Source organism: Nelumbo nucifera, chromosome 1 (genome assembly GCF_055504915.1).
Source record: "Nelumbo nucifera cultivar China Antique chromosome 1, China Antique-T2T, whole genome shotgun sequence".
Lineage (NCBI taxonomy): Eukaryota > Viridiplantae > Streptophyta > Magnoliopsida > Proteales > Nelumbonaceae > Nelumbo > Nelumbo nucifera.
The window spans coordinates 201674588-201796483 of NC_142649.1; the positions used below are offsets into that span (position 1 = coordinate 201674588).

At 38.8% G+C, this 121896-nt stretch overlaps 3 protein-coding genes and 1 non-coding gene across 13 annotated transcripts; 1 reads left to right on the top strand and 3 right to left on the bottom strand.

The window, feature by feature from the left end:
• Positions 1–19067: 19067 nt before the first annotated feature.
• Positions 19068–21360, bottom strand: PEI1 (Zinc finger C-x8-C-x5-C-x3-H type family protein). Its single transcript, XM_010277195.3, has 2 exons — positions 20148–21360; positions 19068–19481 (listed from the first exon to the last, which is right to left on the bottom strand). Exon 1 carries the CDS (start codon positions 20877–20879, stop codon positions 20169–20171), a length of 711 nt encoding a protein of 236 aa, XP_010275497.1. The 5' UTR covers positions 20880–21360; the 3' UTR covers positions 19068–19481; positions 20148–20168.
• A 3816-nt stretch (positions 21361–25176) lies between these two features.
• On the bottom strand, positions 25177–118003 carry EMF2 (VEFS-Box of polycomb protein). Of its 10 annotated transcripts, none has more exons than XM_088895867.1 (23): positions 117863–118003; positions 94812–94994; positions 93853–94053; positions 93256–93424; positions 92887–92942; positions 86678–86792; positions 86405–86564; positions 86255–86323; positions 73667–73806; positions 72760–72822; positions 72492–72613; positions 47546–47610; positions 46884–46936; positions 46712–46765; positions 46569–46628; positions 45665–45711; positions 45346–45566; positions 44664–44955; positions 43366–43414; positions 40973–41056; positions 39902–39981; positions 27881–27970; positions 25177–25551 (listed from the first exon to the last, which is right to left on the bottom strand). In XM_088895867.1, exons 4-23 carry the CDS (start codon positions 93379–93381, stop codon positions 25428–25430), a joined length of 2070 nt encoding a protein of 689 aa, XP_088751993.1. In that variant the 5' UTR covers positions 93382–93424; positions 93853–94053; positions 94812–94994; positions 117863–118003; the 3' UTR covers positions 25177–25427. The 10 variants fall into 10 exon arrangements, with proteins under 10 accessions (XP_088751993.1, XP_010275449.1, XP_088751991.1 ...); XM_010277147.3 differs by having other exon boundaries at positions 86405–86570; XM_088895865.1 differs by lacking the exon at positions 93853–94053 and adding an exon at positions 117461–117523 and having other exon boundaries at positions 117863–117995.
• LOC148804357 (uncharacterized) lies at positions 112545–114827 on the top strand. The gene is made up of 5 exons (XM_088900961.1): positions 112545–112556; positions 112656–112718; positions 112831–113105; positions 113247–113302; positions 113908–114827. Exons 1-5 carry the CDS (start codon positions 112545–112547, stop codon positions 114825–114827), a joined length of 1326 nt encoding a protein of 441 aa, XP_088757087.1.
• Positions 118004–121128: 3125 nt separating the features above from the next.
• TRNAV-CAC (transfer RNA valine (anticodon CAC)) lies at positions 121129–121202 on the bottom strand. The gene has a single exon. It is a non-coding gene; the product is annotated as a tRNA-Val (tRNA).
• Between the last annotated feature and the right edge of the window lie 694 nt (positions 121203–121896).

A 121896-nucleotide genomic window follows, 5' to 3' on the forward strand; every position in this document is an offset into this window, starting at 1 on the left:
AATTATAATAATTAATAATTAAAATATTTTTATTATATATTATTTTCTATAATTTTATTAAATATATTAAATATCAAATATATATATATATATATATATATATATTCGAGCCAACTGGCGAGCCTCACGAGCCGAGGGAGATAAATAAATAAATAAATATATATATATATATATATATATATATATATATATATATATACATATATTTACAATCATCTTCGTGAATTTTTTTCCCACCACTCTTTTTGGTTATTTTCAAATTCAGAGGGAGATAAAATACTATTATTTACCACACACCAGATTTGTTTTGTGAAAGAGCAGCATCTAAATATATGATCTGAATCCTCTTCCTCCCCACAGAAACAACATTCCCCTTCAATCTTAAAACCCCTGAATTTTAGTAATCCCTTTGAAGGGAGTCTTTGGTTCAAAAGTAAATATAAAAAATACTTTTATTTTCGGTTGACATTTAATACTCCAAACCAAAGCATTCCAATTGTAATCCTCTCCTCTACTAATTTCAGATTTGCATTTGATTTTATAGGCTGAGTTAACTGAGAAAATCCCCCCCCCCCCCCCCCCCGAGTTCATCCTCCAACTCAACCAGTCCTTTTTATCCTCCACTGGGATGAAGATAGGTTTGATTTTGTTCAGGTGTCCTAAGAGGTGATCTCTTTTATCTTATTTTCTTTCCAAATCTTCCTTTCCTGATCAATAAGCTCCCAAACATTTATATTTTCATTCGCCAAAGGAGTAGTGTAAGATTTCTCTAGGGGATCATCTCCTATCCAACAGTCTTTCCAAAACTTGATAGATCTCCCATTACCTAGCACACATCCTAGACCCTTTCTTAACAATTCCCTGGCACCAAGAATTCCCCTCCATGCCCAAGAGACATTTTTCTTACATTTAGCATTTAAGAAATTCTCTCTACTAAGATATTTTCCTTTGATAACCTTAACCCACAAATTGTTTCTTTCTTTAATTATTTTCCATCCCAATTTAGCCAGATTGGCCTCATTTATCCATTTTAAATTTTGACAAATCAAGGCCACCCCAATTTTTGAGGCTACAGGCTTTTTTATCCAGATTAGAAGGTGCAAAGGCTTTTTACCACTAGAGTTGGTCCACAGAAAGTTTTTATGCGCTCTATCAATATCCTTAATGACATTCTGGGGAAGTTTAAAGGATCTCTTGATGAAATGTAGCATCAGGTTGGCAGAGATTTTATATAAGGAGTACAATCCTACCAACAAGAGAGAGAGAGAGAATATTCTTCTTCCAGGAAGACAATTTTTTATCAACCTTTTCCTTCACATACTGGAAGGATCTTTTTATAACTCTAGAGTTGATTAACGGGGCACCCAATAGAAATTTGAACTTGATTTAATTGGAATCTTCAAAACTCTAGTGCACATTTTTTGAGAGTTAGGTAAAAGTTTTCTTATAATTAGGAAGTTAACCCAAAATCTCATCAAAAGAGTCCAAAATTTCTTTAATTTTAAGACAAGCTAGGATAGTAGGCTTTACAAATATTAAACAATCATCTGCAAATTGAAGTACAGGAATCTTTGGGCTCTCTTTTGTTTCTTTACTTCCTACAAAGCTATCTGGATTTAAAGCTTCTTTTTCCAAATTTCTTGAGAGTGCATCAACACACAAAACAAATAAGTAGGGAGACAAAGGATCACCTTGTCTTAACCCTCTTATAGGTAGAAATTCTCTTGTGGGAGTTCCATTAATTAAGAGTTGGAAAGAAACAGTTTTAACACAAATCCATTGTCCACCAAATCCATGTGTCATGAAAACCAATATTTTTTACAACTTTCTCTAAGAAATCCCATTCTATTCTATCGTAGGTCTTCTTCATGTCAATTTTACAAGTCATTATACCTCTCTTTCCCTTCTTTTTCCTCATACTGTACATCAGTTCATGAGTAATCAAGATATTGTCATTAATTTGCCTATTTGGGACAAAGGCACTCTAGTAGGGGAAATCAAATCTTCCAAGAAAGGCTTGATTCTATTCACCAAAATCTTAGTAATGACCTTATAAATAACATTCCATAGGCTTATGGGTCTATAGTTATTTACAAACTCAGGATTATCTACTTTTTGGATTAGAGCAATAAATGTTTTATTTAGAATGGGGCATAATTTCCCTAAGTGAAAGAAGGCTTTTACAACCCCACAAAAAGACTCTAACAGCTTCTCATAATTTTTTGTAAAACATAGCATTGAGCCTGTAGACACCCCATTTTTGTGTTATTCAATCTTTTTGCAACACTTTGAGCTTCAAGCATGCTTCAGCTAACCTCTCAGCCAATTTGGAGGTATTTTTGGAATTTTACATAAAAAATAAACTCTAAAATCCAAAACCATAGGTACATATATTCCAAAAATCCAAATCCGATGACACCAAGATCACCCAAATCCGACACCATTTACCCCTTTATCCTAAGACTCGAAGCCATAACCGATTCCGATCGTCCGATTGGAGTCATTTTGATCCTCAAGCTCATTTCATGTCAAATCAAAAATTTGAAACCATAAGTACGTAGATCCCAAAAATTCAAACCCACGACACCAAGATCACCCGAATCCAACACCGTTTACCCCTTCATCCTAAGACTCAAGTTGGAATCGACTTCGATCACCTAATTAATCATTTTGATCCAGAACCTCATTTCACATCCAAGTAGAAATTCAAAACCATAGGTACATAGAGCCCAAAAATACAAATCTGATGACACCAAAATCACCCAAACCTGACACCGTTTACCCCTTTATCTTAACACCAGAAGTCGGAACTAATTCCAATCGTCTAATCGAGGTCATTTTGATCTTGAACCTCATTTCACGTCAAATCAGAAATCCAAAATCATAAGTGCGTAGATCCCAAAAATCCAAATCCGACGACACAAAGATCACCCAAATCCGACACCATTTACCTCTTCATCTCAAGACCCAAAACTGGAACCGATTCTGATCGTTTGATTGGGATCATTTTTATCTTGAACCCTATCCCACATGAAATCTGAAATCCAACCCTATAGATGGAATGGAGCTCAAAAGTCCAAGTCCAACAGTACCAAGATCGTTCAATTCTGGCACCGTTAACCCCTTCATCTTGAGATCCAAATCTAGACTTGATCTGGGCCTTCCGTTTGGAATCCTCTTCACCACAACTTCGAGCCTAGGGCATCCCACTGACCAAAACTTCCTCCCATCCTCTAGAACCATTTTAAAATCTAAGAATATTTGACCAATTAGGAGCCTGCAATAAATCAAGCCAATCATCTAAACTTGGAATGTCCAATTTAGGTAAATTGATGAAATCTTTCACTTATTGTCTTGATTGATTGAGAGGATTTCTCCCAAAAGCTGTCTTGACAGCCCATTCTCTCAACCAATCTCCTTCCAAAAACCCTTTAAACGTCAGTCGTTAATCTTTGTAGGCTCCTCTCAAAAATCTATAAATACTCCCCTTTCTCACATTCTAGACACACAATCTAGCTTAGGAAGAGAACTCTACCCCCATTAACCTATAGAATACCCCCTTCACTTCCCAAGCAGACCCAAGGTTCCTTAATTCACATCCAAACTCATGACTAAACCTCCATCACGTCCAAAGAACCCCTCTAGGTCAAGCCTACACACATCCTAACCTAGAAACATACAATCAAACTTAGGGAGACATTCTAACCTACAGGTAGGGCTGTTCACGGGTCGGGTTGGGTCGGTTTACTGTAGTTTTTCCAACCGACCCGACTTGGTCGGGTTACCTGGCATAGAAACCGAAACCGACCCAATGTTAAGCAAAACCGACCTGGTCAGTTTGAGTCAGGTTGGGTTGGTTTCGGTTCTAAGTTCATCCTTGTGATAAAATCTTGCTAATTTTAAAAACAGTCATAAATTGAACATCATTTCAGCCATCTCCTATGATAAAATTTAAATGAAAAGTTAATCACAAAAGTTGTTCATTAATCCCCATTCACTAATCCAAAGTTTCTTGCAACCATTCAACAACTAAGTGGCCTAATGGGCTTTGGAACTTCATGTTTGAACTAAGAACTAAGTCGGTTCAGTTCGGATCAGTTTCGGTTTTCTTGTGTAAAAACCGAAACTGACCCGAATCATCGGTTTAAGAATTTGCACAACCCGAAACCAACCCGTGCTGATGAAAACCCAATCGACTCGGGTTGGGTCGGTTCGGGTTGGTCGGTTTGGTTGGGTTGGGCCTTCTTATGAACAGCCCTACCTACAGGGAACCCATGCACCCATGCATACACCCTCATACAGCCCTCCATCACGTTCAAGAGCTTCCCACGAACCCAATACACTCTGCACTTCACTCCCAAGAGGTATGCATGACAGCATGAAACCCATCTTCTATGAGCTTTCCCTACTAAATTTCAGAGTTTCCTCCATCTTGATTTGATTAATAAATTATATACTTTTTTTATTACTTGCATAATTTTTTCTGCTATCTCTTCAAATTGCATACTCATCGTTTAAATCGTTTCCTTTTTTTGTTTCTTTTGTTTTCTTCGCTTCTCTTTTAGTCTTTTATTAGTTTTATTCACATAATTAGTAGCCAAATAAGACTAGCTAATTAGATGTCCGAAGGTGAATATTGCTTGTCCTAAGTAGTATACAGTTCAGCACATAAAAAAAGTAGTATAGTTAGGATTGTGTTGATCTGTGTTATTTTATTTTATTTTATTTTATTTTTTTACTTTTGGCTTGTTTTGCTCATTAGGATTAGCTCATTTGCTTACCTTTCATTTTTATTTATTTTCATCTATGAACACTTCATTCAAATCATTACATGTGTTATGTTTTAATCACTTTGATGGTGTATAGCTGCACTTGTCCTATTTCTTTTAAAAGTTGAGCTTTGTTAATCAAAATTTACTTTAGCATGGCATGCATTAAAATATAGGTTATCATCTTCCATTTCAAATTGTTTTTTAATCGTCCAAGACAATTTCACTAAATCGGTATTCATTAGGTCAGGAAATTGCCATTTAGAGCCATATAGGTTATCCTGTTTTTGCACTATAGAACATTTACTTCCTTTTTATTGTAGACTTCAAATTCCATCTTCTCTTTTAGCCTTTTTATTTCTGTAAGCATGTTATTATTATTATTTTTTGAAAATATCTTTCCTCCTTAGCACCGATCTAATCAGTAGATAAATCTCTCTTCATCCCATGCATTAGTATTAGGTCAAATTAGAATTCTTTGCCTATAGTCCTTTTTTAATTTGTTTTAATGTTTCCTTTGTAGCTTTCTACCTTAGAACTCAATACACCAAACTTGTTGCTTGAATTTTCTAGCTAATTACTAAATTATTCTTTCATTGTTCAGTGTTTGGTTGACTATTATTTCCCCATTAATTGTTAAGTCATAGTTAGTTTTTATTTTCTCTCTTGGTTAATTTAGTATGATGTAATTTCTTTGTCCTTTTCTTGGCTACTTTAGTGTGTTATGTATTTACCACTTTATTTTGAGCCCAAAAATTATTAAATAATCTTTGGAAATTGATGAAATAGAGGCGTGTGGGGTGCCTAACACCTTCCTATATACCATGGTCCCTAGACCTTAAGAATCTCATCCCTTTTGGGCATCGAGTCACCAAGCAAAGCAAATCGTTTTTCTTGAAAAAATTTCAGGTTTTCTTAAATTTCCAATTTCCAAAAATTTAGGTGGCGACTCCCACTCCATAATCCATTATGTCCTCTCTCCAGGTTGAGTAGCCACAAAGCCCATTTGGGGCAGGAGGAGCTTTAAAGTCCCCAATGCTCTGAAGAGCTTTGAAAATTTCAGATTCAATGACATCTCTAATAATACAGCTATTTTTCTCTTCAGTTACACACCTTCTAATATTATCAATGAATTCATCCACCCCTTTAGTTTCCTCAGATTGGAATCTTTTCTTAAACTCCTCATAGAAGTTATCGAATATACTTACGTCATCCTCAAGTTTTTCCCCTGGTTATCTTTTATAACGGTGATTCTATTTTTAGCTTTTCTAACCATAGAAGTTAACTAAAAGAATTTGCTATTCTTATCACCAAAATTAATTCAGTTAATTCTAGATTTTTGGGTTCAATAGACCTCTTCTTCGAGAAGCAACTTATTGAATTGTTTTTGCAAGGCAGCTTCAAGGTTAATTTGAGCTCTATCCGTACCATTTTTAGCCAGATTCATTGCCATGATTGATTCACAACCTCCTTAATGGAAGGATCAAAGCACCACATAGCCTCAAACCTAAATGGTTTTGGGGCCTTGTTCTGAAGCAAATGGGTGTGCAAGAGAAGGGGAGAGTGATGAGATGCTAAAAAAGGAAGGTTCTTAAGCATCGAACTAGGAAAGAGGAACCTACACTCCTCATTAACAAGGGCCCAATCAAGCCGTTCCCAAGTGTTCTTGTTCTTCCAAGTAAATTTGTTCCCTTTCATCCATTAAACTGCAATCAAAGATAAGATCATTAAAGTCTCTTATTTGACTTAGAGAACATTCTCTACCCCCCCTTTGGACATTAAAATTGCCTATTAGCAGCCAAGGTTCCTTAGTGTTATTTGCAATATCTCTTACCCAATCCCAAACAACTCTTTGTCCAATTTTATTTGGGGGGGGGCATAAATAAATGTGTAGAACCAATTAACATTTGAATTGTTTTCTTTAATGCAAACATGGACAAGTCTTTCATTTGAAATAATAAGATGGAGATTACAGACATTTTTTTTCCATAAGATCCATAGTCCTCCAGAAAAACTTATCGAATCAACTATTAAATAATTATCAAAATTGAGAGATTTAACAATTATTTTTGCTCTTTTAGGGTTGACTCTCGTTTCCATAAGAAAACAGACACCAACCTTGTGAATCTTGGTCAGCTCCACAACCTGACATTGGAGGCAAGGTCTACCCGCCCCTTGATGAGGGCGGATTTGGCCTCCAATGATATTGTGACACATGGCACCTCAGAACAACTAGGTGACACCCAAAACCACTTTGGCAACTGAATGAATGGTAGGATCCATCTAATGGACGCTATAAAGATTGCGGAATGGGTGGGCGAATTTCAAAAATTTTCCTACCTTCTCCCAACTGGGAATCGTATTCCCTAAATTTAGAATACAATATTCAAAGATCCTACTTGAACCATAATCGAACCAGATCTGAACCAAAAGGGAAGGGATGAATTATACCTGATCCAGAGAAACAGTATCTCCCAAATTGGTGTTCACGCCCAAAGAGAACACCAAGATCCGCTCCTACTGAAGATGATACAACTGTATGTGGAACGAAACCAGCAGAGTGCGTCCTACGCACTGGATCCTCCTCAAGAATCCTCAGGAAACTCTGAGCACCAAATCTTTTTTAGTCTTTTATGCAAGACTGATGTCAAAAACTGATTTCTTGACTTCTTTCTTCTTCAAAGATCGAATCTTGTCAGAAAGAGTGGCGGCGGCTGGAGGAGAACTCCTGGGACGAAAATGGCTGAATTGCTTCTCTTCTCTCTAGAGTGTGAATGAGATCTAATCTCAGTTCGCAGGATGCTTTCTTGCTTACAACCCTTGGTTCGAAATCTGATATATTTCTCTTAGGGTTTCTCCTCTTTTCTTCTTGATTAAGAAACCTCATAATTAAGAGTTATCTCAATCCAAATCAGTATTTGGATAGGGGATGATCTTAATCATTTCTGCAGATTAAGTTAGCTTACTCCTGATCTTATCAGGAGGTTATCAAATTCAAATCTGATTTGAATTTGGTCTCCCAGAGTGGATAAGGTTAAAGGCCCAATCCTTTTACTAACATTAATCTCAGATCTGCCCCATAGATGGGTGATCATATCAGCCCAGCTTGAAATGGGCTTTTGGCTCATTAAATGTTCAGTGCTTAACTAGTTTCCAATCTGCTGCCTAATTGGGCTTCTTTGTATGGCGTGGGACCCAAGCATTGATCTACACACCAGCCACATGGGTTCGGCCCAGCCTTTATTACAAGGCCCAGCCGAATTCACTGAAAAGCTCAATGAACCCTTGAGCCCATCACATGGACCCTATGGGCCCAAAACTTACATTAAGTAGTCCCTGGGCCAAGCCATCTTATAAAAACCCAGGGACTGTGGGCAGGTGCAAGATTAGCCCATCAGGTACTATCCTAAATGGTCTTACACTTAACCTCTCAGCCCTTAATGATCAAGCACTGCCCGACAAGAGAGGACCTCTCCCTCGGCTGCAAGGAACAGTGCCGCACTCTCTACTCACATGGATCCCGGGAATTAAAACCATTTGCAAACACTTTGAAACCGTACACACACACACACACACACACACACATATATATATATATATATATATATCATATATATATTTGATGTACTTTATGAGTTTATTGTAAATGAATAAAAGTGCATATTTGATTCATGTTCCCTTGGTATGTTTCTGTGTAATACCCTTAAACTGGACACTTAATGAGACTCGTGTTAGTTTAGAATGTTCGCAGCCAATGGGTTGGTCTGGGGAGACCTATCCTGATAAGGTTGACACTGTGGTGCCACCAAGTCGGTTGGGGTGGCCTGTCTCAGCTGCCAGGGTGAGACCCTAGGCACATATAGTGTAGGATTGATTGAATCTTTGAACTGGACCAGATTTCCAGTATTGCCCTGGACCTTAGAGATTGATGGGCAAAACTGGAAAGTTACACCCGACCCCTAGACTCGATTATGATACTACACTAGGTGTCGGATCGGGCTGTCTTTGATGTACCAATCAGTGAGATCCTTAGCGGGGGTCAAAACCTGGGTATGTTGGGACAGTCTGAGAATTCATCTGAGTGGGTGATCATAGTGATAGGATCAGCCCCTTTGTCGGACAAAGGTAATGATCAGGGATGCACTCTCACTGATGGAAACCAAGACTACTGGCAGCCGATTTCAATCGTTGAGATTTGTTTTGCAAAGTATTTTTTATATGAGATATAAAAGTATATATATTATGGTTTCTAAAATGTTTGCAAGAAGGTTTTAATTCTCGGGATCCATATAAGTAAAGAGTGCAACACTATTCCTTACAGTCGAGGTAGAAGTCCTCTCTTGTCGGGCAGTGTATGATCATTATGGGCTGCGAGGTTAAGTGTAAGACCATTGAGGATAATACCTGATGGGCTAATCTTGCATCTGCCCACAGTCCCTGGGTGTTACAAGGTGTCTTGGCCCAGGGACCACTTAGGGTAAGTGTTGGGCCCATAGAGCCCATTTGATGGGTTTCAGGGGGTGCACTGTCCATAACAGTGTATTCGGCCAGGCCTTGTAACAAAGGCTGGGCCGAACCCATGTGGTTGATGTGTAGATCAATGCTTGGGTCCCACGCCATACAAGAAAGCCCAACTGGGCAGCAGTTAGGAAGGTTAAGTGAGCACATAAGCTTAATGGGCCTAAAGCCCATTTCGAACTGGGCTATTTAATTAGTTAATTATGGGGCGAATTTTGAGATGGATTAGTAGATAGGAGATTAGGAGAAAGCTAATCTAATCTGCAGATAAGATAAGGGTTTGGTGATCTTTTGGGTTAACAAAAGAAGGAGGGGGCGACAGACACAAACACAGATTCACATCCTCTTTAGTGCTAAGAAACACAGAAGAAAGAATTAAGCAACCCTGCAGAATTCTTTCTTGCCGCCTTCCTGTTCTTGCCGCCCTGTTTGCCAGTTCGATCTCCAGTTGTGGGAAAAGTCAAGATTCGATCTTGACACCAGTTCTTGAAGGAAGAATTGATAGGAAGTTGTGCTCACGTGCCATCCTGCTGTTTCTTGCGAAGGATAGAGTTCTTGGAGAAGAACACTGTTGATTCTGCTCCATCCTGCACTGCACCATATTCAGTGGGAGCAGTCTTTGGATCCTTCCTTGGGCGTGAACACCTTCATTGGGGAATACTGTTTCTCCGTATCAGGTATAATCCTCTCCTACTCCTTTTGGTTCAGATCTGGTTCAGTTTATGATTCAAAAATGATCATTGAAAATATGATTTTCTAAATAGGGAATGCGATTCCCAGTTGAAGGGAGAGAAAAATTTTTAAAATTTGCCCCCTTATTCCGCAATCTTTGGGCGTCCATTCGATCGATCTCTCATCCCTTCAAATGATGTTGAAAGTAATCACTCGGGTATGTTAAATGATAACATTTCTAACGAATCTAACTTCTCCTATCTACAGGTTAGAGGAAAGAGTAAGGGAGTTAACCTTATGAATGACAAAGGAGATCTGATCAAGGTGTATGGAAATGAGAAGGAAGAAGACATTGAGTTCTTACTTGCTGAGCAGGATGAGAGAGAGCCTATGAATATTAATGATATTAACATTGAAATGGCTAAGATCGAAGAGGACAACATGGGTCCAAATTTTGCAATTGAAGAACATGTAAATATTTGCAGTTTTGTTGAAAACTATGTTGCTGAACCAATTTCATTCTAAGCTGCACCATTTTCAATTGAGGCTGGTTTTGGAATTCAGTTTAAGCATGAACTACATTTGTAGAATCCGTATCAGATATATTTCTCCCTCTAATTTGGTTTCAAATCTGATCCAATTTTGATGCAAGAACGATCATTGAAAAATACAAATTTTCTAAATCAGGAAATACGATTCCCGTATGATTGAAAGAAAATTTTTGAAATTTTGCCCAACCATCTAACATGGTTCAACCATCCATATGATGGATCTCACCATCCTTCACCTCAATTTCTCCCCATTTCTGAACATCAATCATTCTCAGATTGTTTTAACTTTTCTTGTCGTCCTCTTCATTTCTAATTGATCGAGCTCCTTAGCATTGTTCTAACCATCAACACTCGACTTATTATTTTCACCTGAGAAGGAGGTTTCATTGGAACGATAGCAGGCTTGGATTCCTTGTGCATTTATTAGTTTCAGATCAGAAATAGAAGGTACGCTCATATCTTCGCTCTCCTGATAGATTTATTTTTCCTAGCTTCTCTATTCTTGTTAGTGTCTGAATTGCTCTGTTATGTTTGATCGTCTAAAATGGCCTAGATCTAAAAGGAGAGAGAGGAGAAGCTACCGGAGCTGGCAATGAAGTCTCACCGAACTAGCTCCTGTAGAATCCCCAAGAATAGCCGAGTCTAACTAGTCTAGCTGATCTGTGTTTGATCTCTGTTTATCTCGGTAGGAAATGTTGTTCGATATTTACGTAACTGCTCTTCTCACCAATGCGTTTGGAGTTAGCCACCGTTCATTATTTAGTTATCCATATTTCTATCGATCATTAGTATTGCATCTCTACTTATTGATAACTTGAGTAGAATGAGAAACCGTTCCTCTCCTCTTCTTATTTTCTTCCTTTGCAGGGGTTTAGAAATATATATACAAGCATCTCCTAATTATACATAGATTCTGGTTCTACCTCTCCTAGTTACATACAACTTAGGCTAAGAGTTATCCCTGAATTCAAGGGATATCCCCTAGTTTTATAGCTCACGCCAATACTCCCCCTCACGTTGGTGCGTACAGATCTTGGACGCCCAACTTGCCAAGTGAGTTGTAGAAGTTTTTACTGGATACAGCCTTTATAAGTATATCTGCCAGCTGGTCTTCAGATTTGACAAAGGGAAATCAAATGGTTTTGTCTTCGATATTTTGTTTGATGAAATGTCGATCCACCTCCACATGCTTTGTTCGATCATGTTGGACGGGATTCTGAGAGATGTCAATGGCAGCCTTGTTGTCGCAGAATAGGTCTATTGCAGAGGTTGGGGGAAAACCAATTTCAGTCATCAGTCTTCTCAGCCAGAGTAGCTCACATAGCCCTTTAGCCATTCCTCGAAACTCAGCTTCAGCACTTGATAGGGCCACGACCTTCTGTTTCTTACTCCTCCATGTAACCAGATTTCCTCCGACGAATGTAAACTACCCCGAGGTGGATTTTCTATCTGAGACATTTCCGGCCCAGTCTGCATCTGTGTACCCTTCTATCTTCAGATGATCATTTTTTGAGAACATGAGTCCTTTTCCGGGTGAGGACTTCAAGTATCGAAGAATCCGCATTACAGCATTCATGTGATCTTCGCTTGGGCAGTGCATGAACTGACTCACTACGTTGACGGCGTAGGCGATATCTGGGCGAGTATGGGAAAGGTAAATGAGTTTACCCACCAGCCTTTGGTATCTCTTCTTATTGGTAGGTACTTGGTCTGTGTACTCTCCAAGTCTATGGTTCTGAACGATAGGCGTGTCTGCTGGTTTGCACTCCAACTGTCCTACTTCAGAGAGTAAGTCCAAGGTGTACTTCCGTTGGGATAGAAATATTCCTTCTTTTGATCTAGCAACTTCAATCCCTAGAAAGTACTTTAGCCCACCTAAGTTCTTCATCTCGAACTCAGATGCCAATTGCTTCTGCAGTATTGCTATTTCTCCCAAATCATTCCTTGTGATAATCATGTCATCCACGTATATTATTAGGGCTGTCACCTTTCCTCGTTGGTGCTTTAAGAATAGTGTATGATCTGAATCGCTTTGCTAGAAGCCATATTTTTTCATCGCAAGACTGAACCTCCCAAACCATGCCCGTGGAGGTTGCTTTAGTCAATTTAGTGCTCGTTGTAGCTTACACACAACTTGGTTCTTGGAGTTCGTTGTATAACCAGGTGGGATGTCCATGTATACCTCCTCTTCAAGATCACCATGGAGGAAGGCGTTCTTCACATCGAACTGGTGTAGTGGCCAATCAAGATTTGCGGCAAGAGATAATAAGACTCTGATCGTATTCAGCTTGGCTAGTGGGGAGAAAGTCTCTTGATAATCTATGCCCTGTGTCTGGGTATATCCTTTTGCGACCAGCCTTGCTTTGTATCTCTCGACTGCCCCGTCTGCATTGTATTTGACGGAAAATACCCATTTACACCCTACTGGTCTTTTCCCTTCAGGCTGGGTGACTAGAGTCCATGTCTTGTTCTTCAGTAGTGCCTCCATCTCTTCTCGTATGGCTTGAGTCCATTTTGGGTTTGTCAAAGCTTCTTGGACACTGGTGGAAATATGATTAGAGGACAATTCTTGCACAAATGATTTTGGAGGTTTGGTGAGTCTCTTCGTTGATACATAGTTGGCAATTGGATACTTTGTCCTCCTATCCTCAACATCTGGAGAATATCTGTTTGGCGGTTTGCCACGATTATGCCTAAAAGGTAAGGTGTAGCCAGCCAAAGTATCGTTAGAGCTTGAAGGAGTGGTAGGGGAGGTTACCTCAGGGATGCTTTCACGTGCTTCCGGGATATCCTCAGGAGGTGGGCTTTCCAGTACTGGCGAGGTTGGGGTCTCTACTTCTTCTGCTGGTAGAGGTGATGCCGACGTTGAGGTTTTTGTAGATACTTCTGGTGTAGTCTCTATAGGTGCCTTACTGGTTGCTTCATGGTCCACCATTTCTGTTGAAGCACTCGTATTCGGCCAGTCGGGTAAAAACCAGTTCTGTTCTTCACTCTGACTCTCCCCCAGAAGAGAAGAATTGGTTGTAGGTCAAGAGTAGAAGGTTTCAGATTCCAGAAAGGTGACATCCATGGTAACATAGGTACAGTGGGTGACTGGGTCATAACATCGGTACCCTTTCTGGTGTAGCGCATACCCCAAGAATATACATCGAGCTGCCCGTGGATCCAGTTTTGTACGTTGATTTGGATGTAGATGCACGAACACCACACAGCCAAAAACTCGAGGTGGAATCATCAAAACAGAGGGCAATGAGACATGAGATGAAAGAGCTTGTAATGGTGTTTTAAACTGCAGGACCCGTGAGGGCATTCGGTTAAGGAGGTGCATGGCGGTAGCAACAGCATCAGCCCAATGTCGGTTAGGTACATGTGCTCCAAGTAACAAGACGCGAGCAGTTTCGAGTATGTGCCGGTTCTTCCTTTCTACAATGCCATTCTGCTGTGGAGTTTGGGGGAATGAAGTCTCATCAAGTAATCCATGGACCCGAAAATAATCTTGGAACCGTTGATTCATGTATTCCCCGCCGTTATCAGACCGGATTACCTGAATCTGTGATTTGAACTGAGTCTTCACCATTATATGGAAGGATTGAAAGACAGTCAACACTTCATCTTTATGTTTCAGTAGATATAACCATGTCATGCGAGTGCAATCATCAACAAAGATTACAAACCATCGGAATCCAGAGACTGTAGTCACCGGGGATGGCCCCCACACGTCCGAGTGAATCAAAGCAAATGGAACTTGACTTTTATTTATACTTAAGGGATAGATTGTTCTATGACTCTTAGCTAGGATGCAACTGTTACATTGAAAAACGTGCAGCTGTATATCTGAAAATAACTCTGGAAATAAATGTCTCATATAACTGAATGATGGATGTCCTAACCGGCGATGCCAAATCCAAATCTGTTGTTCCTTGGCGTTCCCTTGATGATGTGTATGATGCGCTTGACCCGTGCTAAGATCATCCATGTAGTACAGCCCCCCTCGCCTAGTACCACGCCCAATTATCTCCTTGGTGTGAATATCCTGAAGAAGACAGAAAGTGGGATAAATGAGCACAACACAATTCAGATCAGAGGAGATTTGACTAACAGATAGTAATTTGTGGGAGAGCGAGGGAACAAGCAAGGTGTTTTTCAAGGATATAGCAGGTGACAAGGTCACAGTGCCTGCTCCTGGGACTTGAGAGATTGCCCCATTGGCATTAGCAATTGTAGTCCGTCTTGGTGGTGAAGCCTTTGAAAAATCAGTAGCATCATAGATCATGTGGTCAGTGGCTCCTGGGTCAAGTATCCATGCCTTGTTGTCAATGGTCTTGTTGGGAAGATTGTTACCTGAATCCGAGAGGTGAACTTCTCCCTGTGGTGCGAATGAGGGTTGAGATTCTGTTGTAACTGTTGCAGCCTTACCATTTGTTTCAGCCTTGTCTTGGCATTTCCGAGCTTGGAGTTCATGCCACCAGTCGGGATAGCCATGTAGCTTGAAGCAGTTCTCCCAGGTATGCTTTGAGTTGCTACAATGAGAGCATTTAGTACCACCCGAAGATGTTCGAGATATAGAGGTCTTACCAGATTTTTCGCTGCTTGCAAGCAGAGAGCTCGTTGAAGAGGGCGTAGGTTGCCCAGTCTTAACACCTTTAGAGGTCAATACTGCTCTTGGAGTTTCAATATGGTTGCCAGTTATCATGACCCTCTGTCGGATAGCTTCTCTTCTAACATGTGCGTAAGCCTGTTCAATAGTGGGAAACGGGTGCATTTGGAGTACATCTGCCCGAATCTTGTCTAATCTGTCATCAAGACCATCCAGGAAGATATACACTCTCTCCTCTTGAAGGAGAGTATTGTACCGTTGAATATCTACCACACACTCCATCGGATTCGGACGACGAAAATCAATTTCTCTCCACAATCCTTGGAGATCATTATAGTACTTTTCAAGAGACCCTCCAGACTGGTGCAAGCGGGTCACATAGCGCCGGAGATCGTATACTTGCGAGGTATCACTACCATTAGAGTACGTGGTAGCCACAGAATTCCACACCATCTTTGCTGTAGGGAATCGAATAAAGTTACCAATCAAGGATACGTCCATGGAGTTAATTAACCAACCTTTGATAATAGCGTTGTCGGTGCGCCACTTTCGAAAGGTTGGGTCAGTTTGTGGAGGCTGAGGAAGTTCTCCATTAATATATCCCAGTTTGTCTCTGCCAGATATATACATCTCAACAACTTGGGACCAAAGGGCATAGTTGGTGCCATCCAACTTGATACCGATCTGAGCAGCAGAGGTTTCTGTAGTTGAGATCGGTCTGTGCAGGAGTTCAGTCATTCTGGTGGTCAATTCAGTGAGAGTAGGATTAGACCGTTGTTCTCCAAACGGATCTGAGGTTTTCGAATCAGACATGATTATCAGCGGGTTGTAGCGGTAGTAGCACCGTCAACCATGATGGGGCGGCGAGATTGCAGCAGAGCACCTGTCGGTCTTGCGACGACAGTAATAGTAGCCAACCACCCGGGGTTCGTGGTGAGGTTGATAGTTCTGGATAGATCCACTGCCGGAGTTGCAACAGTAATGGCAGTGGATAGAGCCACCGCCGGACTTGCAGCGGTAATGGCAGCGGTCACCTCCTGGTGACTAAGATTTCGCGGCGACCAGGATTTGCAGCGGTGATAGCGGTGGTCCCCTCCTAGTATCCACAAAAAACAATAACAGGAGATCTCGGCTGACAGATTGAGAACTTTGATTGAACCTCAAGAAGAAGAAGCAGAGAGCAGAGGAATCCTCAATGTTTTTTGTCGACGAATGCAGCGAGCATTCGTACCGGTGAGAAAAACATTGAGGATTCCTCTGCTCTGGAACAATCTCCGAAACCAGGAAGCTTCTTCGCTTTCCTTCCGGTGAGAAAAATTTTTCCTTGATCGTCTCGATCGCTAGGTGGAGAAAACGATATGGAAGAACAACCTCCCGACGACCGAGTTTTCGCAGCGATCACGACCTACAACGGAGATAGTAGTGGTTGCCTCCTGGCGACCGAGTTTTCACAGTGATCACGACCTGCGGCGGTGGTAGCAGTGGTCACCTCCCGGCGACCAAGTTTTCGCAGTGATCAGAACCTACAGCGGTGATAGCAGTGGTCACCTCCCGGCGACCGAGTTTTCGCAGCAATCACGACCTGCAACGGAGATAGCAACGGTCGCCTCCTGGCGACCGAGTTTTCGCAGCGATCACAACCTGCGGCGGTGATAGCAGTGGTCACCTCCCGGCGACCAAGTTTTCGCAGCGATCAGAACCTGCGGCGATGATAGCAGTGGTCGCCTCCCGGCGACCGAGTTTTCGCAGCGTAGGGATTTGCAACGGTAATAGTAGCAGATGGAGCCTCTGTCGGCGACCAAGATTTCACGACGATCATATCGTCGAGTTTATCATGGATCGGTATGCTCTGATACCATGATAACTCGAGTAGAATGAGAAACTGTTCCTCTCTTCTTCTTATTTTCTTCCTTTGCAGGGGTTCAGAATTATATATACAAGCATCTCCTAATTATCCATAGATTCTGGTTCTACCTCTCCTAGTTACATACAACTTAGGCTGAGAGTTATCCCTGAATTCAAGGGATATCCCCTAGTTTTACAGCTCACGCCAATACTTATTACAACTGTTAGTGTCGTATTCTCTAGATATTATAACTACTAGCATCGTCTCTCCTCATCCTTTTTTTATTTATTTCTTTCTCTATTATCTTCTTTTTTTTTCTCTGGAAGTTAAGCTTATTGACAGTGAATTGTTGGATTTTGGATCGTATCATTGTAAATCTCTTCCCAGGTCTTCAGACTTGTCGGTCCTCTTGTGTTTGTATCTCTTAACAGTTCCTGTGTTTGGATGGATATTAATTAGCTCCTTTTTTTCTTTTTCTTTTTTATGTTGTTAAATGGATGGGTTGTTCACTTCAGATCATTAAGTTATGGATAGTAGGTGCTCTATCTCGTCTCTCTGTCAGTCTACGCTTCCTGGAAGTTAAGAAAGTGTTCCAGTGACATGCGATTTTAAGAAATGTGATGAAATACTTCTTAGGGGAAGGAGAGGTGGTTAATTCAAAGGAACAACCAAATATATATATATATATATATAAGAAAAAATAAAATGAAAGGAATTGGTGGTACAACAAAATTGGGTAAGATAGATCCAGATGGAGGTTTCCACACAATAAGCTCGACTGAGTTTAGGAGATAAGTAAGGAGGGCAAGTTACCAAAAATGATGATGAACTAAAAAAAGAGAATAAAGAAAGAAGATAAATAAATAAAGCAAAAAAAGGAAAGAAGAGATTCAAAAAAATATATAAGTAAAAAAATAAAAAATAAATAAAAGAAAACAAGAAAATATAACAAGATGGAAATAATTCCATAAGGCAAATGAGTAAATAGTGTTTCATAAGAAAATAACAAAAAATAATAATCAATAATCAATAAAAATAATAAAAAAGGAAAGATGACAAAAATATAATAATAGTTAAAGATATAAAAATAATGAACAATAAAAAATCAAAATTAAAATCTTAAATTTTAAAATAGGAATAAAATAAATAAGAAAAAGAGAGATAATAATAAAATAATAAAATAAAATGGTTTGATAATTATATGATTTTCTTTCTTCGTCATTATATGGTTTGATAATTATATACCCGTGATCATGCTTGCTTGAGACCTCATGTGGGCCCCACCTATTGGACTCGGGAGAGGGGTGCCTAACCCCTTCCCTCTCCCATCCGAGTCTTATCCGGACTGGTTTGGCTAGTGCCTTGAGCTGATGGAGTCACTTTGGAACCGGCATTTTTTAAAATCATTCTCAAAGGTCTCATCACCTCCATTTATTAACCATTTATTAATATGATGAGTGGCGACTCCATTTCCAGCCCAAGTGAGTCATTTCCCTTCTCGTGCTTAATCCTATTTTATGTAAAAATAAATAAATAAAAAAATTTACATATTATATACGTTTTTGTTCAATTAAGATTTTTTAAAACTAACCAGAGAGATGGAAGGCTGCTTACCTTGGTATGCTAAGTCCTAGTACCCAATATATACCAATTTAGGGTGTGTCTTGCAAGCCTATAAAATCTTTCAAAGGTCTAATAATAAGGAAAGCAAAAGCATCCCCACAGTAATAACTTATCCAATTTGTTAGGCTTAGTAAATGATGCAAACCTACATTTTTATTTAATTTGTTTATGTATTCACTTATTTGACCCATAACTTTTTACAATATACTTGTGCAAAGTGTATCTATTTTCTTCATTTATAAACCTTTATAATACTATTTACCATTTTTCTACTAATAAATACATTTTTGTCAAGTGAAATATTTGCAATATTGAAAAATAGGAGAATATATACAACAATATATGTACTTAAAACTTAAAAGAAGGATGTTGACATTCCTTTTCAGATGATATTTTCATTTAATTTTCAAATGAAAAATTAGACACGTACTGGAACCTAATTTAGTAGTTCTAATTGACTTTGTGTTCAAAAGACATGAGACCTGGATGTCTTTACTCCAATATGGGGTACTCTAAATAAAATTCCAAATACAGCTTAGCACCAAATATTAACAAAAAAAAAAGAAAAAGAAACCTCTAATGAATGTGAAACTAACCCATTCACTCCTGTCATTAATAAAAGTTCCCATTAATCTAAATCCTGTTCTAAAATTTTGAAATATATGAACAAACTTCTGCCATTATCTTCTTAAAAAATATTAATAACAAATGAAATGAAACCTGAGGTGAGATCTTCAATTATCTGCTTAAAAAATATTTATAACAAATGAGATGAAACCTGAGGCGAGATCTTCAAGCCAAATTGGGAGTAGAGACCACATCTTGGATTCCTCTGAGGCCTTCCATGGAAATAGTCTGTTGATGCTCTTCCACCATTCCAATCGTTTCATTTCATGGTTGAATGCCTACAAAAGCACACCCACTCAAATTACCAGGAATTGATGGATCAAAAAAAAGGTAAGAATTGTATTCTAAATGCTGACTCGGTGTTACCAAATTTGTTAAAAGAAAAGTGAAATAGAAGAATAATGATAGATTTTCCAAATTAGCTCCTTACCATGACTTTCAAATAGCGCATTCTCTCTCTTAACAATACGGAATTTTATAACCATTAAATGATAATGTAATAACAACATTTGTCTGTTTTTAATTCTGTCTTTGTAACAGGTGTCTCAAGATACAAAAACTCTCATGCATTAAAATATCCGAAAAGCCACTGCAGTTTACTTTATCGAGTCATTAAAAGGAAGGGTAGAATTGGAAACAAGAAATCAGGATCTGTCGACAAACTCAAAGAACCCATGCTCATTTTTATAGACACATACGTATAATGGGTATGTGAAGGGCCAAAAGGAATCTTTTCATTTGAAGACATTTCAGTATGTTAAGCACTTTCCTGCATGTGTATACACATCCAAGCAAGCCGTTTCACAAATACCCATGAAATTGATTATTTTCTCATTAATTACTTACAATTATTTCTATCTCCACATCAATTCTCAAGCAAAATAATCTTAATTAACATGAAAATTAACTCCAAAAATTTAAGCAAAATTTCTTCTAAAATAAACCTTATATTCTATCTCTCTCCTTCATTTCACCAACTCTGAAATCCAATCAATATCCGGCAAATCCGATACGTCCCAACCAAAATTTCTCTCCCTCCCTTCATCATCACCATGATCATATATCTTCAATTTCTGAAAACTCTGTGAAAAATGCCAATTATCTTCTGAAGGAATTTCATTCTTACTGGATACAGGCGGATTATACGATGTTATGTCTATCTCTCTATCGTCTGCTGATGCACCTGTAATTCCTTCTCCGAAGTTCGACCGATCCATCGGAGCCCCATAGGTATAATAGCATTTGTATTTGGTCTCCGACCGTAGCTGTTCTGGCGAATGCGCAAAGAAACAAACCTTTCGCCGGCAATACTTTCCGGCATTGCATGCACGAGTCCGATACTTTGCGGGATGCAGCCAGAACTCGAAAACCCCGTGTGCAAATTCGCATGAATCGCCCTTTGGGCACTCACCGGACCGGAACTCTGGACAAACGACGGCAGCATAGTTGATTTTACGTGGATCACGACGCCGCGCCTTCTCGCCGCGGTGCGCATAAGGACATTCCGTCCAGTCATGGCTTCGATTCCTGGTGCATCTCTTAATCTTGAATGCGTACATTCGGAATTCGTCGGAGTCGTACATCTCATCATCACAACCGGAGAAGTTTCCCGGCTTGATAGTCTTTGGTCCAGGCCTCGAATATTCAATAAAACTGGGATTTACTCCCTTCAACATCTCTACGAGCTCGCAAGAATTTTCTTTAATGGACAGAATATTGCATGCACATGCAAATTTTTTTCAAAAATCACAGAAAAAAAATCAATAAACAAACAAATAATCTCAGGAAATGGCTGGAACAATCCAATTAACAAGAATTGTTTGATTTCATTTCACAATTCAAAATCACCCGTGCATTTCTGCTACCTTTTTGAAAATCCAAGAAAATGGGTAGTAGTGAGAACTCTTTTGCAGAACTGATGAGACATGCAGAATGGAAATCGATGAGCTTTGAAATTCTCCATGTATTATTAATTAATAGCATTTGAAATTAATATAGAAAAAAATAAAGACATAGAGAGAGAAAAGATGAAAGCAAAACAGAAACAAGAAGAAGATGAAGAAGAAAAAGAGCCATTATTTAGCAAATAGAAGCATGAAACTGGCGCACCTCTTCAAACAGATGGAGTACAGAGAGCAGAGAGATCAGAAATGTCCTAACAACACTATTTATGGTCTACCAACTCTACTCATGTAGAGTTGGAAACTAACCTGGATGGTCAGTTTCTAACCAGTACAGACTACAGGCTACAGAACTCTCTCGACTAACGGTAACGGATGCTTCTCTACTACTCTGAAAAAAGTGAAAAGTATCTAACCTGAAATTCAAACCTGACGGTCGTTTGGAATTAACGTCAGAAGAGATGAAAGAAAACGACGCTGCAACTCCACTGTGAATGCATGAGAAGGAGGCAGGAGTTTGCGAAGAATGGAGAGCGCATGCAGTCACACGTGGTACGTGGCTACTGCGTGTAACTTATTTGGTGAAAAATTTAGCGGGATTATTTGTTAACGCGTGGAGAGTCTCATAGATTCTTAGCTGGAGAGACTCTCTCTCTCTCTCTCTGTGTCTGCCGCTAAATTTAGAGGTGGGCAACGTCATGGATGCTTGGTAGCCAAGTAGGCTAACGAACAAAGAAAAAGAGCTGTCAGTAGTTTCTGTGGCGATGCATGGCAGGACGAAACTTTCGTCCCTTCTCGGTCGAACCGTGACACATGCCGAAAGGATAAGGCTTAAGAGTAAGACGGGAGAACAAAGGCTATCTGTACACAATCCAACCATCGGAGTCAGCCTGCTATAATTGTCCCAGTAAAATCTATTAGAGCAATCGGAGTTTTTTGCCTTTTTCTTTTCACAAGTGGTGAATGGTGATCAACAGCCTAGACTGTTGAGAACGTTTCCATGCACGAGGTCACACCACTAGTGTAGGGGTAAAAGAGTAATTTCCCTCTTTTTTATTTATTATTTTGCAACGTATCAGCCGATACCTATTGTTTTTGAAGAGTTCCAATACACGGAATATGTAGAATTAGATGATTTCGTATTTTTTTAAGTATAAGCTGATACAACCCGAAACATATGCATTATGTATCACCTGAGTTTAATTTCTCTCTCATTTTTAAATTTAAAATTAATTTATCTTTTTTTCTCTCATTAATATTAATTTTAATTAAGTCATAAAGTTTGAGACGTCACTAAATGCTAATATTATTTAATTAAATGTTTATTTGATTTACCTTTAATTACCACATTTAATATGTCAATAATGGTATTTAAGTCAAATAACTTGTTAAAAATCACAAATAGTAAGTAACAAGTTTTAAACCCAAGTCATTTACTTACAACATTAATTAATTAACCATTATGTCAACATTAAATTCTTATTAAAACAATATGCTTTTTTACACTTAAAGTAATATTTCTTGCCTTGGTGAATGTTTCCCAACAAATGCTATAATTTGATTATTACTATTTATATAATAATAAGATGAATACAAATTATATTTATTTATTAAAAATTAACGTATAAATTAACTTGTATACATAATAAATATTATCTAAATCTATATATAATAAATACTAACTAATAAATGACTTCAAAAAAATATTAACTAATAAATATTAATATATATACACACACATGCATTTTAGTTCTTCTATTATTTTTCAATGGTTACTAATTATATCCTGATATTTTATATAAATCATTAAAGAATAGTTTTTATGTTTACATAAATTAGTTATAACTTATAATCACATAAAACTCATTTTTATTGTTGTTCATATTTTTCAAGGATTGTTTTTTGAATTTTCTAGTGTAACCATGCATATCTTGATTTTTCATCCATATCTATGCATTTCCAAAGCGTATCTCAAATCGTCTCTTAAAATTACCTTTTTAATACACCTTGCATTTCTAATATTTTGAACCTTGATCATAAAAAAATTAAGGGTATGAATGAATTAAACATTTCATGGTTGAGAACGTTGTCAACAGCGCTGGGTGTTAGGGGCAAAGTTTTTTCATGAGCAATCGGAATTCAATACGTATAGGCTGTGTTTAGTTTAAATGTAAAAGATAAGGAAAGGAAGGAAAAGATAGGTAGGTAAATTTCCCTTCCTTTCAGGTTTTCCCTACCCTTTTCTTTCAAGCCATTCAAAGCCTTATTTGATCCACTCCAACAACAATATGTATAAATATGATGAAAATCGATACATATTGATATTTTGAACCCCGTAACTTAAGTAATAATTATGAGCTAACACATCAATAATCCTTCTGGATGTCATTTGATTTGTTTAATTTTTGAAACCACCATCTTGCCTCTACCCCCATCGTCTTTCTTCTCTAGTCCAACAGCCAATTATCAAACTAACCCAGAAATATCAAAGCATCTATACTCCGCTCGTGATAATAATTTTAGTTACCGTTGACCGTTAAAATCAGGTCCTACTGCTCGCTCCAGATTTGATCCTCAGATAAAAATATAATTAATCATATTAAAGAAGAGAATGTCACAAACAGGCATTATTTTTATTAGGATAAATTACAGTTAAGCACCCTATACTTTAATGGGGTTGTGACACTTGAATGGCTAATACAAAAGAAGCCAATACTCAGATTCTCCTTTTAATCTTCTTTTACCTTCAGATGCAAATAATGGTGAAAAAAAAATTGTGAAGAATGCAGAAATCAACACGTAAACATTGCTAAGTATTTATCCATCCTCTTAGTTTGGAGTCTTCATTAAAAACTCAATTGTTATCAACTGTTTCCAAATGTTTTTATTTAGGTGCAAACTTTAGTTCCTTTGCTATTCTAGAATCAACATTTCTCTGTACTACCTCTGAATTGCGTATAAAATTAGCAAAAGAATAGTTAAAAAAGAAAATTCGAACAAGAGAATTTAAGTAACTTTCACCCTCAGTATCAGTAACACTAGATTCACAGAATTAAACATAAGTTTATATTTCTGAAATGTTTAATGTATTAAAATGTTGCATTTAAAAGTTCAGACCCTTAAGTGTCATTACGCCAAAAGTATAGGATATCTATCTGTAATTTATCCTTTTTGTTATTAATGAAAATGAAATATAAACTTTAAAATCGACCCAAAAACGAAATTGTTTTGGTGGCAAATAATTAATTCAAGCACATGTTTTTCTAAAACCAATCTAGAATCAAAATTATTTTTCGACCGATGTTAAGCAATTCAATTATCTAGGCTGGGTCAACCCACAATTGTCATAATAACAAGTTAAATAATAATTTTTAATATAAAAATAAATATAAAATAATATAAAAAACTGTAAAAAATTTTAGATATATCTCTAATATTTTATAATAACATTAAAGAAAAATAAGTGTGATAAACAATGATCACTTTAGGAAAAATCTATTTTTCTGTAAAGAGAACATACCAAAAAAGCTTTGACCAATCAAAACCAGCCATGAACATTGATAAATACAACATGATGTGGGGCTCAGGTTGGGATTTTCTAAAAATCTGAATAAGCAGTGTAAATGCCAACTTGGGCCGGCCTACCTGAGTTGCAAGTTGCACTCCTAATTACCACTTCAACGATACCAGACGATTGGTTAAAACTAACTTGGGCCTGCCTTCCCGGTGACATGTTCAACCTTTATGTTTAGTTTGAAGGAAAAGGTAGGGAAAACCTATACAAGATTTGTAAAAGTTTTCCTACATTTTCCTTCCTTTCCCTACTTTTTCCTTCAAACCAAACACAATATTAGGATCAAATGTATCAAACCTTGATGTCATGATTTAAAAAACAATGATAAAACACAAAAAAAAAAAAATTACCATGGAATGTTTCAAAAGTACATGCCAACAGATAGGTTAAAACTCGATTAAGGCTTAGGTCGGGTCAATATAGATTTACCACTTGACCTGGTGCACCGACAACCCTGATCCATGAAACCTGAACATGAAGCTCCTACCGACAACTCTGTTTAAGTCCGTCATGGAATTACGTTTACTTTATCTCATTGAATTTTACAAGAGAGGCCAATGTTACAACAAGACTACAACATTGAAAAGGCAACCTTCATTTTTTTCCTATTTATATCTATCTGAAAGAATGGAACCCTTTTTCTGGCCCAACAATCAAAAACAGAAGAACCATAAAAAATGAAATTAAAGAAATTACAAGGATGGTACCGTGAGATTAGTGAATTAGGGCCAAGTATACACGTCCTCTCTCTAGCTTTGTTTAGGATCCGGGCCCTCACTTTGGTATCTTTCAAGTACTATGTTACAGTTGTTCATTGTGCGCGCATCAAGGAGGCTGTGATTCCATAGCTTGATCATAAACAACCTCCAACACCTGCTCAGTCCACAAGCATGTTAGCATACCCAATCAAACAGAAACCATTTCAAGCATAGGGTGACATACTAAACAACTGAGTGATCAGATATAGGGCCAGAATACGACCATATTATTAGAAACACAGAATGTGTTCTACCATGTTTGGATCGGATCATCAGTCTCCTTGCGTTCTAGGATTTCATCCTAGTTTACCAGACTTGGCAATATTTATTCTTTATTTATTTGTTTTATCAGCAATACTACTGTTAAAAGAATCCACGAGTTCCATATAATCTGAACCAAGTTGCATAAAAGAAACTAAAAGGTAACGCAATCAGTAGGGATGATCATGGGGCAGGCCAGGCATCCTGCCTAGCAAATATAAATTAATAAATTATATTTTTACAAACAAAATGTTATTTAATTTCATAAACAAAATTATGGAAAAAATATATAAAAACTAATTGTTCATATACTAATATATTATATCATATATTTTTTATATATAAATATATATTTGGTATAATATTTTACAATATATGAACTTCCAGCCAGGTTATCAACATCCTTGTCCTAAGCCATGTCCCAACTTCATGGGGTTGGCTACATGAATCATGTTTTGCCATTCCATTTAGTTACTTATTACTTCCAAGTCCCTTTTCAGTCTGCCTTAGCTCTTCTAGCCCCTTCAACATGTAATAATCATTTCTTTTATGCATGTGACCGGACCATCCCAATCTACATCTACTCATCTCATTTTATCACCTATTGGAGCTACTTCATTTCTAATCCTATCCTTTTTAGTTTTATCAGTCATCCATGTAAGCATTTGGACATGTTTCTTAACTGCCCAATGCTCTGCTCCGTACAACATAGGTCTTACATTTGTTTTATAAGATTTTCCTTTCAGCCAAAATGGTATACACCTATCACATAACACTCCAGATGCACCTCTCCTAACTTTGCATTTAATCCTTTGAATGTAAAAATAAATTTTTATTAAAATAAAAGGGGAAAAGAGAGAGAATAATACATGAGACCCGGTAACAAAAAAATGCTAGTTTCATCAATTAATACTATGTCATCAGCAAAGATCAGGCACCATGGGACCTCCTCTTGAATATGTTTAATCACTAACCTATGAGTACTGCAAATAAATAAAGAAAAAGTACCATGATGATGGCTCCTTGTAACTGTAAAATCTTATGCTGCTTCTACAGGTGTTTTAACATTGGTTTTTTGCACCTTCATACATATATTAAATTATGTCCACATACCTATTATATGTCCACATACCTCTTTCACTTTGATAACAATAATTTTACTAAGATAGATGTCATTTCTAGTACTATTAGAGTCACAAATTCCTCCTCCACTAGAACTCTCTACATGTTTTTCATTTGATAATTTTTCAAAATAGTTTATCAAGACAATTTGATCTTTCTCTTTAATGTATCCAATTAAATCATTGCCTTTTTGTCTCTCATTTTTGACTGATTATAAATTCCATTCTATCCCTCATTAGTGCTCAACTTATGATATTGTTCATCATATGCCTAAAATTTAGTTTCACTCACTTTCTTTTAAATTCCTTTCTTATGCTTTTATATTTTCTAAGTTTTCTACATTTATGTATGTCCGACAAAGACACTTCATCTATTTATGAGAGTACATGTAACACCCCCTGTACCATTTGACCTGCCAATAGAAGTATATTGCTGAATTGGATCATCTCATGCTTATCGAGGGACTCGCACAACTTCCTGTCCCAAGAGGTGTAAAGTGGGCCGTGTCGGGCCAGCATGGCATGAATTTTCAGGCCACCCATGATTTAATGGGTCGTGCCGTGATGACATGCAGGCCTAGGTGGGTCGTGCCTGCCTAGCCCAGAACCCTTAAAAGGTCAGGCCTGGCACGACCCACGGCACGAGCCTAGGAGAGCCCATGTTGGGCCGTCAAAGGCATATTTAAAAAATTGAAAAATAATGAAAAAGTTACAATAAATTAGCAAAATAGACAAGAAATTGAGAAACAAAATCTTAAAATTTTATTCTATATGAATTTTGATGTATACAATTGTTTAAAAAAAATCTTAAAATTTCTATATGAATTTTATTCCATACGACCCACTTTACAGCTCTACCTGTCCCTAGTGACCATATCCATTCCCACAATAATGCAAGTGTGATTGGGGTCAAGCACAAGGTTTTTTTTTTCCGGTCAATTAGTCCAACAAGCATAAATTAGTTCTCATCAGTAACAATGAGAATCTGCAACCATGGCAAGAATAGGTGTAGAATGTATACGAATGCAAATTTTACAAGAAAATAGGCAAGAGATGTGCTACCAAATGAGATTAGGGGCTCGGACAAGGTCCCTTCCATGCAGTCTTGAGAATGCCTCACATGCCCATGGAATATGGCCATCTGCCAACACTCTGCTACCACAAAAATAACCAAGTCAATAATCGCCAACAATAATGTAGATGGTGGTATTTGGAACAAAACATATAACAAAAAAAGAGGGGTCTCAGTTCTCCAATAGGTCAACAAATATATAAAATTTTAGATGTGAAACATATATTTAGGCCAACAAACATAAGGGTTCAAGTCAAGGTACCCAATTGCACCTCATTAAGCTTTGGAAAAAAAAAAGTCAGGCACCCAATTTGAGGGATTTACACTGGATTGGGCCCAGGTTATCACTCCAAGCCACTTCGAATTTTAACACATGCTCAACTTGAGCCTGCTAAAGTTGGAACCCTAAACAAAAGGCTTGAAATTCATACAACTGAGTTTTTCATCCAATCGAGGGATTTTATTTCTTCATTTAGATGTCAGCCATGCCTTTTGACCAAGAAAGGTGGGGGTGCAAGTCAGATTTCTAATTTGAAGAATTTACACTGCATCAGACCTGTGTTCTCATGCCATGCCCCTTCAATCTTTAATAAATACTCAACATGATCCGGCCGAAGTTGCTACCCTAAACAAGGGGTTGAAATTCTTCAAATTGTGAGGCTTTTCAGCCAATAATTTCATACAATGGAAGACTTTTATTCCATTGTTGTTCCTTTCAAACATTTAGTAAGCCCCAAGGGTTATTTATCACAGAAAAAGTGAAACTCAAAATGCAGTGTAGAATGGAGCATACATGGACAACGGAAATATAGATGTAACATGTAAGTATGTAACTAGCCTAGGCCTTCCTTATATTGATTATATCAGCCCTTAACATGGCAAGAAACCATCCACTAGCAGTTTTGTTGCCCATAAAGGAAAAAAAATCTTCACAAGTAAACGTATGATTTGTAAAACCTTGTTCTGTATTCTATTCTGCTTATATGCAAAAATGCTTTTGTGATTCCTTGGATGGGTTCTAGACTTCTTGGTGCAAGTTTGGATTGGAATTGAAACAACCCAAAATAGTACAAACATTAAAATATAAAAAAGAAGTACAAATATGAATAGGTGCAAAATGCTCATGGCAAGAGACATTTGTACAAAAGGCATTCTCCCTATTACAGTTGTGCTTGTTTGTGACTGGAAGGTCCTCAAGTAATATTGTAGGGCATTTAAGTGGAAAGTGGGACTTATCATAAATGATCTAAATGACCTAATTCCATATAGACCTGAAATATCACAACCAAAGGTGAGCCTGGGAAATCCAGTTATAAGGTTGGCACAAGGATTGTTTCCATGAGATAGTACGGCTATGCACCAGGATGCATATTGATAAGATCTCATTGAGTTTGATTCATTTGGGTAACTAAGAATGATTCTGTCTTAGGAATGTCCAATAAGAAATCTACACCCATAGACGAGAAGAGTATCACCACCAAAAAGTTGGATTAGAACTCTTGTAGAGAAATCCCAATGAGACTACGACTCCTATACAAGTCCCAAATTAACACCCAGATGAGTATCGGAAGACTACTTATTAAATTGGGACTCTTGGTGAGGAATCACAGTTGCACTAGAACTATAGCATTTTGGCTCTAAAAAATATGGGAAAAGTGCTTCTAGCATTGGGACTATTGAGAAAGCTCCTTAGGTCTTGTCTTGAAGTGCTCTAATCACACAGGGACTCTCAATTTCACCTCGATGGTCATTTTTCATATTTTGCCATGGAGGAGTTTTGAAACAAGTTAAATATTATATGCAAATATATAATCCCATGCAAGGATTAAATATGGTGGTACGGGATACAGATGCATATTGGCTTGTATCGCATTGTATCGGCTGATACACACCAATACAGGCCGCTACGCATCGATACACAGTCTCTCTATAAAAAAGTGTAGGAGTGGTGATTCGAACTCAAATCACCAGAACACGCCCAAAGCCTTGCACCTTAAATGCAATTCTAAGCCACAAAACCACGTTTATCCTTGTGATAATAAATGAAACAAAATAAAATAAAATTGGGTTCGACTATGATATGAAAAAGATATGATATCGGAAAAACAACTAACCAATAAATTGAAATCACAAATGTGGTAGCAAATAAGGTGTTATTTATAAAATATTTAAGAATATAACATTCAACTGAATTTATCAAATCCATTAATCTAAATTTATTTCAAAAAAATATTTTTCATATCAGAAAAATTACATAAATAAAATATTAATAAAGGAATAATTATTGTAGTAATTAAAAATTATGAATTTTTATAAGATATGTATATTATGAATTTTTATATGATATGTATATTATAAATTTTAAAAAATTTGATATACTACAAGTTAATATTAGGCTTTTTATAAATTATTTATTAATATTTTCATTTTTATTAGAGAATTTAATAGTTTTATTAATGTTAAAAAAATTTAAAAAGTAAAATAAAAATAATTTATATAATAATTAAAATATAATAGGTGCATATGTTTAGTGCTTTGAACTCTTGTTTGATTTATTATAAATAAATTTATATGATATCTATGCATCCCAATATATTAATTATAATATATTTCTTCATATATATCATTAAAACATACATTTCCTATGTATTTATATACTATTTGTGATTTGATCTTAAATCTGATGATATTAATGTACTTAAGGAATTTGTATTTAATTTCCTAGCGTATCCATGCATTTTCATATTTTTCGTCAATATCGATGTGTTTCCAAAGTGTATCCAAGTTGTCCAATACAATACCCAATACTAATACTTTAATCATTGACCCCATGTAATGGTAATTGGATCAAACAATGATACTTTCGGGTCTCCCAATCTATATATGACATTGCCATGTAGAGGGATAGAATTATAATTTGCAATGTTGGGAAGTTTTTATAATCCTAGCCACAAATTAGATCTCACACTTTAGAGAACCCTAATTCTTAATGATGGAAACCCTAATTAGATCTCACATGCTCCCCTTGGAGGTATATTTCTCTAAATATATGACACTTAGAGAGCTCAAATAATGCAATTAGATTCATGGTTTTAAATTTCGCAACATATTGGCCGATACGTATTGCTTTGGAAGAGTTTTGATACACGGAACATATACAATTAGATAGCTTCGTAATTTTTTGTCCACATCAGACCGATATGGGTCAGTATCGGCCTCAAATTAGACTGTTTTGGCTATGTATCGGTCGATACAATCCCGAAACAGGCCGATACACATTATGTATTAGCCAAGTTTAATTTTTCTCTCTTTTTTTAATTCAAATTTAAATTTAATTCATCTCTTCTGTCTCATTAATATCAATTTTAATTAATCCTTTAAATTTGAGGCATCATTAAATGCTAATATTATTTAATTAAATGCTCATTTGAGTTACCTTTGATTAAGGCATTAATACTTCATTAAATGTAATTTAAGTCAAATAACTTGTTAAAAATCATAAACCAAAGGTAACAACTTTCGAACCCAAGTTATTTGCTTACAACAATAATCAATTAACCACTATGTCAACCTTAATTGATTATCATAAGAACATGTTTTTTATGCTTAAAGTAGTCTTTCTTGCCTTGGTGGATGTATCCCAACAAATGCTAAAATTTGATTATTAAAATTTATATAATAATAAGATGAATACAAATTATATTTATTTATTAGAAACTAAGGTATATATTAATTAGTATACATAATAAATATTATCTAAATCTATATATAATAAATATTAACTAATCATGGCTTCAAAAAAATATTAACTAATAAATATTAGTATATATACACACACATACATTTTAGTTCTATTATATTTTTCAACGGTTACTAATTATATCCCCGATACTTTATATAAATCATTAAGAATGGTTTTTATGTTTAAATAAATTAGTTGTAATCACATAAAACTCATTTTTATTGTTGTTCATATTTTTTTAAGGATCTTTTTTGGATTTTCTAGCATATCCATGTGTAAATTGATTTTTCCGTCCATATTGCGTTTCCAAAGTGTATCTCGATATGTCTCTTAAAATTACCTTTCCAATACACCTTGTGTTTCCAATACTTTGAACCTTGATTTGATTAGCCCTAAAAGAAATTTCCAATCTACACATATCGGTGCCTAATAGATCCCATGTTAGAAGTTGGTTTTTCAGATTTAATACTTTGCCTATAGAACAAATAGATCAGTCCTTGATAGGTATCATTTATAGAAAATTTTGAAATAGTCAGACACACTAGAGATCTCAGGTTAAGAAGTGAGACAATTTGGCTTCCAGTGTTTTAAAAGGCATGGGAGGCCTACGGTTCTGACATGCCTTTGGCAAGAGGCTTGCGCCTCCCACGTGTGGAATTTTAAACATGCACCAGGTTTAATTATTTACTTTTTATAAATTCTAATTGTTGGGGCCACGATTATATCATGGCCCCCAATGTATTGGATCATGTTTTAAGTGTAAAAGAGGGGGAAAATATCCCTCCTTCGATAATTTTCAAACCCAAACCATAGGGCTAGAAAGAGAGGGAACTCTGAAGTCTGAAACTTGCATAGTGCGAACAGGCCTCAACTCTCATGTTTCAACCTGCAATTTCCAGCAATCTGGTATGTGAATTTTTTTTTCTTTTCCTTTCTTCTTCTTCACGTCACATACTCAGTCTCAGATATGGTGCTTTTATTTTTCTTTAATTCTTTTTATTTGCCATTGCAATCGAAGAGAGGATGTGAGCCTGTGACATCCTTCTAAACTGAATTTCAACAGTTCAACTTCAACCATCAAAAGCTGCAACGTTTTTTTTTTTTTTTTTTTTTGTGGATCAATAAGCTTCAACAGTTCAACATCATTTCTTTTTTTTTTCTTTCTTTATTTGTTTCTTTTCTTCTTGATTTTAGTAGTTCTGTTTCAGCCTAGATCTTGAACAGAGCTGCATGAATAAAATGCCACAGCCCTGTTATGTAATCTGTTCTTCCTCATTTTTTTTTCTTTTTCTTGAACACATTTAATGGACCGAATAGGCCAAGACCCAACTGCTGGCTGTAGCTTCATCAGTTCATCCTTCAAATTCAACTCTTCAGAGTTCAGACTTCAAGATGATTTATTGATTTTTCTTGTGAATTGTAACTGTGAATTACTTAAAAGTGTTGAAACTGAATGCTAGAAAGTAGAAACTTGAAGTGAACGATAGAAATTATAATTTGTGAATTTTAACTAATGCTCTTTTTTTTTAAATTTAATTAGGTGCTGCAATTTGATATTTTGATCATTTTTTTATCCCTATTTCATCAAGAACCTAGAATGTCTAGAAAGGATTTTGCTTGGGAATATGTTAAAGAAGAGGAGGGGGAAAAAGGCTATATTTATTGCGCATTTTGTAGTAAACTGTGCACAGGAGGCATAGAACGATTAAAACATCATTTGGCTGATACCAAACATGGAATGAGTGAGTGCAAACAATGCCTTGAAGAGGTAAAATTAAGATGTTGAAATACACTTACCGAATTTGAAGTGGAGAAAAAGAAGAAATCTGATTTTGTGGCTAATGCTAGGAGGTTTGATCGAACACCTATGACTTCTAAATATGGAAGTTGTATGGCTCATAATCTTAGATTTGAGGAATCTATTGTGGGAAGTGGAAGTGGGACTCCACAATCATTTCCACCAAGATCAGCAGGCCCAATGGATCAATTTGTTTCAGCTGAGCCACACCAACAGACTTTAAATTCACAATGGAAAAAAGATTAAAAAAAAAAGATGTTGATAGGGCTATTGAAAGATGCTTTTATGCCAACACATTGTCTTTTAATTTAGCAAATAGTCCTTATTTCAAGAGTATGTGTGAGGCAATTGCAAATTTCGGTCCAAGCTATAAGCCTCCATCCATGTATGATCTTCGCACTAGGATCTTGAAAGTGGGGAATATAGATAGTTGATTGAGTATCGAAAATCATGGAAGGACTATGGTTGCACAATTATGTCTAATGGATGGACTGATGGAAAAAATAGGTCCATTATCAATTTTCTTGTTAATAGTCCAAGTGGGACAATGTTTCTAAAATATATTGATGCATCTGACTCAATTAAAGATGGTGAGCTTCCTTTTAAATATCTTGATGATGTTGTTGAAGAAGTGGAGAGGATAATGTGGTTCAAGTAATCACAGATAATCATTCAAGTTATGTACTTGCTGGAAAAAAGTTGATGGAAAAGATGACAAAATTGTATTGAATTCCTTGTGCTGCACATTGTATAGATTTAATGTTATAGTCCATTGGGAAGATGAATGTTTTTAATGAAACAATTGAAAAGACAAAGAAGGTCACAAAATTTATTTACCACCATGGATGGGTTTTAAACTTGATGAGGAGTTTCACAAAAAAGATAGAGCTTTTACGTCCAGCAATTACTTAGTTTGCCATTGCTTACTTGACATTGCAAAGCATTTATAAACAGAAGCAACCTCTTCAATCAATGTTTGCTTCTGAAAACTGGAATGGAATCCATTGGAGTAAGCATCTTGAGGGTGTCAAGGAAAAACAAACTATAATGTTTGATAGCAAAGTTTGGCCTCAAGTGGCATTTCGTGTAAAGGCCACTTTGCCAATTGTTGTACGACTACATAAAGGTTGTCTCACAACACGGTTTTTTTGTTCTGTCTTCATTTGTTATTATTCGAATTTGTTAGAAGTCATTTTCAAAGTATTTAAGAAGATGAACTCCTCAGACTTTGAAAACAAGCAAGTTGTTGAATCCGGACAAGTTCTGGGAGCCTCTGTAGACTCTCTACTGGCTGTGACCACAGTCAAGCTGGATGGAACTAATTATCTGGCTTGGTCACAATCAATAAAAATTCATATTTGTAATAGAGGCAAATGGGGCTTTATCTCCGAGAGCACAAAGGCTCCTTCGGAAAATGATCCATCATATGAAAGGTGGATGCAAGAAAATTATACTATTATTGGATGGCTTGTGAACTCAATGCAACCACAAATTAGTCAGCACTATTTGTGGATGAATTTAGCAAAGGAAATTTGGGATAGTGTTGCTGAAACATATTCCCAAAAATTAAATGTGGCCAGGGTTTACAAGTTGAGAAGTGATGTGAAGAATTCGAGACAGGGGGAGAAACCATTAGCTGTATACTTATCAACACTTTAGTCTTTATGGCAAGAAATAGATTTGATATAAGTTGTAGCCTGAGACACCACTAAGGATGCTGAGACCTACAAAAAACTGGTTGAGAGAAACAGGGTGTTTGAGTTCTTGACAGGGCTAAATCCAGAGTACGACATTACAAAGCAAAATATTTTATCCAAGGATAGTGTCTCACTGTCTCAAGCATATGCCTTGGTAAGTAGTGAAGAAAGCAGAAGACTTGTCTAGGTCTAATGGGCTGGTCTAAATGATCACTTTGCTAATATGGGAATGAAACCCAAGGGGGTTGCAAGGACTCCAAGTAGCTCAGGGAAAAAAGAGATTATTTGTGAATACTGTAAAAGGCCAAAACACACTAAAGACAAGTGCTAGAAATTGCATCCTGAGCTCCTACCACTTCGGTTTCAAAAGAAGTCCGATAATATAAAGGCAGGGAGTGCCAATGTTGCTGTTGGTCCAGATAATGACAGATACCAAACTGAAGAGATGACAGCTAGAGAGCAATTAACAGCTATGAAGGCAGAATATGAGAAGTTTGAGAGGATGATCAGTCACCTAGAGGGTGTTGGATTATTGATTCGGGTGCTTTTGATCATATGACCAACCTTTCTACTTTGTTTGTTTCATATGATTTACTTCCTGGACGTGACAAAATCACCCTAGCCAATGGCACTCTTGCCCCTATCTCCAACAAGGGAACCATCAAGGCTACAGACTCCTTGGTTCTTCCTTCTACTCTTCATGTACCCAGACTAAATACAAACTTGTTATCTGTAAGTAGCCTAACTAAGTCATTAAACTGTTGTGTAACCTTTTTCCCTTCCTACTGTGTTTTTCAGGATCTGGAGTCTTAGAAGGTGATTGGGAGTGGCCGTGAGGCGAATGGAATATATCTGCGGGATACTCTTGGACAGTGCCATGAACAACCTGGAAAATCTGCTTTTGGGTCTACATCTACAGAATCCATCAGTCGAGTCATGTTACGTCATTTTCGTTTGGGTGATCTTTCTTTTTCTGCATTAAGTCATTTATTCCCAAAACTGTTTAAGGGAATTAGCTTGTCTAGTCTTCATTGTGAGTCTTGTGAACTGTCAAAACATTGTAGAAACAGTTATCCTCTGAGTAATAAAAGATCTTTTAATATTGTGCACTCTGATGTGTGGGGGCCTTACTACTTAGCTTCTATGGGTGGCTACAAATATTTTATCTTGTTCATTGATGATTTTTCTCGATTCACTTGGATATTTTTTATGAAGTTCCCAGAATTGTGAGGCAATTCCATGAATTTGTCCTAACCCAGTTTGATACCATAATTAAAATTTTCAGATCTGACAATGCAAAAGAATATTTTGAGAAAAACCCGACCTTCTATCTCACTGATTTAGGGGTTATTCATCAAAGCTCCTGTGTTAGGACCCCAAAACATAATGGAGTTGCTGAAAGAAAAAATAGACATATTGTTGAAGTTGCAAGAAGTATTCTATTCGCCTCACATGTCCCTACAAAATTTTGGGGTGATGTTGTTCTCACTGCTACCTACATTCTAAACCGTATGCCATCCAGGGTTTTTGGGTTTAAAGTCTCCCTTCAGTCTTCTTCATCCGGAGAAGGATCTTTTTCCTATTCCTCTTCGTGTCTTTGGCTGCACTTGTTATGTACATATCGCAAGTGTCCAGAGACATAAATTTGAACAAAAGCCCACAAGTGTATGTCTCAATGGATATCACATTTGATGAGATTTCTTCCTTTTATGGTTATTCTCTGGAGAGGCATTGTCCAAAGGGGGAGAATTTGTCACAGGTGTTTGCTCTTCCTCTTTCTGTCCCAGTTGAGTCTTTTGCTGAGTCTCTTCCTCCTTCAAATGAGTCAAGGGAGGATCAGTCACTTCACTCTCATTCCAATGTTCCTATTCCTCCTTTACCTCCTCGCCCTCTTTTTAATACCAGGTTGTACCAACGGCAAAGAACCAGAAATGAGTAGATTGTTTCCCCTCCAACACATGAGCCTCAGGCACTTCCAGTTATAGATGAGACAACAGGTACTGTTACAGCCCCTTTGGAGCCATCCTTCCCAGACCTTGATATCCCCATTGCTATTAGGAAAGGAAAAATGAAGTGTACTACACATTGCATTTCCAAACACCTTTCTTATAGTTTGCTCTCTCCTTCATATTTTGCCTACCTTTCTTCTGTTGCTTCTAACCCAATTCCCAGGTCTGTGTTAGAAGCTTTTACTATTCAAAATGGAGGGATGCTATGAGAACAGAAAATGATGCCCTACACAAGAATAACACTTGGGAAGTGGTTGATTTGCCTGAAGGGAAGGATCTAGTAGGTTGTAAGTGGGTTTTTACTATCAAATATCATGTTGATGGCACCATTGAAAGGTACAAGGCTAGGCTGGTTGCAAATGGCTATACACATACATATGGGATTGATTATCTGGAGACCTTTGCCCATGTTGCCAAGATGACTTCTATGAGAGTTCTACTATCTTTGGCTGCACACTCATACTAGCCACTTTATCAACTGGATGTAAAGAATGCATTTCTGAATGGAGTGTATATGTTTCTTCGTCCAGGGATGTATGAAACAGATATGAAAGGAAAGGTTTGCAGGCTGAAGATATCTCTTTATGGACTCAAACAGTCCCCTAGAGCATGGTTTGAAAGGTTTAGGGCTGCCCTTGTTAGCTTTGGCTATGTACAGACACAATCTGATCATACCCTCTTTGTGAAGAGGAGAGGATCCTTGGTCGTTTACCTGATTGTGTATGTTGATGATATTGTTGTGACTGGTAATGATGTCTCAAGGATTAATGATCTCAAATCTTTCCTTCATACAGAGTTTGAGATCAAAGATCTGAAGGAATTCAAGATACTTTCTTGGCATAAAAATTGCTAGATCCAAGGATGAGATCCTTATCTCTCAGAGAAGGTATGTTCTTGATTTGCTCTCTGAAACAGGGAAAATGAGTGCTAGACCAGTTACTACTCCTATTGATAGAAGTTGCTAGATCCAAGGATGGGATCCTTATCTCTCAGAGAAAGTATGTTCTTGATTGTATTACTCAACCAGACATTGCATATGCTGTCAGTTCCATCAGTTAGTTCATGCATGCTCCCAAGGATACTCACATGGCAGCAATAGAGCGGATTCTATGTTATTTGAAGGGCTCCCCTAGAAAGGGAATTCTATTTGCTAAGCATGGCCATATGAAACTTGAAGCCTACACAGATACTGACTGGGCCAGAAACATTGATGACCGAAGATCTACCTCTGGGTACTGTAGCTTGGTGGCAGGTAATATTGTATCTTGGAGAAGCAACAAAACAATCAGTTATTACTCGATCTTCAGTCGAAGCAGAATACAGAGCTATGGCTCATGGAGTTTCTGAATTATTGTGGCTTAGATCCTTGATGGAGGAACTGGGCGTTGAGCATGATAAGCCAATGATGTTATACTGTGATATTTAGGCCGCCATCAACATTGCTCACAACCTAGTGCAACATGACAGAACCAAGCATATTGAAGTTGACAGACACCTCATTCGAGAAAGAGTGGCTTCTGGAGAAGTGTGTCTACCTTTCATCACCTTTGCGGGACAGTTAGCTGATTTCCTCACCAAGGGAAATTCCCAAGGCTAAACTTCAGCATGATACTAGCAAGCTTGGCATGATTGACATCTATGCTCAGCTTGAGGGGGAGTGTAGAGAAGATGGGCCGAATGGCCCATAGGCTATTTATCCTTTTTAACTTTTATGTTCTTTGATGTAATGGGCCTTAATTTGGGCTTTATTCTTTCTTATGTTATGTCTTTTTAATTTTCTGCCCAACTAGGGGCTTCTCTGTAAATTACTAAAGTTTAACTTAATGAAATAGAATTAAGGGAGTAAGAGAAGGGATTATGTTAAGAAAATCTCTCTCTCTAAACCCAAGTTGCCGCCACCTTCTTCATCTTCTTCTCTCCTCTTGAACTTTGATTTCTGCTACTTTCTTTTGAATTTTTGCAACTTTCTAAACAGTCCTTTCTTCTCAAAAGGCTGTTTTTCTTCTCACCACAACTTCTGCTTCCAAGGCATCAGTCATCCACGCTGGCCCACTGAAATCCCAAACAACACTAGTACACTACCATCCATCCTAAGGATTAAATCTCCCATACCAGCCAATCCCAAGTGTGAACCTCCAAGAGATTTCTGTCCAAATCGCCATTGGTAACATCCCTGAAGTGCTTGCAAGAATCCATCCACAAGAAATAAGTAAGACAAAACTCTCCTCCTACGACACTCCAAGGAGAAGGATTTGTTATAAAAAATAGTTCTACTAAGCACTTCCAAAATACGCCACAATATAGCATGGCGGATAGCTTTCCAAAAAAATCTCACCCTAGATCCCAACATGCAGGCCAGCCATTCGATGCTTACAAAGGTTATAACATATATAGAGTATCTTTTCAATAGACGCCAAAATAAATGACAAAGAATACCACCCAAACCAGGAATTCCAAGTACCAACCCAAAGGAAATTTTCTTAATTCCTAGTGTGATCCCTAAATTTGTTTCAGTTTAACCATGACAAAAATTGTACCTAAAACTGGAAATCAACCCTCAGAATGTCAATTTTTTCACTTGATTTAATGGAAAGAACTAACATTGAGAAATATCAGTTTGCAGCTTAGCAAGTACCTACAACTTGGCCAAGCAGAGGATGTTTTTTACAGGTGACACCAATACTACCCCCCCCCCCAAAGTTCCAGCAAACAAACAATGATAATTAAACAAATAGCAAGAAGACAAAGTTATGGTTCAATGTTACCTTTGTTTCCTTACAAATGAATTCCAAAGATGCATGATCTGTTTCTCATCCTTGGTCACATCCACAAAATCATCAAGCATCTGCATGGTAGTAATTAGTCAAATTCATTAATAGTAGGCCTTAAAAATAGGCATATCAGATATATCATTACAAATGGGCAGAATCATAGCCTGTCCCCTACAAAAGCCAGCACAGATGACAAGAATAGGGGTCAAATTTTGTAAATTGTAATGCGTTGACAACTACAATAACCATAAAAGAGATGAACTAACCCTTATTTGAATGAGTTTATAACTAGAAATTTCAAATAATTAGAGAAGATCATAAATAGGTCCCTCATAAACATGAAATTTTAAAAATCACTCTGAAAACTTGAATATAAGAAGCCAGGGTTCTCATTCTAATAGAACTGAGTTTTTTTCTTCACTTTAAAAAGAAACCAAGGCAAAATAGATCTAACAGGATACTACTTGTATGCCTCTTATTATCCCAAAAAGATTGTACTTCTTTCGAAGAACCGCAAAATGCAATGTAAAAAACGAGAAGATTAGGGTGATAACTTTTGGCTTGCCATGACCTGAAGATAGTGTGCAAATCACAATTAAGAAGTTTGTGGATACTGAATAGCAACAATTTCCAGGATTGTTAATATGAGCATGACCATCAAGCCAAACAACAAAATCTTCAAATAATATGTCCAAATGATTGATGGCTAAGACCCCAGGGATATTATTTACTCGAGAATGGTTCCTTTGCTATTTATTATAATATTTGTAAGGAAATGAAGAATCACATTTAGATGATAAATAGAATACTTGGATAGGATAAATGGAGAGGAGTAGTGATAGGATTCTATTGGATCTCAGATTAAAAGGAGTTTCGGAGGATGACATTAACCAATTTGTGCAAGAAACTCATAAAGGATTTTCTATAACCCTTTATTTACATGGTTCAAGAGAGCCAGGTATATCATATATGAGACTTTCCTTTATGGTTCATAACATCATTTAAATGATATAACTACCACAAAGAAATTAAAGAAAGAAGAAATAAAGGAAAAATCAATAATACCCTTCGATCTTCAAAATCTGCAATATCATCATCAACTTCATCCTCACTATCCCGATCTGATAATACTTGCTCCAATGCCATCGGCTTCAACCACAATAAAAGAATCCAATTTTTTAAATAAATTTGCATAAGAAAAAAGCAATCTTCTAAATAAGCAAACTTCAATTGTTATCAAATTTCCTTACTTTCTTTTATTGATCAGAAAAATGCCTATTGCCCAAAACGCAAGCAATACGCAGTAACATGCACCAAATTCTTAAATATTTACAAAATCAATTCACACAGAAAATATAAACACACTGCAAATAATTTGGTCTTTTATCTGTTCATCTGAATTCAGCCAAAACAACCTACATACGCCAGATGGATACAGGAATAAATTCTACACCTTTCATTGAATTTGGATAATCTTAACACAAGGTTCAAAAGAATTATCTATTACAATTCATCCCAGAATAATTCTCCCATTTGTCCCTTGTTTGGCTAAAGAACCAGCCAATGCTTATCTTCTAAACCATCTAACCAATACACGGATCTTTCTTGATCTCCCTCATGCTTTGCCTGTGAATCCATATCCCCATACTACCTGTTGGTAGCCACTCAATCACCAGCTTCAAATCCTCCTCCACTTCAATTGGCCCAGAATGTAATGCCACAACCTTTCCTTTTCCATCTCTTATCACACCACCTATGCACAAAGGACCTTGATTGCCAAAGGAGCTTCCATCAAAATTTATATATCGTTGACTTACTGGAGGGACCCAATTGAACAGTTCCAAAAAACAGTGTGCACCCAATGCTGTCGATTAACTCTTCTTTTGTTTTTGCATCTTCATGAAAGATTCTATTGTTCCTTTCATGAAAGATTAACTCTTATTTTAGATGTCTCAAGAAATTTGCATAAAAAAGACCTGCAACACAAGAAGGAGGTGTCCACTTGCAACCAAAAAGAGAAGAAAACCATTCCTGTGGATAGACTAGTAATTTAGTGAAGTCCCTGCCATATTAGTTGTCTTTTTTTATTTACCTGTTATTACTCTTTTGGGCCTTATTATTAGTCTTTCTGGGCCTTACTGAACCTACTATTATTGCTGTTATTGTTTATTAAGGAGTGTGTTTGGCGGCAGGGGTATAGATGTCTTTGTAGATCTTGTTATAATAGAAAAATATAAATACCTAATCTGGGCAGCAGAAACTAATGAAGATCTGCGCCCTTTCTCTTCTCATTCTTTTTCTATTCTCTTCCCTTCTCTTCCTCTCTTCTTTTTTCTGTTTTTCTTTTATTTCTTTTTGGTTTTCCTGCTGAAACTACAACAGAATACTGATCAACTGTGAACAGCACCCACCATCTATTCCCAAATGTGAGAAGCAGATGAACAAGAGATTAGTAGATGGGTCACAACCTCATTACTGCCAAGACAAATACAACAAACATTAGGGGAAAGACACCAATTTAGCCTCCTTTTCTGCAACAAATCACAAGTGTATCTTAATGAGAACTATTACTCAACAGAAAGGCATATCCCTAAGAGGACATTGTCTGAATTGAAGAGAGAGGTAGAGCATTAAAGAAAAAGGTACACGCAAAAAGACATACACTGGTCACACTCGATTGTCAAGCAAGGAAGGATGCAAAAACCCTAAAGTCAAGGGACTAAGAAACTCATCGAGAGCCCTACTTCAGACTCAAGCAGCCCTCTAGTCAACCCTAGATCCGAAGCACCCCAACACAATGGTCTAAGAAATAGTTTTTGTTTTTGAAAGGAGATGATAGATAGAAGCAAACCTATCTTTGAGAGACCCCTCCCTAACCAAATGTCTTCCCAAGAAGCACTTAGTTACTAGAACAAGCATCATACCTTACAAAAGGAACAGAGTACCATGAAAAGCTTTTCAAGGGGAAGAGTGGGATGCCATTGTGTCAAGACCAGCATCCCAACCGTTCAATAAAGTTAAACTATTAACAGAAATAAATAAAAGAACGTTGGTAGTGTATAATATCCTTCATTTTTGTAAAACACCTATCTTTTACGATCAGAGGGATAACTTTTGCATACAAGACATGATCTGCATGCCTCTACTTGCATATCTTCCCTTTTGTTTTAATTATATAAACAAAACTATCATTAATCATAAAGAAAAAAAATCATTGATCCTGCTAACTTAGGAGACAAGCAGTGAATATTTATATTTTTCAGAAAGGTAAGTACCAGATGCCATATACAACAACCTTCCATGATACATGTTCAGTGTTTAAACAATGCACCAAAAATTCAAGATGCATCATGCGTCAGATGACAGAGGCAACATTCACAAATAAAACCAATTCTTGATAAAAAAGTTAAGAGCAAAGCAGGAAAAATCACTATACAGGAAAAAGAGTTGCCTATCACCTGAGCTCTGTGAGAGTGAAAGAACTGCCTCTTCTGCAGAAGTGTACGACTGAAAAATAGAATTGGATCAGTTAAACCAAATAACGATAACAGTAGACATAATTGACCTTTGAAAAGCACCAATAGTTTAAAATGGAAATAATAGAATCATATTTGTCTAATCATTATACTATACTCAACCAATAGTCCTACTTTTATCTCAAAGATGCCCCCCCTCATTTCTTTATTCAAGATTAATCATCGACGTAGTGTCAGTTAAATGGACAATTAATGCACATCTTCCATTAATAAAATTATAAATTGAATACCTCCCTTCCTCGTTGCATACAAAAAAAAACTTCCTATCTTTTCTTTCCACTATTAATAACACATTCAAAAGCATGTATCTCCCCACTCAAAAGTATAATTAGCAGCATGACAAACACATCCACACAATAAGATAACGATAAAACCCAAAATAACATATATAAAAGACACTATAAGGGTACCCAATACTATAGAACTAGGGAAAATTCAGAATTGTTAAACTGTAAATTGGCACAACATAAAAATAAAAAAAGCTACTAAATACCTAACCAATTCTTCTAAAATTTTACAACACAACTAAAGCATGACTGAAAAATCAGATGACAAATTCGGACCAACATACAACCTGCAAAATGACTAAAATACCCCTACTGCCCAGGAAATACAACATATATATATTGAGAAAATCCCATATCAGTATTTGGATCCAGCATCACTAGCTCAGTTAGGTTTATTCATAAAACCAGATGCGCATGCACACTTTTTTTGAAGGCAAATCAAAAGGAATTTCATTATAACAAAGGAAAATTACATCAAACCCTAAATGGAGAGAATAAGCATTCGCACATAAAATAAAGGGTTAAGAAGGCCAAAAAATTGCCTGTGCTAAGAGATAACTGTAAGGAGTTGCCACAGATTCAAGAATATGGATTTTATCCATTTTTATAAATAACAGTAAATTGTATTTATTATAAACAACATGAAAAATACATGATTTACATACACCATTAAGAAGAAAAGTCCAACACATCCCCCCATTAATTTCACTTTACAACTGTGCCCAACAAAATCGATCCCAAATATGGATTTTATCTTTGGTTATACAATAAAATTACATGTTAACCATAAAAAAAACGATTACTGCATATGCATTTCATATATCAATCCCCTTGCCTAAAATCCTTTGTCCTCTACTGCTGTAAGTCTAGACCAATAAATATCAACAATGTGTACACAGGAAAGTGTCATGATAGTTATGGTGATGAACTTACTTTCGAGGGTCAGATCTTTCAGCAGACAATTTCCGCATCTTTGCAAACTGCAGCATGGCAGGGGGTGCAAGGTTGCTTCCAGATATGGGCTGAAGACATTCCAGGCCTGCTGAAGACTGAGCTGTGGCAGTAGAAACACCTGTAACATTAGGGCTGGATGCAACACGTTCTGCATACTCTGCAGTACAAGGATCTCCAAAGCCATTGCTCTCTGCTTTATGGCTTTCATTCTGAAAGCCATTCTCACTGAGGATCTTCGGAGTTTTTTCCCCTCCTTTAATCGTATGAGCATCTGGATAATGACTTTGCTTTTTCAGTACTTTTTTATGGATGATACAAAAATAGGAAGGAAATTAACATCATGGTGAAAGAACAGTAAGATCCCTCCACCCAACCCAAGCTGATAATGGAGTACATGTTATAAGAACCAGAATTAAATCACAGTATAGTTTCTACCAAAAAGTTTCCTAGTAAAAAGTTTATCCAATCAGGTTAACAATAACCCTTCAATCTATATTCCAATGGATCTTTACAAGATAGATCTAATCAGAGTCAAGTATGATATGATAGTTTTCCCCACAAGATGAACCAAAATGCAATGAAGCACTTGAGCTTATGGCATGGATTCATAAGATAGGAATAATTGAAGAGTGGTATTGTTCTAGTATTACAGGTTACCAACCATTCTTTGCCTTTTGATGGGAGATTTGATTTGAAGGCTCAGCAGTTGTTGGGTTCACCTTAACAGGAACAGTAGAACTTGTACCAGCATTCTTTTCTACATGTCCTCCACAAAGGCCTTCCCCCATCACTTCAGGTAAGTCCAATTTGACAACCTGTGGGTGTACATGCTTTGCATTTTGAGCAAGGCTCTTTGATCTCTTTCGCTTCCTTGGCTTTGAGCTGCACATAAGAATGAGTTCACACTTTTCAGTTTTCCCCATTTTTTTGAGAGAACTATAAAATTGCAGTGGGAACTTCAGTCACAGATCTGCAATTACCAGAAGAAGAATGTTTGTAGCCTTGGATCAATACCATCTGCAACAATCTAAAAGAACAAAAAGCTGACTTCAGAAAACCAACATAGCAATAGAATAGCTTTCAAGGCCACTCCATGCATTTTGGTAAGCATTCAACAATTGCAATTATCATCAGAGACCCCAACCAGACACACAGGACTAGTTATGCATGCAATTGGTGTCGACCTGCCGATGTTTTCTTATCTTGAGTAGGTTACAAATTTTCACAAGTAAAAAATGAATGCCCAAGGAAAAGAGTTAAATGAAAGAATAATTCACTTCTTACACCTTTCACACCCATGGTTTAAAGTATCAATACGATACGCCCGATACGGGGCATATCATATTGTATCTTTTGAAAAAGATACGGTCCGAAATGCCTGTTGCCAGGTGTTTCAGACCCCCAACCATGGTTTAAAGTATCAATATGATACGCCCGATACGGGGCGTATCGTATCGTATCTACGGTCCGAAACACTTGTTTCCAGGTGTTTCGGACCCCCGACTTTTTTTAATAATAAAAAACACATTTTAAGCTTCCCAAAAAAACAAAATTTGAAAAAAAAAAGTAAAGAAAAAGGTGTTTCAGCCGTTTCTAAGTACCGATATGATATGGCCAATGTGTATCGTATCAATACTTTGAACCTTGCCCCCAACTTTTTTTAATAATAAAAAACACATTTTAAGCTTCCCAAAAAACCAAAATTTGAAAAAAAAAACTAAAAAAAAAAGGTGTTCCGGCCGTTTCTAAGTACCGATACGATACGGCCAATATGCGTATCGTACCGATACTTTGAACCTTGTTCACACCTCAGATCACAAACCTACACAATAACTAATAAGAAAACCTATACAAGAAGTACTTGACTGAAACACAATTTCACACCTCAGATCTCCAGATATCAGTTTTTACAAAGACGTTCACTGCTTGGTACTCTTCAGTCACCTACAAAATAACATTGTTAAGTTACATGCTACACAGCAACATAATGATCATAAACAAACTGGAGATTCCTGAAGTTTACCAACCCAAAACTCAAAGTTGAACAGGTCATGTGATGAGCACAGGTGATATCTAAGACCCTACAAAGCAAAATGAAATTTTCAAGTGGCAATGCTTGTGAAACATAAACAAGCCTGACTATCAGTATTTAGAAAATAAAACCAAAAAATAGGCATAGATGTCAAAAGTAAACACCACCTTAAAGCTTGCACACTGCACCAAGCAAAATGGACAAGAGAAGTCTTCTGTAACTGACAAAAAGTATAAAAGTATTTCAGTCAGTAGATCAGAAATTTACAGAAAACAGGGGAAAAGAGAAAGATTAAACAATAATGGGCTTCATTGGGACACAATATATTGGTGGATTCTGTAGGTGTCTTATCATTGACTAGGGTGTTATCTTGGCTTGAGCCACAGCTTGTGGCTCCATTTGGAGTGCAATGGAGCCACACACACACACACCAAGTCTCGAGTATTGGGCCCAGAAAGAGCCAATAAATATCCAGGCCTGATGTGAACCAGGGCCAGGCTATGACTGATAAATCCTACTTATTTTCCTTCATTTTTAATACAATTTTTATTTTAATATCTGAAAGGAAGATAAGGGAATAAGGACCAAAATTGAATGATGAGAAATATAATTCTGATTTCTTGATGTGAGAATCACGATTACAATTATCACAAATTGATATCTAGTGAGTATTCAAGGACCAATGAGTCCTTAATCTCAAATAAGTATATAACAAGGTTAAATTAGAACAAGTTGCCCACAGCTTGTGCATCAGAGCATATCCTCTAATGTACTCTCGCGTTTTGTGAACTCATACTGGTATCCACTCTCAAAAGAAAAGCTTACATACCTTCTGTCTTTTGTAACATGTTGTTGTAGTACCTATAATTGAAAATGACATTTCCAGATCTCAACCTAGATAATTAAAGGTTGCAAATTATTAGTAAAGCCTTAAAGAGGCAAATAGAAAACATATAGACCAATCTAGAATACAAAAAAGAAAATATGGATCCAGTTGGAACAAATGGAAAACAAAAACAGGAATAGAGAACAACATTTGTATTTTCCAGATATTTTCATGAGAATGATTAAAAACTGTTGGCAGCATAACCTGCAGAAGCAATACTTCCGTATGAAGCTCCAAAACAGTTGTCATCTATAAACCCACTGTTTGGCTAGAGTATCTGCCATCCATGATCACATTGGCTCCCACACGCCCCACAGTTGGGATGTGCTGTGGGGTGTGCTCTGTGGAGAGCCAATCCAAACTCTGGCCATCACATTTGCAGTCCTTCTCACCCAAGTAAAGTGTTTTTTTAAATCCAAAATCCAGCCTGTAAATCCTTCTATCTCCATGAGATTTAAGATGTTTTAAAATGGGCAAGGTTCGAATGGCATAATATGGTGTTCTCTCAAGTGAGGAAATTAGTTGCATGCCTATTCCTATTCAGTTTCAGAAGAAAACACTGATAAGGAGAGTTTTGGAAAGGAAGAAGAAAGGTTTTCTTTTCGAAACCCAGAGCTGACGCTGGACAAATGGATGTCGGAAGTCAGATAAGTTACAAAGAGAGAAACCTTTGTGGGGATTGATGTTTTTGGGTTGTTGTTGCGCACATGGAACACACAAGCATTCAGACAAGTTGGAGAAGCTTGTGGAAGATTTAAACTCTGGTTTTCGAAGCAGGTTGTGGGAGCAAATCCAGTTTGCAAGAATACTCACTAAAAGAAACAATATTAAATTTATTCCTACTTTGTTGGATGTAGTGAGAATGGGCCGAATGAGCCTTAGTGTTCTTTATTTCTTTTAAGTAGTATTTAAAAGTTCTGTTTAGTAGTTATGGGCCTTCTTTTATTTTCTTCAATTATTTCTTAAGTGCTAGCAGCCCCATTAAGGGCATCCAAATAATTGTACTCAGACTTAGAATTATTAATAAAAGTAATGAAAGGGGCTAGAGAAAGAGGTTCGAATTCTTCTTTTCTCTCTTCCTTTTTTTCCTTCTTCTAGAACATATTGCTGAAACTTCTTTCTTCTTCTTTCTCTTTCTCTCTTTTCTTCTTTTATTGCATTATCTAAATTATTGTAGGTGTAATTTTCAACTTGATATCAGAGCAAGTTCTCACTTTTGACTTTTTTCTCCTTTCTTTGCTCATACATAGTGTGTATGGAGAACTGATCGGTTGATCAATCAGCTACTTATGCAGCCCAGTTAGGAAGGTTTTTGGAGAGTATTGAGTTGAAGCCCAGAGCAGGTTCTTGGAGATTTTTCCGAAAAACCCTAGAAAATTGGAGAAACCTTGTTATAAGTTGTAGAGAAAGTTTGAACCAGGCACTTGGGGATCAGAGGTAAGCCTTTTGATTTCTATTAGGGGTAGTTTTGGTTGGATTGAATTCTGGAACCTCTGGAAGGGGCTATTGAATTTTCTCTCCATCCCGTAAGACCCTGTTAAACCCTAATTTTGGGAGGTTCAAATGTTGTTCTTTGCTTAGAACAGTAAATCTAGCTTAGTAAATCCCTATTTTATTTTCGTTTGCATTCATTTACTCAATGGAGCAAACTAGAGAGACCAAATATTCCACAGATTCCGGGTTTGGACATGGGGTGTCGGTGGAGAATCTTGTTGGAGCTGTGACTACTGTGAAACTAAATGGGACCAATTATTTAGCTTGGTCTCAATCTATTAAGATACGTGTGTAGTAGAGGAAAATGGGGTTATATTACCATGATCCTACCTATGAAAGGTGGATGCATGAAAACTACAAAACAGTGGGTTGGTTAGTGAATCCTATGTGTAGAGAACATTGATGTGGGCCCCACAGCTGTGGTCCCCACTGTGTTTGTAGGACAGTATGTGTAATTATTTGTTTCAGTCATGGTAGTGTCAGTTGGGGCCAGTTTGTTATTTCAGTTGTTATTAATTTCGGTTATTTATTTTATTTGTCATGTAAGTACTAAGGGCAGATCTGTCCTTTTCTCTATGTACTGAACATAACCTATAAATACTAAGAGAGTAGCGGCGGCAGATGTGTTAGAATCTGTCCCTTCTTTCAAACCTTTGTGTTCTCCTGTTCCTCTTCTCTCTTTTCTCCTTCCTCTCACTATTCTTCTACTTGGTATCAGAGCCTATCTAGGGCTTCTCATGTGTGTCGAGTCCAGCCGACCACAAGAGAACCAGCTAGGGCTGGAAGCTTATGAAGCAGTATTTGTCGGCTGATTCTTGGAGATTACCAGGAGAGTTTCGCAGCTGTTGAGGACTTTCCACGGCTTGCAGAGTGTTGGTAATCAGGAAGAAGCAACGAAGGCTAGGGTTCAGGCAACCCTGGAAGGCAGAGAACAGCATTCTTTGAGTAAGTTTTATTTACTTTCCAGAGACTTCTACCAGTCGAGATAGGTTGGACCTATCTAGAAGGAGAAGCCGAACTGGTTTAGGGTTTTTCTCTCTAATCTAGGGTTTGACTGTTGGGCCAAACCCTCTTTATCTTCTTGGAAAGTGATTGTTTTAGGGTTTTCTCTCAGAGGTGATCAGTTTTAGGGTTTCACATTAACCCTACGACAGGTTCTAACTATACGGACTGCTTGGAAAGTGCGGCTGAGCACTTATTTCAGACCTACGATTAAAACCCTAATTCTGCTCCAGCATCTCAGATTGCTCTCTAAGCTGGTTTTAGACCTATTTTTGGCTTCAAGCTCTTCTAGGGAAAACAACTTGTACGGACTACTTGGTACTGTGATTGCCGATTGATTTCAGATCAGATTTGTACTGGTTTCTTGCATACTGTGATTGTCGATTGGTTTCAGATCAGACCTGCACTAGTTCATGCATATACCGTGATTACAGATTGGCTTCAGATCAGACCTGCATTGATTCTATATTGTTTTCGGATTGTGATCGACTGTCCAAGTGCTGTTTTTTGGTGTAGTGACTCTAACAGTTTGTAGCTACTGATTCTTGACCAAAGATGGAGTTTAAAAATCAGGGAGAAAGTAGTTTTGGGAACAACAGTTATGGTAGTATATCTGAAACCCAGTTTCAGATTACAACTGTGAGATTTGATGGGTCAAATTACTTGGAAAGGGCCCAATCAGCCATGATGGCTATTGGGGGAAAGGGAAAACTGGGTTACCTCTTGGGAGATGTGAAAGAACCTTCCAAAGAGAACCCAATGTACACCAAGTGGGTTCAAGAGAACTATTTGGTTATGGCATGGCTGTGTAATTCTATGCAGCCACATATCAGCCGAAATTACTTGTGGACAAAGACAGCCAAGGAGATATGGGATGTTGTGAAAGAAACCTATTCCCAACCCCTTAATGTTGCCAGAGCCTATGAACTGAAGTGTGAGGTGAACAGTCTCAAAACAAGGAGAGAAGCCAGTTTCTGTCTACTTCTCTACCTTGAAATCCTTGTGGCATGAGATTGACCATCTAGAGACCCTTGAGTGGGAGAGTCCCAAAGATGCACAGACTCACGGAAAGCAAGTCGAGACAAATAGGGTGTTTGATTTTCTGGCTGGCCTGAATTCAGAATATGACATTGTGCGGCAACAGATACTGACCAGAATATGACATTGGACGCCCGAATCTAGCGGAATAGAATGGGCGAATTTCAAATATTTCTCTCCATCCTACTAGGAATCGTATTCCCTAATTTAGAAAAATCATATTTTTCAAGGATCAATCTTGAACCAAGAACCGAACCAGATCTGAACAAAAACAGTAGGAGAGGGATATACCTGATACGGAGAAATAGTATCTCCCAATGGAGGTGTTCACGCCCAAAGAATGAACCAAAGACTGCTCCCACTGGAGATGGTGCAGGGCAGGATGGGGCAGAATCAGCAGCATTCTTCAAAAGAACTAGATCCTTCGCAAGAATCAGCTGGACGGCACGTGAGCACTACTTCCAATCAGCCCTTTCACAAAAGACTGATATCAAGATCCAATCTTGATCACTCCCACTGAAAATAAGAGATCGAACTGGCAGATATGGCGGCGGCAGGAAGGAGGCGACAAGAAAGAATTGTCGCAGAGGTGCTGAATTCTTACTTCTATGATTTCAGCTCTGAAGAGTGTGAATATCAATCTCTAAAAGGTTGTCGCCCCCTCCTCCTTTTATAAGCTTAAAGGGATTAGCTCCTAATCTCATTAGGAGTTGCTGATCCAAATCATATCTGGATCAGAATTCCCTTTAAGTGATAAGGGTAAACCCTTATCTTATCTGTAGATTAGATCAGCCCTCTCCTAATCCCATTAAGAGGATTCCAGATCTGAATATGTATTCAGATTTGGACTCTCTGAGTAGATAAGGTAAGACCCTATCCTGATTGCTAATCTAATCTCAGAATTCGCACATTATTTAACTGATCAAATCATCCCAGTTCGAAATGGACTTTAGGCCCAATAAGGATATGTGCTCACTTAGCCTTCCAAACTACTGCCCAGTTGGGCTTCCTTGTATGGCATGGGACCCAAACATTGATCTACACATCAGCCACATTGGTTTAGCCCATCCTTTGTTACAAGGCCTGGCCGAATACACTGTTATGGACAGTGCACCCCCTGAAACCCATCACATGGGCTCTATGGGCCCAATACTTACCCTAAGTGGTCCCTGGGCCAAGCCACCTTGTAACACCCAGGGACTGTGGGCAGATGCAAGATTAGCCCATCAGGTATTACCCTCAATGGTCTTACACTTAACCTCCCAGCCCATAATGATCAAACACTGCCCGACAGGACCTCTCCCTCGGCTGCAAGGAACAGTGTTGCAACCTCTGCTCACATGGATCCCGGGAATTAAAACATTTTGCAAACGTTTAGAAACCGTAATATATATACTTTTATATCTCATATAAAATATATTTTGCAAAACAAATCTCAACGATTGAAATCGGCTACCGGCAGTCTTGGTTTCCATTAGAGAGAGTGCATCCCCAATCATTACCTTTGTCCGACAAAGGGGCTGATCCTATCACTATGATCACCCACTCAGATGAATTCTCGGATTGTCCCAACATACCCAGGTTTTCGCCCCCTCTAAGGATCTCACTGATTGGAATATCAAAGACAACCCAATCCGACACCTAGTGCAGTATCATAATGGAGTCTATGGGTCATGTGTAACTTTTCAGTTTTTGCCTATCTATCTCCAAGGTCCAGGGCAATACTGAAAATCTGGTCCGATTCAAAGATTCAATTAATCCAACACTACATGTGCCTTGGGTCTCACCCTAGCAGTTGAGACAGGCCACCCCAACATTTGGCAGCACACCAGTGTCATCCTTGGTAGGATAAATCTCCCCAAACTTATCCAACGGCTGCGAACATTCTAAACTAACACGAGTCTCTTAAGTTTCCAGTTTAAGGGTATTACACAGAAACACACCACAAGAACATGAATCAAATATGTACTTTATTCATTTACAATAAATTCATAATGTACATCATTCTGATTGGAGCTAAAGGCATACAACTGTCTAACAATTGTAGTGACAGGAAATGATAGTGGTGAGATCGAGTCCCTCAAACAACTCCTTCATCAAGAGTTTATCCTTTACAACAAATTCATAATGTACATCATTCTGATTGGAGCTAAGGGCATACAACTGTCTAACAATTGTAGTGATAGGAAATGATAGTGGTGAGATTGAGTCCCTCAAATAGCTCCTTCATCAAGAGTTTATCATTTACAATAAATTCATAATGTACATCATTCTGATTGGAGCTAAGGGCATACAACTGTCTAACAATTGTAGTGATAGGAAATGATAATGGTGAGATTGAGTCCCTCAAACAGCTCCTTCATCAAGAGTTTGAGGTGAAAGATCTTGGTACACTACGGTATTTTTTGGGTATTGAGGTTGCTAGATCTAAACAGGGGATCTTTATCTCTCAGAGAAAAAATGTTCTAAATCTGTTGGCGGAAACTAGAAAGTTAGGTGTTAAGCCTGCTGATACACCCATTGAGCAAAATCACAATATTAGTGCAAGGGCGGGGAGCCTCTTGAAGACAAAGTTATGTTCCAACGGTTGGTTGGAAAGCTCCTATATCTCTGCCTCACTCGGCCAGATATCAGTTATGCAGTTAGTGTTGTCAGCCAGTACATGCATTCCCCTAGAACTTCTCATCTCCTTGCAGCAGAGAGAATATTAGCATACTTGAAGAAATGCCCGGGTAGAGGTATACTGCTCAAGAACAATAATCACATGAAGGTGGAGGTCTATACAGATGCCGATTGGGCTGGGAGTGCTAATGACAGGAGGTCTACCTCTGGATATTGTGCCCTTGGGGGAGGTAACCTTGTCTCTTGGAGGAGTAAGAAGCAGAGTGTTGTTTCCCACTCTAGTGCTGAAGCGGAATACAGGTCAATGGCTAACGTAGTGGCTGAAATCCTATGGCTGAGATCACTACTTGAAGAGATGGGTATTGACTATGAGAAGCCCTTGATGTTGTATTGTGATAATCAAGCAGCTATTAATATAGCCCACAACCCAATGCAGCATGACAGAACTAAACATATTGAAGTTGATCGACATTTTGTGCGAGAGAGGGTCTCATCATAAGAAGTGTCTCCCGTATATCACATCTAATATGCAGCTCGCGGATATCCTCACCAAGGTTGTACCAAGGAAGAAGTTAGAGCTAGACCTATCCAAGTTGGGAATGATAAATATCTACTCCCAACTTGAGGGGGAGTGTAGAGAACACTGATGTGAGCCCCACAGCTATGGTCCCCACTGTGTTCGTAGGGCAGTATGTGTAATTATTTGTTTCAGTCATGGTAGTGTCAGTTGGGGTCAGTTTGTTATTTCAGTTTTTATTTACTTTATTTGTCATGTAAGTACTAAGGGCAGATCTGTCCTTTTCTCTATGTACTGAACATAACCTATAAATACTAAGAGAGTGGTGGCGGCAGATGTGTTTAAATACACGAGTCTCACTTTTCTTAACCTAAAATCTATTAGGGTTCAAGGCTGATTGCAGTCTTGATCTTCTACTCTATGCAACCACACATTAGTTAGCATTACCTGTGGATAGAAACTGCAAAATAAGTGTGGGATACTATCACAAAGACCTATTCCCAAAAGCTTAATGTTGCTCGAGCCTACAAAATGAATCATGATGTGAATAATCTTGGACAGGGGGAGAAGCCCTTAGTAGTCTACTTCTCTATGCTGAAATCTCTTTGGCAAGAGATTGATCTGATAGAGCTTATTGTTTGGGGTTGCACAAAGGTTGTTGAAACATATAGGAGGTTGGTGGAGAGAAATCGGGTCTTCTGAGTTACTCACCGGACTCAACTCGGAGTATGATATTGTGAGGAAGAATGTTTTAGCAAAGGATGAGGTGACTTTTTCTCAAGCATGTGCTATGGTGAGTAGTGAGGGGAGCAAAAGCCAAAGGTTGATCACTATGCTAATGATGGGATGAAGCCGAAGGTTAGCACTGGAAGAAAGATGTTATCAATGAATACTACAAAAAAGCCTGATTCAAGAAAGAAAATGGTGGAAAAAGGGTTGAAACTGGAAAAGGTGGAAATGCAAATGTAGCCACATCTTCACAAGGTGAACAAGGACAAGGTGGAGAGAAGTCAATGGGAGAACAGCTTGCAACCACCAGGACAGAATATGAGAAATATGGCTGAATCATCAGTCACTTGGAGTCCACTACTACAACTCCTTCAAAAATTGTTCCTTCCTCTACATGCTCACTTAGGTATTCGTGCCACTGCACATCATGCTTCTGTCCCACGTACTCATAAAACCCCTTGGATAATTGATTCCGGTGCTTCTAACCATATGACCTCTTACCAACTCCTTTTTATAGCCATCCTTTTGAGGGGGAAAGATCTCTCGAGTTGTTTTCTTCATACCTTCCTTCGCCAACTCCAATTCAGTCTTGTGTCGAGCCCTCCATAGTTACCCCCATTCCCGAGGAGGGATCCTCTCCTTTGAGGTCTTCCAATCCTTCTCCTCCCCTTCCTCCTGCTAGTACTCCAATTGTTTCCACTAATCCTATTCTCTAGAGGTGGTACCAGCGGCAAAGGCTAAGGCAAACACAGATTTATCCCACACCTCCACTTGAGTCTTAGGCGCTCCCAGTTACTGAAGAGAGGACATGTCCATCACCTCCTCCACCAACACCCTCATTTCCAGACCTTGACCTATCCATTGCTTTGAGAAAAGGTAAGAGGAAATGTACAACTCATTGTATTTCCAAACACCTTTCCTACAGCTTGTTGTCCCCATCCTACTTGCCTTTCTAGCCTCCATTTCCTCTCAATCCATCCCAAAGTCAGTTTCAGAAGCCTTAGCCACATCAGACTAGAGGGATACTTTGAGTACTAAAATAGAAACCCTTAATAAAAACAATACCTAGGATATTGTTGACTTGCCAATTGGGAAGGAACCTATTGGGTGCAAGTGAGTTTTCACTATCAAGCATAGTTGTCAAGGCGACACCTAGGCGGGTGCCTAGGTGACTAGGTGGTTTTCAAACTTCGCCTTGCCCAGATGCCATGCAAAGTTTGTATAAGGCGCACGCCCAGTCAGTTAGGCACACACGCCTAGGCAACTAGGTGGGCACTTAACTCCACGGCGCAAGCCTAGACTAGATGCAAGACACATTAATACATTGATCCTTTAATATTTTTATATTGTTTTTTACTTTTCTTTCGCTGCAAATAGTTTTTATTGGTTAGTTTTTGTTATTACAATAGAACCTATCACACATTATCACTCTTTTTATTAGAAGAGTGTTGTCTTTTTAGGGTTTTATTTTCATGGCAGAGCAGAATAGAAGAGGGAGAGCTGTCCGGTCAGGTATGTTTCACACAATCCAACTCCAACTGTTGCTGCAATGCTGCATAACCAACTAGAAGTCTAAACAACTTCGAATATGCCAGGTAATCAAACGAATAATCTTCTTCTCAGTTTTCAGTCCACCTATTATTCCTCCTACCCTCTTTGTTTTCAGCCTTTTTTTCATCCTTTTTGTTGGTTCTTCCTGAATTTTTTTGTCTTTTACATATGTTTTTGCATGATTTTTTTTGGAATCAAACAGGGGCTCCGCCCCCTTCGTTTCTTCTTCATTTTCCTTCAAACTTTGAACCCTTTTACCTGCACTTTTGTCCTCCTCAATGGTAATCTGGAACAGAGGTTCCGCCCCCTTTTCTTCTTCATTTCTCTGAGCTTCTTCATCATTTTTTCCTCTTCACTGGTGATCTGAAACAGGGGCTCTGCCCCCTTCCTTTCATTTTCTTCTTTTATTTAGTGTTTCCCTTGTTTTTCTTGGTCTAAAACAGCAGTCGAGCCCTTTGTTCTTTTTTCTTTTTCTGGTCTAAAACAGGGCTCTGCCTCCCTGTTTTCTCAGTTCTTTTTCTTTTCTTGGTCAAACACAGGGGCTACCCTCTTCAATTCTTCTTTTAAGTTCGAATTTCTATTTCTAATATTCAGTGTTGCATGCTTTAAGCACAACTACAAGAATCATAAGTAGAAAATTTAGTTTAGAGGTTTGTAGGTTGATGTATAAAACCAAGTAACTAGCTCATGAAGGATAGAAACACGTAGGCCTACTATTTTCTGATTTCATCGCCTAGGCGATGCCTAGGCACCTGGGCGCCCCTTGGTCGCTTAGCCTCCTCTGGGCGCCTTGAAAACTATGCTATCAAGTATTATGCAGATAGGTCAATTGAGAGGTATAAGGCTCGGCTTGTTGCCAAGGGATTAGGCCTATAAAAGGTATCAGGAAATTCAATCCCGAATTCAAGATTCAACTTAAACGAATTCAATTCAGATATTCGAATCAAATAAATAGTCAAATTCAAATTTAATTTTCATATCGATTATTTAATCAAATCGAATTCAAATTTGACTTGATTCGATCCGATATATATCCGAACCGATTGTAATTACATATATTAATATATTATATAAATTTACATGCATAACCCCATTGTATCTATGTATCTTTAATAGTTTAAGGGTATAAAGGTAAAACCATTTTTCCCTACACATTCCAACAAATCCTCTCTCCCATTCGAAAATCTAGCGCATCCTCCAGCAAATCCCTTACCCCAAAAAATCAACGAACTCTCCAAGAAATCCCCTTTCTCATTTGAAAATCCAACTCTAAACCCAAGACCGAAAGTCCCTAACCCTCATCATTGCCTTCTTCTGTACTTCTCTTCTGTGTATTCTTTGAAGAGCCAAAATGGAAACCGGAGTTGAGAAATCTTGCCACTACAACATTCCTTCACAAAGTTTAGTGCTAATATCTACACAGGCAAAATGGTGAACGAACAAGTTGGAGAAACCTCTACTCCTGCGACATTCTTCACAATGTCCAGTATTATTAGCAGCTTTTCAGCAAAGATCGATGTCCACATTGAGGTCGTTTTTGTCTAAGATGCGATTGTTGTCGACGACTTGGCATGGCTGATGAGGAGCATTAGCAGCAATGGTAGATCAATCGATCAACTAAGGTCAGATTCCGACTTGTTCTTTTTGCTTTCTCTTTGTGTTCCTTCCTGAGAGAGAGAAGAGAACAAAGAGGAGAAGACAACGTAGAGAAGAGAAGAGAGAGTCAAATGAGACTCAAAAACTCTGGGTTGGTCATTCCCAGCTTCTTATTTATATTCACTTAATGTAATAAGAACTGAAGTTACAAGAATGCCCCTGGCAGTTCCTAATAACAAACAACTAACAAGGAAAAAATGAAAGTTAGCTGTCAGCACCTAGATAGACTAGGCTGACAACATACTAACAGCATACTAACACAGAACCAATAAATAAGATTCACAACACTCCCCCTCAAGATGGGTTGTATAGGTCTATAATGCCCAACTTGTCACACAACTCATTGTGCCGCGAGTATGGAAGTCCTTTTGTGAGGACATCAGCAAATTGTTCCATGGTGTTGACATAAGGGATGCAAATTTCCTTTCTTTCCAATTTTTCCCTTATGAAGTGTTTGTCCACTTCAATGTTCTTAGTCCTCTCGTGTAGGACAGGATTGTTGGCGATGTTAATGGCTGCCTTGTTGTCACAATAAAGAGACATAGAATTGCGAACAGCAACTCCAAGCTCCCCTAGAAAATTTTTAAGCCAAAGAACTTCAACCACCCAAAGTGCCATAGCCCTATACTCCGCTTCAGCACTTGACCTTGCTACCACACTTTGTTTCTTGCTTTTCCAAGTCACTAGGTTTCCTCCCACAAATGTGCAATACCCACTTGTGAACTTTCTGTCATCCACCGCACCTGCCCAATCAGCATCTATAAAGACTTCCACCTTTAGATGATTATGCTTACTAAATAGTAAACATGTTCCTGCATACTTTTTTAAGTATCTAAGAACTCTCTCAACTGCCTCCAAGTGAAGTTTCTTAGGAGAGTGCATGAATTGGCTCAGGACCCCAACTGAATAGGCAATGTCTAGACGAGTCATGGACAAATAAACCAACTTCCCCACTAACCTTTGGAACTGTTTTACATCTTTCAGAGGTTCACCATCACAGTTACACAATTTATGATCAACATCCATAGGAGTATCTGTTGACCTTGCACCTAACTTGCCTGTGTCTTGTAGCAGATCAAGAGTGTACTTCCTCTGAGAAATGAAGATACCCCTTTTTGAGCGAGCAACTTCAATTCCAAGAAAATACTTTAGAGGGCCTAGATCTTTCACTTCAAATTTAGACGCAAGGAATTGTTTCAATTGTTGTATTTCTGAACTCCAATTTCCTGTAATGATGATATCATCCACATACACTATCAAAACAGCAACCTGTTCCTGACATCTCTTCACAAAGAGTGTGTGATCAGACTAACATTGCTTGAACCCTACTTGTTGAACTGCCATATGAAACTTACTGAACCAAGCTCGAAAGATTGTTTCAATCCATAGAGAGACTTTCTTAGCTTACACACCTTCTTTTCACTTCCCTTGGCATACAATCCCGGGGGTTGAACCATGTACACCTCCTCCTCTAGGTCACCATTTAAAAAGGCATTCTTAATGTCTAGTTGATGCAATTCCCAGTCAAGATTAGCAGCTAATGATAGAAGAACTCGAATTGAGTTCATCTTAGCTACTGGAGCAAATGTCTCATCGTAGTCAACTCCGTACACTTGAGTGTACCCCTTGGCTACCAATCTTGCCTTATACCTTTCAACTGTTCCATCTGCCTTGTGTTTAACTGTAAACACCCACTTACACCCCACTAGGTCTTTCCCCCTTGGAAGATCTACCAATTCCCAAGTTTGATTTTTATGGAGGGCATTAATCTCCTCCTTCATAGCATCTGTCCATTCAGGGTATTTTAAGGCTTCTACAACATTTTTGGGTACAGGGATGCAATCAACTGCAAATAGGAAGGCTCGGTATGAGGGGAAAATGTGATCATAGGAGACATACTTGGTGATGGGATGTTTGGTAGTGCATGACCTAACTCCCTTTCTTTGAGCAATAGGAATGTGAAGGTCATCCACAGTAGGAGCAGTGGTGTCAATAGGTGTAGCAGGGTTTAGATTTACCTCATGGGAGTCTAACGGTGTCAGATGCTTAGTGGTTGGTAGCTCCACATCTCTGTCACATTGCCAATCTCTACGGCGTGTACATTGGAAGACACAAAAGGGGGCCAGGTCCGGAATAGAAGGAAGAGAGACTTGGCGGACCTCAACCTGCTTCTCCTCTTCCACACAACTCTCCCCCTGAGGAGAAGCAGGGAAGAACAGTTCAGACTCAAAGAAGGACACATCCATAGAGACAAAGAATTTATGACTAACGGGATCAAAGCACCATACCCCTTTTGAGAGGAGGGATACCCTAGAAAGATACATGGAATGGACCGAGGGTCTAACTTACCCCGAGATGGAGACAAATCATGGACAAAGGCACAATAACCAAAGACACTCATGGGAATGGAAAATAAAGGGGACCGAGGAAACAACAACTGATGAGGAGCCATGTAGCTCAGCACTCTAGAAAACATGCGATTGAAGACATAAGCAGCTGCAAGAAGAGCATCCATCCAAAACCTCTGTTAACATAGGGGTATTTCAGTCTTTTTACCTAGATTAATGTTGCTGATCTGTAATGTTGTGTTGGAATCAGTGATCCTCATTTAAATAAGGGCACATATGTCTTTTCAATTATTTTTAATAATATAAGTACTGTTTGGCCGACTCGGAGGATGTTATGTTGACACTTCCAGTTCGAACCAGATTTTCTCCCTTCTCTCTTTCTCTCTTTCTTCCACCTTTCTACTGCTTTCTACATAACCGATCTCAGACAGAAAAAATTCCAAGGCAGGCCGAATCATCACATGGTATCAGAGCTACTTGAATCTGCCTAGATTTCTGTCTGCATCTATTCTCTGCGCACCCTATCTAGGGTTTCTCCTTTTTTTTTCTGCATTCGACTGGAGATAAGGGAAAGGGCTGAAAAGGAGTGATCGCCCTCTTCCCTTGGAGGTTTCTATGCCTCCAGTCAGGTCGTGTGTGGTCGGTTGTTGTGGTTTCTAAGATCGCCCTCCCCTAATCGATGAAGAATAGAGGGCCGATCTGTGTGGTGCATTGGCTGTCTTGTGTGGACTGATTTCCTGCTCGTGGGGTTACTTCAGTGATAAGGTAAGAGATTTCAGTGCATGATATCTGTTATGGATTAAATAGGATGTGTGTTTCAGACCATGTGCTAGGGTTTCAGACAGTAGTGTGCTAGGGTTTATGCTGGTTTTTGTGTATTTCGAAGGAAGAGTTATGATAATAGAGTGGTGAGATTTTAGGTAGTCGTACGACTAGGGTTTGTGGTGTAAAGAACACACTTTTCAGCAACAACAAGTGCTGAAATCAGTGTGACAGGTGTGATCTAGTTGTGTGCAGTGTGCAGAATTCAGTGGTAATAGAATTCAGCAAGTGTGCAGAATCGGTGATAACAGAATGGGAGATAACAGGGATTGTAAACCTAATGTGATGGTGCCTACAGACTACCTGAATGTTCAGATGACCTCCATTAAACTAAATGGAAAGAATTATGTGCCTTGGGCTAAATCTGTCGAAGTCTTTCTAAAGGCAAAGAAGAAGGTAAAACACATAAGAAAGGAGAAACCCCCCACTGACTCTCACGAGTATGAAGACTGGGAGCAAGAGGATGCTCAGATCATCACATGGTTGTGGAATAGTATGGAACCCAGGATTAGTGTAAACTTCATGTTTCTTGACACTGCCAAAGAGGTGTGGGACCATGTGAAGAAATTGTATTCGGGTCAGGACAATACAACCAGAGTGTATCAGTTGTATCAAGAATACTTTCACCTGCAACAGGGCAATCAGAGTCTTGAGGAGTACTATGCCAACATGAGAAACATACGTAATGAGTTGAATGTCTATCACCCTCTCACTTCTGATGTCAAGATTCAGCAACAAAGAGAACAGCTTGATGTGACTAGATTTTTGGTGGGACTGAAGTCTGAATATGAACCAACAAGATCCCTCATGCATCACATGCATGTTCCAAAACCCTTTTGGAGTGATGCAGTGCTTACCTCTTGCTTTCTGATTAATCGGATGCCCACGTTCATCCTTGATGGTCATTCTCCGTTCACGGTCTTGTTTCCCTCTTTGTCTCTGTTTCCTCTTACGCCGAGGATATTTGGGTGTGTCTGCTTCGTCCATAATCTGGGTCCCGAGAATGACAAGTTTGATGCCCGTTCCCTTAAGTGCATCTTCCTTGGCTATTCTCAGACCCAGAAAGGGTATAGGTGTTACCATCCTGGTTCTCAACGGTCCTTTGTGTGTGCTGATGTCACCTTCTTTGAGTCTACTCCGTTCTTTTTGGGGTCCGGTGATGCTTCTTCCTCCTCAACACCTCCTCCTCTTCCACTTCCCGTTGCCGACCCTCTTCCCCTTGTTCCAACCGTGACCAAACCCTTGCCTCCGGTGCCACCACCTGTTGAACGCTCACCTATCCGTCATGTGTATACCCATCGCCCACGCGTACCAACTACTACTCCTCCGGCTACAACTCCGTCGACAGATCCTGCACCAGACCCGCACTCAGCATCTGAACTTTATCTTCCCATTGCTTTGCGGAAAGGTAAACGCACTTGCACCCTTCATCCTATTTCTAATTATGTTTCACTTGCTCACCTTTCCGCTTCCCATCGCCAGTTTGTCACCTTGTTATCATCAGTTGTTGTCCCTAAGGATGTCCAGGAAGCCCTTGCCTCTCCAGGGTGGTGCCGAGCCATGGAAGAAGAACTCTCTACACTTCATCATAATCATACTTAGGACCTCACTGTTCTTCCTCCTGGGAAGCAAGTTGTTGGTAGTAAATGGGTTTATACGGTTAAGTATCTGCCTAATGGTAGTGTTGAATGCTTGAAAGTGCGATTGGTTGCAAAAGGGTACTTCAAACTTATGGTATTGACTATACAGAGACCTTCTCACCAGTTGCTAAGATAGGGTCAGTTCGTGTTGTGATCTGTCTTGCAGCCATGTATGAGTGGCCGCTATATCAGCTTGATATCAATTATGCCTTTTTGCATGGTGACTTACTCGAGGAGGTCTACATGGAGCAACCTCCAGGGTTTGTTGCTCATGGGGAGGATGGTAAGGTGTGTAGACTAAGGAAGGCTATATATGGGCTTAAACAGTCTCCTCGAGCATTGCTTGGTAGGTTCAGTGAGGTGGTAAAGAAGTTTGGTATGAAACAGTGCAAAGTTGACCATTCTGTATTTAGTCATGACTCTCCGGGAGGAAAAATAATGTTGGTGGTGTATGTAGATGATATTGTTATTACTGGAAATGATAACATGGGTATTGACAGGCTGAAGACTTATCTGCAGGATCAGTTTCAGACAAAGGATCTTGGTAAGCTGAAATACTTCTTGGGGATAGAGGTAGCAAGATCCAAGTATGGTATTAACCTATACCAGAGAAAATATGTGCTTGATTTACTGGAAGAAACAGACTTGTTGGGTGCCAAACCAGCTGAAACACCCATGGACACAAATACCAAGCTAAGCAGTGATATGGGTGAAGTGTTTGAAGACCCTGGCAGATACCGACGACTTGTGGGTAAACTGAACTACCTAACCATTACTAGACCAGACATCTCATTTGCGGTTAGTGTGGTAAGCCAGTTCATGCAAAAAACCTCTGATTGCTCATTGGAATGCAGTTCTGAGAATTGTGAGATATTTAAAAGGGGCTCCGGGTCGCGGTCTGATATACAAGGGTGACGGAAAACTTGAAATAGAAGGGTATTCTGATGCTGACTGGGCCGGTTCTATGTCTAATCGACGGTCTACTACAGGCTATTGCACTTTCCTGTGAGGTAACCTGGTGACATGGAAAAGTAGGAAGCAGACGGTTGTGGCAAGAAGTAGTGCAGAAGCAGAAGCAGAATATAGGGCTATGGCAAGAAGTAGTGCAGAAGCAGAATATAGTGTGGCTAAGGAACCTTCTACAGGAAGTAGGGTACAACATCAACACTCCAATGAAGCTCTATTGTGATAATCAGGTTGCAGTTCATATTTTCTCTAATCCTATATTTCATGAAAGAACCAAGCACATTGAAGTTGACTGCCACTTTGTGAGGGAGAAGGTGCTGAATGGAGAGCTAGACACTACACATGTTAATACCGAAAACCAGTGGGCTGACTTATTTACAAAAGGCTTGAGTCGGGGAAGAGTGGACTACATATGCAATATACTCCCAGCTTGAGGGGGAGTGTTAACGTAGGGGTATTTCAGTCTTTTTACCTAGAATAATGTTGCTGGTATGTAATGTTGTGTTGGAATCAGTGCTCCTCATTTAAATAAGGGCACATATGTCTTTTCAATTGTTTTTAATAATATATGTACTGTCTGGCCGACTGGGAGGATGTTATGTTGACACTTCCAGTTCGAACCAGATTTTCTCCCTTCTCTCTTTCTCTCTTTCTTCCACCTTTCTACTGCTTTCTACATAACCGATCTCAGACAGACAGAATTCCAAGGCAGGTCGAATCATCACAACCTCTTTGGAACATTAATGTGTAACATCATCCCTCGAGCTACTTCAAGAAGGTGTTTGTTTTTTCTCTCGGCAACACCATTTTGTTGCGGTGTTCTTGCACACGAGCTCCTATGAATAGATCCATGGGAGGCAAAGAACTCATTTAGCTCACCATGGAAATATTCCTTGGCATTATCTTATTGGAAGATCTGTATTTCGACATGTGTAAACACCATCCTCGGGAAGTCTTTCACAATCTTTGGAACTTCATCTCTGATACGCATTGGGAATACCCATGTCTATCGGGAGAAATCATCAATCAAAGTGATAAAGTACTTATACCCGCCCTCAGAGGTTATAGTGGTATGCCCCCATACATCAGAATACACAATATGAAAAGGAAAACTAGATCTTTTATTACTTAAATGAAAAGTTGTTCTACATTGTTTGCTCAACTGACATGTTTGACACTGAAAATCTTACACTGAACATGACTTAAATAAAAACGGAAACAAAGACTTCATTATTTCAAAGGAAACATGACCTAATCGACTATGCCACAAAAAAAAAATTGACTCTTATTTGACTGACTACATGACACTGAGGACGACACCAAGAGACCAACTTTGTTGTCGAGAATATAGAGACCCATCCATTAGGCTTCCTCTACCAATCGTCCTCCCAGAAGTTAGATCCTGAAAAACACATGAACCAGGAAAAAAGGTTACACTATAGTTTAAAGAGTTTGTGATGCTACTGATTGAAAGCAAATTTATAGGAAGTTGGGGAACATGCAACACACTATTTAGGTTAAGGCCATGGGGAAGGGATATTGATCATTGGCCTGCAATGGAGGAGAATGATCCATCTGCAAGCCTCACTTTATCCCTTCTTGACAAAAAGCTATAAGTCTAAAACAAATTTGGCTTACCGGTCATGTGGTTAAAGGCCCCTGAGGCAATGATCCAAGGGGAATCAGTGGTAGTAGTGACACGGAATGCAGAAGCCGCATTACCTAATGTAGATGCAAATGAAGTAGGAGTACCAGTAACTGAACTATCCATGTCGCAAAGCCCTAACATATGACTCCAAGTGATCTCTGGAGAAATTCATGATATCTTCCTTGGGATCAAAACTAGTAAAGTGGTCCCGAGTAGTACCATCAACCTGAAGATCTTGGGTTGCACTTTACCCTGTTCTTGGTTCTTCACTGCGCACTTGGGCTTCCTGTGAATTTCCCAACATGTGTCATGTGTATGTCGCGAGCGCCGACAATGGGTACAAAACAATTTATCTTTATCATCATCCTTCTTGGAGTCACTTTTCTTCCCCATATTGTTATTACCAATTGCAGCCAATGCTACCTATTGCTCCCCCTTAGTTGTAACCATCACACTCCGCCTACTTTCTTCAGATTGAACAAGGGCATATACCTCTTGAACCGACGACAACTCTTTGCTTCCTAAGATCTGAACTCTCAAGGGTTCATAGGCAGGGTTCAGTCCCAACAAGAAGGCAAACACACACTGCTGAGAAACTAGCTTCCTGTAGGCCTTAGCATCATCATCATGTTTCCACTCTATAGCCTGATAATGATCCAATTCTTTCCATACGGAAGTAAGGGCTGAATAATAGGCAGACAAACTACGATTTCCCTATTTACAGGTTGAGGATTCAGCTTGCAACTAGTAAATCTTACCATAATGCCCTTGCTCAAAATAGGTGGTTTTGGTCTGTTCCCAAATCTCACTCGTAGTGTCTGCCCACATAAAGTTCTTCACATCAGGTTCCATGGCTGCGAGGAGCCAAGACATCACCATACTGTTTTCTTGGTCCCACCTATCATGTTTAGTTATCTCACACTTCAGTTCTTTCACTCTGCCATTTATGTAACCATCTTTCCCCTTGTTGTTACATAAAGTTTCACACTTTTAGCCCACTCCAGGTAGTTCAGGCCATTTAAAGGGGTAATTGGCATGGAAAACATCATGTTTTCGCCCCCCATACCAGCTGTACTACGATTTGGTGTAACTCCAGATGATGCTGAATCATAGTTTGCCATTGAGAAAAAAGGGTCACAAATATACCAGAGCAGATTCCACACAAACAGAATGCTATACTCCCAAGAATTTTCACTTCCGGAAGGAGAAAGATACTGCTGAAATCAGTTCAGCAATAGTTCGGCCCTTATAATAGCCCAGAAATTAGTCGAGCAACTAGTCTACTAACAGGCTACTGAAGACAGTCCACTAACAACAAGAGTTCGGCCACAAGCAGTCATTAAAAACAGAAACTACTAACAGTTCGACCACAGCACATGAGTAAAAAAAACCATACCCCTGTCCAGCACCTGTACGAAGGTGTAAACCTCAAAACCAAGGCCTTCTCAGCCCTTCACAGCATAGACTATAGAGAAAAAAGGGGACACATACCCCTGTCCAGCACCTGTAAGAAGGTGCAAACCCAGAAAAATATTTTTCACTGTTAGGGTTTCCTTGGTGTTACGAACAAGGAGAAACCCAATGAACAGCAGCCGCAGGAACTCTGAGCAGTCCGATAGAATTCATGGTCTTCCACGTCCAAGAGATCAAGAGAAAAAAAAAAACGATTGGGATTCAGATGAGAGAAAACAATTTTCGAGCCCAGAATTATTGCTCTGATACCATGTGTTCCTTCCTAAGAGAGACGAGAGAGAGAGAGAGAGAGAGAAGAGGAGAAAGAGGAGAAGAGAACGTAGAGGAGAAGAGAAGAGAGAGTCGATTGAGACTCAAAAACTCTGGACTGGTCGTTCCCAGCTTCTTATTTATATTCACTTAATGTAATAAGAACTGAAGTTACAAGAATGCCCCTTGCAGTTCCTAATAACAAACAACTAACAAGGAAAAAAAGAAAGCTAGCTGTCAGCACCTAGATAGACTAGGCTGACAACAAGCTAACAGCATAGTAACACAAAACCAAACAACATACTAACACAAAACCAATAAATAAGATTCACAACACTCTTCTATAAATTTTCTAGTGTTTCCAGATTTTTTTATTTCTTCTTATGCTTAATCTTTACTATGGGAATGGTTGCCGAATTTAGTTTCAGATTTGTCAAAATTGTAGCTACCATATTTTGATTCCAAGTAATATTTTTGTATTTTAATTCACAAACGGAAATAGGTAGCTTGTTTTTTGGGTTTGGAACAATGAGATTTTGCTTCAAGTGCTCATCTTTCATTTATCCCCAATTTCTTTATTTTTATTAGAATTTAAATTTTATGTTTTATGCCAAACCTAAACAGTTGAATTCGAATCAGTCGAATATTCGATTATTCACTCAAATTCAATTACTGATTTTAAATATTCGATGGATACCGAATCGAATTCAAATCTTTATTTATGCAATCGAATTCGAATTCAGATATATCCTGATTCGCTTCAAATTCGATCCGTTTACACCTCTACAAGGGATATACCCAAGTATATGGGATAAATTACACTAAGACCTTTTCTCTAGTTGCTAAGATGACTTCAGTGAGAGTTTTTTATCCTTAGTAGTGAGCCATGATTCACCTTTGTATCAATTTGATGTTAAGAATGAATGCATTCTTGAATGGTGCTCTCACTGAAGAGGTATATATGTCCCTTCCTCCTAGTATATATGGCAAGGAAATGCAGGGTAAGGTGCGTAGATTGAAGACATCACTTTATGGCCTAAAACAATCTCCATGTGCTTGGTTTGACAAGTTTAGGGCTGCTCTTGTTCAATTTGGCTACACTCAGACTCAATCAGATCATACCCTCTTTGTTAAGAAGAAAACAGAGAAAGAAGAAAGCAAGAACATTTGATTGTTGAATGCTCCATAGTCTACAACTAGGGGTGCAACTTGGGTTGGCCTGACTTCAAGAAAAGGAAGTATCATACTAGACCTTTGAAAGTAGCAATGATGAAAGGGACGATGCTGAACCGGCTGGTGGAGATGGAGATCCAAGCAAAGCTAGTGAGGATGAGATTTGCATTGATGAAACTCACAACTTATCGAACTCAATAAACATGGAAAAGGTGATAGAAACATAGGCAAAAGTTAGCAAACTGTGGCACAAGGTGGTAGCGAGCATTCATGGAATAGCAACTAGTGAATGGGATACTGGTCTTGACCCTAGGGCCTCTCTTTCCTCACTCTAGAAAGCCATTTTTGGAGTCCTTCCTATCTGTCAGCCTTTTCTAAGATATGATGCCTGCTTGGGTGACAAAGTACTTTTTGAGAGGACACCTGGATTGTAGAAACTCCTCTTAAGGATAGATTCCCGAGTATGTATTCCCCATCTTTAAATAAATTCAAGGCCATTTCGTCCCTTTGTGTGTCTAAGTGTTCTTGGGATCTAGGCTTAGGGAGGGGTTTAAGGGATTCAGAGATCAGAGGTGAGTTTTGTAGATGATTTATTTTCTCTTGTGAATTCAGTGTTTTTAAATCTGTCTTGCCCAGATAGCAAAATTTGGTCAGAGCCCCCTCAGGTTTCTTCTCTTGCTCTTCATTTTCCAATTAATTCAATCTACTAATATGCATGTCTCTTTTCCTTTTAAAGAAGTGTGGTGTACTCCTATGCCACCAAAGGTTAGGGCCTTCTACTAGGAGTGTAGTGAATCTTTTCAACTCTAGTTTCTTCCAACAACCAAAGAAGAGGGGTAGGGTGATGTGGCAAATAATTAGAGCAGTTATTCTATGGTCGATTTGGGAAGAAAGAAACAACAGGATCTTCCAAAGGCAAGAAAGAACTAAAGAACTCACTAAAGGTATAACCATCAAGATCATACATTGGTTGAAAACTTTGGATCTTTTCAAGGACTTTTTCTTCATATGACATCTTTAGGGGATCAAGTGCTATAGTGGCTTCCTCTTCCTATTCTTCCATAGTTCAAGAACGTTGGTCCCCACCTCTATCTTATAGGGCAAAATTTAATATTGATGGAAGCTCTATGGGTAACCCAAGTCCTAGAATTAGGGGTGTCTTTAGGAATGAAGGAAGAGTGTTAGGCTTTTACTCTGGCCCAATTGGGGTAGGAGATTCCTTATGGGCTGGAGTGTTGGCTCTACTCCAAGGTCTCAAATTGGCTAAAAGCCTAAAACAATGGGGATTGAAATAGCTAGATGTGCAAGGAGATTCCATGCTGGTAATAGGTTGGTTGCAAACAAGAAGCTTGGGAACTTGGCCCTTCAAACAAAACATTAAAGAGATTATGTGTTTAGCAAGGGAGCTTGGGGTGCAAGTTGGATGGACTAGAAGATCAGCAAATGGAATGGCTAACACCTTAGCAAAGCAAGGAGACAATGAGGAGGTTTTGTTTTGGGCTTGTTTGTAATTCTGTTTTAAAGGCTCACCATATTTTGGTTTGGGTGGTGATAGTTGTACTCTTTAATTGATCATTGAAGTTACCATTTCCTATCCCAAAAAAGGGTCTATCTACAATAGGGGGAGAGTATGAAAAAAGAATGGAATGGTGGGTAAAAACAGACTTTCAAGAAGATTGTGGTTCTTGAGTTAGCGAGGATCAACGCCAACTCGACGGAGGTACAGACTTCTAAGTACTGTCCAAGTCTTCAAAGTTTTTGCTAGATTGAAAGAGGATCCATTTGGGACAGGACTAAATAAGAAGTCCAAAAAAAGCAAAAAAGACATGCAAGAAGAGCAAACCAGCAATGTTCAAGAATAAAGAAATGCAAGAAGATTAACCAAAATTTGTGAAGAAAAAAGTTCAGTTTCAGTTTTACCATGTTGGTTTGGTGCCAAATTTTATTGTTCATTTTGAGGTTAAGTCTTGGTGTGTCAGATAGGATGTCTCTAGAGCAGGGAGGGTAGAAATTGATGTCGATGTCTCTATCTTGGATACAAGTTTGGTTGTAGTTTTTATTTTTATAACCTTGGGAGTGATTGGTGAGAGTGGCATAGAGGCTTGTGGTGGTGGTGGTAGTTTTCTCTTCTCTCGGGTGACTTCTGGTCACCTTTCTTGTATTTTCTTTTCTCTTTATTTGTTACCAGATTAATACAATGCATCCATAATGAATATGTGAAGAATCACTGAGATAATAACAACCAACAATGTTTACAAAAAATTATTGAACCTGCTACCTCCACAACCTCTGATCAGTAACATAAAATTTATATCCACTAAATAAAGCGCTAAAACATACAAGAAGAGGGAAAGAAGATTTAAATGGACCACTGATAAAGGCCACCGGTCACATGTCAAACAGTTTAACCACTGGGTTGATTCAGTGACCCATTAGATCATTATATATAAATATACAACATATTATATATACTATAACATGTGATTTTGGTAATATGCAATTCTTTGCAAATAGAAGGTTATCACTCCAACTCCCCTCATTATCATAATACAATGAATGATGAAGTGGTGACCCAGGTGAGTTGTTGAAAACCGGCTGGACCACTAAAACGTAGCTGGTTTTCATCAGTTTGCCCAGGTTAATAGCAGGTCAGATTGGTTTTGGGAAATACAAAAAACTAGGATTTTAAAAACAGGATTGCCATTTGATTCACGAGTCTTACGGTACAACTGTCTCATCCAGAACACAAAGAAGAAATAAAGAATGGAAAGCATCGGCTGAGAGGAAACTGAAATTTAATTTTGATGGGTGTGCCTTGGCAACCCAGGTGTTTTAGATGTGGATGGAGTGATATGAGACTATAACAGCAACACTCTTCAGTTTTCAGGCCCAATCAGGCAAAGAATACTTTAGCAGTGATCAAGTCATCAATGACTTCTAAAAGTTGAGGTTCGTCGGATAGCATTATGTTTACACAACAAATACTGTGGGAAGAACCAAGTAGAAACCACTATCTGCTGATTCGGTCAAGCTTCTTGTGAAAGGAAGAGGGGAAAGTTGTAGATTTCAGCAATAGGAAGAGAAAGAGGAAGAAAAGGAGAAGAAGGTCAACTAGGATTGTGTATCATAACCCTAGCCGCCAGCCCCTCATTCTATTTATATTTAACTTAAATATGAGATATTACAAAGATGCCCTTAGTAGGGCGGCAACTCAAACTAAATAGTTACAACTCTTTTAAAAATAAAAACTAATGGGCCCAAGGCCCAACAACTTCTTAATTTAAAAGAAAATAAACTAAACACAGATCGGCCCATTCAACAAGAGGAAACTGAAATTTAATTTTGATGGGTGCGCCTTGGCAACCCAGGTGTTTTAGGTGTGAATGGAGTGATATGAGACTATAACAGCAACACTCTTCAGTTTTCAGGCCCAATCAGGCAAAGAATACTTTAGTAGTGATCAAGTCATCAATGACTTCTAAAAGTTGAGGTTTGTTGGATAGCATTATGTTTACACAACAAATACTGCGGGAAGAACCCAAGTATTGTCAACTACAATATCAACATTCTTGACAGATATTTATAGATGCATAAATAATGGCCATGAGATATCATACCAATTGTTATGTTGCCTTGGCTTTGATATCAAGGATGTAATCAATGTTGGCTTTGTTTCAAAATTAAATTGAGCATCAATTGAACCATAAACTAATAAATATTTAGAGAAATTAATATTGAAATTGTCAACTATGAGTCCAAAGTTGTAATATTGCATGCAACAAATAACCTACCCAAATTTCAAACCAAGTAAAACCATACAACAGAAAGATAGAAAATAGGACAAAGGCATTGCAACAAGGAAAGAACACCAAAAACCAGTAACAATAAATTATACTAATTATACATAGGATGACGGTGATGATGATGATGATAGAAAACCTAGAAATAAAAGGTTAGATACCGTATAAGGTGAGAGAGTGATGAACCAGGAACATCACTGCACATGTATGAACTATACGGAGATCTTTCTTTTGCCCCAACTTCTTGTGCAGAAATATTGACTTGCACTTGCCGCAATGAACTCTTTTGAGAATAACCATCCCAAGAAAACATAATAATCATTAGATTACTTTATTCTCAAAATAATATGGAATAGTGGCAGTTGAAGGGAAGAATGAACAAAATTCATAAGTACTACCAAAACAAGAACACCAAAGGCATAAACACACCATGGTTCCAGAATTTTGAGGAACTTTGAAAGATATACAACTGCCCTCATCCAAACAACTTGGCTGCAAAAGGAGAACAATACCAAAATAGATAAAGTAAGCTACCCATAGCAATAGGAAAAGATCAGCCTATACAACCAAATCAAGTAAAAATAATACTTATTTCAATTTCAATTGACAGTCAACTCCTCCAATACTCAACAGTCTTGTAATTTATTAACATCTACAAGAAAAAAAGGTTGGGTATTTTCTACTTCAGTGAGGATAAGTTTGATAACTGTTTTTCCCTGCAAACTGGAGAAGAGAGGCAAAGTTATAGCGAGCATGTAGATGTCAAGCGATCAAGTGCAGAGAAAATTTTAGCAGATGATGAGGAGTGGACTGAGATGCTCAGATGGGGTGTGAAGGAGACTAGACATATGGGAGGAGGGAGAAAGAAGTGCAAGAAAAAGGTGGCTCCTCATAGGGAGAGGAAAGCAGGCAAAGAGAACACAAGCAATCTGAGACAAAAGAAGGGGAAGAACAAGATATAATCTGAAAGGATTTAGGTACAGCAGTGATTGTAAAGGAGCCAAAGTTTGGATGATGTCTCATGAATTATGTTTTGATTAAGGATCCACAAATGTTTCTCTATTCGGATACAGATGCAAGGTTGGTTAATGGGTTCTAATGTTTTATATAGTGCTTCACATATTGTGTATAGGAGTGGAGATCAGCAGGGCGTGGCTTATCTGCTGCCACTCTTATTCCTTCATGGGTGTTTGTTTAGCCTTCGCTTAATCCATGTAGGATTATTCTCTTCTCATTTTTTTTGAATGAGATTTAAGTTTGCTATAATACCCATGCGAACATATTGAAACAACATGGAAAGGACACAGATAATAGTAAAATTTAATTGATGGGTTACCTCCACAAATCCGGAATGCATATCAACAGCTGACAGCATCTCAGCTCTTTGCCCCATATTCAAGTTCATACACTTCAACCATGACGAATAGAGCGACTCCAGTGGTATCTTTCCCCATAGGCAGGGTCCTTTAATACTTGCTGTCAAGTGAAAACTTGCTTTAAAATTGGACTACAATAATTCATGATATCATCTAATGTTCGTGCATCATATATTTAGAATAAAATGATAGATTAAAAAACAACTACCAGCATCACAATTCACATTTTTCCAACATCATCTACTTATATTATTTTGCCTTTGGTTCTAAAATTCACATTTTTTCTTCAAATTCCTCAAGGTATTTTATTGATATTTTTTATCTCAGAATTTGACTAGTTATATCAGTATAAAAACTTATCTCTGCAAATTTTTGTCTGAGTCGGGACAAAGTTAAATGAAATTTTGAGTCAGGACAAAGTTGAATGTGTTAGACAGTGTATGCCCTTAGCTCAAATCAGAATGATGTACATTATGACATTTATTGTAAATGAATAAAGTACATATTTGATTCATGTTATTATGGTGTGCTTCTGTGTAATACCCTTAAACTGGACACATATGAGACTCGTGTTAGTTTAGAATGTTCACAGCCATTGGATAGATCTGGGGAGATTTATTCTGCCAAGGAAGACACTGATATGCCACCAAGTTGGTTGGGGTAGCCCGTCTCAGCTGCCAGGGTGAGACCCAAGGTACATGCATTGTAGGTTTACTTGAAACCCTGAACCGGACCAGAATTCCAGTATTGCCCTGGACCTTGGTGATTAGTGGGCAAAACTGGAATGTTACACCTGACCCCTAGACTCGATTATGATAGTGCACTAGGTGTCGGATTGGGCTGTCTTTGATATGCCAATCAGTGAGATCCTTAGAAGGGGTCAAAACCTGGGTATGTTGGGACAATCCGAGAATTCATCTGAGTGGATGAACATAGTGACAGGATCAGCCGCTTTGTCAAACAAAGTGAATGATCGGGGATGCACTCTCTTTGATGGAAACCTAAACTGTCGGTAGTTGATTTCAATCGTTGAAATTTGTTTTGCAAAATATATTTACATATAGATATACATAAATATATTATGGTTTCAAAATGTTTGCAAAAGGTTTTAATTCCCAGGATCCATGTGAGTAGAGAGTGCAGCACTGCTCCTTGCAGCCGAGGGAGAGGTCCTCTCTTGTCGGGCAGTGTTTGATCATTATGGGCTGAGAGGTTAAGTGTAAGACCATTGAGGGTAATACCTGATGGGCTAATCTTGCATCTGCCCACAGTCTCTGGGTTTTTATAAGGTGGCTTGGCCCAGAAACCACTTAGTGTAAGTATTGGGCCCATTGAGATCCCATGGTGATGGGCTCAGGGGTCACTATCCATTATAGTGAATTCGGCCAAGCCTTGTAACAGAGGCTAGGCTGAACCCATGTGGTTGATGTGTAGATCAATGTTTGGGTCCCACGCCATACAAGGAAGCCCAACTGGGCAGCAGTTTGGAGGCCGAATGAGCACATAGATTTAATGGGCGTAAAGCCCAATTCGAACTGGTTTAATTTGATTAATTAAAGAGGGGCAGTTCTGGGATTTAGATCAGCAGATAGGATAAGGAGTTATCCCTATCCACTCAGAGAGTCCAGATCCAAATAGAGATTTGGATCAGGAAGCTCCTAATAAGATTAGGAGGGCTGATCTAATCTGCATATAAGATAAGGGTTTATCCTTATCTCTTAAAGAGAGTCCAGATCCAAATAAGGATTTGGATTAGGAAACTCCTAATGAGATTAGGAGCTCTCTTTAAGGCTATAAAAGGAGGAGGGCGAACCTCCAGTCACTCAACCAAATCTCAGATCACAGAAAGAGAGAAGACAGCAACAGTAAGACTGCGCCATCTTCTGCTCTTGTGCCCTCCTCCTGTAGCCGCCATTGCCAGTTCGTTCTCCACTGTAGGAGCGATCAAGAAGGGTTCTTGATACCAAAAACTGATCTGAAGTCGTGCTCACATACCCTCCATCGAATTCTTGCTGAAGGATTCGGTTCTTGTGAAGAACCACTTGCTGATTCTGCTCCACCCTACACTGTGTCATCTTCAGTGGGAGCAGTCTTTGGAGTTTTCCTTGGGTGTGAACACTTTCGTTGGGAGTTACTGCTACTTCGTATCAGGTATATCCCTCTCCTACCTTTTGGTTTCAAATCTGGCTCGGTTTAGGTTCAAGATTGATCCTTGAAAATGCAGATTTTCTAAAACAGGGAATGTGATTCCCAGATGGGAAAGAGAATTTTTTTTGAAATTTCGCCCAACCTACATGTAGGGTTCGGCCATCCATATGATGGATCTCTCATCCCTTCAAAATGAAATAACAGATATTGCCCTTGTCAACAAAGCAGAACATGAACTTAAAAAGTACAGCATCATTTTGAATATCCCAAGACCAAAAAGGGCAGCCCAACCCAACGCATAAGGATCCTGCCAAAGTGGAGTCTGGGGAGGGAATGATGTATGCAACGTTACCCCTGTAGATACAGAGAGGCTGTTTCCAAGATTTAAACCCTGGTCACCCAAGTTACAATGGAGCAACCTAACCATTGAGCCAAGGCCCACTCTCTTCAAATATCCTAAGACTCCTATACAATAAAATGAAAGGCAGCAGGAATGAAAACCTACCTACTGAAGAAGGGATAAATAAACAAGGTCAATACCCAATGTCGGTCCCAAACATCTAGGGTTTGGGTAAGGGTAGACTGGAAAAGGAATAAATGAGTAACATAAAATTCAAGCCTTGTGTGCTGATGAGTTTATACACTCCAAAAGAAAACAACATACAAATGTTTCTCTCAATTTTCATATTGGTTACCTCAACTTGACATTTTATGAGTTCTGTATAAGAAAGGTAAGGGAGCCTTTTTTAGATAAGATAATGTAATTTATTAAAATCTCATAACATAATTACAGTTCATGGGGCAGCAAGAAGAGCAAACAAGATCCGATACAGTGAGTGACCGAGTGGCTGTATGCAAACAAAACCAAACAGGCAGAAAAATCAATACAAATCAAAACAAAATACCTAAAAACCTCATAGAGCAACAAGGCACTCCATTTAACCACAGACACACAACAAAAAGTTTACCTTCAACACCTAGCAAGTCTCAATAATTCATATTCCTGATTTTTTTGAAAATAAATAAACAAGAAATTTTATTAAGAGAAAAGAGAAGAAAAGATTACAAATATATGATAAGACATTACCCTCAATTTACCTGTCTTGCCAAACATCCATGTTAGCTGATTTTTTAATTGACAGGTGACCACCTATTACTGCATTCTAGTTTCACTTAAAAAAATTTTTTTTTGAGAAAAAGTAAGGTAATTGTATTAATGCATATAACTGTAACATATTACACCTTTGGTCCACAAAACTCCATGTACAGCCAGCAACTATACAAAAAGTTACCAAAAAACCAGTCTCCCCCAAATACATACAAGAGACCCCCAACTAAATCAAGTAAACAAAAAATCCAAATCAAAGTATTGATGGTGGGGGATATGCTTAAACAAGTCCTTGGCTGACAGCCAGGAATGTAAAGTAGCCAATGCCCGAACCACTAACTCATCTAAGGAGCACCTTTGACCTTCAAAAATCCTACTATTTCTTTCTGTCCACAGGACCCAACACACTACACGAGGGATCATACACCATAACACCTTACCCCTGTTACTTAAGCCTGTCAACTTCCAAGAGAAGCAGTTCAGCTAAAGACTTGGGGCAGCACCACCTCACATTTAGCAGGGAGCAGAAATGACAGAGCAGCAAATGGGCAACCTCACAATGAATAAATAGGTGATCCACCGATTCAACTTCTCCATTGCACATCACACAACTTGTGGAGGGCAGAACCAGACCCCTCCTGATTAACTGCTCTTTGGAGAGACATTTACCATGCACTGCAGTCCAGACCAAGAAGGAGACTTTAGTAGGAATGTGAGGAAGCCAAATCTCTTTCCAAGGAAAAGCCTGAGCCGAACCAGCACTCACATTTGAATAAAATGACTTCACTGAGAAAATCCCATCCTTAGTCCATTTCCAAATTCTGGTATCTTGCTGATTTGGGTTCAGTTGATATTACTGAATCGCTTGTAGCAGCTCTAACAGATCAGAGAATTCCCAATCATTGAGATGCCTCCTAAATTTTGGACACCAGTATCCTGTATTTCCCCGCCGCTCAAACTGATCTGCCACCACCGCATTCCTGTCTTCTGCTATAAGGAATAGCAACGGGACGGTCTCCATTAGGGGGACACCATTGCACCAGATGTCTCGCCAGAAACTAATCCTCTTGCCATCCCCTAAATTTAGCCTAATCCCTTGGATAAAAAGAGGATAAACCTTCTCAATTCCTTTCCAAACTGAGCATCCAGCAGGCCAGGGTGCAGGTCCAGGATCCCATCCATAGTTTCTAGTTCCAAAATTTTCCGCAATTATCCACCTCCAGAGAGCTTGGGGGCTAGAATTAAAGAACCACCACCATCTACCTAGGAGAGCAGTATTTACCAGCCTAAAATTTCTTACTCCTAAACCCCCTGCCGAGACAGGTTTGCATATGGAATCCCACTTAACCTGATGGATCTTTTGTTCACCATCCTTCCTGCACCATAAGAACTTCCTTTCTAGCTTTTCCATCCTTTCAGCCACCTATGTTGGGATTGGAAACAGAGATAAAAAGTGGATAGGTAGATTTGCTAGGACACTTTTCAGCAGAGTAATCTTAGAACCCTTGGACAAATACCTGGACTTCCAACCCCCTAGCTTCTTCTCTATCCTTTCAATCACCGGGTCCCAAATGGATTTGGAGTGACATTTTGCTCCAACTGAAAGACCCAGGAACCTGAAAGGGAGTTTTCCCACTTTACACCCAAGCTCTGCAGCCAGATCCTGGATGTTATTGACCTCCCCAACTGGGATAATTTCACTTTTCTGAAAATTCACCCGTAATCCAAAGATCACCTCGAACCAAACCAGAATCATCCGAAGATTACTTAACTGCTCATTTTCTGCCTGAACAAATAAAGTTGTTAGACAGTGTATGCCCTTAGCTCCAATCAGAATGATATACATTATGACATTTATTGTAAATGAAAAAAGTACATATTTGATTTGTGTTACTATGGTGTGTTTCTGTGTAATACCCTTAAACTTGACACATATGAGACTCGTGTTAGTTTAGAATCTTTACAGTCGTTAGATAGATCTGGGGAGATTTATCCTGCAAAGGCTGACACTGATGTGCCGCCAAGTTGGTTGGGGTGGCTTGTCTCAGCTACCAGGGTGAGACCTGAGGTACATTAAGTGTGGGTTTTCTTGAAACCTTGAACCGGACCAAAATTCCAGTATTGCCCTGGACCTCCGAGATAGATGGGCAAAACTGGAATGTTACACCTGACCCCTAGACTCGACTATGGTACTACACTGGGTGTCGGATTGGACTGTCTTTGATATGCCAATCAGTGAGATCCTTAGAGGGGTCAAAACCTGGGTATGTTGGGGCAGTCCGAGAATTCATCTGAGTGGGTGATCATAGTGACAGGATCAGCCCCTTTGTCAGACAAAGTGAATGATTGGGGATGCACTCTCTCTGATGGAAACCAAAACTGCCGGCAATCGATTTCAACCATTGAAATTTGTTTTGCAAAATATATTTATATAGAGATATACATATATATATTATGGTTTCAAAATGTTTGCAAAAGGTTTTAATTCCCAAGATCCATGTGAGTAGAGAGTGCAGCACTGTACCTTGTAGCCGAGGAAGAGGTCCTCTCTTGTTGGGCAATGTTTGATTATTATGGGCTGAGAGGTTAATTGTAAGACCATTGAGGGAAATACCTAATGGGCTAATCTTGCATCTGCCCACAGTCCTTGGGTTTTATAAGGTGGCTTGACCCAAGGACCATTTAGTGTAAGTGTTGGGCCCATTAAGAGCCCATGGTGATGGGCTCAGGGGTTCACTGTCTCCTACAGTGAATTCGAAAAGGCCTTGCAACAGAGGCTGGGTTGAACCCATGTGGTTGATGAGTAGATCAATGTTTGGGTCCCATGCCATACAAGGATAACCAACTGGGCAGCAGATTGAGAGGATAAGTGAGCACATAGACTTAATGAGCCTAAAGCCCAATTCGAACTGGCTTAATAAGATTAATTAAAAGAGGGCGGTTCTGGGATTTGGATCAGCAGATAGGATAAGGGATTATCCCTATCCACTCAAAGAGTCCAAATCCAAATAAAGATTTGGATCAAGAAACTCCTAATTAGATTAGGAAGGTTGATTTTTATCAATAGATAAGTTAAGGGATTACTTGTATCTCTTAAAGAGAGTCCAGATCCAAATAAAAGATTTGGATTAAGAAACTTCTAATGGGATTAGGAGATCCTCTCTTTAAAGCTATAAATAGATTGCACTGTCTTCTGCTCTTATTCTTTCCTTCTCTTGCCACCCTACCCAGTTCGATCTCCACCAAGGGGAGTGATCAACAACAGCTGTTGATATTGCTTTTTGCTAGAAAAGGCAATCTGAAGTCGTGCTCACCAGCCCTCCATCATATTCTTGCTGAAGAATTTGGTTCTTGCTGAAGAATCGTCCTACTGATTCTGCTTCACCTCACACCGTATCATCTTCGGTGGAAGCAGTCTTTGGTTTCATCCTTGGGCGTCAACACCTTCATTGGGGGTTTACTATCACTCCGTATCAGGTATATCCCTCTACTCCCTTTTGGTTTCAGATCTGGTCCGGTTTGTTTCAAGATTGATCCTTGAAAATGCAGTTTTCTAAAAATAGGGAATGCGATTCCCACATGGGAGAGAGAAATTTTTGAAATTTCACCCAACCTTCCTGCAGGATTCGGCCATCCATATGATGGATCTCTCATCCCTTCAAAAGTATCATCTGCATACTGTAGTAAAGGGACCATGGTTCCTTCCTCTACCACTCTAAAACCTTCCACACAGCCTTCAGCCGCAGCTCTTTTAGCTAATCTAGCTAAAGCCTCCACCACACAGATAAACAGCAAGGGAGAGAGGGGGTCTCCCTATCGAAGACCCCTCGAACTTCTAAAGAAACCAGAAGATGACTCATTCACAAGTACAGAAAACTTAGCAATGGATATGCACACCCTGACCCAATTCCTCCATTTCTGGCCAAAGTTCATTTTCTACAACACCAAGTCAAGAAACCTCCAGTTTACATGATCGTAAGCCTTCTCTAAGTCAATTTTGCATACCACCCCAGTCCTGCAACTCCTTAACTTCGAGTCTACCAACTCATTAGCAATAAGAACACCCTCTAGTACTAGTCGACTGGGGAAGAAAGCCCCCTGCACCTCTAAAATGATCTCAGGAAGTACCTTCCTCATTCTATTAGCAAGGAATTTTGCCAGAATTTTGTAGAAACCTCCTACCAAACTTATGGGCCTGTAATCAGAGATACGCATCGGATTATGAACCTTTGGAATCAAAGTTATAAATGTAGCATTTAAGCTACGCTCTAAGGATGCTCTTTCGTGGAAATCCGACATAGCTTTCATCACCTCTGGCTTAATGAAACCACAACGTTTCTTGAAGAACAACACTGTGAACCCATCGTGTCCAGGGGTCTTCTCACCCTCTAGACTTTTAATAACCCCCCATACTTCCTCTTCTGAGAAAGGTTTTTCTAAGTCTTCTCTTTGATTGTTGGAGAGGGCTCCAAATAGGTTCCCATTCAGACCTAGATGTACCGGCCACACCTTATACAGGTTCTTGAAGAATCTCACCACCTCCCTTTTAATAGAAGATTCCTACTCAATAATCCTATCTCCCACCTGCAGCTTCTTCAAAGTATTCTCCCTTCTTCGACAATTAGTCACTGCATGGAAATACTTTGTATTTCTGTCTCCCGCCTTCGGCCAAGAGATTTTAGCCCGTTGTCTCCATTTAATCTCTTCCTGATATTCTACTTTGTCAAAACACAACTTTGCCTCAGTCCTAGCTGCCTTCTCTTCTTCAGATAGGTTCACCAACTCTTCTTTCCTATCCAACTCTTCAATGGTGCTTAACAACTCTCCTTTTTTTAGTTCTACTGCCTTGAAATTGTTTTTCTTCCAGTCTAGGATTTTCTCTTTCAACATCTGTAACTTCTTTGCAAGAATATGAGATCCTGAGCCTTCTACCTCAAAAGATAACCACCACTCCTTCAACTTCTCTTCAAACCCAACCTCCTAAAACCACAAGTGTTCAAACTGAAAAGGACCCGACTTCCTCCTCAGGCCCTCCCCCCTAAGAAGAATAGGCCTATGATCAGACACAGGTCTTGGTAGAGCTTCCTGAAACAAGTTAGGAAAACTTTCCTCCCACTCTGTTGACACCAAGAATCTGACAAGCTGAACTAAAGTAGGATCGCCTTGGTTATTAGTCCAAGTGAACTTAGCACCAGAAAACGGCAAGTCCACCAGACCATGTCTGTAAACAAACTCACCAAAAGACCACATCCCCGTAGTCCGTCTCACACCTCTATTTTTCTCGTGGGAATCTTATAATGTTAAAATCTCCGCCTATACACCAGGGAATATTACCCCTACTCCTTATTCTGCCCAGCTCCTCCTAGAAGTTCTGCCTTTCAACATCATCATTTGGGCCATACACCCCAGTAATTATCCCTTTGAAATCTCCTGTCCCTACAACTTCAATGGAGACCGAGTAATTTCCAACCATGGAGTCACTGATCGTGACAGTATTGGAATTCCATACTACTAGAATTCCCCCTGCTGTTCCTGAAGCATTTAAACATCTCCACCAGCATTGCCATCTCCCCACACGCTTCTAACCACTGATGCATCCATTCTACTCAATTTTGTCTCTTGAAGTAAAATGACATCTGGTTTGCGTGCCTTTATTATGGAGCAGATGACAACCCTTCTCCACCCCGAACCCAAGCCACGAATGTTCCACGACAAAATTTTCATCATTACTCAAATACATTCCTATCCCCCCCCCCTTTCCCCTACTTCCTACCTCCCTTTTCTCCTCCCTCTACCACCGTCCTTTGTACACCACACCCTATCATTTAGGCCCCAAGTGAGACGTAGCAACTCCCTTTTCCCTTTCGCATTCTTCTTGCCTTTGGCATTCACTACACCTCTGTCCCGTAAAACCCTGTGTTCAATTTCCATTAGGAAGTCCTTCGTCTGTTTCTCGAGACCCTCCATTGAGACCCCAAGAAACTCCACAAAACTCAAGTATTTGGATAACACCCAACTCGACAGAAGTGTTCCCTCCGAGACTTCCCCACCCTCCAGCAATGTTGCCTCTCCATCACCCTCACTCCAACGAGCTTGTGTTTCCACCACGGCCATACTAAGCAGAAACTCACTCCCCTCTCCTTTTCCCGTCCTCTCTTCCGATGACGGTTCCACAACCTACAATGGAGACACTACTTCCCCATGAAGGCCCTCACTATTTCTCCATATCATTCTGAATTTTATTGGGGCTCCCTCTAAATTCAGGAACGTCGTCAGCAATCGTTCTGTCCACATCTTCGTCAGATGACACAGCTTCTGCCTCCACCATCACTGCTTTCCCTTTTCCCACTGCCTCCCTGCAAGGGCTCCTTGATTCTTCGCCTGTCCCCTCCTTCCCTCGAAGATCTTGATCACCCCTGGTCCCTTCTATACACATTTGGAAGCTTCCGATTCTGGCCTCCATACTCAAAGCTAGGTTCATGACTCCCCTGACTATCTCCCCCAACCGGCCCAGCAGCTAAAGAAAACTGGGTCCCAGTTTTTCATCGGTCCTCCCCTCTCTTATCCCCTAGCCCATGGTCCAAGCCCCTAATACGAAACAGATTCCTAGACCTCCTTTTGTGATTGAAATTCCGAGTCTTCCGTCCGACCCATTCTTCCCTACCCTCTCCGCCCATGTGACCCATCTCCAGCAAGCATTCCCATATTAAATCTTTCAACTCCTCTTTACTATTCGGCCAATAGCCTCTCTCCGACTTGTTCAAACTTTGAGTCTGAGGCCCTTGAACGCTGTCAGGCATAAGGTCAGACTTAGCACTCCTCTTTGCCTTGTTCGAATTTTGAAACCGAGCCGCCTGTCCGTAATCAGATACACTATTAGACGCTACCCTCCTCTCCATCGTCTGATTCTCCTTCCCGTTTACCACAATCGACGGTTCCCTTGTCATCCTCTCCAAATCTCTTGGACTTCAACCATCCGGGTCACCCGTGGAAAGTCCGGCCGACACGACACCCACCCTCACCCCCTTCTCAACCACCCCCCAGGTCTCTACTGCATAGCTTTCAATCACTTCATCCCTCGAAATGTTCTTCGCCGATTTCTGTAACTTCGTAACCGGCCTCACCGAAGGTTCCAGTTCTGGCCAAATGTGGATATTATACACCACTTCACCCACTCTAACATCCATCGTTGTCGGAATCTATCCCCTCCACGCCACCTGCAATCTCACCCATTCATAGGTTGCCAGCTCCTCTGTGGAGTCATTTGTGGCTAGGAAGCCCCCGTAGAAATCCCCGACCGCAGAGATGACTTCCGGACTCCACAAGATCAACGAGAGTCCATAAATACGGACCAAGATCTTTTGATCGAGATTACCTCTCCCGGAAGGTTCGTTGGAACTACAACCCGCACAGGCACTCCATCTATCAAGGAGAAGCATGTTCTTCCCCAGGTACCACGGCGCACCACTGAGAAGCGTCGCCGCTTCTTTCTCCGAGGGGACAATGAACAGAAACAATCCCTTCACAAGTTTTTTAACCTTCATCTCCCCTACAGCACCCCAAGCTTCCTAAGCCCACCTCGCCACTACTGCGAGATCAAGCACCTCTGCCACGAACCTACCAACAAGGCAGCCCTCCAAGAATTTTTTTCGAAGGTTTAGGCCCTTCTCTGACGTCTCAATGAAGAACAACTCATCACTCCGGAAGAACCTGACCTCACCTTTGGTTGGCCAAACTCGGGTTTCAGTCACTTCTTTGAATGAAACCCCTTTCCTGGTCTTTGGATCCCTACCGCCTATCCACGGCGGTCTCCTCATCCCTACCACCTTAACTGATGAACATGATGCTTTTCTCTCTAGTTCGGTTGTGACCTTTTCTCCTTCTTCTTCTTCTCCTTCTCCTTCTTCTCTCTGGAACCTCCAACACAAATCATGGTTGTTTAAAATATCTACGTAAGGATTTTTAAGATTTTTGCATTAAGTAGTTGCCTAGCATCACTGGATGAATTTGTGAAGAGCTAGAGGATACAAAGCCTAAGTAAGAAAGGGAAAATTTTATTGCACTTGATTCTAGGTGCAGTTTCCTGGTCGTTTTGGCAAGAAAGAGACTCAAGGATGTTCCAAAATAAAGGCTGTCAAGAGGATGAAGTGTGACAGAGAATTGTGGGGAAATTGTACTATTGGTCTGTGGTACAGCTAAATATTGACAGTTCTTTCTATAGTTCCCTTTATAATCTTGGAAGTCTGTTTGTAATTCCTAATGGGATAGTGGTCTGAATGATTTTTCTACTCTCCTTTGTATAGCACTGGTTGTACTTGTTTTGATCTTTTTCTTTTAATGAATGGATACTATACTTCTTGAAAAAAAAATAAAAAAATCAGAAAGAAAATTGAATCAATTCAAACCATGATTTGTATCAAAACTATTAAGGTTAGTTATATTTTTATAAACTTGTACAAAAACTAGAAACAGATATATTAAAAACTTAAAAATTTATAGAAAAATTATTTTACTATATTTTAAATCCATATCCACCATGCATGTACCTAAAAACAAATGAGTTCACCACTTGAACACTAGAAGCATAAGATACCATAAGATCACATTGATCAAAAAAAAAGCATAAGATAACATAATCAAGTTTGACTTGAAAGTCAACGAAATTATATATAATGGCTGATTAGACTAAATCATTTTCTAGTAAGGGCTTTCAAACAAGTCTCCCTTAAAAAAATTAAAAGAAACAAAGGAATGACAAAGTAAAGAACTAAGTCCTAATTGTCAAGTCACATTAATCATCTAAATCAGAAGATAATAAGATTTATGGATCCAATCATAGGATTCAAACAATAATCATAAGATTTAAACAGAAAAAGATTCAGATATTATATTTGAATTGAAAGCCCTAAGATTCGTGATTTCAATTGTGAATTGTATCCAAAATCATAAGATTTTGACCAACCCCCCCCCCAATAAATGCCACAAGAAATTTCCCGCTTTCTCAAATCAATCACAACCGAGATTTGAGTGAAAACCACACCACATTAAACACTTCATTTAATAAAAACACAAAAAAAAATTGAAGTATAAAACCCAAAAAAAAACAAAAAAATCTTGCCAGCAGTATCAATGAAGCATGTAAGAATCATAAAGTACAACAATCTAGCATCTGAAAACATCTAACATGTACATATTTTGTGACAAGGCCATCAGAACCTCTGGGATATCTGACTTACTTTCTGATATTTCATTAATAACATTGCTTATGTTATTCATAAAAAATAAAACTTACATGAAAATGATGTCATATCCAAATGGTCCTTTGCCATAGCACTTCCAGGTAAGGAATTGTTAGCTTCCCCTGCAACATGATTGAAATATAACCAAGTCAATCTCTTGAAAAGTCATATACTGGCATTAATCATATGCAATTAGGAAGTACCACAGCTGACAAGTAAGACGGTGAGTATGCTAGCTTTTTCATTAGCCGAAAGCCTATGAATCTCAGGGAGAACAAAATTTGCTTCAGTTTGACTCCTCCCCTCAAATTCACTTGAAGCAACTATAAGACAGGTTCGCGCAAGGCAAAAGACTGCAGAATTCTGTTGCTAAACACAGGGATATAAAGCACAAAAAATGAGCAATATAGTATAAAAAACAGATGGATATTGACAAAACCGATTGGGGTTAAGTGCAAATATTGACAAGATCATACCCCTGCAGCTGCAATGTCAGAAATGGGCCTAGCCAAAATGATGTATAGAGGTAAAAGATTGTGTGCTTGCACTCCATCATTCACAGCACCAGATAGGGACACAGTCATCTGAATCCTATAAATTTACCAGTAGCAAACCAATCAGTGTATGTACACTTAACAAAGACTACTGATGAAACCAACTAAAGAAAAGTTGTATAGAATCATTAGTAGCAGCAATAACAACAAAACAAGAAAAATAATAAGTAAACTTTAAATTCAATAGAAGTCAAAAAAAAAGGACTTTAGTTTAAACCAAATCAGGAAGTAGGTCCTTTCTAATGCAGTTATGACCTTACAAGGAAATCAAGCCAACACTAGCACTAATAAAGTACTAACAATGACATTATACCCATAATTCAAAGAAGAAAACATTTCATGAAGTTACACTTTATAGTTAGGAGTATAGCCAGCCACATAAGACTCAAGATGTGGGAGGTAGAATGGTAGACAAGAACAAATGGAGTAGGGGATTGATTGTGGAATTTATAGGAACTTGTATACATCAGTCAAGGGCCATCTACCAACATTAAGGGGGTTGAACCTCAAGATTGAGTTGTGATAAGGCTAGAGGATTGGAGAGAGAATATGAAAACGATGACATTTTGGGAAACAGTAGAAAGAAATGGGCAATGAAAAATATCTGGGTCCTATTGATCTCACAATGGCATTGTACAAAAGTAAGTTGGTAACCTGATGAAGATGATGCTAGAGCTCTTCAAAAGTGGTTGATAGGATGATGCCCCTAAAAGTAAACACAATGACAAGTTTTTATTGGCAACTGTGAAGAGAGGTTTAGTCAACCTTCAAGATTGTAGTACTGCAAGCAGTTCAGCCCTTTAAAGTCCCCATCTCCTGCAGGCCTAGAAGACAAAGCCAAACTTACACCAATGACAAGTTTTTTTTCTTGTTCTTGAAGAGGTAAAGTAAGATTTTATTATGTAAAAAAAAAAAAAAACGAAAGATACAGGAAGGGTTCACTGCACAAAGGCTGTGCAAGAGAAACACCTTACGAATCTTTGAAAAAATTAACCACTACACCAGCACTTGATACATCTCTTTTGAACAGCACATTTGAGCTCAGCCACCCTCTCAGATCATCTACAACTGAATTAATCACTTTTTCTACTTGGATCTGTTTTTAATCAAAGATCCTCCTATTTCTCTCCCTCCAAATGGAACACAGAACTGCCAAAGGAATTACATTCCACACGATCCTACCATTTTTGCTTAAACCTTCAACTTTCCAGCTCTCAAGAAGAGACTTGACAGAGTTAGGCATGCAAAAAGAACAGTGAATGGCCTTAACAAATGACAACTTTCCACCAATGACAAGTGTTAACACTCCACTAATCTCTAAAATCCCTGGATTGTTGGAAGTATTGGTAGTCTTATATTCATGTATAAAAAGCGTACTTTGGTGATCTTATACGTAATGGGCTGAGAGGGAGCCATACGTCTTACTGTAAGGGAAGAATTGTACATTTACATGTCACTCTTAGTGGGAATAAAACACATTGAGGGAGTTGGATAGAACCCGCCGAACCCTACTCTTCCTCTCCTCTACCTTTTCTTTTTATTCTTCTTCTTGCACTCAAACCCTAAACTACTGATTCAGGCACACCTAACAAATTTTACTTGGCATTAGAGCAGTGCTTGACTGAGTCAGAGATTGTCTTTCAAACCTAGGGCTAAATGACCTGCCAACATCATCAGGTTGTAAGATGATGTCAGCGATCACATAGGGACCGATTGCCAGGAGAAGGGGATATCAGTTATCACCACCTGATAGAACAGGATTTACGGAGAATTTCGGTGTATGTTTCATGTCTATCAAAATAAGGTTTGTATTTTTCCAGATTTGTTGCTTGAAAAATCGCAGAAATTCAGTTCTTCATTTAAATCCCTCTAGAGCTCAATTAGGCAAGTGTTTCTTGTTGGGATTGAATGTGGTTGATGCATGGAAAATCTCTTCAAACTAAAAGTGATTTGACATTATTTGGAGACATCTGGAAATTCTTAAGAATCTTTTCCCCTTTATTTTACCACCCAGCCCTATTTGTCCCTTTTTTTTGGTGTTGGGGGTGGTAGTGCCTTTTTTGATGCTTCGGAGGAGAAGATTACTCTTATTTGAGCAGTTTAAGGTTTGGTTTCAGCCATTGAACGTTTCCAGAGCTCCTTTGTAGAAAGATATCAATCTGCAGCCTTGCATTTGACCATTTGTGTCTCAATTTTTCCTCAAAGACTGGTTATTTGATTTCACTATCCCCTTTGGAGTCTTGGGTTGCAGGTAAAAGTTTTTTTTAACAGTTTGAACTGTTGATATGGCAGGAACTGGTAATGTCAGATAGCATTACCTCCAGAGAGGTCTCAAATAGTATAGTTGTAATTTTTCCCTTAACCTTTGATCTCCAATTCCTGGATCCCTGAAATGTGATGTTGAACTTCTTACCTGAATCATAAGACACAACAAGCCCAACCCAGCTCCAACTTAAGACTTTTTCATCCATAAGATCATGCATTTCCCCTAAAGTATCACCAGTCACACTAAAGGTAGCCTCCCATTAGAAGCATAACAAGAATTCATGCATTTCCCCTAATTCACCACTTGGCAGATGCAAAGAGTTTAAATGGAACTCATGAAGGGAATCAATCTGTCCACCAACAAATCCAACCAACTAAAGGATTTATTGCCCTCCTTGAGAACAAAAGAACCACAATTATGGTAACAAAAGAAAGAACAGTCCACACTGAATTCTCTCAACCAAGGTGATCAAATAACCCATTCAGCCAAACAAAAACCAGTTTTCCATTATCACCCATTCTGGATGAGCATGAAAGAAATGAACAACGAGAAATCAGTAAACACCTCTTTCCAAACCCCAACATCAAGAATAACTATACATTGCAACCCTTCCTTGGTGGCTAGAGTGGCATCACTAGATCCCAAAAAATCCCCCCCCCCTCATGTTTTCACTTTTTTATCATAAAAACGGAAATTTTATTAAAGAAAAAAGAAAACCAGTACAAGGTGTAGGTAGGGAGGTAAGGCAACAGAATAAGGTTTCCCTGAAAGACAGAGGATGACCGGAGAGGTAAGGGAAGGAAGGATGTTGATATGGGCAGAGTAAGGGTATTTGCAATAGTAGTAGGGGAGCAAGAGGCCAGGATGCAAGAACTCTCTCAATACATACAAGATGATCTCAAGTGGAGGACCTTGAGCCTCCCCTATTTATAGACGAATGCGTAAGGCTATAAAGGGAGACAAGAAAATGATAGAAAGCAACTTATCTGTCCCAAAAAGGCGGTTCTGATTCATCAGATACATAACGGGTAAGCTCCCTAGGGTTTCGTCACATGTCCATGAGAATCTCTTGGGATCAGAATTTTCTGTCCCTAAAACTCTCATGTGGGAATGCTTATAACTATAGCCCCCTTCAATAGATCACTCGTAATCACATGGAGTGGTGATGCTCCTTTGATGAGCTTGTAACATCGGAAATAGAAGATCATTGCTGCTGTCCGAGTGGTGTTCTCTACTGTCAGGCTACCCTAAGAGCGGGACATGGTTTATGTTTATTAGTGACATCGCAGATTGCAGTCTTGTGTTTTTTTATCAGTAATTGCAGTCTTTTGCATTCACTTGTTCTGAATGATACTTCTGTCTGTACGGAAGTTAAAGAGCACATAGCAAGTGTCACCATAGGTTTTGCGTGGTTTGTTAAGTCACAGGGCCCCATGGTTTCAGTTACTAACAGCGCAGTTGTGCCACCATTGGCAATGGCAACGGACTTTATCGCGGGTATTGTGGTGGTTGCTTCTGTGTTATTATGCTTCTAATTGCAGTGTCTGCAATGGTGATCTAAATGTAATTACACAAGGTAACAAGATGCCCTCTCCCTTTCAGATGTATATGAAGGGATAAGAGATCCATCATATGGATGGCCAAACCCTGCAGGAAGGTTGGGTGAAATTTCAAAAATTTCTCTCTCTCCCATCTGGGAACCGCATTCCCTATTTTAGAAAATTGCATTTTCAGTGATCGTTCTTGAATCCAAAACCGGACCAGATCTGAAACCGAAAGATAAGAGTGGGATATACCTGATACAAAGTAGTAGTAACTCCCAATGAAGGTGTTCACGCCCATGGAGAATACCAAAACCCGCTTCCACCGAAGATGACACATTGTGTAATGAAACAGGATCAGCAAGATGGCTCTTCAGCAAGAACCAGGATCCTTCAGCAAGAATCGAACAGGGGCTGGTGAGCACGACTTCAGATTGTTTCTTCAGCCAAGAAACAGTATCAAGAACCTTTCTTGATCAATTCCTCAAGAGGAGATCAAACTAGGTAGGGATGGCAAGAATAGGAGAGAATTTTGCAGGTTGTTGTTTTGTGTAACTGAGGAATTCGCCCCCTTTATTTATAGCCTTCTCAGGATCAGCCTCCTAATCTAATTAGGAGAGAGTTCCTTAATCCAAATCTGATATTTGGATTTGGACTCTTGAATGGATAAGACTTATCTTATCCTTCAGCTAATCCTAATCAGATTATAAATCCTATCTTGCCTCCTTTTAATTAACTAACTTAAGCCTAGTTCGAATTGAGCTTTAGACCCATTAAACTTATGTGCTCACTTACCCCTAAACCTGCTGCCCAGTTGGCTCTCTTTGTATGGCGTGAGACCCAAACATTAATCTACACATCAGTCACATGGATTCAGCCCAGCCTTTGTTACAAGGCCTGGCCGAATTCACTGTAGGAGACAGTAAACCCCTGAGTCCATCACCATGGGCTCTTAATGGGCCCAACATTTATACTAAATGGTCCCTGTGTCCAACCACCTTATGAAAACCCAAGGACGATGGGCAGATGCAAGATTAGTCCATCATGTATTACCCTCAATGGTCTTACACTTAACCTCTCAACCTATAATGATCAAACACTGCCCGACAAGAGAGGACCTCTCCCTCGGCTGCAAGGAACAGTGTTGCACTCTATACTCACATGGATCCCGGGAATTAAAACCTTATGCAAACATTTTGAAACCATAATATATATAAGTATATCTCTATATAAATATATTTTGCAAAAACAAATTTCAACGGTTGAAATCAACTACCGGCAGTTTAGGTTTCCATCAGAGAGAGTGAATTCCCCGATCATTCACTTTGTCCGACAAATGTACTCAGAAAATTACATAGGCATAGAACTATCACTAAAAAGATAATCCCTGTGAGCACCAGATTTAGCTAGACTATCAACTTCAGAGTTTAGCTCCCTCGGAATCCAGACCACATGGGCATTTAAAGAAGCAAGAATGTCTCTCGCTTCAGCCAGGTAGTGAGCTAAGGCCCAAGACCCACTGTCAGGATTAGAAAGCCAGTTAATGGTGCTGGCTGAGTCTCCTTTAATGGTAAGATTTAGTAAGCCCATTTAATCCTGATGCCAGTTAGAGCTGCCATGACTTCGGCCTTTGTTGAGGAGGCAATCCCAACCGACCCACTAAAAGCCCAACTGATACCATTTCTATTTCAAATTACACCTCCAAGCCCAACTGGTCCCCACTGTTATTTACTTGTTTATGATAGTAGTTAGTTTCAGTTAGTAGTTATTTCAGTTGGTAGTTTATTATTAGTTTATTATTTCTTTTGCCGCCTATGTAAGCAGTAGGGGTAATTCAGCCCTTTTACTTTTATTTTGATTATTAATATAAAAGGATGAGTGGGGCGACAATACTAGTCAATCCACATTCTCTGAATTCTCCTCTTCGTGTTCTCCTTCTCTTCTTTTCTCCTTCTTCTCTTTTTCTTTCTCATTCTTTTTCTTGTTTATTACTCATTATACCTAGGACTGATTGCAGTCCTATTCGACTACTCCATGCAAAGAAAAAGCTAAACCAAAATACTACATTTCCAAATGCCATCACTTTCCACACCTAACAGTCTATTTACAAAATTTACGTATGCAACATAGAGGAGCCAAAAAACTACATCAGCATATATACTCAAGAATAATTATTTCGGGGGTTTATTTTCAAGTTCCAACAACTAAAGAGGTGTTCAGCAACACATATGCTTTTGTAAGCCAATTGTTTTTCTTAAAAGAAAAACATACATATTTTCAAACAGCCCCCAAGAAGCCTTTTTAATAATTAGAAATTTCATTACCTCCTTTTGCGCTTTGCTTGTATTTTGTAGTGCAAGCATCTTTGAAGAAAGGACGGCTGCAAATAAAGGTTCTCATCAGATTAGCACAAGGACATAAGTTGCTTTTTATCAATAAAAGATGAGTTACTTAAAAATCAAAGGAATGAAAAAATACAAGCATAATCCCAAAACGGCAACAAGACAGTCAAGAGACATCAAATATGTGTAGCAAGAGAGAATAAAACCAACATGACAACATAACCAGAAAAGCAGCTACAAACTATGCAGGAGCATTCCCCAATGCATCCCTCCTCCAAGGTTTGTACCTAGCATGACTGTCAGCCATCACAGTAACCACATAATTTGTTGAACTCATAACTGAAAGCTTACATTTCGTAAAGCACGACGCTGGAGAATGTTATAAAGCTCAACAGGCTTGCAATAAATTGAGAGACTCTCTTCAGCTGCAATTGCCTCTTCTGCAGACAAATGGACTCGAGAATCTTGGCGGCACATCTGATCAACAGGTCTAGAATGACTGCAATTGCATCCAGGATTCCTGTTCCATTCATGCAAATAAGATACCAAAATTTCCATTTACACTCCAATTCTTATATCGTAAGCTAGCTAAACCTGTATAATTGGAAAATATGTATTGTTAACAATAATCCAAGAAAGAATGTCAAAAAAAAATCCAAGGAAAGAATGGTTATTCCCTGCATAAAGAAATACCAGTTCCTACAACAACACTAAGAATTTTGTCAATTTTTGAGAAGGGTTATTTCAATGAGCACAAATCACAAAACCACAAAAACCACTGAAAATTATTATGAAACCCAGACAACAGTAAAGTGAAAAATGAAATGCCAAAGCAATCAAAAAACATTGATAACAATAAGTGAAACTTTGAAAATACACAAATATATATATATGATAGAAAATCTAGTTAGGAGCCGACCCGAGGACTCTTGGTGCGGAAAGACACACCTTAACTAAACAGGCTTCAGGCTGCTCAGATCTTAATGCAAAAGCTCAATGCATCTTTTAACCGTCAGAGCTACCAGAAGATCTTCCCAGAAAGACTTGCCAAACGGCCCCTTATTTGCCCATTGTCTTCGTGTGCAAACAAGCAGAGTCCGCAAACAAAGGGCTAATATATATCACCCCGTAGAAAATAAACTCAAGAGACTAGTAAAAGAAAAACATAACCGAGTCAACCTAAATGCATATATTTGTTAAATAGAAAAGAATAATTGTAAAAAGATTGACATCAAGGGCTTGCAGAGAGACTTATTTGACTAATGTTATATCAGGCCTCCAGTTCTTCGAGTAATAGAGGTATTTTCAAGAATAGTGAGGGGCAGCTTTTCTTTGTTTCCTCAGTTCTGATTGATATATCAGATTCTAACATGGATGGGCCTTGAAGACTGACATACATTCAGCCCAAGAATCATTTTTCCCCTTCCATCATGGCTAGGAGATGGCAAAAGGAGCCACAACATGATCCTAAAACATTCAGTTCCCACTTTTGTAATTGACTATTTCTCATTAATGAAAATTTTTGTTATTGATAAAAAAAAAGAACATTCTGTTCCCATGTGTTCCAGGGAAACAAACAATATAGAAAAAGCACACTTATGATTTAACAGAAGATAAAGATTTTGCAAATTTTGGCTATTTTCCATACAGTGGTGCACCATTCCAATATTAATATTTTTGGGTCTGGTTTTAATACCTTGTGATTTAACAGAAGATAAAGATATTGCAAAATTTGGGTATTTTCGATACAATGGTGCATCATTCCAATGTTTATTTTTGGGTCTGGTTTTAATACCTTGTGTTCTCTGTACTTCCTTTCTTTCTGCATCACATGCATCATTATTTACTATACTAATTCATAAAAAAAGGCCCAAATACACAACAGGAAATTTTCAAAGAGAGCTTACGTAGTTTCACGAGCCACCAAAGGTAATCCTGGCATTGTGAATTGATGTTATCCAAATATAAAATAATTTCATAGTTCCAAGAATCCTCCTTGGATAGTGATTTCTTATTCCAAACGTGCTAGAGAAGGCTCATCTTGGTATGCTCTTCTGGTGGAAATTCAATTGCGTATATGCTCTACCTGTCTGTCAAGCATTAAAAAATGTATATATAGGTTGTATGACAGATAGTAACAGAGAAGGCAAAATACAGGAAAATAATCATCCAACATCCAACTACGAGTTTGGAAACACTGGTAAAATGAAGCCATATGTTATTTGATTTGCTAATAGTTATCCAACATCCAATTCCAATGCAACAGATCTCAAGTTTGACTTGAGACAAGCAAATAACTTAATCATGTAGTCTGCTAAATGCTACACTCAAGTTGCCCCCCTAGTCAAAGTGCCTCAGTGCTTAGGTCAGCTTGGTCCAGTTGGTGCAACTGCATTTGGGTAATACAGCATGGTTCAGTCATCTGATCTGAGCTGGGTGTTTTCAGAAAAATACAATTTCTTATCAGCTAATGCAATAAATAATAGAAGTAAAAGCCCCAACTTGTTGAGAAATCATATTTGGATGGTAAACACTATATTATAGTATTAGTTTCTTATAGGCTTCTCAATGATTATATCTTTTACACATGCCACATTGGCTTCTTATGTAAATTACTATGACAAATGAGACAAAAAATAAAAATATTCTTTGATGAGCAATGACAGCCCCCAATAATACGCTACCATGTAGTCATGTACATCATGTCCAAACTCCAAACAACATATAACACAAAGCACACAATCATCCCATCATTTTAGGACCCTAACACAGTTTATATCTTGCCATCTTCACTGAGCTTGAATGTTACTAGGTTCTGACAATCATAAGAACCTCTCCTATAGTTTCACTTTAGCAAAATCCTCCCTTGGATTTTTAAAGAACTCGACAAAAACCTCCCTTCCGTCAAGGACCATGATGGAAAACGTTAAACCTATGAATCATTTTTTTTTTTGGATCAATAACACTTTCATTAATTCATCAGTAGAAAATTTACAAGTGGAAGACAAACACACTTATCTTCCAAGAGTCGCAAAGAACTTCAAGAAAGGAAAGAAGAAAATACAAAGATACAAGGACACTAACATTACAACTTAGCCCAAAACAAGGAATCCCTTTCTGCCCCTTGTTTTGCTAAACCGTCAGCTAGGGAATTAGCTGATCTCTTAATCCAACATGTCTTAACTTCCATCTCCCGCACCAGCCATTTGAATTTCCTCTTCTCATTGTTATACTTCCAAAGATCATTTTGTTCTTTGGTCAGCCACCCTATCACCACCTCTGAATCCCCTTCAATTATAAGTTTCTTGATGCTCAATTCCTTAGCTTTCCGGGCTCCTTCCATAACTGCACATATCTCAGCTCTAAGGGAGTCACCCACTCCAATTGGGCCTGAGAACATAGCAGAGATGACCCCATTTTCATCTCTAAAAACACCCCCGATCCCTGATTGTCCTGGGTTTCCCCTACTGCATCCATCAAAATACCTATGAATCATTTTTTCCAAATACCTATTTTACCCTTTTGCAAATCAGTTTGCATCAATTTTTACTGAGATACCCCCATGTTATCCTCTTCCTCTCCCGTCGACCTCCTTACCCTCTTTTTCTATCCCTGAACTCTACCTTCAGAAGAGGAGGAATGCAGCACACAGCTCTTTCAATCTCTCATCCAAACTCCATCAATTCAAGGAGAAATGGCACACACCTCTTTATCCTCTTTTCCTTTCCGTTTTCTTTCATATGAACAAAGAAAAAAAAGGACAAGCCAAAACAGGTTGTTCCAAACCTTTTGCAGAAGCAAAGGTTACTAGGTTCCCGAAAAAAATTCATGCATTTCGTAAGAATCGTCTGTTAGCAGTCTTTTTGGCAAGGCCTCACTACTTAAACAATAGACTTGCAGGCGCAGCCTACATCTTTAACCTGGTCAGACAAATCCATGAGAGGGGGAATAAAGCTGGTGATTCTGAGATCTTCAATTGAACTTGGTACAGGATAAGGAAGAAATAGTGTAACCTTTCTTGCACAAGGTTGGGAAATGGTCTCATTTCAGTCAATCGCCAACTCCACCAGTGGTATTAAGACAATCAGCAGCAAAAAGGGGACAATCACTTCATTGTTGTTGAGGCCTCAACTCTACTTTGTAAGCTTGTACTTCCATGGGAGATATGAAAACATGCCCCTCTTGTGCAACATCTCCAAACTGCTCAACCTACCCAAGAATTTCTATATCATCATGTAAAAGTTTTTAAGTTGCCCTTGCATTCAGGACTGCAAGATCCTTGAACATGTAGAACAGATTAACAAGTTCATCAGCTATATTTGAACACATGGATCTCCCCTTCCCACAGCAGGCAAAATCCCACTGTCGCCTCTGTAAGATTAAAACAAATATCAAGTCCCCAATGTGATGCTAGGAGTATTTAAGGGCTGTGGTAATTTAAAGCTCACAATGTGTATATCACACGGTAAGGGAGTTTCCAAAGGAAAGAAGGATCTTGGTGGCTTCTGGACAGAGGCTTCCTGTGCTTTCTTAGCAATGAATGCCTGCATTGGGTAGTACAGATGGGCTCCAACATAACAGCAGAGAAGGGAAGGGTTGAATGGAATGATAGTAGAATTTTATTTTAAGTAGATGAGATATTGGACTTCTCGAGGATATGGAAGATTACATTCATTGGATGGTTAGCCAACACTCCTTGTCCAAGACCACGCCCATCATCTGCAACTAAACAGCGATCCATCATAATCTCAAGCCAACCATTTTTTGGCTCACAACACCCAGATTGATGTGTGTGGACAGAGAAACATTGACCACTTGAATCCTGCATAAAGGCAAGAGACGGTATTGGGTAGTAATTTCCTTGCAGAGGTATTTTACCCAAGGTTCAAAGTATCGATATGATACGCATACCGGCCGTATCGTATTGGTACTTAGAAACGGCCGAAACACCTTTTTTTAGTTTTTTTCAAATTTTGGTTTTTTGGGAAGCTTAAAATGTGTTTTGTATTATTAAAAAAAGTTGGGGGTCCGAAACACCTAGAAACAGGCGTTTCGGACCGTATCTTTTTCAAAAGATACGATACAATACACCCTGTATCGGGTGTATCGTATCGATACTTTAAAACATGAGTTTACCGTAAGTCTCTCTCCGTCCCCACCCCATCCCCGCCAACGGGGACAAAAATTTTCCCATCCCCATCCCCGCCCCATTCGGGGCGGATCCCCACGGGGATCGAGGAAATGGGGAAAATTGCCATCCCTAATTGTCAAGATTTGTTCTGAACCTAACTGTTAGTTCTTTGTCATTGACACTTAGGGGTAATTTCGTGTAACTATTGACATTTTCCATCCTAGACATTGACAAAAGGGAGTTTTTTGTTGAATTCTTTAAAAATCTAGGGGAGGATTTTGCTAAAGTGAAACTATAGGAGAGGTTTTTATGATTGCAGAAATTTCAGGGGAGGTGTTTGCATTTTACCCTTTTAGTAATTTGTTATAAAAATAATTTAATAATTTAGATTACATATATAAATATTTTTTAATAAAAATAATAAATTATTGCTAATTACTCAATAAATAATTATTTTTTCATTTTATCCGTTAGTTTTCTATTTTGTTTGTTTTACTTTATTAATCATTAAATGTTATAGTTAAATTAATCTATAGATTAACTTCTTTAGTCATAATTAAATTAATCTAAGTTCAAGCTCAAGGTTTAAGACTGTGAAACAAATCCTCATCCCCATCCTTGGTTGGGTATCACCATCAATCCCCATCCCTGCCAAGGCAATATCCATCCTCAGCCCCATCAGGTCAGGGAAGTTGAGTGGGTTCATGCCATGTGTCTAATGAACAATGGATACATTGCCAATAATGACTTTCCAAGAACTTTGCAATGTTGCTCTACTGACCAAAATAGTCAACCATTTTTATGAAATCCATATCTGCTCTTTATGATATGACTGAAAGCCAAATGAAACAAGATTCAATCAGGAATATCAAAAGCCGTTTTGCACAAAGATTTGCGCTTTTGACCCTCACCCTCCATAAACCTAAACCTCTATCCCATTATTGCAAATTTTATCCTAGTTCAACAAATGACCTGTTGTAGAATCACCTTCCCATAAGAAATCTGCACTCCATCCTCTTCACAACACTTATCAAACAAAAAAAAAAATCTAAGCCTTAAAAGCTTTTAAAAAAAAACAGTACAATGGCAATTAGAGAAGGTTGAAGAGCACACTCTAGGTTTCCTCCTAGGAGAAGGATAACATATTTACGGAACCATTCAACAACCTCACAACCTAGAATAACTTCCCTATCTTCACTACTTCCATTTAGACAAGTTCATTCCGATCCTGATACCCTTTCTACTGTCTCAAGAATGGTTTTTAGATTTCTAAAAATCCTATACCTCCTAAATATTCTCAAAAATGAAAGTGTCATCAGCAAACTGAAAATGGGATATAGCAATCTCCCCTCATGAACTCTAAAAATCCCTGAGAATGGCTCCATTAACCCTTTTATGCAACTTACACAGAACTTCTAACACTAGATTAAAGAGCATGAAGGAAGGCTTCCATTTTGGTCACAAGTCTTTCATAGTGATTGCATTTTATACTGTGGTCCATTGAACACTTAACATGCTTCCAAGTTATGGTTTCTAAAAGCGGTATTGCTAATATAGCTGTAAAATTGGAAGCTTAGGGGGGAGTGTATATGGTTATCCACTCTTCGTACTTTACTACCACTACAGTAAGTAATTTTTATCAGTGAAAAGCGTCTTACATACTAAATTATAAGATGTGCATTACCCAATAATATTTCGTACTATCTAGGGTATTGGGAGGCTAGACTTGATATGAACCTAAACCCTTGCATTTTTTACAAAGTGGTTCTTCCTAAATTTTAACTCACATTTCATGTTTGTCAGCCCAAGAATTTAAAATCGCACCAAGCAATAGACCCTATAAAATAAAAAGTATCCAAGTGGCAAATAATATGCAACATTACTAGTGACTCCGAAAGTGGCAAGTTAAGTGGAAGAACATGAGAATGGGAGAACCATCGAATGACAAACCTGAGGCTCCTAGGGTCCTTCACAATCTTTTGCTGATTGTCTATGCTCATCACTGGTTTTGAAACCTATCAAGCCTGATCGTATTGCTCTCGATGTGAAAGCAGTTTCTCTTCGTTGTTGGGGGGGGGGGGGGGGGGGAGCCTGTGATTTTTCTTCTCTAAGAAAGAAATCGGTAAAACCTGTGCTCCTCTCTGTTTGGCTCACATTGGACAGTGCTCCTATGGTAGACCTCCGACTCAAGAGATCAAAGAGGTGATTATTAGAACATCCAAGTTACAGCACAACATTGTGATTATTAATATTCATCATAGACACGTTTTAATCTAACTTGAATCTGAACAAGAGTTTCTTAGAGCGTGCATGCGTGAATTTCTGAGGATTAAGGAATTTTTGTTCCGTTTCTTTAGATGGTCTCTTGATTTTGAGAAAGGTTATGAACCTTCGATCGTCCCTATATGGATAGTTCTCCCCAGGCTTCCATTGAATTTTTATAACGAGAACTACCTCAAATCCATCGCTTCGGTTGTTGGCACAGTGAATATGACTAGGACATCAGCAACTAGGGTTTGCGTAGAGGTTGATCTCCTGCGTGACAACCTGTCTAGGGTTTGGATCGGTGTGGATAAGGAAGGGGCTTTTGCCAGCAGATAATCTATGAAGATCTACCAAAATATTGCACCCATTGTTTCAAACAAGCACATGATGAGACTATTTGCACAGGGAAGGAGAAAAAGAAAGGAACTCTGAAGAATGATGTTGAACCCATTAAGGCTTCAGCCCATGCGACTGAAAACAAGACACACTTGAAGGAGGTAGTGGTTTTCCACCCTACCAATGGTACAATGAAATCATTTGTGCATATGATTCTGTAGGAAGACCAGTTAGGCCAATTGAGGGGGGAGGCTGCAAAACCCATTGAAGATGATAATATGATTACCATTGTAGATCTTCCATGCAACAAGATCTACAAAAGTTCTGATGACTTAGAGGTGGGTGTCGTCTCTAAACACAAGCACCAAGAAGAAGTTTGGACACTCTTTTCAACATTTCTGGTTGGTATTATAAGGTGTTGTGGAGTTTACGCAGAAAACAACCTGGAGAAGAGTTCTAAAGGCTGAAGCTAAAAACTTTTCCTTTGAGAGGTTCAAAATAAAAGGGAATGTAACGTTAAATATCAGAGAAGTGAAGAAAGCCATGGTTTTGCTGGTAGGTATGGAGGTGATTGAGTGGCTCAAACTGTTCACGGAAGGAGCACTACAGTCAAGCAAACATACAGACTGGAAGAGCTCTAAAGAACAACAAGATCGAAGATACCTAGTAGAAAGAAGATGGAATATAAAAGGTAGATTCATTGTGTAGAGAAGATGGGCCGAATGGCCCATAGGCTGTTTATCTTTTTATATCTTTTATGTTCTTTCCTGTAATGGACCTAAATCTGGGCTTTATTCTTTTTTATGTTATGTTTTTTTAATTTTCTGCCCAACTAGGGACCTCTCTATAAATTACTAAAGTTAAACTTAATGAAATAGAATTAAGGGAGTAAGAGATGAAATTATGTTTGAAAATCTCTCTCTGAACCCTAGTTGCCGCCACCTTCTTCTTCTTCTTCTCTCCTCTTGTAATCTGATTTCTCTTACTTTCCTTTGAATTTTTGCAACTTTCTAAACAGTCATTTCATCTTAAAAGGCTGTTTTTCTTCTTAGTATCAGAGCAAATTCGTTTTTCCCTCTTTTCACCTCTTTTTTCCCATACACAGTGTATGAACTGAATCATATGAATAGTTAAAGAAACCTATTTCAGCCCAGTTGTTAGTGGTTTCTGGAGAGAAGGGGACTGGTTATGTCGTCCTCTTGACATATTCAAGTGTGTTGCCCCAAACCCTAATTTTCTAGAAAAATTTGATTGTGGGCCCCACAGGGAGATTGACTTGGGCGCTCAATGAAGGAAGGCCTTCTCATCCTTCTTCTTGAAGATCAAATCAAGTTGATTAGTGGTTTGTGAAGTCTACAAGGAGCGGCTGAGTTTTCTCTATTTCTCCCAGCTTTCGGGTGTGACGCAAGTTGCTGGTATAGCTGCATAGAGGTTGTCTCACAACACATTTTTTGTTTTGTCTTCATTTGTTGTTATTCGAAGTTGTTAGAAGTCATTTTCAAAGTATTTAAGAAGATGAACTCCTCGGAATTTGAAAACGAGCATGTTGCTGAATCCAAACAGGTACCGAGAGCCTCTGTGGACTCTCTACTGGTTGTGACCACAGTCAAGCTGGATGGAACTAATTATCTGGCTTGGTCACAATCAGTAAAAATTCATATCTGTAGTAGAGGCAAATGGGATTTTATGTCTGGGAGCAAAAAGGCTCCTCCGAAAGATGATCCATCATATGAAAAGTGGATGCAAGAAAATTATACTGTTATTGGATGGCTTGTGAACCCAATGCAACCACAAATTAGTAAGCACTATTTGTGGATGAATTCAGCAAAGGTAATTTGGGATAGTGTTGCTGAAACCTATTCCCAAAAATTAAATGTGGCCAGGGTTTACAAGTTGAGAAGTGATGTGAAGAATTTGAGACAGGAGGAGAAACCATTAGCTGTATGCTTCTCAACACCGAAGTCTTTATGGCAAAAAATAGATTTGATAGAAGTTGTAGCCTGGGACACCACTAATGATGTTGAGACTTACAGGAAACTGGTTGAGAGAAACAGGGTGTTTGAGTTATTGACAGGGCTAAATCCAAAGTATGACATCACAAAGCAAAATATTTTATCCAATGATAGTGTTTCACTGTCTTAAGCATATGCCGTGGTAAGTAGTGAAGAAAGCAGAAGACTTGTCCAGGTCCAAGGGGCTGGTCTAAATGATACTTTGCTAATATGGGAGTGAAACCCAAGGGGGTTGCAAGGACCCCAAGTAGCTCAGGGAAAAAAGAGATTATTTGTGAATACTGTAAAAGGCCAAAACACACTAAAGACAAGTGCTAGAAATTGCAGCCTAAGCTCCTACCACTTCGGTTTCAAAAGAAGTCTGATAATATAAAGGCAGGGAGTGTCGATATTGTTGTTAGTCTAGATAGTGACAGATACCAAACTGAAGAGATGACAGCTAGTGAGCAGTTAGCAGCTATGAAGGTAGAATATGAGAAGTTTGGGAGGATGATCAATCACCTAGAGGGTGTGACCTCTTCTTTCAACCCTCCAAGAAATTCAACCTCTTTTGCATTTGCTCATTCAGGTATATGGGCTTCTGTCAATCATGCAACCATTTCAGGTAATCGTAGGATCCCTTGGATTATTGATTCCGGTGCTTCTGATCATATGACCAACATTTCTACTTTGTTTGTTTCATATGATTTACTTCCTGGACGTGACAAAATCACCCTAGCCGATGGCATTCTTGCCCCTATCTCCAACAAGGGAATCATCAAGGCTACAGACTCCTTGGTTCTTCCTTCTGCTCTTCATGTACCTAGACTAAATACAAACTTGTTATTTGTAAGTAGCCTAACTAAGTCATTAAACTGTTGTGTAACCTTCTTCCCTTCCTACTGTGTTTTTCAGGATCTGGAGTCTCAAAAGGTGATTGGGAGTGGCCGTGAGGCGAATGGAATATATCTGCGGGATACTCCTGAACAGTGCCATGAACAACCTGGAAAATCTGCTTTTGGGTCTACATCTTCAGAATCCATCAGTCGAGTCATGTTATGTCATTTTCGTTTGGGTCATCTTTCTTTTTCTGCACTAAGTCATTTATTCCCAAAATTGTTTAAGGGAATTAGCTTGTCCAGTCTTCATTGTGAGTCCTGTGAACTGTCAAACCATTGTAGAAACAATTATCCTCTGAGTAATAAAAGATCTTCTTTTAATATTGTGCACTCTGATGTGTGGGGGCCTTACCACTTAGCTTCTATGGGTGGCTACAAATATTTTATCTTGTTCATTGATAATTCACTTAGATATTTTTTATGAAGTCCCATGATGAAGTTCCCAGACTTGTGAGGCAATTCCATGAATTTGTCCTAACCCAGCTTGATACCAGAATTAAAATTTTCAGATCCGACAATGCAAAAGAATATTTTAAGAAAAACCTGACCTACTATCTCACTGATTTAGGGGTTATTCGTCAAAGCTCCTGTGTTAGGACCCCAAAACAGAATAGAGTTACTGAAAGAAAAAATAGACATATTGTTGAAATTACAAGAAGTATGAAACTTGAAGCCTACACAGATGCTGATTGGGCCGGAAACATTGATGACAGAAGATCTACCTCTGGGTATTGTAGCTTGGTGGCAAGTAACATTGTCTCTTGGGGAAGCAAGAAACAATCAGTTGTTGCTCGATCTTCAGCCGAAGCATAATACAGAGCGATGGCTCATGGAGTTTCTGAACTATTGTGGCTTAGATCCTTGATGGAGGAATTGGGTATTGAGCATGATAAGCCAATGATATTATATTGTGATAATCAGGCCACCATCAACAATGCTCACAACCCAGTGCAACATGACGGAACGAAGCATATTGAAGTTGACAGACACTTCATTTGAGAAAGAGTGGCTTCTGGAGAAGTGTGTGTACCTTTCATCACCTCTGAAGGACAGTTAGTTGATTTCCTCACCAAGGGCATTCCCAAGGCTAATCTTCTGCATGATACTGGCAAGCTTGGCATGATTGACATCTATGCTCAGCTTGAGGGGGAGTGTAGAGAAGATGGATCAAACGGCCCATAGGCTATTTATCTTTTTTTTATCTTTTATGTTCTTTGTTGTAATGGGCCTTAATTTGGGCTTTATTCTTTCTTATGTTATGTTTTTTTAATTTTTTGCCCAACTAGGGGCCTCTCTTTAAATTACTAAACTTTAACTTAATGAAATAGAATTAAGGGAGTAAGAGAGGAGATTATGTTTGAAAATCTCTCTCTCTTTGAACCCTAGTTGCCACCACCTTCTTCTTCTTCTCTCCTCTTGTAATCTGATTTCTGCTACTTTCTTTTGAATTTTTGCAACTTTCTAAACAGTCCTTTCTTCTCAAAAGGCTGTTTTTCTTCTCATTGCTCTAACTGAGTATTTTGGAGAAGGAAAGAAACAACTCGTCTGCTTTCCTAAAGGTAGAAAAGGCATGGTTTGGAGGGAGATAAAAAAACATTCTACAAGACTTCTTAAAAGAGATGAAGGTACCGAGGGTGTTCAGTTTACTGGAGAAGCAAGAGTATCTCCATGGGAGAAGGAAGAAAATGCTGGGAACATTCTGGTTAATGGCTTGGGAAGAGACAAGTTGGTTTTCAATACCAAGAAGATAAAATGGGAAAAAAAGTTGGTAGTTGAAGTGAAAAAAAAAACAAGAAGACTGGAGGATTGTAGTAGCATATTTACTCAAGATTCTGAAGGTAAAAGGTCCAGTAATGATCACCCCTTATGAAGATTGTAAAGCAATTTTAAATCTGTTGGAGAAGGTCTCAGTAGTTAGTGCTTCAAACATCCAGTTGCAGAATGGAGCAGCTACAATGATGAGGTGGTCTCCTAGCTCAAACGTGAAGGACTTCTCAGTGGAGGATGGGGTAACCATAAGGCTTGCTGGCCTACCCTTCCATTTGTGGAAGCTAGAGTTATTTCAGTCCATTGCTTCCTTGTGCAAAGCTAAACTGGAAGGTGTGTTCCTAAAAGATCTTCGATCAGCAGCTATGAGAGTAAGTGGAGTAAAACCAGAAGAAATTCCCAGGAAGATTGAGGTTTATGCTGACAGTGCTTTCTATTCAGTGTGGCTATTGACCTCCATTGAAGCAACTCTGTGGAAGGAGTCTAGGAGGAAGGAAGATGAGGAGGTAGAAGAAGACTACCTACGTGGATCACAAAGACCGGTGCATTTCAAATTAGCTGAAACAATAACAGAACTGGAAAGCTTAAGAAGAGATAACAAGAAAGGATTACCCGAAGAGGAAAATGGAAAGAGTGCAAGCAAAGGCAAAGTTTCAAAATTTAAAAGAACTTTTGCAGAGGTGGTGACAGGTGTGTTAAATGCAAAACCAGACTGTCAAGGCTCTTGGATTGGTGGGACTAACAAGGGGGCTGAACAGAGAGAAGTAAAGGTCACTTCAAAAGTCCAAGGAGAGAATGGGCCTAAACAGACTTTAAGTAAGGCAATAAATGGGCCTTCAAAGGGGCTTACGAAGCAGGACAAGTGTTTTGGTTTGCAAAGTGGGCCATCAGATGGGCTAGGCAGGATAAGTGGTAAAGGGCCAAGTGGGATAAGTAGTAAAAGGGCCAGGTGGGATAAGTAGTAAAAGGGCCAGGTGGAACAAGTGTTAATGGGCCAGGCGGGACAAGTAGAAATGGGCCAGGCAGATTAGAAAGGAGGTCATGTGACTTTTTAAGTAACCATGTGACTTTAGAAAAAGACAAAAAGAAAGGGGACAATAACTTGGGTGTATCATCGTCCCCTATCCAACCTGTTTTGAGTCTTCCCCAGCCGAGAAGCTCTGTTATGGAGAAATTTGAATGGAGGCCAAGGCTGGTCTGCTACTCAACCACCCCTGAACGACAAAATCCGAGGTATGATGGAAACAAAGAGGAAGATGGAGATTTTGACTTGGATTGGGTAAGGTGTGAAGAGGAGAATTCAGAAGAGCCCTATGGCCAGTCTAGTATCGGCAGCATTAAAAGCAGTGCATGGAGGATGTAGATTTAGGAACAAGGCTACTCTTCGAAAACTCTTTGCTAACCCCAACCAAACTTTCTTTGGAACCTCAGAAGAGCGACGGTTTGAAAAGTTCTCCCTTGAGAAGAGAAAACACCCCATTCAAAGGCAGAGTAGATCCTTCCCTTTCTGAGAGACAAAACCAAGGTGTTCGTAGAGAACTTACAATTTCTCATCACTCGGAAACAAAAGCTATAACGTCTTCCCTTCCCCTGCTAGTTGTTCGAAGGTTAGATTGGAGGAGAACTACCCCAACATTGGCCCTGTTCAGAGTCAGCCTTCTTTGCATGACAGTCCTCCTTTGTTTCTGAGTTCTGGTATGGTTTGTCAATTTTTAGATAATTCTATCTGTGTTTCAGCTAACCCTCCTCACCCTCCTATGTTTGTGATCCAGCCTTCAGGTGATACCTATTCTTGTCCAGCAACTGCCAATCCTAGTGTGTCGTTGGAGGCAACAGAAGTGTTAGGAAATACTGAGGGTGTAGAGGATCCTAAGGAGGAAGGGGAGAGAATCTGGGAGTTAATAATGCAGCTCTTTGATCAGTTGATTCAGGTAGAAATACAGTCTAGAGAAGGTTTGGAGGAGGAAGGTAGTAGTCCAAATCTAAAGTGCTTGAAGGAGAAGGAAGAAAGAAAGAGGGGGTTGAAAGTCAAAAACACAAAAGGAAAAAACAACAGAAAAAAGAGGTAAGAGAAAGGAAAAGATTAGAAAATAAGGAGTTAAAGTCTTCAAAAAAAAGAAAGAAAAAGATGACTGAGGTGGAGAGGCTGAGATGTGGAGTTGATTATGAAAAAAGAGGTACAAGCAGAAAGGAAAGGAAATTGGGTTAGGTTAAGAAAAACCTCAAGGGTCCCAACATCTGATTTTCCCATGAAAATAATCAATTGGAATGTTAGGGGGTTGGGGAGTCAAAGAAAAAGAAGGGTGATTAAGGAAGTTTTTAGGAAAGAAAAGCCAGATACTGTTCTAATTCAAGAAACAAAGTTGGAAGACGTGGATAGAAGATGGGTTAGAAGTTTGTGGTTGTGCACAGTCGTGGGGAGCCTCAGGAGGCATCCTAACAATCTGGAAGAATGAGGAGATAGGCTGCATTGAACAATTGATTGGCAACTTTACAGTCACAGTGAAGTTTAGGAGGAAACAGGACGGGTTAGAATGGGCTTTAACTAATGCCTATGGTCCAAATTTATACAGGGAAAGGGAAGAGTTTTGGGAAGAACTGGCAGCCATAAGGGGTCTTTGGAGTGGGCCTTGGTGTTTGGGGGGAGATTTTAATGTCATTAGATTTCTGAATGAAACAACGAATCCTAACCATAGGATCACCTCTAGCATGAGGAAATTCAACCTTCTTGTGGAGTCCTTTGAGCTAAGAGAGCGGACCATGCTACAAGCCAATTTCACTTGGTCCAACTTTCAAGAACCCCTGTGTTGTAAGATAGATAGATTCTTATTCTCTGCAGATTGGGAGACTCCTTGGAGGGGAATGGTAGTAAGGGCACTTCATAGACCAACTTCGGATCACTGTCCAATTAGGCTCTCACAAGAGAAACTAGGAGGAGGACCTTGTCCATTTCATTTTGAGAACATGTGGCTACTTCATCCTGAATTTCTAAAGAAAGTACAACAGTGGTGGGAAGAAGATCAGTTGGAGTTCAAATGGAAAGGTTATAGATTCTACAAAAAGCTACAAGTTCTAAAAGCTAGGATCAAAGAGTGAAAACAAAGAGGAGTTTGGAAGAGTCGAAGAGAGAAAAGAATGGATTGCTAAAAGGATCCAGGAAATTGATATAGAGGAAGCAGAGAGAAAATTAAGAGTAGAAGAAAGGGGAGAAAGGTGGAACTTGAAACAAGAATTAGAGGAAATCTTAAGAAAAGATGAGATAAGTTGGAGACAAAAGTCTAGATGCAAATGGCTCAAAGAGGGAGATGGAAATACTAGATTTTTTCATACCCTGGCAAATGGCAGGAGGAGGAAGAACACTGTGGAGAGGTTGGAATGGAATGGAGAAATGCTTAAAAGGGAGGAAGAGATAGCAAGAGCGTTTGTGGACCACTTTAAAACCATTTATGACAGTCCTAGCAGGATGAGAGAGGACATTTCTGATTTCAGTGGCAAATAGGAAGTAGAGAACTAATTGAGGAATTGGAAAGAAATTTTGAGATCCAAGAAGTCAAAGATGCTATTTTCTCAATGGAAAGATCTAAAGCCCCAGGTCCAGATGGATTCACGATGACCTTTTATCAAGATTGTTGGGGAATCATAAGAGAGGATTTAATGGAGGTGTTTCTAGAATTCTTTGAGAGAGGGAGGATTAATTTAGGTGCTAATGCTACTTTTATAACTCTGGTCCCCAAAAAGATGGAAGCAAGACACCCAAAGGATTTTAGACCCATTAGTTGGATTAGCAACATGTATAAGGTCATCTCTAAGGTGTTAGCCTCAAGAATTAAAAAGGTACTTCCTTATCTGATCTCTCCAAACCAAGGAGCCTTTGTGTCTAGGAGACAAATCACGGGTGGTCAAATCCTTATTGCTAATGAGTGTGTTGATTATAGAAAGAGAAAAGGAGAGAAGGGATTAATCTGCAAACTTGATTTGGAAAAGGCTTATGACTTGGTAGATTGGGATTTTTTATTAGAATTTTTAAGAAACAGAGATTTTGGAGAAAGGTGGTGTAGATGGGTAAAAGATTGTGACTTCATGCCACTACTCTATTTTGGTGAATGGGGTAATTAGGGATTTCTTCCCTGCAAAGAGAGGTCTAAGACAAGGGGACCCTCTTTCCCCCTTCCTTTTTACCTTAATAGTGGATGTTTTGAGTGTTATGATCTCCAGAGATGACTCCAGAAATATTTTTCATGGGTGGAGAGTAGGGAGGCAAGAAGTAGTGGTTACTCATTTACAATTTGCAGATGATATAATTCTCTTTTGTGAGGAAGAGCTTGAGGAGATGATCAATCTGAAATTGTTGGTAGAAGGATTTGAAAAGGTCTCTAATTTGAGAGTGAATTGGAATAAAAGTTGTGGGGCTGGGGTTAATAGATCAGATGAGGAGGTGTCTTCCTTGGCTAGGTTGTTAGGCTGTGAGTAGAGTGATTGGCCTATAAAATACTTGGGTTTACCCCTGGGGGAAAACCCAAAGTCAGAAAATTTCTTGTACCCAGTCTTGGAAAGATTCACAAAGAGGCTAGCAGGGTGGAAGAGGAATTGCATCTCTTTAGGAGGTAGAATCACTTTAATTAAGTCAACTTTAGCAAATTTGCCAGTGTACTTCCTGTCTACCTTCAAAGTGCCTATCAAGGTGGAAAATCAGTTGGAAAAAATAATGAGAGATTTCCTCTGGGAACCTGGGGAGTCAAAAAAGGATCACCTAGTGAAGTGGGAAATGGTCTTTAGGACAAAAGACAAAGGGGGTTTAGGGATTGGAAATATCCATCTAAGAAACATAGCACTCTTAGGTAAGTGGTTGTGGAGGTTTCCCAAGGAGCAAGAAAGCTTGTGGCATAAAGTGATAGAAAACATACATGGATTGGCAGCAAATGGATGGGATGTTAGTATCAACCCAAGGGCTTCTCGTTCCTCTCTGTGGAAAGACATTGTTGGTATCTAGCCCGCCTTTTCTCCTTTCATCAGGTATGACGCTTGTTCGGGTAATAAGGTCCTTTTTTGGGAGGATGTTTGGGTTGGGGACCAACCTCTTAAGGATAGGTACCAGGCCCACTACTCCTTGTCCTTGAACAAATTTAAAGTCATCTCTACCTTTCGTGTTTCTAATGAGGCGTGGGATTTAGGGTTCAGGAGAGGGTTGAGGGAGTCAGAAATAGGGTTGGCAAATGATCTTTTCTCCCTTTTACATTCAGTGTTTTTGGATCATTCTTGTCCTGATAAGAGAATTTGATCTGAAGAGTCCTCTGATTGTTTTTCATGCTCTTCTTTCTTCAATCCTTTAGTGCACTCTTCCAATTTAGTTTACTCTTTCCTATAAAAGAAGTGTGGAGTGCTCCTGTACCCCCAAAGGTGAGGGCTTTTTGTTGGGAAGTGATTCTCCAAAAAATCAACACTTTGGACTTGCTTCAGAAAAAAAGACCGAATTGGTTTTTATCCCCTCATGTTTGTAGCCTTTGCTTGAAGAGTGGTGAGACAGTAAATCATCTACTAATATCTTGTCCTTTTGTTACTCTTATTTGAGATTGGTTTTCCTCTCTTTGGGTGGTGGGTTCCCCCTACAAGCGTGGTGGATCTTTTTGAATCTAGCTTTTTTCATCAATCAAAGAAAAGATGAAGGGAAGGGTACTGTGTGGAGAGCAACGAGGGCAGCAGTTGTTTGGACAGTGTGGGAAGAGAGAAATAACAGAATCATTCAAGGGAAAGAAAAATCAGCACAAGAAGTCATAGAAGGGATCACCATCAAGATCATACATTGGCTGAAATCGTTGGATCTGTTCAAGGACCTCTCTATAGATGACTTAATTAGAGGGTGGAGTGCGATAGCAGCTTCTTCTTGCCCCTCTTTAGCTATTCAAGAGGACTGATCGCCCCCGTTATCTTTAGATGTTAAGTTAAACTTTGAAGGCAGTTCTATAGGTAATCCAGGCCCCTCTGGAATTGGGGGTGTCTTTAGAGATGGGGGAGGAAATGTCATGGCCCTTTATTCTGGCCCAATAGGACTGGGGGACTCTCTTAGAGCAGAAGTTTTGCCACTCCTATAAGGGCTCAAGCTGGCTAAACAACTGGGTTTTCAGCAGTTGGAAGTGGAGGGAGACTCAAAATTGGTAATAGGTTGGATGCAAACAAAAAGCTTAGGCACCTGGTCCCTTAGACAACCTGTAAGGGAGATTATGCAACTAACAAGGGAGCTTGAAGTCAGGTTTAAATGGAGTAGGAGATCAGCCAATGCCTGGTCCCTTAGACAACCTTTTTTGGGCCTGTTTGTAATCTGTGGAGGGGTCACCTTGTTTTTTAAAGGTGACAGTTGTACTAAGTTTCTTACAGAATTTCTTACAAAATTCTGGTTGGTATTGTTCCCTTGCAGATTGGAAGAAGTAACTAACATTTCTTAGTCAACAAATGGAGCAGATAAAGGAGTGGAAGTGTTCGATGAGGTGTTACATAAAAAATACCGAATGAAGTTGTAGTGTTCGATGATATTATCAGTGAAAGTGAAGCTTCAATATCCCCGAGGATTATGAACAAACAAATTGACGATGATGGCTTCCAAACAGTGACCAGAAAGAAGAAGCAAAGGAAACAATATCCTGCTGATGGACCTCAACTTGTGACGAGATCTATGATCTCTAAAGAAAGGTATGCTCCCTGCTTAATTTACTATGCCTTGCATATATTGGAATGCTAGAGGATTCTTGAATCCTCGTACTATCCGTAGAGCTAAGAAACTTGTTAAATTGCATAAAATCAATATTCTTGTCATTGTCGAACCTATGACTATCAATGGGAGATGTGCCAAGGTGGCCAGGAGATTGGGCTTCTCTTATTTTTATGTCCGAACCTCCAACAATAAATTATGGATCCTTTGGAATGATGGGTGTTGTATTTCTATACTTCGGAATCGTGAACAAGCCATCACTTTTCAATGCACTAGCGCTATTGATAGAAGTTTCTGGTGTCATGCATATATGCCAAATGTAGTATTGGTGGACCGCCAACTGCTTTGGTCTGAGCTGAGTGATATTGTCTCTTCCTTTTCTATGCCCTGGACTGTGCTTGGTGATTTTAAAACCATGCTTGACGTGGATGAAAAGATGGGGTGGAGAGCCCCTGACCGAGGTTCCATGAAAGAGGACTTTCAAGACTTGGTAAATAACTTGTAGCTTGTGGGTGTGAGCTATGAGAGTAATATATTTACCTGGTGAAATGGCAGACAAGGTTTGTACTGTGCTTGGGCAAGAATTGACCGCACCTTGGTAAATGGTGATCAGCTCAATACTTTTCCTCTTAGAGCTGTCAATCATTTGGAATAGATAGTATTCGGATCATGCACCTTTGCTTCTCTCATGGGAGGATGAGATGTCATCCGTCCCAAGATTGGTAGGTATCAGAGGGAAATTGGTAGATATCACAGCCTCTTTCCACACATCAGTTAAAGTTAAGAGGAGGCGTAGCACTATACAGTTGATTCAGGTTTCAGAGGGAATGGTAGGTACCACAGGATGATATTGGTAATGCAGCAGTTTCTTTCTTCTCAGAGATTTTGACAGATGATGCAGAGTTACTCTCGATTATTGACACAGTAGTTTCTTCTGAAGATAATTCCTGCTTATTGCTGGTCCCTAGCATGGAGGAGGTTAAAAACACAGTTTTTCAGATGAATAGAGATGTTGCTCTGGGTCCAAATGGTTTCTCTGGCCTTTTTTTTGTCTCTTGTTGGGATATCATTACTATGGATGTTTATGATGCCATATGTTTAATTTTCAGGTGAGGAGATCCCAGAGGCTTCACCTATTCCTTGATTCCATTGATTACCAAGACTAATGACCCTATTTCATTTTCTGACTTTCGGCTTATCAATGTTGGAAATTTTATATATAACATTCTTGCAAAAATTGTCACTAACAGGTTAAGACTTTTATTACCTAAACTTATTTCAGAAGAGCAGGGTGCCTTTGTGCAAGGTAGAAACATAATGGATAATATTTCATTAGTACAAGAAATGACCCATGAGACTGATAGGAAAATTTCGGGTGTTGATGTAATTCTAAAACTGGACATGCTAAAGCCTATTATAGGCTTGAATGGTCTTTCCTATACCGGGAACTGAGAAAATTTGGTTTCTCTAATGACTATATCAAACTTGTTGAGAGGATGATCTCTAATTGTTGGTTCTCTATCATAATCGATGGAGTGTCACATGGTTTTTTTAAGTCCTCTCAGGGGCTCAGACAAGGTAACCCTCTTTCCCCTTATTTGTTTTAACAGAGGAGGATTTGAATAGAGAGCTATTTGATGTCTAACAACAATGTTCGCTACTTCCACTTGCCGCAAGGTTGTTGGAGTATTTCACACTCTCTTTATGCAGATGATATTATTATATTTACTACAGGGGAAAACAGTCCTTTGATGTCTAACAATAATGTTCACTACTTCCACTTGCCACAAGGTTGGTGGAGCATTTCACACTCTCTTTATGTGGATGATACTATTATATTTACTACACGAGGAAAACGGTCTTTGACTTGTCTGAGTGTGCCTAGTATTCCTTTGCATCTTCTTTCGGCAGTGGCCACACCCAAAAAAGTCCTCCAAAGAGTTGATAAGATAATCTCTGATTTCCTTTGGGCCGATAGTGAAGGAAACAAGCAACATCATTGGGAGGCTTGGGAAACTATTTGCAAACCTTTCGGTGAAGGTCCCAATGTGTTAAGAGTGTTTGAGGTCGACACAGCCTTACAAGTCAAAGATCTTTGGAACACAGTTCATGGGAGCTCTTTGTGGGCTCGTTTCTTTCATTCAAAATGCCTCCGTAACACCAACTTGACATTGTGCGAGAGCTCTTACTTTATCTCTGGAACTTGGAAAAGGAACCTCAAGTTTTCTGAATTGGTGCTTGAGAACTCTTTATGGTTAATAAGGAAGGATGATGCCTCCTTCTGGCTGGACACTTGGATTGGAGACTATCCTTTTTTTCGCATTCTGACTATAGATTCAGGGTTGTGGGAGGGGTTTGCAATTTCCCCAAGGGGTGAAAAAGTGAACATTCTTCAGTTTGCAGATGATACCTTATGCTTTATTGATGCTTCTCTTGTACAGCTAGAAAATCCACTTGGGATCCTCAGTTGGTTTGAAGTAGTCACAGGTTTGAAAGTCAACCATAATAAAAGCCAAATCATCCCAGTGCGTGAAATCTATAACCTCGAAGATTGTGCTAATGTTTTGGCTAGCCAAGTGGATCAGCTTCCGATGAGGTACCTGGGTCTTCCATTGGGGGCTAAGTGTTCCTCTTCTACCATATGGGATCCAATAATTGAAAGATTGGAAAAGAAATTGTCCTCATGGAAGGCTAAGTATCTCTCCTTTGGTGGTAGAGTGACCCTTCTAAAAAGTACTCTTTCCAACCTTCCTACCTACTTTCTTTCTCTTTTCCATATCCCAAATAAAGTGGCTAGGAAAATAGAGACTCTCCAAAAAAACTTTTTGTAGAGGGATTGGGAGGAAGAAAGGAAAATCCACCTTGTGAATTGGAACCAAATCTGCCTTCCTAAGGAACAAGGTGGTCTAGGTTTGAGAAGAATTAAGGTGACAAATTCAGCACTGCTTTGCAAATGGATCTGGAGATTTGCCGCTGAAAGGAGAGCTTGGTGGAGAAGCCTAATTGCATCTAAATTTGGGGTTGAGTGGGGTAATTGGAGAACTAACCCCCCCCCATCTAAATTTGGGGTTGAGCTTGGTGGAGATTTGCCGCTGGGGTTATTCTTTATGGAAAAGTATCATGACGGTTTTTCCCTTGTTTGATGGGGGAATCAGCCTCAAGGTCGGACAAGAGGATAGAATCAAATTTTGGAAAGATCATTGGTGTCTGAATCATTCCTTGGCTGTTGAATTCCCTCTTATCTTCCAATGTGCCTCCAACCAAAATGACTCGGTTCCTGAAACTTACATTGTTTTGGGCAATGAAGTGATTTGGGCTCCCCAGTTCAGAAGAGGTATTTTTGACTGGAAATTTCAAGAAGCTTCAAATCTGTTGGAGACTCTACATGCTCAAATCATTGACTACAATCAGGATGATCAGTGGAGTTGGGTCTAGTCCAAAGAAGGTGTTTTCTCAGTTAAATCAATGGCTAGTAGACTCAGTAGTAGAGTGGCAGTGGGGGACTTCCCTGCTAAACAGATTTGGAACTCAGTCTGCCCTTCTAAAGTTAACTTTCTAGTCTGGACAATGGCATTAGAAAAATGTCTGTCCATAACCAATCTTGAGAGAAGAGGATTGCAGATCCTAGATAAGTCCTGTGTTTTTTGTGATGATCACCCGAAATCAACGATCATATTTGCATTCATTGCCCGTTTGCTGCTCAGGTGTGGTACTATTTCTTGAAGGCGGTGAGGATTTTTTGGGTCATGCCTAAATCGATTAAGGAATTACTATGTTGCTGGAAGATCAGTAAATTGAAGAAAAGAGGGAAATTGGTTTTAATCACTATCCCGGCAGCTATGATTTGGGCCATTTGGTCTGAGAGAAACAACAGAACCTTTAATCAAAGAGTGAGAGGACCCAAGGCTATAGTTCAACTGGCTGTTGGTAAACTGCTTTCTTGGATTTCAGTCACCCCTGAATTCAGACACACAAATGTAACTCATTTATTGAGAAATCAGTCTATTTGGTGCTGGTAATAGGGGTCCCCCAGGCCTGTCTGTTTGTTGGCAGGTTCTGTTTTGTACTTTTATGAGTTTGTTCTAATAAATTTATCTTACCTTGTCGAAAAAAAAAAGTGGTGACGGTAGATTATTCAAAAAGCCTGGTTTGAAGTTGAAAATTCAGCAGCTGTGAAAGATAGAATAATTAAGGATTGGAACTTGGAAGCCCCCTCAATATAATAGATTAAAACGAAACTGATGGAAGCTCAATAGGAAATACAGGGTTGTCAAGAATCAAAGAAGTATTCAGAGAAGCTACATGGAAAGTGGTGACTGTGTATTCAGGGCTGATTGATGTAGGGGACTCTGCGAGAGCAGAATAATTAGCCTTTCATCAGGGTTTGAAGCTAGCAAAACAACATGATTTTAAGAATCCGGAGATGGAGATTAAGGGTGGCTGAGAACTGGTAATCTCTTGGATGAATGACAACAGCCCTGGTGTTTGGATATTCAGACATCTAATAAGATAAATCAAGATTATGACGAAAGACTTCAAAGCAAACTTCAAATGAGTAAAGAGAACATAAAAAAAACAATTAAACAGGTATTATTAAACTAAAACATTCAATCTGCGGGGCTTATATACTATTTTCTTTTTACTATTTTCTTATTTGTTAGGTTCAATCAACACACATGTTGGTCTATGCTTTCTTCACCCTCAAAGATTTCAAAACCTAAACCAATAAGGAAGAACTTAAATTCTGTCCAATCAATGCATTCTTCTTGTTTTTCTTTCTTCTTTTTTTCTCATAAATATGTTGAATTTCTATGTTTTAATATGAAGCTTATACTTTTTTATGAAGTTTATAGATAATTATATATGAAAGTTGGAGATGGTTTCTGGTTGCTATGGAACCTAGGAAATTACCCTAGGGCTCATGGTTTCTAAGTAAAAGATTTCATCACCTAGGTAAATAGGCAAAAGGCGCCCCACTATTGCCCAGCTTCACCTTGGTGCCTTAAAACTATGGCCCTAATTGGATGTTTATAGTTGCACTATGTCGGTGCATTTGAAGATAAATAACAGGAAAAAAAAAAAAAAAGAAAAAACTCTTAGGCAGGATATGTTTCAACTTTCAACTGGTGTCATTGCAAAGGCATCACATTGTTCAGTAGCAACTTTCTTCAAACAAATGGATCATTTTCTCAACCTTATTACCACGTAAACATTGCAAAGACATTGATATGGCAACAACACTTGAACAAGCAATCGCTGGCTGAAAGGGGGTGCTAAAGCAACTACGTCATGGATTTTAAGGCAGTAAATCACCGCAGAAGTTTCACCAGAAAAGGTGAAGGTACAACATACCCACTTAGTGACTACCGACTCTTATTAGAAGATAAGAAAATAAAACTCTCATCTTTGATATTCAATTATCCAGAACGACAGAAGCTAAACACGAAGCTCACGAAATCTGTACCAAGAGCACGGACCAGCAAATCCATGGCCCCAACCCCCAAAGTCTCGAACTGCGTTGTTAAAACTGCTCCATAAATGGGTGTCGTTAAACTAAATGCGTCAAAGCAGCTAAAATTCCCAGCTAGAAAAGCGAAAAAAACGTCGAAACTAGCGATAACATTCTCAAACCCAAATAAAAATAAACACCAAACCAACGAAAAATCCACCAAGAAAAAAAACTGGGACGAAGAACCAAAAGGCTTGGATCCATCAACACAAACTATCATCAAAACCAATAGATCTAACGCCTCGGAAATAGAGCTTGCCTCGATAATCAATTTGGTAGAGATAAAAGCCAGAACAGATCGAGAGAACAACGAAGACAACAAACAGAGATGACTCGAATGGGTAACAGAACTCGTACCTTTCTCTGCCCTAACTGGAGGTCCCGAAATCCAGCCAATCTGTCCGGTTGAAGGGACAACGAAAGTGTCCGAGGTGGGAAAGCTGCTGAGTCTAACTCAAATTTCTCGTCTCCTTCCCTTTTGTATTGCCCAGTTCTAAAGACCCGAGAGTTCCCTTAAAATTAAAATAAATAAAACAGATAAATGATAAGAAAGACCACATGATCCTACTAACATCCAAACAATGATATCACACAATCACCACCTTCCAATCTCTATACTGTCCTTACAAGATCTTTTGATCAATAGTTGTTTGACTTCATTCTTACATAGGTCCACTTATCGGACGCTCAGATATTGATCACATGTTTCGTTGAGAGCCAATCTATTTTAGCTGTGATGGAAGTGGAAGCGCTCCATACTTTTCTTGCTTTTGAATTTAGTGAGAGGATTCTCATCCGTTTCCGGTTCTTATCCAGGGACCACCAACTTTGTTAGAGTACATACATGCATCACATTGAAGAAATATCGATATGTAATGACCATAAAGCCCACGAATAACACAAGTATAGACCATGTATAGAGTAACCGATGAGAAAGTTTTGGTGTTATTTTTGTCGGGAAAGAAAAAGGTTTTGAAAACCTAAGCGCCACCTATTCACGTCACCGATTCGAGACAATCTCCTTGCAACACAAAACCGTTTCAATACGTTCCAATAATCTCATTGTGATTTGTGAGATGTGCGAGAAGAGAGTTGAGATAGTTTTAGGTGGGGTTTGGAACCAATGCCCCCTTCTTTAGAGGCCTTTTTCTCAAAAAATATATTGTTGTATATGAACATTCTGGTGATGTTGGTTTACGTGGGCTTTATCGAAAAAATGGAGATTGGCTTCTTCTTTCCATCAGGGCAAATTCGTGCCCACACCGTTCCAACTGCCTTGCATTGAGAATATATTTTCATGAAATAAAACATATAAATAGGGAGGTATTCTTAATGCAAGGCATTAAAGGTTGCTCTAACAGGCTTGGCCATAACTGAAGTCAAACTCAAAAAAATGCCATCACTGTATAGGTGTAACATTTATTGCATATAAAATCACTGTTTGGCTTCATCTTTTATTAAATAAATACCAAAAAACTGAAATACTTTGATTTTTGTGTATGAGACATTTAGGGAAATCTCAAATTCTCATTTCCCCCAATGCCCCAATATTTCTTGAAATGAAATGCTTCTGTGGCACGTTTTTATGGGTGTTAATTTAAAGAGGAAAGCAAAAAATAAAATAAAATAATGTCCAACCAAACAACAAAAGCAATAAGCTTTTAAAATAAAGTTGTACAAATAAACGTTTAAAGCAATAAATGGCTCATCTATAAATGCCCACGAAACCAAACATATGCTTTGTTTTCTTATATTTTTATTTGGTACCATTGATCACATAAGCATTTTTCAATGCCATATCATCATATTGCAGTTAACCATATGAAAGAAATGGGAAAACACCAAAAATAATATTTTCTCTAACAACACCTTTCCTGGTTTCCAATGCATGGTCTAAGAAAACATTTTTCAAAAAAAAAAAAACAGTTAACCAAACAATTTAGTGTTGTTTTCTAAGGAAACGACATTGATACCAAACACCTACTTAATTAGGAGGATACCTCAATTCCACTAACCCACAAGTTTGATTGCTTTGATTATCAATTCTCTCTAACCACATGACATTATAGTTATACATCAGGAACATCTCCAACTCACATGAATCAAATAAGGGAGATGCTCTCAATGTGTGGATGTAGTGACATGTGGGTAGGAGATTCCAACACCATTGATTATAGGGTGTTTGACAACATGGTTGATTTTTTTTTGTATTTTTGCTTTTTTTTTAAGCAAAACCAACCATATTGTCGAACAGCCCCTAAACTCTTTAGGTTGTGTTTGGTTTGAAATAAAATGGTAGGAAAGGAAAACCCTACCTTTTTCATTCAAACCAAATACAACTGACGCGACTCGCCCATTCACCACTTTTTTAAGGGCTTGGACCTTTACAAGTAGGACCATGACCATACAAGAAATATGAGAAATCTCATTGAACCCACCTACAAATTTTTACTTCACCTTACACTTAGGGAAGTCACTTAGGTTATTATGTGTTGAGCCTACTTAGGTTAGTGTGTCCGTGTTACTAAGTAAGAGTCTTACCCATTTATAAAAAATAAGAAATGGATGAATCGTCCAACACCCTGATTTTATATTTCCAATCCTACCCCTCCATGATTTTATATTTCCAATCCTATCCCCTCTTAAAATGCATGAAGAGAACGAGACAAATAGAGTTTGGGGTTTCCAATCCTACCCCTCCATGATTTCATATTTCCAATCATATTCCCCTCTTAAAATGCTTGAAGATAATGGATTCGCCCAACACCCTGATTTTATATTTCCAATCCTACCCCTTCCTTGATTTCATATTTCCAATCCTATCCCCTCTTAAAATGCATAAAGAGAATGAGAGTATGGGACAAGTAGAGTTTGGGGGTTTCCAATCCTACCCCTCCCTAATTTTATATTTCCAATCATATCCCCTCTTAAAATGCTTGAAGAGAATGGGACAAGTAGAGTTTTGGCGAACACCCTAGACTACAAATGTTTGGTTCATTTCTAGAACATGTCCAGTCCAACCAGATTAGTAAATGAGAAAATTAATAAATTACTAAAGCATTAATTAATAAATAAGTATATTACAATAATCTATAATTAATATATTAATTAGCGAGGCAATAAATAATAAATTAGAACAATTAAAGCATTACTATTATTAATAAATTTATTATTTATAATTATTAATCAGTAGCATTCATTTAAATTTACATCAATAATAATAGTAATTTCTGAAAATAAATACAAATAATTAGTTTATTAATAAATTACTATTAATATTTATCAATAAATCATTCCCAATAATTTCTAAAAATTTTAGTAATAGATTGTTGGTAAAAGATATTGAAATAATTACATTTCTAAAAATTATAATTATGATTTCAGATAATTATAAATTAATGATTAATTTCATTCGAAATTTAAAGATAGTTTGATGTAGTTTTTGGAAATTATGGATAATTTATTGATTATTCGATAGATTGCTGAAATTATTGATTATTAAACCAATAAATAATTATTGAAAATTAATAATTGATTATTCAGAAAAATAGTGTAATTCTCATTATATTGTATTTTCACATAAATGCCCCTCCTTACAAAGTAGTGTAATGAAACGCATAAATTGCTTGAGCCCGGGTTCAAACCAGGGACCTCTAATGTGTGAGACTGGCATGATAACCAACTACACCACCCAAACTTGGTTGATAAGATTATAAGGTATTGATATTTGTAGTATGAAAGCTGTAATTACTAAAATACCTCTAAACCATCAATAAAATGTCTAAAATGCCACATAATTTGCATTTTCATAGAATTGCCACTTCTTACACTAGTAAGCGTGCACGTGCTTTGCACATGATAATTCTAGATGATGATAATAATAGTAATAATGTATTCAAAAAGTTTTATAAATATGTATTTTTATTTATTTGTTTTTATATGCTTTTTGCTTTTTATTATTAATCAGATGTAGATTGCAAAATCCAAATCTGATTACGATATGTCACCTTTACTTTGTGTTTGATATTATAATTAATTAATATCATGCATGTGCCTGAATGATTTTTTTGCAACATTTTTGTATTTTATATTTCATTAATTTTTATTATTTATTTATGACATTAAATGTTAATACATTTGACCTAAAAGTTGAATTATTTATCTTTGTTAAATAGTAAAATAATTTCATTTTTAGTCAGTTTTAAAGTATGTATTTTATTTTCATTATCAATAAAAAATATTTTTATTACACTTATTTTTTTAATTTGATTAATAAAAGTATCATAAATGTGTCTACTTTTTTTTCTACATTTTTGTAATTCTCTATATCTATTTCTATTTTAAAAATTTTATTACCTAACTATGGCTTCATAGGTTCATCAATTCAATTT

Bases quoted from the DNA above. Each gene is read 5' to 3' on its own strand.
- LOC148804357 (XM_088900961.1), top strand. The intron at 113,106-113,246 runs GTGAGGAGATCC...TGTCACTAACAG, and splicing joins GCCATATGTTTAATTTTCAG to GTTAAGACTTTTATTACCTA. The intron at 113,303-113,907 runs GTAGAAACATAA...TTCTTTCGGCAG, and splicing joins GCAGGGTGCCTTTGTGCAAG to TGGCCACACCCAAAAAAGTC.
- PEI1 (XM_010277195.3), bottom strand. From the start codon at position 20,879: ATGTTGAAGGGAGTAAATCCCAGTTTTATTGAATATTCGAGGCCTGGA.
- EMF2 (XM_010277143.3), bottom strand. From the start codon at position 94,846: ATGCCAGGATTACCTTTGGTGGCTCGTGAAACTAC. The intron at 92,943-93,255 runs GTAAGCTTTCAG...CTTTATTTGCAG, and splicing joins AGCGTCGTGCTTTACGAAAT to CCGTCCTTTCTTCAAAGATG. The intron at 86,571-86,677 runs GTATGATCTTGT...CCCTGTGTTTAG, and splicing joins CTGACATTGCAGCTGCAGGG to CAACAGAATTCTGCAGTCTT.